The 144,179-nt window shown below is 37.2% G+C and overlaps 2 protein-coding genes, 1 long non-coding RNA gene and 1 pseudogene across 11 annotated transcripts; 2 read left to right on the top strand and 2 right to left on the bottom strand.

Annotated features, from left to right (window-relative positions):
* Window positions 1-1,536: 1,536 nt before the first annotated feature.
* MICU3 (mitochondrial calcium uptake family member 3) lies at window positions 1,537-114,953 on the bottom strand. Of its 9 annotated transcripts, none has more exons than XM_058720100.1 (15): window positions 114,350-114,940; window positions 63,407-63,560; window positions 56,349-56,380; window positions 50,507-50,585; window positions 46,669-46,716; window positions 43,714-43,796; window positions 41,068-41,139; window positions 37,903-37,941; window positions 26,730-26,825; window positions 20,838-20,938; window positions 20,198-20,369; window positions 9,740-9,848; window positions 7,522-7,679; window positions 6,164-6,232; window positions 1,537-3,701 (listed from the first exon to the last, which is right to left on the bottom strand). In XM_058720100.1, exons 1-14 carry the CDS (start codon window positions 114,737-114,739, stop codon window positions 6,164-6,166), a joined length of 1,602 nt encoding a protein of 533 aa, XP_058576083.1. In that variant the 5' UTR covers window positions 114,740-114,940; the 3' UTR covers window positions 1,537-3,701. The 9 variants fall into 9 exon arrangements, 7 of the variants coding, with proteins under 7 accessions (XP_058576083.1, XP_058576082.1, XP_058576087.1 ...); XM_058720099.1 differs by having other exon boundaries at window positions 1,537-4,437; window positions 114,350-114,939; XR_009258950.1 differs by lacking the exon at window positions 7,522-7,679 and having other exon boundaries at window positions 114,350-114,944.
* Window positions 28,637-36,399, bottom strand: LOC131506459 (uncharacterized). The gene is made up of 2 exons (XR_009258951.1): window positions 35,921-36,399; window positions 28,637-35,676 (listed from the first exon to the last, which is right to left on the bottom strand). It is a non-coding gene; the product is annotated as an uncharacterized LOC131506459 (long non-coding RNA).
* LOC131506253 (chromobox protein homolog 1-like) lies at window positions 85,921-87,279 on the top strand (annotated as a pseudogene).
* A 20,329-nt stretch (window positions 114,954-135,282) lies between the features above and the next one.
* On the top strand, window positions 135,283-143,688 carry FGF20 (fibroblast growth factor 20). The gene is made up of 3 exons (XM_058719691.1): window positions 135,283-135,869; window positions 141,319-141,422; window positions 142,563-143,688. Exons 1-3 carry the CDS (start codon window positions 135,584-135,586, stop codon window positions 142,806-142,808), a joined length of 636 nt encoding a protein of 211 aa, XP_058575674.1. The 5' UTR covers window positions 135,283-135,583; the 3' UTR covers window positions 142,809-143,688.
* The last annotated feature ends 491 nt before the right edge of the window (window positions 143,689-144,179 follow it).

Below are 144,179 nucleotides of genomic sequence, written 5' to 3' on the forward strand. Positions count from 1 at the left end.
ATAATTGATTTAACTAAAGTTATGCTTTACATATACTGAAAGGATGGGGGAAGGGAAATGTGTGTCTTAGCGGGGGATTGTATGAGACAGACAAATCCCCACCTTCCTTTGTAGGAAGTCAACAGTTAGTAATCTAAAAAATGAAATCAATCAAGAAATATCAGTATAACATATTAACCTGAAATAGGAAGGGAGACACCAAAAGAAACTGCTACAAGATTGGAAAGTGACAGACTCTGAGAAGCAGAAATGAGGGTTGATGGGGAGAGAGATGCTGGTTGTTAAACCCTCGAGAGTTGAGTTTTAGAAATATGTATATATATTATATCGTCCATCTATATTATATATATATAGAAAAAGTTTATCCTTTCCAGACAACTTTTATAACAAGGTTTTTATTTCCTCTAAGCATTGTATCTGTATCTATAGATACATTAAAATGTAATTCTATGCAATTAAATTATGCTGTGAACAGAAACAGTATATTGTAGACTCCTCCGTACTTTGCTGTGCTCTTATAAAATACCTTGCAGATCATCTCTGTCAGTATCAGCATGAGCAGCGGACTTCATTCTTTTTCACAGTTACATGCAATTTCATTGTAAAGATGTATTTGGTGACATGCAAACTTGTGAATGTGTGTGTTGGGACAGTATAATCCCAGAAGTAAAATTCTAGGTCAGAACTCGGAGGCATGACTCTATATTGCCCTCTGAAGATGCTGCACTCAAATTTCTAGCCTCACCAGCAACTGCTACACACGCTTAACCAACACTGCATATTCCAAACCATTCCATTTCCTCAATCTGGTATGGGAAAGGATGTATTGCCATTATTGATTTAACTTGAATTTCTTTAAATTTATTTTCCTAAAAACTGTCTATTCAATCCAAATTGAAAAATCTGTCCTCATTCCAATCCCTTCTCCAGTCACTTCTTACTTCTCTATTCCATTTCTCATAATTGTTTGTCCTTCTCTTCCTTTATGACACTGGAAAAAGTTTATCTATTCCAGAAAACTTTTATAGTAAGGTTTAAAAAAATTTAATGTTTATTTATATTTGAGAGAGAGAGAGAGAGAGAGAGAGAGAGAGAGAGAGACAGAGTGTGAGCTGGGGAAGGGCGGGGGGGGGGGGGGTGGGGAGACACAGAATCCGAAGCAGGTCCACGGAGCCCTATGTGGGGCTTGAACTCACGAACTGAAAGATCATGACCTGAGCTGAAGACGGATGCCTAACCGACTGAGCCACCCAGGCGCCCCTAAAATAAGGTTTTCATTTCCTCTAAGCATTGTACATTGATGTGCTGACAGTCACAATTATAGCCACAATCCTTGGTTTTCAAGATGCGTGCCAAAAATACTGATCGCGACCTAATGATAATCACAAAGATATAAAGAGAATTCTTTGTGCTGATGTTCATCATATGGTATTTCACGGAATATAAGATGTGACTGATTGCAGGACACACAATTATTTCATGAACTACTAAAAAGTAACAATGCTGCCAATTAAGAGAAAAAAAACCCCACAATGCTTTCTTAACACTTACAATTTTTATTTTATACTTTGTGAATATTATACAATTCATATTTTTACATCTATGGAAGTAAAAGCACTATGTAAAACTGTCAACACATTATAGACTATAAAACATCAGGTAGAGTGTATTCTGAAAACTAGTAAATTTCTAGGAGCTGTCTTCGTAAAACAATGCCTACAAAATGCCAACATCGGTAAAACGGGGGCTGCTGTAGTGTTGGCTTAAGGATTTTAAGCCATTTAAACAATCAGTTCTGTAAAGAAAAATTCATACTCCATTAAGTCACCATGAAAAACTTTCTGAAAAGCTTTTTAGTACCCATGACTATAATTCTATAATGTATGAATTCCTATTATACACTTTGAGAAGCTTTATGGCTCTGTGATTTATTTACACCTATTAAAATGTTGATAAGATTAATCTCACTGGCATGTATTACCATACCAGAGGGACTAAGATCAATGTCGGTTTGGTAACCAACAAAAATTTTCAAAGTTTGAAGAAAGACATTAATCCACAGATATATGTACAAACAAAAAACTAAGTTTCTTGATTCAAGGGCAGGTACATTTATTTTAAGATACTATAAGAATGTACAACAGGTTGCTTTACAATTATATTTTATAATAAGAACAATGAACTGGATAAATTAAATGAACTTCTTAATATGAAATGATACTGAGAAAATAGCATAAACTTTTTACCATGTAGGCTTTCTGTAGAGTACGATACTAAAATTTATGTATAGTTTCATGTTTCTAAAGAATAATTTGTAGAAGGAAATACTGAGAATAACGGCATACATGTATTTCATATGTTACTATTAAAGCATTAAAAATTTTTAATGGATGTAAACAACAATCCAGTGAGATATTTTTCCCTCCCAATTTACAGATGATAAAGTTCAAGGGTAATAATATATAACCACTGTAATTTGTTACTTTTTCATTTTAATTTATCAGAATATTTTATTTATTCCCTTTTTAATATTATGTTGCAGCCTTATAAATAAATATTCATTTATACTGATAAAAAATAAAGCCTGCATACGTAGTGTGCCTTGGGAGAGTGACAGAATTATAAAGAATTTTCACGAGCTAATTCATTTTTATATCTATACTGACAGAAGTGTTCCAAATAGCAATTTCTCCATGTGTGCAAGATAATATAACTTTTAGTCAAAGATGAAAGTAAATTGCATGTCTTCAATTATTTTGGATAGCAAATAATTACTATTGAGAACATTCAGTGTAAGGTAGAATAGACCTTGGACATGTTAAATGAGTGGGTTGGCATTTTCATTTAGTCAATCAACTGAGTCAACCTTCAAAGCAGGTGAAATTAAATGATTATACTGCATGGAATCTTCAAATCCATGAATCATATATATTTCTATATCAATGTAATAAATAATGCCAGATAAAGAATGTACAAAGTTTAACAAATACATAGTCAATGCTAATCGTAACATTTTCTTGGAAATAACAGTACTTTTATAAATAGGCGGATGCAGAACTACCAATCTCACATTTATAACTTATAAAAACAAAGTCCGTATTTCCTATTTTCATATGCAAAAGCAAGGTGATAGTTGGAGTGTGTGCAATTTACATTAAATACATCTTAGAAAAGAAGATAAATGAACTTACCTTCCACATACAATATATAAATATATTAACTTAACTTCGTTGTTCTATTTTTGTACAGTATCCTTTTATAAACTATACGTTCTAACTGAACAAACTTCCATTAAATGCTATCAAATTATTTTCTCCATGTGAAAACCTAATTTTGTTTCTCTCTAGAAAGTTTTTCTTTTCTCTTTAAGTCTTTTGACTTAATGAATTTGAAATATCATTTTGAAAGAATTAATTTACTTAAGTTATTCATTATGACCAGCTGTTTGGCATCACTTTTGCACGTGGTCCTTTTGCAAGAAACAAAATCTTAACTTCTACCAAAGACAGACATCACTCGTGTACGTCTTACATCCGCACCGTGCAACACTCCCGAACAGCACGTCACACGGCTGCAAGACATCACTGCGACTGGCGTTATGACACATGCCATCTGCTGTCAGGAGCAGCGGCATGTTAAAGGCGGTCACGACAAGGACAGTAGGTGCTGTAGCCACCACGGTTTCTACCATGAAGATGTGACTTTTTTGGAGAAAAAAAAATCTGCATTTGAAATTGCTTTACCGCACACATGAAAGAGTATCAGACATTCTGATGACTTTGGCCAATAAACAAAAACTTTTAAAAACTTTTACTTGATTCACACAGTGTATGTAAAGTACTTTTAAAACTTAAAAGTACAATGTAAACCATCATATTATATTTATATAGTAGCTTAATTTCTATTTGTTTTTCAAAATTATTTTAATGTAATTAAAAACCTGGTAATAATGGGGATTCATCAACAACTCTAAGGGCCTAAGATAAATCTCAAGTAATACTCATTTTTCTGAAAATAACTTCACAGTCTAAAACCAAAGAAAATATGTTGTTGCTATTAATTTTTAAGTGATCTAGATTCCAGGAGTCATATATTATTTTGAAATCAGGTAAATTTCTAATAAATAAAAAGTATTTAAAATACATTCTTACATAGTCATTGGAAGTATCTATATACTTCTGAAAGGAATGAAAAAGTACAGAGTTCAGTAAATCAATGCAAAAGCTCAACTTGATAACACATAACATTTACAGTTAGTGAGAAGATGCATATTATCTGTCTTATGTTCAAGAATTCAATCAAGAAAAACTATATTTAGTGTTTCTTCTTTTCCTTCATTTCTACATGCTGTGATCTGAGACCTGCTTTTACTCTGAAATTTTTGCTTCTTGGATCATCATATAGATAATAATCCTTTAAACTTTGCTTTAGAAGTACCTAATGAGAAAAAATATTAGCAATATTTATTTACGATGAAACCAAAAGGTGATGACATTAATCAACTATTATTATAATAACGTGAAACAGTAAGGCACATAATAAAAACACTCGACAATATAAGATTCAAAGACTTAACATAAGACATTTCCTTTAACTTAAAATTTCAGTATTTTGCTAAGTAACTTGGCTAACCGAAAGGTCTAGAATAAAGGTAGTCGTTTTTATCTAGGGTTCCATGTACTACTTACTACACAGGATTAGTAGTGTCAGCGTGGCACTATTTTGGGTTGGTGGGGAACACTACCTATATGAACAAAGGGTACGGTCCTACTTGTTTTTTGTTTTAATGTTAGTGAAGTTTCTAAGGCAGTGGAAACTTCCTTCAAATAGGGAGGAGGGAGACCTGACTTCTTTTGCTAGCTCAACAGTTACCACCGTAAATAAATAAGCCTACTTGCCACTGAACATGTTAGAGCCAAAATGAGTTTCCCAAATGAGTTCCATACAAAAAAAAAAAAAAAAAAAAAAAAAAAAGAAAGAAAGAAAGAAAGCTTTGAAAGCTTTGTAAAATGGTGAACACTTGGTTCAGCTTGTCTCGGAAAGACACATAAATAGTGGCATATTAAGATCTGATAAGTTCTAAGGGGGAAGAAACCTACTGTATCATGTTAATTAGGATACTTCTCAAACTTAATTGATTGACTAAGTAGATTTTTGTTGTTTTTTTAGAGTAATACGCATTGATATCCTATGGAACCGCTTTGGGAAATATTGCTAAAGACAAATACAAATGTTTCAGGCTTGAGGGAAACAGCGAGAATGTATATTGACAAGCATATATAAACGAACAAAACTGTTACTGATGAGACCTAACTAATAAGAAATCACAATAAACCAAAATTTTGTAGCTACAATAGCACACTTTTAAAAGAAAAAAAGAAAACGTAAACCTCTCATTCTGGAGATCAGCAACAAATAGGAGTTACTTCTTTGGGTCGACACAAACGGAACGAATCTCGGGCATCTTCCTCAACTACGGCACTCGATGGTGACGGTTAGTTAACAGTAAGTAACACGGCTATGCCATGAGACAGAATGAGGTTCAAATCCTAGCTGGCCACTTACCAGCAAGTTATCTTGGGCAAATTACTCACTATGTCTTTATTTTCTCTGCTGTCACATGGAGTATCCAGCCGTGAAGATTAAATGAGATACTACATGTACAAGAACACCTATTAGAGGGCCAGACACCTAAAATAATTCTAAAAAAGTCAGCTGCTATTATTACAGCAGATGTTTGGACATGGTCCTATAAAATAGTTAACTAATATTCCCTTAGACGCTAATGGTCCCAGATCATAAAAATCCTATTTGGATTCATATTGTATCTGCTCACACACAAAATTGCAGGCTTAACAGAAAATTTTTCATTCAAGACATCCAAGAGAATTCCAGTCAGATGAGTATTTATTCTAGTTCCTTTTTGGATCACAGTGTAATAGTTGCAAATTCATGCTTTGTCATAATGATTAATTCTTAAATTAAATTACTGGTCTAAAATGAAATCATTAGAAGTGTAATTCTTCAACTGAAATAATGGGCTAAAATATAAAAATAAGTTCTAAGTCTATTTCTTTCAGCTATTTCCTAAGTGTCATAATAGAAAAATAAATTATGATTCTTTGTTTCTGAACAAATTTAGACAAACAGGGAAGCTACATACTTATCTGCTGTGAAGTTCCTTCTTTAGACAGGATTTGAAAGTGGGATACTTCTGAACTGTTTTATAACCCTGCGGAACAGAGGATTACCAGTATGTAAACGTACACAAAATATTATGGGGCCACAGGTATGCAATAAATAAATAAAGCAAAAATAAAAACATATAACATTTAAGAGATAAACACAGTGATTTGTAGCATAGTTTATATTTTAATCTGCTTCTGCTACTCTAAAATTTTTGAGGAAAAATAAATGATTTTCAATGTATGTCCTTTCAGGTATTTGTGACCTCAGTTGGAAGTGTTAACAGCTCACCACTAGGTGGCAGTTAAGTACACAGTATCTTTACCAAATTTAAAAAATCATTAAAAATCTTTAAAAAACATTAAGATGAATCTCGATTTTTTTATATATAAATTTTCTCTTTTTAGATGTACAACATTTAGGGGTATTCTTACCAAAGACAGAATATTGAACATTCTGGCTGTTAATAGAAAAATTTTTTTTTTTTTTACCTTCCGTTTGTAGCACATCCACAAACATGTTAAATGCGCAAACATTTGTTGATTCATGCTATATTTCATTACTTAAGCCATGTTTCTGAGACAAAAAATCACTAAATTTCTAGTAATTTTCAGTAGAAGATGTTAACAGGAAAAAAATATTTCAACAGACAAAACAAAGGTGTTTAGTGTATCTTCCATTTAAAAAGTACTGAGTAGGGGCGCCTGGGTGGCGCAGTCGGTTAAGCGTCCGACTTCAGCCAGGTCACGATCTCGCGGTCCGTGAGTTCGAGCCCCGCGTCAGGCTCTGGGCTGATGGCTCGGAGCCTGGAGCCTGTTTCCGATTCTGTGTCTCCCTCTCTCTCTGCCCCTCCCCCGTTCATGCTCTGTCTCTCTCTGTCCCAAAAATAAATAAAAAACGTTGAAAAAAAAAAAAATTTAAAAAAAAAATAAAAAGTACTGAGTATGCAGTGACCGAAGAGCCTCAAATTGCCTAGTGGAAATCTGCATCGTACAAAATGCTATGTCTTTGTCTAGTACCAAGTCTGAACTGCCTGTGTGCAGACTGAATTAATCAAAAAACATTTGAATTTCTCCCCACAAACGGAGAGGAACATATTAACTGGATATGAAAGTAAGTTAGTGAAATTCAAACTGATTTATATTTTCAAAAAGCGTTAACTTTAATCATCTCAAAGTGTTTTTGAAAATAGGTATGACCTTATGTGTTTTCTTTTCAAATATGACATTTCATGTTTCTATCCTTAAAAATTTGTATAAATTGCTTCTGAAACGGAGATGAGTTTTTTCTTTCAGTTTTTAAAAAGGATATCAATAGGCTTCAAATTTATTTTACCCGGAATCCTCTATGGAGTCTGTCTTTCATAATTCCAATAAATTCTTTATAACTTAATTGATCATCTTTGTCAACGTCAAAAATCTTGAAGACTGTGTTCACTAAATGTGGTGAAAGTTTGAGGCCAGTAGCTACATAGACGGCACGCTTAAATTCATCTGGATAAATATTACAGAAAAGGAGGAAATAGTTAATATTAGTTTTATAATATGTGTTAACTACTAGAAAGGTTATAAAAGAAGTTTTTCTGACCATGGGTCATGACTTTATGTAACACGCGACTTTTCATCAATCATGCTGTCTTTTAGGGAACAGAGAATTTATGTGGTTTGAATTAAAAAGGCCAAGCAGTAGCTGTATCTTAGGTTAATAATGCATTCATATTTGATGATGTTTAATGAACACCTACTATCAGTGAGAGACGTACTAGAAATTAAGCTGAATAAGTTACCAAGAAACCTACAGTTCAGACAAATGACGAGACACCTGTCCAAATAACCATTACACAGGACCACACAAATATTAACAAAGTGTATGAGAACTTGGACATGAGTGACTACTTCTGTCTGTAGTGTGGAGTCGTAAGGAAAGGAAAGAGAAGAGCAGTGATTAGGAAAGGCTGCAATTTGTATGTGAGCTGAACCCTGAGGGATGGATGAATTCTGCTTGTGGAGATGAGGGAAATGGCAGAGGAGGGGACAAGAATGAACACAGGCATGGGGGGAAAGAGGAGAGTCTCGGGCACGCTGGGAGGGCAACCAGTGGTCTGGTCTGGACAGAGCCCAGGGGACACGCAGAAGGTGGAGAAGCTCTGCACAGGGACTCTGAGGTGAGGAGCCTGGACAGTCTTCAACAGGCAAGTGTGGAACGGAGGAGTATACACAGCAGGCGTGTCGTAGAAGGGATCACGTCTTAGAGAGATCACTGTGTGAGCTGTCTAGGAAACATCAGAGAGGAAGGTGGATAATGGCAGGAATACCACAGGATTGGCCACCGCAATGGTCCTTCTGAGAGGTAAACATCTGAAAGTAAGTGCTAGCAGCAACAGCAAACAAAGAGAGACGGATTCCGAGCACCTGCCAGGGCACACATTTGATTGCTTTCATTCCTAGTTCCACACAGTAAAAGAGCAACTTTCCATTCTGAACCAGGTAAGCAGATGCTGACTTTTTTTTCCTCTCAAGGTTGACTAGTGGGTTCATCATGGCAGTAACTGCCGGTCTGTGAAAGCAGGGCTCCCAAAGTTTTGGTTTTCAAACACAAAAGTAGTTGAGCTGAGCTGTCTTTTTTGAACATCTGCACTAGACAAGGGTGAAATAGGACAAATTTTCAGGTTTCTCTAACTCAGCGAGTACATGAATGAAGCTAGGTGAGGGATTCAATATCTATGTTTTGGGAGGAGACAGAATTTATGAGCATTTAGGGACTACAGTTTGGCTTCTCCCCGGAACTTGGTAATAGAAAAACAAGACTGTCCTCTGAGATTTAAACTTGGGAATTAGCACTTATTAGATTATGGCAGACACAGGTAGAATTACCTCAAAGACGTAAGTGGCAAGTCCTCATATGGCAAGAACGGTAAACAAAAGACACATTAGGGAAGGGAAATTGGTCCCAGCTACAGAATCTTAGAAAACGGTCTGGACTCGTTAGTTTGTCTATAAGGAAAGAATGAAGCTGATCCTGAGGACGACAGCATTCTGAATTCTATGACAGTGTATTTCTTTGTAAATTAAGCAAAATCAACATACAATTTTATATGTGATTCTTAAAACTTGATTAACATAAGTCCACAGCAAAGAGGGGGCTCTGTTGGCAAAATCCAGGCTTCTCGATCAGCAGGGACTGAGCAAAACATTAGAAATACAAACATCACCCTGTGATGACGTTTGAGCGTGGCCAGTTGGCTCTTCCATAGGTGCACACGCACTGCACAATGCTACCAGCGGCCATGAGGTTTCTTCCTCTTTGAATCTTTACAAGCATCACTAAGTCTTCTCTATAAGATGAAATGAAGGCCAATAATCAATTTAATGGAAAAATTTAGCCTATTTCCCTAAACTCTGCTGGAAAACAGATTTCCCATCAAAGTATGTATCACACTTTCATGTGACTTGATGGCTAATATGAAATACTTTATTAATTTGTTATCAAAGCTCCTAGAAACAAGATAGGATCATTATTTTTTGCCTCTAAGTACTGAAAGACGATTACTTACCTTGCCCTATAGAGCGACTTGCAAAGTTATACATATTCAAGGCTATTGCAAAGTCTTCTAAGTTGTTCAGAAACTGGAAAAATGACCTGAATTCATCAAATGTGATGCCCTATATTGGGAGAATACATGGAAATATATTTAGTATTGCCAAATTTATTAAAATAAGCATCTGTACTTACTAGACATAAATAGATTAGGCACTTGCCATATCTCATGTAGGTAAACATTTCCAGGGCACATTCTGAAGCCTCCTTCCTCAAATGGAATGTAAAATTCACTCAGATTTATTTCCACTGCATAGGGTTGGTACCATTAGCATGACAGGTGAAAATATTTTTAAAACACTGTCATATCTGCACAAAGTTTCAAAAATGATACAATAAAAATGAATAAAACTTTTACAACCACTTTGGAGACCTCTTTGGTTGTTTCTTATAAAGGTAAACAAACAGCTACTATATAATCTAGCCATTCCATCCCTAGGTGTTTGCCTAGGAGAAATGAAAACACACGTCTCCCCAAAGAGTTGCACACAAATATTCACAGCAGCCTTATTCATAATGTCCTAAAGCTGGAAATACCCCAGATGACAGGTGAATGCATACACAAGTAGTGGTCTAACAATACCAAAGGGCCCAGCTATGGCTTGGCAACATGGATGAAGCTCAAGTGAAAGAAGCCAGACACGAGACACCACATGCGATATAATTTCAATATACGAAATTCTAGAACAGACGAGAGTTATGTAAAGTGACGGCAAGTAGATCAGTGGCTGCTGAGGGGCTGCGGAAGGGCAGGTGGACAGGGAAGGGGCACAACGCAACAGTGCACTTTTTTCAGGTGACAGAAGTGTCCTAGGACTCTGGTTTCTAGTCTAGCATGAAAGAAACTTGGAAGCAGCCACTCTGTCCTAACAAGTAAAAAGCTGAATAAACAGAGGGGAAAAAAACCCAAAAAGCTTCAATTTTGAAAACTGTACTTTAGGCCTAAGTTTTTTAAACCCTAAGACTAAGTATGATGATTAAGAAGAAAAACACGAGAGGAAAACCACCCCTAGAACACCAGTTTCTCCTGTACACGTATTCCTTAAATATAACTCAGCATTTGGCCATTAATGTCTATAACAATGACAATGCGAAAATCAAAATGCTGAACAGGCCAGAGGCAGGGTACTTTCACTTGTTTCTGCCACGATAACTCTGCCAGGACAGCACGAGGAGGCCCCATGAGTGCACACTTACAGTTCTGGGCCCACGGAGAGGACTCCGGAACGTCATCTCCATAAAGTGCAATGATTACCACCGCTACCAGCTCAACGCACCATGTATCTCAGATAATGTACATTTGGCCATGAAGAGCTACATTTAAATTGTTATGTTCTCAGCAAAACTAATACAATTGACAAAGTAAACAGAAAAAGGGCATAGGGCTAAGAGCTTAGGTTTAACAATTTCTCACCTTAACATACATGAAAAGGGAAAGGGAAACTAACGAGGCAGCATTGGAAAGGCAGGGAAAGAACCAGAAAAGTCTACTTTCATATAAGCCAATTACTGATTAAACGATTATCAGAATCATATTCATTATCAATTTATTATCAAAATAATAATACCAATTTTTGGTATACATCATTTCCACTTCACCTGCAATGCTTTTTACCCGCAAGGAGAATTCTCACTGTCTTTTCTCTTCACTATTTTCTCTTCCTCTTTCCTTATATTCATTTATGGCCACTCCAACCCAGGATTTTGTTTTGTGACCTGATCCCAATTGCCATGTTTTCCAGGAAGGGCTGTTTGAATCAATTAGGGGGAGTAAGCCAGAAGGGGTTTGTCTTGATGTGGAGAGCTTGTTGCTAGGGAAACCGGTCACTGTTCTGGTTCTATATCAGTTTATGCTGTGGCCAGCTGCCACTGCAATTTTTAAGCAAAGTGTAAACAAAAATGTCAATTCTTTTAGGGAGCATAAGATTAAAAAGCAAATCGAGGTATGACAGAATACAACGTTCACCATCTGAATCTTTAGATTTTTCAGAAGAGTGATGTCATGTTTCAGAAAGATAGGTCAGATTCAACACCATATAATTATTCTTCTGTGTAGATTAAATTCTTTGTGTTTGGAAATAGAGAATCATAAACTTGAAGAACAGGGAATTCATTTTGATAATTTAAAGCACTCCATTTTTAACAGCAGTGAGGGAACGACAGTGTCAGGAGGTAGAGTCATTTCTTCTTCCTCTCACCACCAGAATCACTTTTATAATGAACCATTTGGACTTGAAAGGAAAATGTCCTAACTGTGAGAAGTGGAATGAAAAGAAGTATCTTACACTGTAGCAAAAATAACATGATGATAATAACGGAAAAATTTAAAGCATCAAAAAGACATGAACTGAGAATCAAGAAATAAACCGAAATATCTACGATAGAATGATTTTCAATATGAGTGCCAAGGCCATTTATTGTAGAAAAAACCTCTTTCTTTTTAACATCTTTTTAACAAATGGGGCTGGGACAACTGTTTATTTACACTAAAGGAAAGAAGTTGAACTCTTACTTCACTTCATAGACAAAAATGAACTCAAAATGGGTCAAAGACCTAAATTTAATAGCTAAAATTATAAAAATCTTACAAAAAAACAGAAACAAAAACTTCATAACCTTGGAACTGGCAATGGTTTCTTCCTCTTGTTTTTTTTGTTTTTGGGGTTTTTTTTTACATCAATATATTCTTTATTTTCAAAGAGGAAGAGCTGTTGTATTTTCTTCCTGGTAATAGTTTCTTAATATGACACCCAAAGTATGAGCAACAAAAGGAAAATAGACAAATGAGACGTTGTCAAAAGTAAACATTTTTTGTGCATTAAAGGGTACTATCAAGGAAAGTAAAAAGACAACACACAAAATGGGAGAAAATACTGGGAAATCATGTATCTGACAGGATTCTAGTATCCAGAACATATAAAGAACTCTTAAAAATCAATAACATAAATGGGAATGCAAGCTGGTGCAGCCACTCTGGAAAACAGTATGGAGGTTCCTCAAAAAACTAAAAATAGAACTACCCTATGACCCAGAAATTACACTACTAGGTATTTATCCAAGGGATACAGGTATACTGTTTCAAAGGGACACATGTACCCTCATGTTTATAGCACCACTATCAACAATAGCTAACGTATGGAAAGAGCCCAAATGTCTATTGATGGATGAATGGACAAAGAAGATGTGGTATATATACACAATGGAGTATTACTCGGCAATCATACAGAATGAAATCTTGCCATTTGCAACTACGTGGATGGAACTGGAGGGTATTATGCTAAGTGAAATTAGTCAGTCAGAGAAAGACAAATATCAAATGACTTCACTCATATGAGGACTTTAAGAGACAAAACAGATGAACACAAGGGAAGGGAAACAAAAATAATATAAAAACAGAGAGGGGGACAAAACAGAAGAGATTCATAAATACGGAGAACAAACTGAGGGTTACTGGAGGGGGTGTGGGAGGGGGAATGGGCTAAATGGGAAAGGGGCATTAAGGAATCTACTCCTGAAATCACTGTTGCACAAGATGCTAATTTGGATGTAAATTTAAAAAATGAAGAAAATAAAAAATAAAAGTAAAAAAAATCAGTAACATAAAGACAACACGATTACAAAATAGGCAAAAGACTTGAATAGATATTTTTCCAAAGAAGACAGACAAATGGCCAACAAGCACAGGAAAAGATGCTCAACATCATTATTCACTGGGGAAATGCATATTGAAACACAATGATACCACTGCACATCCACTAGGATAGCTAAAATTAAAAAGGCAAGCAATAACAAGTGTTACTGTGGAGAAAAATGTAGAAACATTAGAAAGTTCAGACATTATTAATGAGATTATAAGATGCTGTGGCTACTGTGGAAAACAGTTTGGTAGTTCCTTAAAATGTTAAAAATTAAGGATGTCATTGGGGCGCCTGGGTGGCGCAGTCGGTTAAGCGTCCGACTTCAGCCAGGTCACGATCTCGCGGTCCGTGAGTTCGAGCCCCGCGTCAGGCTCTGGGCTGATGGCTCGGAGCCTGGAGCCTGTTTCCGATTCTGTGTCTCCCTCTCTCTCTGCCCCTCCCCCGTTCATGCTCTGTCTCTCTCTGTCCCAAAAATAAATAAAAAACGTTGAAAAAAATTTAAAAAAAAAAAAAAAAAAAATTAAGGATGTCACGTGACCCAGCTATTTGCCCGGAAGTATATATTTAATTCTCTGACAGTTCAAAACACATGTCCACATTAAAAAACTGTAGACGAATATTCATAACAGCATTATTTGAATAGTCAAACTGGAAACAACTCAGAAACAATTCACCAACTGACAAACAGGAAATGTGATATATCTATATAATAAAGTAGTATTTGGCAATAAAAAGGAATGAAGCGCCATTATTTGCTAAAATATGGATGAACTTTGAAAAAGTTATGCTAAGTTAAAGAAGCCAGACATAATGGATTACAAATTATATGACTGCACTTTTATGAATATCCATTATAGATAAATTCATAGAAACAAAGCAGATTAGTGGTTGCCATGGGCTAGGGGGAGGTGAACTGAGGAGGACTGCTTAATGGGTTATGGGGTTTCTGTTTAAGATGATGAAAAAGTTCTGGAACTGGTACTAATGATGATTGTATAACATTGTGAACAGAATGCCTCCAAATTTTACTCTTTAAAATAGTTAAAAGGGAGAAATGGTAAATTTTATGTTACGTGTCTTTTATAATAAAAATTTACATAGACTATTGAATATGTCATTCAGGATGTGAACAAGCATGTGTAAGTCCATCTGGATGGAACTGTGGCAAGGCCTCAGTGAACAAAACCGAGAGAGTTGGTAAGACATAATTCAATCAAGAGACAAACTAGAAAATGCTGTAGATCTCAAGCTGCAGTGTGATTACACTGGTTGTACCGGCAGATACCATACGCTCTATCTGCAGCCATGATGGAGCTCCCAGTGTGTGCACCTGTTTATCTTTGGTTGAGGTACATAAGCGTGAAATCATTATTAGAAGACTAGGACGAGACTGGGGGGAGTCATGCCATGGAAAATGGCAGGGTAGGGTGCTTAAAAAATTGGTCCCTCCATTGAAACAGCCATTAGCTGGGAAAGACTGACAGGATTAACTTTTTTCAAACTCTGGAATCTAATCCATAGTTGATAGCAAGGAGGGGACTGGTTAATGAAGAGAAGGGTAGCTGGAATTCAGGGAGAGAGCACTGTGGTGTTTCCGTCCACTGAACTAGCATTTTTATCTTTCGGTGCTGTGGGATAGTGCTGATGTTCCCGGCGTGGCTTCCTGGTGCCAGAGGGCTACTATGGTATGCGATTATTAAATGTTGTGTTATTTAATATAAAATGTATTGGTAATTAAAATGTTGTTATTAAAATGTTACACATGCGATCTGACCTGTATGGTGGTTCTCTGAGGGACTAGTGAAGAGGCTGACTTTTGTTTTGCCCCTCCCTCCTGGGCTTTCCTGGGGACAGTGACATCTGTCAAAAGATTTAAAGACATGCACACCCTGTGCCTGCCTGACACAAGGGGTGACAGATGGGACAGGTGGCAGACAGAATCCAAAAACTTGACAAAGGGAAGGCTGAGGAGAATGGTACTAGAATAGGGGCTAACAGGGACACCGTAGATACCTGGGAAATTAAACGTAACCAGGAACTGCCACATGCTTTGAAAATACCTACGGATGTTAGGTTACCACCTCTTGCAGATCTGTGGGCTTTGTGGAGGCAGGAGATGAAGGCAAAGGAAGAGGCTTCGGTAGCTGGGTTAGTGCAGGAGGAATGCTCCAGCTCAGAGCTGAGTAGCAAAGAGAACACTCTATGTTTTTCTTCCTGGCTCTGGGATGTAAGGATCTCTGTCAGTTCTCTGGCTAATCACTTAGATAACAGAACAGAGTCTTCAGTGACTATACATGACAAGAAATGCACTTTCCCCCATTTATTTAGTGACTTCGCCAAGCTATTTCGCGTACACAGCTGTAGGGGAGAGTTTGGTTTTTCAGAGTTAACACGGTATAATATTCAAAATGGTTAGGTTTTAGCAAAAAATTACAATGTGTACAAAGAATTAGGAAAACATGGCCTATTCATCAGGGAAATACATCAACAGAAACCATCCCTGAAGAAGTCCAATCATCGGACTAAATAGACAAAGATTCTGAATCAACTAAAATACACTCAAAAGAGCTAAAGGAAACTATGGATAAAGAACTAAAGGAAATCAGGAAAACTACCTATGAACAAATTGAGAATATCAAGATAGAAACTGTAAAAAGGAACAAAATAAAAATTCTGGAGCTGAAAAGTACTATAACTGAAACACAAAGTTGAGTAGGTATTCAGCAACAGATTTAAATAGGCAAAATAGAGAATCTGCAAACTTGAAGATAGAATAGTTAAAAGTATTCAGTCTGAGGAGCAGAAAGAAAAAAAAAATGAGGAAAATTAACAGAACCTGAGGAACCTGGGGACACCATCAAGTGTACCAATACACAAATTATGGGACTTCCAGAAATAAAAGGGGAGAAGACAGCAGAAAGAATAGCTTTACAAATAATGATTGAAAACCTCAAAAATTTGATGTACGACCTAAGTCTACACGTTCAAGAAGTTTTATGAACTTGAAGCAGGAAGAACTGAAAAGATCCATACCAAGACACATACTCAAACTGTCAAAAGACAAAGGCCATCTTGAAAAGATCCATACCAAGACACATACTCAAACTGTCAAAAGACAAAGCAGGAGAGAAGTGATTCTTCATAGAGAAGGGATCCTCAATAAGACTAACAGCTGATTTCTCATCAGAAACCATGAGGCCAAAAGTAAGTAGGACAGTTCAAGTGTTAAAAGAAAAACATCCGACCATTCTGTATGTGGCAGAATTCTGTATGTGGCAGAGCTATCCTTCAGAAATGATTAAGATGTTCTCAAGTAAACAACATGTGGCAAAACTATCCTTGAAAAATGAAGAAAGTAAGACATTCTCAGATAAAACTCAAGGGGGTTCGTTACTAGCAGATCTATCCTACAAGAAATGCAAAAGGGAGTCACCGAGGCTGAAAAGAAAGGAAACCAGAATCTAACTCAAAGCTATATGAAGAAATAAAGAATTCTATTTAGGGTGAAGGTAATGGTAATTACGTAGATACTGCTTCATACTCGCTGGGATGGCTATAACTAAAAATTTATATATATATATACGTATATACATATACATGTATATACGTATACATGTATATATATACGTATATACGTGTATATGTATATATATGTGTATATATATGTATGTATATACGTATACATGTGTATATATATATAAATGTATATACGTATACATATATATAAATGTATAGACATATATATATATGTATACGTATATATATAAATGTCTATGGACAGATGAATGGATAAACAAACAGTATACATACATTGGAGCATAATTCAGCCATAACAAGGAATGGAGTACTGATACAAGTTACTACACGCGTGAACCTCAAAAATACGACGAAAGAAGCCAAACATGTAAGGTCACATATTGCATGATTCTATTTATATGAAATAGTCACAATAAGTAAATCCAATGAGACAGGAAATTGACAATGATTACTAAAGGCTGGAGAGGAATGACATAATTTGGAGGTCTATACACTAATGACTACACCCCTAAATGCTAGGGTCACATATCCAATTGCCTACATAACTCCTTCATTGAGACATCTCATGGGAATCTCAAACTTAAATTGTCCAAAATGAAACCACTAATTCTTTCCTAAAACCCCAAACTTGAAGTCTTGCTTAGCTCAGTAAACGGTACTGCTGTTTCACAATGTGTTTCGGGCCCAAACCCTAGGAATTCTTGATTCTTCTTTTTCCTTCACATTGAAATCTAATCCAGCAGCAAGTTCTATCAGCTTTCCTCTTTAAATGATCCAATTTCTCAGCACCTTTCCCTACATTCACCCTGCTCCATGCCATATGCTCATCTCTTACCTGCACTCCTATAACAATATCCTAACTTGCCTCTTTCTTTCAGAGCTGGGCCAACTGAAGTGTACTCTGAATATACCAGCCATGATGATCTTTTGAAGGAGGAATCAGATCCTGTGTGGCCCATGAGTCACATCATATTGAGGTGTCACAGCAGACAGTGAATGCATGCTGGATAAATACTTGACGGATGAATGCACACAGGCCTATGTGCTAAAGCAAGGCTACCAAACTTCCTAGAGCAGACCAGAGGGGAAGTATTTTTATTTGTTTAGGAAATATAGTCTTTGCTGCAACGACTCAACTCTACTATTAGGGCGCAAAAGCACTCACAGACGATACATTCAAAGAATGAGTGTGGCTATGTTCCAATAAAATATTATTTCTGAAAACAGAGGAGGTAGGTAGTTTGCTGACTCCTGTTTCAAATTTTAATGATGTAGTAGCGTCCCATCACTCTTACAATCACCATTAAAAGAAAATCTAAATTCCTCGAAGACCTAAACCATCTCAGTCTCTCCATCTCCTACTACTTTCCTATGCACTTACTTTACCCTATTTTGCAATTTCTCAAATAAACTCAGCTTTTTCCGTGCCCACGCCTTTGGTATTTGCTGTTTCCTCTGCCTCTTTGCATAGGTCATTCCTCACAGTCTTTCCTCAAAAGCTACCTCTTCAAAAAAACCTTTCCCCAACAGTCCATCTCCTTTTCCAGTCCTCATGACTTTTGTTTAACATCTAGCATTATCTGGAAATAAATCATTTATTTATTTTTTGTTTACTTGTTTATTGTGTCTCTCCACTAAGAGGTATTTCCATGAGAAGGATTTTGCTGATCTTGTCACTTTATCTACAGTAGCTAGAATAAGGTCTCATAAATGGTTGATGCCCAATATCTGCTAGATACATGGATGAAAATTAAAGTATTTTAGAAATGTCAAGGGCTATCCAAGTAGCAGTACCTGTTATTCTTTTGGAAGGAAATGGATGAGAAATGAGAGGAAGGGAAAGATATAAGTAGGGTGTGGTAGGAGTATCATTGGCTTACAGTCTTGGGTTTGATTCCCTGAACAAGTGTCTAAGTATCTGAGAAGACTCGGCTTCACTTTTTCTAAAAGAAAAAATGTCAATATCTGGAAGTCTGTTCTAAGGATTGATGACGTAATATCAAACCAAACAAATATCAGGAGAATTGATGCTGGTTCATTTGCCAAATTTTCTTTCTTTCTTTTTTTTTTTTTTAACTGTAATGATTTGTAAAACTAAGATACTTCTATCAATTATAAGTTTTCAGAAACTGAATTTAGCCTAAAGGAAAACTTTTTATTTTCAGATAATTTTTTGATGTATAAGTTGCAAAAACAGTAGAAGCGTTCCCATACACTCTTTACCCTGGAACTGAACTTTTTGAGTTACAGATTGCTGTTTCCATTTGGTAAAAGACAAAGAAAAGCAGATTCATTAAAGCTCTAAATATTCTAGCAGCTTGACAAAGTAGTACAATTTCCGATATTTATTTTTAGGGATGTGGGTATCAATTGGAAAAAATTCAGTTTATCATACAAAACAGATAAAAGTCCTCTAAGAGATTATGTAAACTAATGGCCAAATGCATCAAGCCTTTTTTTCTCATTCCATAGGAGACCTGGAGAATTGTTAGCACTGTCACAGTGTAGCCACTTTAAACAAAGTCAAACTATTTGCAAGTTTTTCTTGGATAGATTAACTTGATCCTTCTATAAACACAAATAGAAGGCAATATATCCAAAACATCTCATGCTTGAAGGGGTACTTGTAACACCAGTTCCATTTGGTTGCAATGATGCATTCAAATACCACTAGATAATGCGACTGCTCAGAATTGCTGACAACACATTTGCTGCTAAACAAATAGACAATCAGTTGTCCCAGGTTCTTAACCATTCGTGCCATCCAAACTCTTTGAAAACTTCACTTCACTTCCTGATAAGATCCCTCACTCATCAAAGGCTGTCTTCAAATGACCTTTTTTTTTAAGGATATTATGGAATAAAGTGTTACTGAGATGATGTCGATATAAACTGTTTTATATGAGGTGATGTTGATGTGGTAGTCAAAGCATATAGCTCAGTAGAATTCTCTTCAAAAATGATATTCATAATTTGAATTACACAACTGCTAATAATCTTAAAGGTTTTCAGCATTTCTAAGAAAGACACGGATATTGACCCAGAATTTTACATTAATCAAATTTTGAAAATTAGCCAGAGCACTTAGGACACTGAGGAAAAAAGAATGAAATATATCCGAAGTATCTATTAATCCATAGCAGAGAAAAAGAATTAAGGAAAGGACACTATATTTTATAGACCTATATAATTACAAGATAGTATCATATGTAACAAAATAGATATGGGTGATTAGATACCTTTTCTTCAGGTATACTGTAACGCACATTTTCCAAAAATACTGATGTATTTTCCACATTTGTATATCGTAAAAGAATATGAGCAAAATCTTCTTCACTGATAGTGTTCATCCCATTAGAGTAGGAAAGGAATTCTATTTCTAGAACTTCTGTTTGTAGGTTATCCATGAATCTATGACAAAATATATAAAGAATGAATACGATAAATGAAGAATGATGGTGGGGGCTTTGGCTTCCCCATCTGTGAAATGGGGATAACACAAAGACCTTGCAGGGGAGCAATGAGACTTTCGAGAGTTACTGTGCAGTGCCAGGCGATTACTACATTGACACTATATCCATGTTTACTAATGTGGTTCACTGAGACTAAGGAGTTGGGGAGATACCTTCTCAGGAATATACAGGACATAATCAATCCAGATATCCAGGCATTTCTTATCATTCAGCAACTTCCTATTACACTTATCAAGATAACCACTAGCATGCTGGTACTGATGGAAGTGCGTATTTGTTATAGAGATATATTCAGTTAAGATGAAAGCAGCCAAGAGGTGAGTATTTCTGCACCAGATCGTTCCTAGAGACCTTTCTGACTTCAGCATGTTAACCTTTTTTAATACAAATATAAAGGTAAGCTCACCTATAAAAATCTTCAAAGTTGAGCTCAGCTTTTCCTTTCTTTCCAAAAAAGTGCACAAGAAGTGTAGTATCTGTTACCAAACTTGTAATGTCATCAGCACGCTTAAAAAAATCACAATTTAAAGGTGAGCTGCAATAAACAGAGTAGGGATACCCAACATCCCTCAAAGAATTTTATCACCATATAAATACCAAGAACATACAAACATTAAGATTAGAATGAAAAGCATAAGGGTGCATTAATAAATGCCATTATAGGCAAAATGAAGTTCAATATTTGAAAACAGAAATATGACTGAAATTGATCTTTATCCTCAAAAAATTTTAAAGATTAGGATTATACTTTAAGGAGTTTTCAAACTCAAAGTATACATATAGGTTATCTGTATTTTAAATTATCTAAGATAGCTGAAATCCTTTACTAATCACCTAAATGTTTTCTCACTATATAAGTCATTTAGTTTGGGTTTTCCTAATCAACCCAAAAAATCAATGTTTTTTAAGGATGTCAAAGGCGGTAAATTCTTCAGATGTACGAAACATGGGGCTGACAAAAGAACTGTCAGAAGCTTCACAAAATAGATTCCTTTAAGCATCACATTTTCCTTTTGTATTCCACATTTATGATACTTTAAATTGAAGATACTATATTTTGAAACGATTACTTTGGACATTACACCATCTATAATTTTGTTTAAAAGTCTTACATTATTTTTTGAGTGGATAAGAAATTAATTCCAGAGGATTTTTTCCTGCAGTTTCCAACAAGCGTGTTCTTAAAATCACGTGATTCTAGTCCTTATAAAGTTTACTGGCCTCTGAAAACAGTCCTTTCCTTTAATGTAGCGATATCAATTTTCCTTTTTTCCCCCCCTCTCTCCCCTTTGATTCTTTTCTCTTCCTTCTCTTCTCTCCTTCCTTCCTCACTTGGCCAATAACTCATACCTATCTTATAAACTCAGGTATAAAAATTAAAATTCAAATGACCGTAACTCTCCCATATATTATCCTGGAAAATGTAAGAAAAATAAGAGGTCAAATAAGAACTACTATTTTCTGTATTAAAAAAAAACACAGTCATAAATATCCATCTAAAAGTACATATCTGAAATATTACTTCTTGGTGAGAATTCTGTCAGCATTTTATAGAAAACAGAAGAAATAGCATATACTTCTCTACAAAGGAGTAAGTTGTGATCTGTGTTCCCTGACAAAATGTCTCATCTTACCCACCTTCCACACATTAACTTTTGGTAATCCTCTGATTCTTTATAGTTCTCTTCCCAATCTTTCACGAAGACAGCAATTTTATCCTTCATAATATTTGTTGGATCTTTATTTCCCTTCTCCCTAGACCAACTATTATTAACTACTAATGAGTAGTTCAATGTTATAGAGACTACATCTCGTGATTTGTCTTTTCCCTCTCACACGGCTTCTTTTAATCCCTGTTTTTCTAAAGTGGTCTCTTTGCTACGGTGATTACTCAGGTCTTTCTTAAAAACTCCAACATGTAGGTATCTTCCACTTTAAATGATCTCAGATTGGTGAAATTCTTTAGTAAGACTATAGGTCTTATTTATATTTATTTAGCTTGGATTTTCCTAGGTAATCCCTAGCATATAACCTCCTTTAACTGGTTTGAAAGATCTCTACTGCTTCTTAGTTTGCTGACAACTCCCAGGATTTTCAGGAGTTGGAATAACTTAGAAGTTTCCTGTAATATATCCAACTTCTTTGAAGATCTGATCGCCAGGGAGAAAACACCACAGCCTGGAAGCCAGGTGTCCCATACTATCTTTTAAATATACCTTATTGAACAAGCAGATGATGGATGTTGAGGAATATGAGTGGTGCCAGCCTTTCAGAACTCCCTACTGATAGTAGACAAGTATAATTTTCAGTAGTGCTCAAAAGGCACTATTACCTCCACCAGTGGCTTTAGGTGGAGGAGGCAGACTGCCATAAGGACAGGATTTAAAATCAGAAGATCTGAGTTTATGAATCTTTTGACCTTTAGCTTCCTTATCTATACAAGAGGCACAAACCTACCTATGACAATGAATGTGAGGATAAAATTCGGGTATGAATGTAAGTCAAGTATACAAGTGTTATTATTGGCAGTCATAAGCTGCTTTGGTGTAAAGCATTAAGACTGTTGGGAAAAAAGAGATTTCTCATGTTAATTATAAACATTCTTTTGTGATTGTGTATCATCAAGTCTAATCCATCATTATCCATGGAAGAGCTTAAGGAAGCAGGGGGAGGAAATATTTGAGAAGGCATGACTAAATGGAGCATCAAGTGGACGCTCTATCCAATCAGAAGTCAGCATGAAGAACGGGGGGGGGGTGTGGTATCCATCTAGAAGCTAGAGGAAGGGAATGTGGGGGAGGTATAAAGTGGGTAAAAAGAGGGGCCATGGTGTTCTAGAAAAAGCTGCTTACTTCACAAATAAGCAGTGGTGTGGTGAGCACATAAGATGGTGAGCTCAAGTGTCAGATTTCTGGCTTCGGATCCTGAATTTTAACCGCTTAGTTAGGTGACCTTGGGAAGTTAACCTCTCTGATGACATTATTACCCTCAGGAATAATAACAGTACCTACCTTGAAGTGTTGTGAGGCTCAGGTAACACATGTAAATCATTTAGCACTATAACTGGCATACTGTAAATGCTTAACAAATGTTGGCTATTGTTTATTTTTGCCAAATCAATACATTTCAAGAAGTTGAAAAAGGACTACACGAGACAGAAAAGATGATAATGTTGACGCTTAATGCAAAAAAAGTTTTACATGGTGCATTCTTACTTCTTTTGTTAACTGAAACTGCCCATATATGTTATATAGACCTGAAAAAAAAAGCCTTCAAATGAGAACACCAAAAGTTAGTGAACTCCGATAACACCCTCATGAAATGTTTTCCTTTAGTGCTGTGATGTCCTCTACCTCAAGACCTGACACAGTGAAATGAGATGGCTTTGTTTTACACAGGTTTTAAATAATGACCTCATTCTTCCAGCTTTTCTCATGCCCACTGAACAGAGCAGATCTTCGTTTACAGTCTTTCATCATCAAAATCTTATTAGACTTAGGTTGCACTTATCCAGATAATCCAGACCCACAGAGGCATAAGTAACAGTTTGACATTAGAGAAAAAAAATTAGAAAATGGAAATGGTGAAAACTTTTCTCCCCCCCATTCAATGAAACAGAGCACTGTTGGGAGTCATTGAAAACTATACCAGTGCCCTTAGTATCCTGGCAGTGTTATGTAACTTAAATCACAGGGGAGTTGGGACAAAATAGAGACTTTATCCCTTTGATTCTTGTGCTCATTGTTAAAATAAAATGAATTCAGGTGTTTTCATAACAAAGCAAGAAAAAGCCACAAAAGAACCCTATGGCCATTTATGAGAGACCCTTATCTTTTGGGGCTTAAAAATTACTTTAAAAGATTTCATCAAAAATAAAATAAATTAATAAATTTGCATGGAATTAAAAATGTCAAATATTCCAAATTTTTAAAATATCTTTCAACATATTTTTATTGATTACAGTGGTATAATAATCTTATCAAACTCTATCCAAGGGTGGCGTATCAAACAGATTTCTAAGCTTTCTTTCAAACTAACGTGAATTCTGAAATACTGATACTATAAACAATTCGATGTACACTGGCATCAGTAGGAACCGATAAGGAATTACGATGAGCTGTAACTTAACTACAGTTAATTCTCAATTATCCTCTCTCATGTGGGATGGTAGTAACAGAGATAATCCCCAAATAATTATTTTACTTTAGAAGACAATATAAGTTTTGTTTTCTTCTTTCTTCTATCCGATTTACTTTCATGATGTTTGAATCAATTCATTAAATAATCTAGCATCTTATGAGTGAAGTGTAGGTTGATCATAGCCAATAGTGTGCCAGTATACAAGCTCTTTAGGAAAAAAAAAACCCAACAACTCCGATTTGTAGCGTTGGCCAACTTCTATGGTATTAATTCCTCTATCATGGCCACTTTGAAGGACCAACAGGATGTCATGGAATGTTGAATTGGGAAGAGATGTGCAGAATTAGCTCTAGGAAGCCATAAAATCTAGTTCCAGCACACCTCTGATGAGTGAAAAACATCTTCAAAAGGTCTTATGCATACATATAATCTTTGAGTATATGTAAGAGCTGACTGGTCTTCTGATATTAAACCTCCCCAGATCTGGATTAAATTCAACATCGAATTAGCAGACTGTTGGAAGAAATTCCAACTGTGGGAATTTCTTAGATTAAAGACAGGCTGGAGGCTGAGAGGTGGACAGTCTCCGATGGAAAGAGAGCAGGGACACGACTGTTAGTTTGAAGCTAGGTCCCAGTTGGGCTGTAGGACTCCAGGGCTCATGTCCCCAGTTGCTCTTATTTCAGGCATTTACTACCACGTGCCTGCACAAATGATCACAGAAGTAAGTACTTCTAACATACCTGTAAATGGAACATCAATTACCACTTTATGCCTTAAAAATGGTTCAAATTAAAAGGTAATTTTAAAGGGTTAATTACTGGTCATAATTACATCATATTTACATATCAGAGGTAAATTGGAGAAAGGGAAAAATGCTTTATTTATGTTTTTGTATTTTAAAATTGAGCACAATTGACAAAACTAACATTGCCAAGTGTTTGCCTAGCCTAGGGGTGCCAACAGAGTAACACTGTATATGGGTAACAGAAGTCACACCTGGATTCCTGTTCACGTCTTCAGATTCTTAGGTGTAATTTTTAAGTCAAAGTTTAGGGCTGCCTGGGTGGCTCAGTCGGTTGGGTGTCCGACTTTGGCTCAGGTTATGATCTCGCAGTCCTTGAGTTCAAGCCCCAAGTTGGGCTCTGTGCTGACAACTCAGAGTGTGGAACCTGCTTCAGATTCTGTGTCTCCCTCCCTCTCTGTCCCTCCCCAACTCACACTCTGTCTCACTCTCTCTGTTTAATAAATAAACATTAAAAAAATGTATAAAAAAAAAAGTCAAAGTTAGAAAAAGAAATGAGAAGCTAACTTTAAAGAGAAAAATAATGAAAAATGTATCTCAGTATTTACTGAAAAGTTCTTTGTGGTAAGACTGACAGCCATTTCTAATAAAGTTCTTAAAAATTAATAGAAAATATAAAATAGTGTTTAATGTAAAAGACATAGCCCATCTTTAAAAATCACAAATTGCTAACAAAACAAAACAAATGAAAAATCCCTAATAACAGCAGCATAATGAGTCGGTGGTGGGAGCACCCCACCTGAGTGCAGCAATAAGGTACATGTCTCTAGAGAATTCAAGAACAATAATGAATAATCGTCAGTCCGCTTTTTAATTTTCCATGCACTGGCAATCCTGAACACTGTCAAGTTAAAATATCCCTCCCTTCCTTGACTGACTTCTCCTAGCATACCTCTTCTATCCCCCTTGGTAAGCTACACGCTAATATTAGGAAATTTAATATTGAAATCTACCATACGCTAAAGCATTAGCTATCTTTTTACCAAGTTAAAAGTTTCAGCCTTCATGTAACATTGCAAATTATAAGGTTAAAAGATTCAGTGAAACAATAAAATAGTACTTTCAAATTTCCTGAAAGTGAGCCTTAAGTTAAAAATAGCAATATTTCTTTTTAATTAAGTTGGAAAGTCACAAGTTGATTTAATATAGACCACTACAGGTGGCTTTGCAGCCACTGCCAGCACAGAAGACATATTCGAACATACCGTTCGGACACGGGAATTATTGCTTTACTGGAGAAAAGGGAAAATATAAAATTATTGCTGGTTTCATCATTGTAACTCTGAAATGAAATGAAGACCAGATTTACAAAACGGCAAATAGTACAACGTCCTGCTTGAGGTTTAATTGTACCTCTGCGAGGTCTGAAAAGAGTGCTTGGCTTGTATTACGTCTCAGTGTATCCCAATAGCTTCTGGAGACCAGTTCCTCAGCATCTGTCTTAAGTACCTGTAGAAGTTTTAAGAAGTACATCTGAAATCTAAAGAACAGTCACAAAGAATGATAATTTATACACTTTAAGTCTCTTCTAGCCAACCTTGAAAAGAAAACACATTAACTTACCTGTTTTGTTTTCTGCTGCGCACAACAGTATTATATTACATTGCTGGTAAACCCGGGGTATTTTTTCAAAGGTGTAATGGTATATAACCACTATTTCCACGTACAATGTGGCTTTGTCAAAAAGAATCGCATTCCTCGGCCCTCCCCCATGCTGCCTACCGAAACATGCGTAACTTCTAAGAAAGTGTGAAATAAGCATTTTATTCACACCTTATGTGAATTCATTTGGAGAATATTTTGGTAATTTTGTAGCGATCTATAAAAATGATACTTAATTTAAAAATCAGTTATTGTTGGCTACTGTACATTGTGTCAGTGCATCAAAGAGTCAAAATGACCGCATTCATATTTAGAGGAGCAAAGCTGAAACTAATCTAAAACATATACAGAATAAATATGCCAGTTTACGTTAAACCACCTGAAGTTACTCAGGGATTTGGTAGCTGTGTCTATTGTGAATAGATGAGGGACTTCCTAATCTTCTATCTCAGTACTGGCTAGACTGAAGAAGGCGATGGATACCAACAGTAAGAAATGCAGTCTAATCTTCATATGAAAATGCAGAACTACAAGCTTAACTTGGGTCTCTGTAAACAAACATAATTACATGCAGTTTCTGGCACGGTTTATCAGGGAAGATTTACAGGTGCTCAGGCTTGGTATTCTGGTTATTGTGAGAAGAAAATGCTGCTCGGTGTACTTAGGAGCAGCTGATGATTTTTATTTTTGTGTGTGTTAATTTTTAAGTCTGGTGCCATTAATAAAATCATAATGCATTTGGGAATTATTTCAACACACTAAACTCTACTTCATTATTATTAATTGGAAAAAAACACTGCTTACTGCTCATATTTTAATAGAATCTTAGATGTTAATAATAATGTATAATTTAGCAGAAATCACTTATATAAACATAGAGGTACTTATTACCATCAGTGTAAATGCAGCAATATACCAGAGGATCTGCTCATCACCCCCTCTAGTAACAAAATAAAATGTAACTAAGCAATTATAAGCCAAGTGAGTAAAATCAGCTGAATTTAGAACAAAGTCCATGTCTTTATATAAGTATGGTAGAACCTCAGTAAATGTTAGCTAGATTAGGTACTCTGCAAAGAGTATCTTAATATTTTCAACATGGATACATTTTTTTATTGTAACTGAGAAGGTTATGGTAAAGAAAGGGATTGTTAAACCTATCAAACTAGAAAATAAGGCTTACTACCCTGTTATTTGGAGTGTAACAGGAATGATTCACTTTGTGAAGCCATGCCTCTCTCCTTCCAACACTGGTCACCATCGCCACTCACGCACATGCACACACACAGGCACACACACCAACACTGATGACATCAGAAGGACGTTCATAACATATTAAGGGATACAATTAGTTTGATAGACTATACTGATGTGGATCTCTACATTTTCTGAGCATAGAAAAGACGTAAATGTATTCAAACATACTGATTATCTCTGAATGATGAGATTGGGATATGTTTTATTTTCCTCTTTTTGCTACCCATATTTTAAAATATTTTAAGAATGTATATTTATCTATCAGGATAATATATTTTTCAATAAAAATATCTTACTTAGAACGTAACAGCTTAATGGTCCCTCCTGTAGAAAGCTTTCACACTCAACATTTAGCTCCAAAGATTAAATTATGATAGAATATATAAATGAATTGCTATAACTGCCAATATATGTTGTTTTATCCACAGGCTTTTAGATTATAGAGTTTCTGGGGAAAGGGACAATATTCTTACAGCAATTATTGTCATTCCTCATATTAATATGTCATTCCTTGTACTGAGGAGGTAAAAGATAATACATCAGTGATTTTCTTGGCACAGTCATAGGTGTGTATGTTCAGGAGACAGGATTTAATTTTTGATAATGACTCAGGGATTAATTTGGGGGATGAAATCGAGGGTAGATTTTCAGAACATCCAAAACTAGTAGAAAACTTTAATATCAGGAAAATATAACACAATATTTAAAACAAGTTTAAAGTAGCAATGAAAATCAGCCTAGATTTTAATAGCAAGAAAGGCAAAGCAAATACAAAACCAGAATATATGCAATGCAGACTAAGAAAATACTGAGAGGGGAAATGCCCAAATATAACTCACTAAGCATTGTGATGGTTCTTAAATAGGTATCATGATGCTTTGGTATGTAATGTGGGAAAATTTGCAAAGACTTCTTGAAGTCTTCTCAGTGTCTCATTACTATATGAGCTTTAGGCCTCCTTACTAGAATGTTGTTAGGTGTAGAAATTATTAAAAGAGGTAACAGAAGACATAGTTCAGAAGAACTTCAAAAATGAATGGCAAAGGCAAAATGATATCCCACATGTACTATACTTTTTAAGACTGATATATTTTTTTTGCTTAATTTAGAGACTGTTATTAGAACTTTCTTAAACTTTGAAGTTTGGTCAAGAATTTCCTCTGTCTTTTTGGATGAGCCAAAGTAGCATCCTACTGAAGGCATTCCATGACATTAATGATACAAAGGACAGAAGGAAGGAAGGAGCATAGGTCAGAAAATTCCTATGTTGAAATACTAACTCCCAAGGTGACAGTATCAGGAGGAAGTGGGGCCTCTGGGAGGTGATTAGGTCACTAGGACAGAGTCTTCATGAATGGGATTAGTGCTCTTATAAAAGAGGTCTGAGAGAGTTCATTAGCCTCCTTCCACCACTTGAGGATCCAGTGAGAAAGTGCTATGTATGAACCATGAAGTAGGCCCTCATCAGCTACCACACTGAATCTGTCAGCAACATCATCTTAAACTTCCCAGCTTCCAGAATTGTGAGAAATGTTTGTTCTTTATAAGCCACTCGGTTTAAGGTATTTTGTTATAGCAACACGAATTGGCTAAGACAGAAGGAAAAAAAGGAAGGATGGAAGGAAGGGCGGAAGGAAATAAATAAATAAAAGAAGGGAGAAAGGAAAGACAGAAGGAAGAGAAAACAATTTAGTAAAAAAGACGACTGATTTCAAGAAGGGAACATACCATTGTGGTAAGCAGAATAATGGCTCCCTAAAGTTGTCCACATGCAGATGGGCAAATACCTATATACAGTTAGGATCTGAGAAAGGTTATACTTAGAGATTAGGCAAACTGGAAAAACAAAAACAAAGCAGCAGCCCATGGAATCAGACAGTAAATTGTCTTTACTGTTAGTGATACTCAAAAACATACATAGAAAAATAAAAGCAAACAAATAAAAAATAATCTGGGCCACTATGACAACTATGGCCTGAAAAACTATAATCCAAGAATTATAATTTAAAGTTACATAGGACTGGGGCACCTGGGTGGCTCAGTCAGTTAAGCGGCCGACTCTTGATGTCAGGTCAGGTCATGATCTCACGGTTTAGGAATTCGAGCCCCGCATAGGGCTCTACACTGACAGTGTGCAACCTGCTTGGGATTCTCTCTCCCTCTCTCTCTGCCCTCCTGTGCTCTCTCACTCTCTCTCTCTCTCTCAAAAATAAATAAACTTAAAAAAATAAAGTTACATAGGACTGCAGTTCTCTCCAGTGTATCACAGAATAACCCACAGCCGCACCCACACACATACAAATACACACACACGCCCTCCTGGAAAAAACACCCACCTAACCCAGTCCTTAAAGAATCTCCACACACACATTCCAACAAATCTGTACTCAAAATACAAAATTACTAAACACAAAAGAACATAAACCACTGTGAGTGAGACCCAGCAGAAACAACAAACCATAGAACAAAACCTGCAGACTTCAGATATTGAAATCATTAGGTATGGAATACAAAATAAGTTTAGTAAGTTTAAAGAATATAAAGCTGTATTTGAAAGGACTTTCCAGTTAAGAACAGACTACTGAAAATGAATTGGCTGATCAGAAAAAAGAACCAAATAAAACCTCTGGACATTAAAGATGGAACCACTGAAACTTAGTATCATATTATACATACCTAAGGAGAAAATTAGTGAACTGGAATATAATGTGAATAAGTTATACAGAACGCAACATGAAAAGAAAAAAAATATGGCAACTTATTTAGGAGAAGTTAAGAGACATAGAAGAGAACATTAGTATCTATAAAAGTTCCAGAAACCAGTAATAGAGAAAATGGGAAAGAGACCATATCCAGAGAGATACTGGTGGTGAATATTCAAGAACTGATGAAAAAATACAATCCCTGTATTTGAGAAGCCCAATACATTTCATGCTAAATAAAGGCAAAAAGGTATACTGTAGTCAAATTGTAGAATACAAAAGGCAAACAGAATTTTAAAAGTAGCTAGAAAGGAAAACAAGATTAACTACAAAATAATAATTAGACTCGGAACTGACCTTTCAATTTCAATAAAAGAAGCCAGAAAACTGGAATGATAATTTGCTGAGAATAAATGTCAACCTATACAATAGATCTAGTAAGGTTATTTTCCAAATAAGGGCACAGATATACGTATGTGTGTGTGTGTGTGTGTGTGTGTGTGTGTGTGTGTGTGTGTAGATGGTTAAAAGGTATAAACTTCTAGTTATAAAGATAAATAAGTCCTGGGGATTTAAGGTACAACATGGTGACTATAGTTAATAACACTGTACTGTATAATGGAAGTTGCTAAGAGAGTAGTTCTCAGTACAAGGAAAACAATTTGTAACAATCTGAAGTGACAGAGGTCAACTAAACTTATTGTGGTAATCACTTTGCAATGTATACATATATCAAATAATGTCATACACATTAAACTGATACAGTGTTATATGTCAATTATATCTCAACAAAATTAGGAAAAAAGAAGGGCAAAATAAAAACATTTCCAGGGAGACCCTCACTTGAAGATAAACTTTCTGAGATTAAGACTGTGAGATTTAGGAGGGGATGAGATTAAAAAGGGGATTAATAAATGGCAGATATATAAGTAATTCTAAGCTAACACTGACAGTATATATTTCAGAAGCCTAATTTAAAGGATTTAAAAAAATGACAAAAAACCAAACTTTGTACAAGTTCAAGTGTCCAGGCCAGGAGGGGAATGGGAGATATCAAAGCACTTTAAGACTATTTTTTAGGGAAGAGGTGAAGATATGGCATATCTAAGACTTCATTACCATAAGTATACTTATGGATATTTATGGAAATATAGTGAATGTCTTCTCAACTAATATAGGAAAATAAAGAGGAAAAATAGTGAAAATACAGGAAATATAGTGAACGTCTTTTAAACTAATATAGAGGAAAATAAAGAGGAAAAATTAACCTTAGTTAATTCAAAAGAAAGGTAAGAAAGGAGAAGAGTATATGGAATGGCTAAAATAAATCTAAATAAGTTAATAATCCCAGTAATGTAAACTGACTAAAATTTTCAAAAGCACAAATTATCACCCCACATAAAAAAGAACCAATAAAATACATAAAATATATGCTTTTAAAAAAGACATATCAGGGGCGCCTGGGTGGGTCAGTCAGTTAAGCATCTGACTCTTGACTTGGGCTCAGACAATGACCTTACGGTTTCTGAGTCTGAGGCCCACATTGGGCTCCATGCTTACAGGGCACAGCCTGCATGGGATGCTCTCTCTCTCTGTCTCTCTCTCTCTGCCCCTCCCTCCCTCTCTCTCTCTCTCTCTCTCTCAAAAATAAATAAACTTAAAATAAAAAAGACACATCAAAATGTAAGGAGAGAGACTGAAAAAGATGTACTAGGCTTCCATTAATGACAGCCAACCTTCTCATTAATAACTGAAAAAGCTGGACAAAACACAAAGTAGATACGTCTTCTTACAAGCATCGTAGAGACATTATTTGTCTCCGCTGCTGTGTAGACTGATGGTGCCAAAGCAATGGTGGGGAGACCTGCTTGCTCGCTGCCTTAGTACAAGAGCAGCACTGGCACCAAAGACCAAAGTCATGACATTCTTCGGTTCCATACACTCACATGAAAAAAACTTCACTTAAGAATGTATTTGCTGTGAATGTATCTGTTGCACTTGCATATTAATAGTTATAAAATACAATTTTTTAAATTCACCTATGAGCACACGTCTCTTTAATATTCACTGAGATGAAACTAGGAGCATAAAACACTTCTGTGTTCTCCAGCACAGCGGTTGTCTTGAGAAAAAGCATGTGTGCAAGGGTTTGTGTTGCAAGGTGAACTGGTCACTTTTTTTAGGAACTGTCATTTTTGCTTGAAAGAACAGTGGGTAGAAAAACTACAGTTAATCAGACCTTGATATCTGGCAGACATTTTTTTGAACCAAGCACGCCTGTCACTTCAAGGGAAACGAATGATAGCATTTGTTGCCAAAACAATGTGACTGCAGCAGACTGAACGCAGAAGCAGCCACGAGAAACCAGCTGTCTTCTATTAGACCAGACACTACACAGGTTTGCGAAGAATGTGAAATACCACTCTCCTCACTACGTTTTTAAAGTTACTTTAAAAAAATGTTTATGTTTATTATTTTTAAATGGATTAATAAATACTTTTAAACTTCTCGGTGTTAATTTCTAATAGGGCAAGTATGGATACAACCAACATAAACCAAAGCTCTTTCGGGTCCTCTATAATTTTCAACAACGTAAAGGGATCCCGAGAACAAAAATGTTCGAGGAGTGCTGCTTACAGCAACAAAAGGGAGTGAACTAGGACTGGATGCAACAGTGTAGATGACACCAACAATCTGTCGTGTCAAAGAAGCAGAAACAGAAAAACTCCTGTAATATGATCCCATTCATACGAGGCACAAAAATGGGTAAAACTAAGCCACGTTGTTGAGGGTGCATTAAGTAGGTGGTAAGCCCACACGGCAAAGCAGTGATTTACATAAAAGTCATGATTGTGGTTATCTTATGGAGGAAGGGGAGGGATTGTGACAGGAAAGACCTATGAAGGGGTGTTTGGGGGCACGGCAATGTTTTATTTACTGATCTGTGGGTTATATTTTTATTATTATTATATATTTTATATTTACATTTTATTTACCGTGAGTTTCTGAACTAAAAAATATATTGTATTTTTTAAATTATTTTTTTAAGTTTGTTTTTATTTATTTTGAGGGAGAGTTAGAGCAAGTGGGGGAGGGGCAGAGACAGAGGGAGACAGAATCACACGCAGGTTCCTTGCTGTCAGCACAGAGCCCGCTGCGGGGCTTGAACCCACAAACCGTGACATCATGACCTGAGCCGAAATCAGGAGCCAGATGCTTAAATGACTGAGGCATCCCTGAACTAAAAAATATATTTTAAAACTAAGGGAAAGCTTCATCATTACTACAGGAAAAAACAGAAAACAAAACAAAATATGGGGCGCCAGGGTGGCTCAGTCAGTTAAGCGTCTGACTTTGACTCAGGTCATGATCTCACAGTTTGTGAATTCGAACCCTACGTTGGGCTCTGTGCTGACAGCTGAGTCTGGAGCCTGCTTCAGATTCAGATTTTGTTTCTCCCTCTCTCTCTCTCTCTCTCTCTCTGCCCCTCCCCAGCTTGTGCTCTCTCTCTCAAAAATACAAATAAATAAGCTCAAAAAAATAGAAAATAATGCAAAATATTAATAAGACTAGAGGTGATATATTTATTTTGACAACCATATTGATTTTTAGGCAAAAAAAGCCACCATTTCTAGAGATCTGGGGATAGTATATAAAGAGACAATTCAATTAACTAAAAAGATGTAAGAAATCTATATTCTTGTGAGAGGCAGTAACAATGCTTCAAAATATATAAAATTTAAAAATAATAGAACTACAAGCAGAAATTAAGTCTATTGTTGTAATGTATAATTTAAAATAATAATTGACAGAGCAAGCAGACAAAAACATTAATAATGATAGAGGTTTAAAACACATATTAACATGTTTGATCTTACATAGAATACAACCCTGCACCCCATATTGGAGAATACAGAGACATTGTTTTAGTCATGTCAAAAACTGTATAAAAACTGGTGCATTTTCTGACTACAATGGAATTAGAGTAATTAAAACAATCTTTAAAAAAGTTTTTAAAAATCAAATAGGGTATTTCAAAGTAAAATATACTTGATTTTGCACTATTTATTCTTTCTCGTTTTTTACATTTATGTTCATTGCTGTGGCCAGATAATCAAGAGCTGAATATATGAGAAACGCGGAAAGAATCACAGACGTTTGCAACAGAAAAGGCAACAAGGTAACTATCTTCTTGGATACAAAGGAGTATGCTCAAACTTACAGGATGGCAAGAAATAATCTGACATAACACAGGCAGAATCTACTGTGAGGGTGATTGAATTTTGTAAGAGGCTCTTACAGAGGCCACAGAATCTCCCTATAGGCAAAGTTAGGAGGGTCCCTGCACCTTTCCTGAAGCAACTTCTTCCTAAGGTAGGATCTCCGGCGGTATTCAGCTCCACGAACTATACTCACACTGTGCACTTTAGCATTCCAGCTGATGTACAATTTTGGAAACTAGCACATAACTGCCAGTAAATTCATAACATCGTACTAATACATTTGTGCACTACATGCATTAATGATATTTGATATAAATTTTCAGGCCAACTGACTTTTTTTTTCTAATTGTAAACACATTTTCCTTGTTTGCTTGCATTGTTTCGAAAATAATCATACCTTTCTGAGCAAAAACTGCTCTATCAGAGGGGAAAAAAAAGTCAGTTTATATAACCAACTAAGACCTAAGGGAGTTAAAAAGTTATGTAATCCATTTAATAAGACTGGATACGGGGCGCCTGGGTGGCGCAGTCGGTTAAGCGTCCGACTTCAGCCAGGTCACGATCTCGCGGTCCGTGAGTTCGAGCCCCGCGTCAGGCTCTGGGCCGATGGCTCGGAGACTGGAGCCTGTTTCCAATTCTGTGTCTCCCTCTCTCTCTGCCCCTCCCCCGTTCATGCTCTGTCTCTCTCTGTCCCAAAAATAAATTAAAAACGTTGAAAAAAAAAAATTAAAAAAAAAAAAAAAGACTGGATAAAAATGACACCAAGTTACACCACTTTAAAATATGTATTTTATATTATTAGATGGAAAAAATATTTTCAGTTAAAATATGTGATAAAAAAATTTTAAATATTACAGTAAGATGAAAATCATATATTTGCTTTCTTATTAAATACACAAGCATAATAAAAATGAAATAGACAATTTAAATCTACTTCTCAATATTATTCAACTAATGTCTGAGTGATTGCAATTTGTATGTGTAGTTTAAACTAGAGCTATGTTAGTATCTATTTCCTTTTGACAAGAGTACTCTGAAAATCATCTATATGAAAATCATTTGAGTTTAAAGGAAAAATATAAAATGCCACAGTTGGAAAAATGGCTCATTCAATGACACATGAGATTAGAAAAATAAGTAATAAAGTCACAAGTATTAACATTTATTAAGTTTCACAGTACATATAATCTATGAGATTTTCCTCTCTCCTTACCTGTCTGCACCGCCCGCCCCCCCTCCCCCCCCCCCCGCTCTCTCACTCGTTCTCTTTAAATAAATAAACTTAAAAAAAAAATGGAGGCGCCTAGGTGGCTCAGTTGTTTAAGTGTCTGGTTCTTGGTTTTGGCTCACGTCACGTTCCCACAGTTCATGCGTTCTAGCCCCACATAGGGCTCTGCGCTGACAGTGTGGAGCCTGCTTGGGATTCTCTCTCTCTCCCTCTCTCTCCGCCCTTCCCCGCTCTCTCACTTGCTCTCTTTCAAAATAAGTAAACAAACTTAAAAAAAATAACCTGTGAGATTTTCATTTTATATATTCTTACAAAGCTTTGAAATGATTAACAGAGGAACATTAAAATTTTCAAGAAAATGGAAAACTGTATTTAATGGAAAAAGTAGTGAACTTTGTAGTAAAAATTTAAAACACTTGTAAGGTGTCAAAACAAGTAGTCAGAAGGGTCCCATGGACTTGGGTTGTTCTCCAACCCATTCTAGGTCCATTCCTTGTGACTGAAGCAAGATACCGTGGGTTTATTTTATGTTGAATCATCCTCCAGTGTTATGTTCAAAGCTAGAACAGAGTTAATTTTTAGAGTTTGGAATTCTGGCTAAGTCTCCGACACAGGAGACCGCACGCCTGCTTTGCACACTGTAACTCTAACACTTTCAGCAGGAGACGGACTCAGTAACCCTGAACTCAGGGGCTTCTCTCAGGGGGACTTTGTTTACTGAAGGATCCTTCTAAATGACTTAAGGATCCTTGGGGAAACTAAATGAACTGTGCATGTTTACATTCAAAAGGGGCCATGGCCTATATGCTCCGTTGTTAGTAGCTGGGCTAACCAACAAGCTCTGAGTTTCCAGGAGGAAGGAAAGGAGAAGAAAACTGAGCATAAGCATATCTGGAAGATCCTTTGCAGAACTGTCAACTTTTTCAAGAAAAGAAGAGTCTGAAAGTGGTAATCCTCTTCGAGAAATAACATGATCTATTAAACATGTCAAGTATCATACTGGACTTTTGTACAGACCACAGGCCGTAGGCAGGCATTCAAGATTTTAGAAAAATTTTACAGAAATAGTGATGACCAAGAAAAGTCTATCTATTAATATTCCTCTTTATCAGAACTGAGAAAGACTGTTATCAGATGGAGAGATCTAGTACTTAAAATACCTGCGTTCTGCAGGAGCATAGCCTGAGAATCTGCTCCGTAATTTGTATTTAACTCTTCAAATACTGCTGAAAAATATAAAATTTTGATTATTCTATCAGAGCTTTTGGTAGTTGTTCACTCACCTTTCCCTTATTTTAATCTAAAGTTAAAGATATACACCTGCTTTGTAAATTTTAGTCTTCTTATAAATCTAGGAAGGAAATAAAAAAAATTGGCTTGGCCGCACCTTATTATATTCAATAAATTCCTCAACATTTTCAATAGTAGATACAGCTGGATACAAAGGAATAACATCATCAAGTACAACAGGTGAGGGCTATTTACATAAAGAACATTTAAAGTATTGTACATACACTATTAGTAGGAGAATGGTATCCATAAAGTTGAAGACGCTGACATAGAGCACAAAGGGCCAAATGAAGTGCCACATTTCAGAATGAACCCAAGTATAGCAAAAGAAAAAAAGAAAAAGACGACAAAATAATCAATTAGGAAGGGCAAATCATCATGCTACATTCTATATAGAGCACACACACAATACAAGTGGGATAAATGTTAAAGATGAGTAGCAAAGTTTTTCAAATTTCATACAATTAAATATTAAGTGAATCTGTGCTCATTTCAACCATCTTCGTTTTAACCTTCTGACAGAAATATGGCTTTGAGTAAAACACTCCTCTGAGGTACACGGTTTTACTGACATGCTTCAGCAATTGCATATGGATTAGGGGAAAACTCGAGATGTGGCAGCATGGCAGTGGATATGGTATGAGACACCCGCAGTGGAATCGTGTTCTGCTCCTTTTAGCACCGTGACCTGAGGCAAGTCAATGAAGCTCTCTAAGATGGCTTCCTCCTCTGGAAAACAGTATGACACTTACCTGCAGAAATGTAATGAGGACTAAATGGGAGCACCACTTACAATGGACATAGCACAGAGTGTCTCAAGATATGTTGTTTCCCTCTTGACCCCCGCAGCACAGTTTTATTTCATGAGGATTTAGTATATTTCATATACTGGTAAGCGGAGACATGTTTTAGCTCGTTTGATCCCCATAACAATCACATGTGGCCACTACTCCTATTATCCCCATGGCACAAATGAAGAAACTGAGGCACACAGAGGCTAAGGACCCGTTCAAGGTCAGGCAGATAATGAATGGCAGAGCTGATACTCAAACTCTGAAAATCTGGCTCCCGAGCCTGTGCTCTACTGTCTCTCTAATGTAATCAATGTATTTTCACTATAAGCTAAATTTCAATTGCTTAAAGATTCAAAAATCTTACCAGTTCAGATTTGCATTATTTAAAATGTGGCATCTATTAACAATAGATTACCATAGAGAGCTGTATTGTCTTAGAGTGCTGTTTATTTAGTTCAGAGGCTGTCTAAAGATTATTTCTGAATTGCTTTAAGAAATAGTTCTGATGGCTAAATTATACAAATAAATTTCAAGAGCACTAATTAAACTCTGTAAGGTAAATACCTATTAAGTATCTGTGGAGATCAATGGCTTTAGTGTTTCCTTATATATAAACAAGCTATACAGTATATTACTTATAAGTCACTTTTATCTGTTCTTTAAAACAAGTCTCCTCCATGTATTTCCTAGAGGAAGCTTCAGTGACCTATATGCATATAAAATTATACAATTTAGGGTATGTTGATATAACTTAAGTTTCAAATTCGGATAGACTTTCCCTAATTAATAAAAGTTAATAAGGTTTTACTATATCACTATTATGAACTATTTTCATTAAACCAGCATTAAATTTACTATTCCTGGGCTACAATAAAGCTCAGAGCCAAGCTTTGTGCTGACAATGTAGTTTTTCCCAGTGTGGCTTGTCTGCTGTCATTGCTCCCTTTTCTCTCTCCCTTTGTTACTTGACTTACGTATTTTAGTAAATGTTAATGATTAGAACAGCACTGTGTTTTCCTTGCAAGATTCACAAGCCCTTTCTGAAAGCAGTATAGATAAATAAATAAACAAAACTGTTAAATTTTTGAAACTAATGTAAACATTGTGTTTCAACTATACCGAAAAAAAAAAGCCAGTTAAATTTCTGTCCATTGAAATATGATCTATTCTGTTCCCGAGGTATAGCAAAAGGTTAATCAACGTAATTCAGCCTCCTATATGATATTTTATTAACAATTTGCTTATGCAGTTAAATATAGCTAATCTATCAAAATTAAAATAACTTCTTACACTTTCCATATATTATCTACAGAAAATAAAATTTACGAAGGTATTTAGTTCTCTCATGTTATTGCTAATACTCTAAAAAAATGGCATTATAGAGCTAATTCACGTGGGATTTATGAATTATAATTTGAAAATCACGAGACCTGAATTAGAGAACTCGTAATGCCCCTTTTAATACCTGACTAACATTATAACCAGCTCTTTGATTTTGTGTCTTCCATAAGCTTTGTCAATTACAATACTGAGGGTGACTCAACAAAAACTGATAATTATATCACAGTCAAATAGCTTATGAAATAATAACTATTCCATAATCCTGATAATCTGCTTTTATTAATTTAAATATAAACACACAATCTATTGGGATTAAATATGGCACCATCTGCTACAGATAATACATGTTTTTTAAAAAAACGTGATATATATATCCTTATAACAATGAGAATAATAAAAAATGTTGCAGCTCTCTAGGTAGACCAACTAAGCTGCTGCACAGGGCCACTAATTTAAAATGAAACAATCATCACTTACATCTCAACAAAACTGTGTTTCTGCTATCTAAGGACCAGACGAAGAAATAGGCTATAATGGTTAAAGTACAGATCTGGAGCTGCCCAACCATGGACTCAAATCTTAGCTTGCCATAATTACAGATAATAAGATAACTAATTTAACTGGTGGGCCGACAAGCATCCAGCACAGTCCCTGAGAGTAAGATCTCAGCACCTGTTTGTTATTTGTATTATGTGAGCCTGGGATACTGTAGGGCGGAAATACTTGGGACAAACAGAAAGAAGACTGGTAGGGAAATGGAGGCAAAGGCTGCTTAACTCTACCTTCAGAGTAAGTTGAAAACATTACTCACCCCAGAAGAATCTCTTATTTCTAAGAACTCAAAAAAATATATTATTTCCTTGGTTTTGCTTCAACATCCATATTGTTACAGTGCCACTAAAGCCACTCACATGTAGAATTAAATCTTTGCAATTCACCTTTAAATTTTTTCATGCATAATGATCTGTATTCATCTATTATATGATATACCCTTCAAATCTCATGGAAAACAACAATATGGATGAAAATGAAAAAATGCATGTGATTATGGACACAGATGTTTAATATCAATATTTAAGATAATATTGATACAGATGCATAGAAATCTGAAGCCGTTTTCCTACGTAAGAACTTTAGGAAGCTTTCCTGCAAGGGATAGCTGTAAAGTTACCAACTGTAGTTCTTGTGTCTCAGCACGAATAAAACGACTCTCAGCTAGAAGGCCCACCTGAAACTACCATAAATTATTCTTACCAGCATTGCACGCTTTTCTTCATCTCCTTTAGTTTCTCTCTTTTCATTTTTTTTCCTGAATATCTCTTGAAGCTGACAAAGAAAGTGATCAAGAATCAAATATCCAGTGAGTTTCCGGGGCCCCACTTACCACCCTGTGCTAGGTATATTCTAAAAACATCTACCGAGAACATTCATACTGCTACAGATATATTTTCTGGTACCAATTTTTTTTTTTTCCTGAGAAAAAGAAAACACACCCTTGGCTACTGGCAACCTATGGTTAAGTTAAATGTACAAGATCATAGCTTTACTTTATCTCTAAGACATACAGACAGGGAGTCTGTGACCCACAAATAAAAAAGCCTACTGGGGTATAAAGAAAACTGGAACAGAATTCAGGATTGTGGGTTGGAGCCCATCTTCTGTCACTAACTTCATGATGGTGAACAGGTCACTCATCCCTCATGAGGCCCCAGTTTGCTCACGTGGAATGAGATGGCCTCGGAAGTCCTTTTCAGGTAACCGAATGCTGGTGGGAGCAAGGGCTCTGCCTATAACCCCTTGAGTAAGTTAGTCTAATCATTCACGGAATGTTTTCCACATCCAGAACAAGGAGGTAACTCCTTCCCTTACAGGAATATTTTTTTTCTCCAGCTTTATTGAGGTGTAATCGCCAGGTCTTGTAAGAATGTTGTGCAGAGTAAATATTACACATAGTTACTCAGCACATTGCCTGTCACAGAGTAACTTCTCAAGAGATGTCATTTATTATTATTAATGCTGTTATTTCCTCTTTAAAATTCTATCTTACAAAGGGAAGCCTAATCCTACCTCCATCACAGCTTTCTGGTGAGGTCAGTATTCTTGTCTGTGTAACCTGAACAGCGATCTCAACTCTTCGTTTCATAAGGCAATAGTTGAAAGTCAGATGAAATGTATTACCTCCCAACATAGGTAGTAACACAAATACAGTACATAATATAAATGATTTTGTGAACAAGTACATTTATCCCCACACTTTTTCTTTGTGAAAAGAGTTTTCAGCAAACGTTATTAATACTCATTTCATAAATAGGCAGGGTAATCCTAGATTTTAGACTCTAACAACTAAGTTAGCTCAACTCTACCTCCTTCTTTCAGGAATTCTTTGCTGTTGACAAACAAACTAAAACAACAAACAAAAGCCATCACACCTGAGGCAGCAGTACAGCCACCACAAAGGCAAGGAGCACTCCATCGCCTTCACAAGAGTAAAGAGCAGAAGCCGTGGTCCTGCATGAACGTTTTTACCTCCTGTCTCCACAGACAGGTTTCCAAAGGACATCTCTATACAGGCAACTTTCAATGGACTGAGTTCCAAAAGTTAATCTTTTAATCAATGGGGTAGAACTTGGGAGTTTCTACAGAAAGCTTACAAAAAATTATTTAGAGTACTAGGCCCATTCTGAAAGTCCTAAAATGGAGTTTTATGCTATCATAACAAAACCATATTAAACTAAATCTGTTGACTTTGGGATGGTAGGAACATGTCTCTACCTTTGCACTGAACCTGAAAACTCTTACCCCCCTCCCCCCCATCATCCTGGAAAACACTGGAATGAGGGGTCTGTTGTGGTTCCCGGTCCAATGGCCTGGTTCAGGGACTGTCCGAGCGAGGGCTGCATGGGTGTTAGAGGAAGCCATGGGACAGATCCCAGCAAGTAGTGGCTTGTTTCTTTTTGAATGGCTACTAATTAGCTTTCGACAAGGATTTTTATCTCTTCTCTTTCCTACCACAGAAAAGAATGATTTCATAGTTTCTCTTCCATGTTCCAGCCTCTGAGGAAAATACTAAGCTGTTTAAGAGGTTTTTTGAGGGATTTTTAATGGCTGGTTACAAAGGAAAATATAAAACAAAATGGCTATTTATATGCCGTCTTTCTCTTTTCTTTTTACTAGGGGCTAAGGGTATATATCTTGTTACTGGAAGGATCTCTACTTTGAGGGGGAAAAAACAGACATTTTTGACATAGAAGTAGATGCAGAATCCCTGGGTGAAAAGAAATAGAAGATTCTAGAAGTGGGAGGTGGTAAGATGAGTGAGCAGCTGTGATGTTGCCACACCAGCACCAGTCCTGTGTCGGTCGGGTGAGAAAGACTGAAGGTGAATACCTAAGAACAATCTTATTCTCCCCACTTTACATCAGACCTCATTCAAAGACAGGAGAAGGGAATAGGAAAATGGGGACCAGACCGGAACATAAGGCAGTGATAAATGGAAGAGAAAAGCAGAAAGAAAAACCACAGATCCGATCATGAGAAGGAAGGGAAGTTCCTGTGGCAAAAAGCTGTGGTTGGGGGCACTGAGAAGATGGGGTCTGAGAAGAACTGAGCACAGACAACACCCCCAGACTGCTTGTTACCCACCCACTGGGAAATATCAGGCTCACTTCAAATGCTCAGAAAGCGTGTAACAACTATAATCACCTTTATATAATGAATATAATTTATATATTTTTTAATATGAAAATTATTTAAAGTACGTAAGAATATACTTCTTTATTAAATTAAGGTGAAAGCATAATTTTTTCACTCTTCCTTCTACATTATTTCAAATAATGCAAAAACATAATATAAATATTCAATACTTAACTACTGATAAAATGCAGCATATAATATACATACCACCAAAAATTCCTTTTTGTCCACCATCTCATTACCATCGGTGTCAAACATGTTGAAAGCTATTCTAAATCCTGCATGTGGCTCTGCCAGAAAAAATAGAAAAGTACTTGTGAAATGGAAAAATGTTTATAAAGTACAGTTGTAAGCAGTTATGTATATACTGTACAAAAATACTTTCTTTAACCAAGGATTTAAAAGCATGTTACTATTAGTTAAATATAATAAAAGCTATATATGTATACATATTTCTGCTTCCTGTATTAGCACACTTAGTAACAAAATTGATAATACACTCTAGAAGTATTTGTGTGGTAACTGTTGTATAGCACAGACAGTAAAATTTAACTAACCTTACTTGCAAAAATAAATACTTCTTTTTGTTATCCAAAGTCTGTCAGTTTTTTTAAAAGGGAAATATCAAATCATCGCATATGTTCAACTACTTAGATTCAAAGAAAAAAGTTAAAACATGACACAATGGACCAGTTGTAATTCTTAGGGAAATTATTGTGCAAATGACCTATGAAAATAAATGTCAAGCACAAGATATTACATATCTGAGTTTAAACCTCTAGAAGCATAAAAAAAGAAATATAAGAAAAAAAAAGAAATATAAAATAAAAGAGGCTTGAATAATTCTCAATTGCCCCAAATACAAGGAACAATTGCTTTTCTGAGAAAGACATACTTTTACACACTAAGAGCTGCTTTAATGTTATGAATCTTATAAAGAGGTTCAATATCTTTTCCCTCCTAAAGCATAAAGAAGAAAACTTGAACGTGTCCTTCAAAGAGAAGCTCAGTACACATGCCTTTTAGAAACATCTGACCCTTTCATTTGAGATGACGTGCAAAAAGTTTGGAAGAGAGGCCTCCCACAGATACATTTGGTATTTACCTGTTGTAAAACCTTGAAGCTAGCAAAAGAGAAGCACGTTACCCTACTTTCTTAACTGGTAATAGCTGTCTCTAATGGAAACAGAAGCCAGTCTTATATGCAAGCTCATTTCTTGCTTATAGCTTAGGAATGTAAACTTACTTTCATTAACATTCAGTTGAAAAAGAAATAAAAAATTTCATCATCCCTAATAACCAAGTCTTAAGCTTTGAGATGATCCTGAAAACACACAGACAGGAAGTCCTTACACATAGTGTTTGGAAGGGAAAATAAAGTTAAAGCAATAACAAGCAAAGAGGAGAAAACTACAGACAGGTAACACAGATTCCGTAGCCCACTTTGTGTCAGCTCTGTTTCCACGTTTGGTCTTCGTTCTAATCTAAAAAACATCCATAATTTTTCAATGAAATTCCTGCAAGTTTCTAAAATGGGTCCTGAACTCCAAAGGAAGATTCACTGTGTCCCAGGATCCTAACCCTTCCATGTAAGCACATCCACCAGGTGTTTTCCTTACACATTTAACCACACACCCTGTCCCATCTCAGTAAGTGGCTTCCCTAGCCAGTTCTGTTATATTCTTGCCTATCATTCTGCTGTGTTAGGTATTTCAAATGAATAGTTTTGCAACCAAAGTTGTTCTAGCTGACGATACAGCTTTTTAACAAGTCTCTGAGATACTGGTTGGCGCTCCTTTGATTTTCACGGAGTATTCATCATTGACTGGGCTTGAATTGTAATGGCTTTCCAGTCTGAAACAACCTCAGACAGTTGTATTACTACTAACCACTAATTACTACTAACCACTAACCATTAGTGTAACCACTAATACAACACTTCTCGTGCTTCAGCACCAACGTTTTAATTTTGAGTTCGGAAGAAAAAAATACAAAAAAGAATAAAGGATAATTTTTGAAACACACATACTCCCCCCCCCAAACTTCCTACGATAGAACTCCAACATAACACCATTCATTAGTAAATTTAGAGTAACAGAGTGGCTCTGAATTTTCTAATCATAGAGGTACAAGGAATTTTATGACTTGTTTCTAATGACAGAGTTTCACTGATACTCTTGTTCCCATACATCTCCACATATCCCCACAAACAGAAATCCCTCTAGCGATATTCTTTCATTTACTCTTTTTCACTCATTCACCAACTAGTTTTTTGAGAGGTGACCATGTGCTAGACACTGTTCTTGATACAGAAATGGACAAAAAAGAGAAAACCTTTGCCATCATGGACCTTGCATTCAAGTATAGGGAGAAAGACAAGAACACATAAACCAATAAACGAATCCTTTCAAATAGTTTTAAGTGCTATGAAGAAAATAAAGCACGGTAAAGGGAGAAAAAGGGAGCGGTAGGAGAGGGAGGATGGTCAGGAAAGGTTCACATTTCACATTTCAAAAGAAACCCGGATAATGTTTATTATCATGAGGATCTTGAGGAGAGAAGCACTGATGGCAGAAAGAGCCGAGAGTACAAATTCCTGAGGTGAGAGTTCAAGGAACACAAAAGCCAGATGGCTGGAGCACAGTGAACTAGAGCAGGTAAGATCCTGCATTAAATGCAATGAAATTTAGCTAAAAACACGAGTAAGCCCTCTGGAGACTTCATAAAAACTGCTGCATACGAGAGCAAGAGAGTAACAAAGCTGTTCTAGGATGATGAGGGGTATTCTGACACACTCACTAGTTAAAAGACTCATTCTTTCATGCTAGTCTTAAAAAATATGTGATTTCCGTGAGGGTGGCAGGAAATTTACAAATTGCCATCTGACCTGATCTTTAGGCTTTCATGTAGATTAAACCACAAGGATTGATATATGACGTAAAATTTGTAATTTATGAGCACTTTATTACTATTCCAGAACCATAAAAATAGTTACGTTTTTGCCTCTTGATAGTGCTATGCTTAGCATTTGCTGATTTTCGCAAAATAACCACGGATAAACCTAAACTGATTTTCAGTAGTAAGAGAATCTAAGATTTGTTTTCCAAGATTCTGATTAAAAAAGAAAAATGGATCCAAAAATAGACTTATGAGTACACTTACTTGTTAAAATACACAAGAGAAAAAGATATTCTGTGTAAGAAATCACACCTAGAAGAAAAATAGTATTAGTAATGCTATATATAAAATATTACTTTATATTTAGCAAGTAAAATACTATTATAATATGCAATATTGATAAGGAACTTACCGCTTTAAAGAACATGCTAAATACTGTTTTAAGCAAGACTAAACTATTCTAAAATCACGGCCAAAAAAGACCCAAATTTTAATTTGTTTCACAATGCCTCTGTAGAACCCATGTAAAATTCCCATTAATGCTCCTAGATATTTTGACAAAGAAAGCAAAATTACAATGTTTACTTATAGCTAGCTGTAAACTTGCTGCTAGTTTTCAATGGATGAATCTAGCATAAAATAAAAAGGCTAAACTGTAAAGTGCTTAAACTTTCAGAAAAAACATTTAGATATTCTTGCTTACAAATCTAATTTCTGTATTGCTTAAAAAATGAAACTTGTCTGCTTTCAACTTATCATTTATTATTCTTGACAAACTTAATGCTTCTATTAAATGTACTCTTAAGAAATTTTTGTTTTAATTAAATGGCTTACACTTTCTGAATACTGCATCCCGAGTTCTCTATAATCCCAGAATTACAAAGTTCGAAAGGTGTTCAGAGTAAATAAAGATATATATTCTGTTACTCAAATTCTTACTTTTGGGCATAGCACCCCAAACTAGAATTCATGCTTCACTGAATTTCCAAGAGGATCCTGAGAAAATCACAGTCAGGAATAAGTCAATTAACACTTCTCCAGATATCAGATAGTCCTAAAGTTTGGTAAAAGGGTATACAAAAATCCTTAAATAATCAGATCGTGAACCCTGAAACTCCATTTTCCCTGATGCTCTTTGAGGCTCCCCTCTTTGTTACAGAACAAAGAGGACAGGAGTCACTGTCAGGCAGTTTGTCAGAAGACTTGAAGGGAACTAGCTAGAAGCCCTGTGAAAGCATTCCCTTCTTTTGTTTATACTACAATATTGTGACCTATAGACAGATAGTTCTGGTTGACTGCCATGAATGTTATGGGAGAAAGATTCTGGAATGGCCAACGTATATAAAGATACAATACCTAGATTCCATAGGGATCCCTCATAAAAAAAAAAAAAAAAGAAACAAAGAGAGAGAGAGAGAAAGAAAAGAAAAAAGAAGAAAGAGAAAAAGAGAGAAAGGGAGACAGGAAGAAAGGAAGAGAAACAGAAAGGAAAATGGGATGGGAAAGAAAGCTCTATGTCTTTACAATCCCATCTCACTGACTGTCGTTCTGATTGACCTGGTGGAATACAGAGATGCTGGTTGGTATAAAGAAGTCTAATAACTACTACACATCTTTTATTTGATAATTAACTCAAGGTTTCCCACAGGGAATGATTACTTCTTAACAGTGAGAGCACTGATCACAATTATCATGGTAGGTACCCGTCTGTAGGACCAAATGGTTTCTGAGGTGGTGTAATCCACAGGCATGGAGAACAAAGTGAAGCTCATGATATAATTTAATAAAAATGATCAAGGAAAAGAGAAAATACTACTAAACATGAACTGTAACTTCTTAATGCTAATGCTTTCCAATTACAAAAATGGAAAACTATTAAACTGGCCCTTCAATTTATTTTAAGGCCACCCAAGATCAAAAAGTAAAATAAAATAAATACATATGCTAAGCATATAGTAATGCTGTGATCTTTAAAAAAGAGGGTAAGAAAGATGCCAACTAGGTTTCTTTTGAAAATTCAACAAAAAAACTTCTAAGGGAAGTTCCTTAAAAACATTATACTATTTAGTTCCTCTATTATGATGCACTACAGTTGGCTGTTATGACTAAGTCTGGATAATGTTTTCATAAATGTTGCATTTCAATTAACTTTTTGTAAAACTGCATTTTCTTGCTGGGAAATATTTTAAGTAGATATAATTCACTTGTGAACTAATCTTTAATAGCTCTAAAGATTTAGCTTTAAAATTCCTTTGCCACTTAAACCTATTTATAAAAAAAGCAAGGCTGCCTGTAACATTCTACTTCGCCTAACCTAAAGGTTCTAAAACTTTTCGGGTATAAGGATTGCTTCAATAATCCAATCACTGTGACACAGCTCTGCACTGTCCTACAGGGTAGCCACTGGCCAGATGTGGCTACCTAAACTTAAAACAATTAAAATTAAACACAATAAAACATTTACTTCCTCAGTTACAGTAGCCACATTTTCAGATCCTTAAAAGCCACATGGGGCTAAGGGCAGTATACTATGGGAGACAAGACAGAAATACAACATTTCCATCACTATACAGATAATTCTGTGGGGTAGCACTGAATAGCTCATGTCCCCCGAAAAACATGCTAATATGCATACATCATAAAGAAGATTAGGACAGGCCTAAACTTAGGGCTTCCAGATTTAACGCTCTCCTTAACTACAAAGAATTTCCTTCTTCCAGGCATTTATTTTTCTTAGATTATACTTGATCCAATTTGTATTTTCCCACTAGAAGTATTAAGTAAATATTTTTAAATTTGCTAACTTCTCTTTCTGAGCTTTGAATTTTCCTGATTCTATCATCCCACCCTAAGATGTGAATGACCTTTAAGACAACTTCTAGGAAAAAATTTCTAAGAGCTTTAAAGATACCATGGCCCTAATTTTAAAACTCTAGTTATGAAAAATCCTACAATAAAAGGTAAAGGGTCTACTCCTTTCAGATTCCATGTCAACTAGGTGAAAGCAATTTGAATTTCTAATTCTACTGAGATAAAATATATTAGACTATAACTATTCCTTTAAAATATTTGTCTTCATACTAGAGTATACTATAATTATTTTCAAACCAATAATTGTTCATATAATTTCTTTAACATTTTAATTTTATATACTCTTATACTTGAGCATGTTAAAAAGTGTATTTTTAAGAGAAATTACTTTGTAAGATTAAAGAGATTTTGTTAATTAGTGTTTTCTACAAATATGAACAAAAAGTACAGTGTCAAAGAAAACAGCAATAAAATCAGTATAATTTGATTGCAAGGAAGTGTATGAATCCATGACTTAGACAAATAGATATAGCTAAGATAGTATGATCAAACAGGTGGATTTTGCAGTGAGTGTTGTTTTTAAAAGAAACATGTTCAAACTGGATGGCCAAAAGACATCCAATAAGTTTTTCATACTGATTAAATTTTTAAATATCTATAGTTGCCTGGAAGTAAAATGGAAGAAAGAAAAATAGTTGGAGATCAGTATTTTTAAAAAATGCTTTCTGTAAGTAAATATAACCTACATTTCTCTTTTATTTTAAACATTTTTTTTTAACGTTTATTTATTTTTGAGACAGGGAGAGACAGCATGAACGGGGGAGGGTCAGAGAGAGAGGGAGACACAGAATCTGAAGCAGGCTCCAGGCTCTGAGCTGTCAGCACAGAGCCTGATGCGGGGCTCGAACTCACGGACTGAGAGATCATGACCTGAGCCGAAGTTGGATGCTTAACCGACTGAGCCACCCAGGCGCCCCTAACCTACACTTCTCAATATGGTTAAAAAATAATTTTTTGTACTATGAAGGTTCACTTTGTTGTAAAAAATTTGAAAGACATGAATAATATATATAAAAATAAGAACCACCTTTAATCCCACTACCCAGAAACAATCAGTATTAATATTTTACTATTTTTCTTTTCAGTTTTTTCTCTATGCACACACACACACACACACACACACATACACACACATGAATAAAATTACTTTAAGTATGAGAAAAAAAATATATAAATAGTATAAATAATATAGTGTCCATTTAAAAATGCATAAGTATTAAAGTTAATTTACCTCTTTCTTTAAGATTGCGAAAAAGCTTTGAGGATCCTTTCCAAACGGGTGGTGTTTCTGAGAGCATTTGATTTAATTCCTATGACATAAGGTATCACAATATTAATGGTAAACCACTTACTTATAAAATAAATAAAAAGTATTTAAATGCCTAGGCAAAAAAATTCTTCACTTAAAGGACCTGAGACATGGCTGTATTTATTCTATTCTATACCTGTGGTTCATTCAACCACAAAACTTAGTATTTGCCCACAGTCTAACCATAAAATAAATAATAAAGAAGCTAAGTTAAATTCAATTAGAGCTATCAAAAATTTAAGATAAGTTTAGCAACTGGAGGAATATATATACAAAAATCAATTTAAGATAAAACACTGAGTTTCATGAAAGCCATAATTAAGGTGGATTTCCTTATCAAGGTCAGAGATGATGACCTGGCTTCACATACTGTCTCTTCTCTGTAGCCGTATTGGATTTAAGGAGCTGGAAGAAGTAAATGGACAGAGGGTCATACTGGGAAAGAATGAGTAATATTTTAGTAGTGACTCAAAGAATGGTGACATCAGATGAAGCAGGAGTTCAAGGGTATCGAGTTATGGTGGCCACTTTCAATTTTTTTTTCTAATTTTAACTTAAATATTCAGTAAAAAACACAGACTGCAATTGCTTAGTCTGCCTTTTTAAAATCAAACTATCACAGCAGGTTGGGGAACTATTTTGAAAATTTAAACATTTGAATCATTGCTCAGACACCAAAGGAATTCTGAATTTATTGTTAATACTTAGTTAAAAATAATTAAATGAAAATTATATTTTGGTTAATTGTGAAGAAAAATTATTAAGGGATTTGGTAAGATAAATTGAAATAATTTGAAATAAAAAAGGTAGTTTGCTAAGTAACACACTGAAGAACACTAGAAACCACTTCTATATTCCAGACCTGATTCTTGCTACACAACGATGGTTCCCCAATACCCCAGGCATAACCTGGGAGCTTGTAAGAAAAGGAGGTCTCAGTTCCCAGACCTACTGAAACAGAATCTGTATTGTTAGTAAGAACTCCAGGTGATTTTTTTTTTTTTTTTACACATTACACTTTGAGAAACACTTTAGACAAATCCTTCCTGATGCGGTTGTATCTAAAAATATTCTGTGACATTATAAACTTTTTTTTTTTCATTACAAAGCTGAGTTAGCAGGCAAATAAAGAATCCCTGGGAGAGTTATTTTTAGGGGTTTTCCCTGAAGTCCATCTGTGAACCCTGCTTTCATTTCCGTTGTATAGTGTTATCTCTGCATTGCAAGTAACAGATGCCAGCGGACAATCAGTAGTGTCTGATTAGGGCAGCAACAGCACAGAGGTAAGAATTCAGGTATGAACAACAATGAGAAGCCAGATATTTACTGCTTAAACAACAGTAAACTCATGAATATTTTTGTTAGAGCAAGAGATGAAAAATAACACTTTGCATATATTATATACACTTTAATGTATACCGTATCTATTAAACAAATATTCACTCCTCCATTTTAACTATTTCCATGTATTCAATTCCATCTCTTCTAGTTTAAACTCCACTTGAGTTTACAATCAAAAAAATCATAGCTACCTTTTTCTGAGTGCCCTCCATGTGCCTAACAATGGGCTAATACAATCTCTCATTTAATTTTAAAAAACAAACCTCATTCTGCATATTTTACTGAGACTTAAAAAGAATAAGAAATTCACCCAAGGTCACACAACTTCTAAATGATGGGCCAGATCCTTACTGACCAAGCAGTTTACTTTAGTAATAATTCATATTCTTCTGGTCTAGATTATCCAATTAACACATTGATCTTTGTCTCCTGTTGACTTTAAGAAGTTTTAAAATGTATTAAAATCTGTATTTCCACTCGGAATGTGAATCTCCCTCCCCATTCAGTGCCTATCTTGGTCTCTTATAGGTAGTGGTGCTGTGTAATAAATGCTTTGCTTGGCCTTTGCCCCTGGCTCCTAGGAGACTCTGAATCCTTGAGTCACACCCAGGGTGGGCTGCTGACTGCCAGAAGGAATCACTGTGGGATCAGAGAGTTGGAGCTTTGAGCTCTCCTGACTTCTGGGGTGGGGTAGGAAAAGGGACTAGAGATGGAGCTCAAGCACTTGGCCAATGAACCAATTATACCTAGATAACGAAACCCTCAATAAAAACTCAACGCCCAAGCTCAGTGGAGATTTCAGGTTGGTGAACACGCCGATGTGCGAGGTGGGGAGAGGGCACGGAAGGCGTGTGTTTGGGATCCTCCTATACCTGTCCGAGGAGTCTCTTCATATGGCTAGTCCTGACTTGTGGCACTTAGAATAAACTGTTAATAAATACAGAATGTTTGTCAGTTTTGTGTCAGTCTAGAAAATTACTGAACTTGAGGAGAATTACAGGAACCTCTTGGATTTGTAGCCAGTTGGTCAGAAGTGTGGGTGGCCTCGGGACCCTTGAACTTGCATGTGGCATCTGAAATGAGAGCAGTCTTGTTGGGGACTGTGTCCTTAAATCTATGGAGTCTGAAACTAACTTTGGATGGGTAGCATCAGAATTATATTGCAGGGGCGCCTGTGTGGTTCAGTCAGTAAAGCGTCCAACTCTTGATCTTGGCTCACGTTGATACCTATAGCTCTAATGTATTTATTCACCATAGTTCTGTATTATACATTGAATTTGTCCTTGATATGCCTCGGTGACAATTCTTTTATTCATTTCTCAACTGACTAACATTTATATTGTTTTTTTGTGTTTTGGCTATTACAATTGATGCTGCAGAAAGAAGAAAACAGAAAACATGTACAAGACTGCTGGTGTAACTATTTCTCCAGTATACATCTCTAGAAGTAGAGCTCTTGGTTATATATTTTCAACTTTATTAGATATTGACAAATTTCTCTCAAAAGTGAATATACAAATTTGCATTCTACCTTGGTTCTTTCTTCTTCTTGTCGGTGCTAATTACTGGTATTGTGAGATTTCTGGCAGCTGATAATCTGACGGGTGTGAAATAGCAACATATTATTGGCTTAATTTGCATATCCCTGATTAGTAGCGAGGCTGAGCTCCTTTACATATATTATTGGCCATTCTATGTTTACTCATTTTTTTCTTATTGAGCTGGCTATCTTTCTTCTATTGATTTACAGGAGTTCTCTATGAGTACAAGACACTCAATGTTTTCTGTTAATACACTGTAAGCATATTCTCCCATCTATCATACATCTTTTAGCATTGTTGACACTCTTTTGGTATGCCAAAGTTTTTCATATTTAATTTAATAAAATTTGCCCAAATATCCTTTGAGCTTTGCTTTGGGTCTTATCTAAAGAATCCTCTTGTATCCCTTATTTTACTTCTAATATTTCAGAATTTTTGTTTGTCAAAAATAAGAACTTAATCCATCTGAAATTTGCTTTTGTGTATGGTGATCAGTTTAGTATTTAATTTGTTTGCCTCCATGTCGGAAAGACTATTGTTTCAGTATCTAAAGGTCAACTCATTCTCTAGTGATTTACAGATCTTTCCATATATGCATGGGTCTGTTTACGAACTCTGTATTCTATTATTTTCATCTAATTAAAAAACTCTTGCAATAATACAATACTATTTTAATTATAACTCTATTATTAGTCTTAATATGACACAGGCCCAATCATTCTCATCCTGATGTTTTCCCCTCCTTCCTTTTCAGAATTGTTCTGAAAATTCTGGATCCTTACTCTTCCAAATGAATCATCCATGAACATGATCTATTTCTCGGTTTATTCATGTCTTTTAAAAAATATAACAATGTCTTGCACATCTTCTGTTAGGCACACAAAGTAATAGTTTTTGTTGCTATTGTGAAAAGTATCTTATTTGACAGTACAGCTTCTAATTGCTATCACTGGTGCAGAAACATTTTATTAACTTTGGTTAATTGATCTTATACTCAGCAGCAACCTTGCTAAACTTTTACTAAATTTGAATACATTTGAAATCTATGTATTTTTACATTTTTCTCTCAAACATATGGCTTCCTACTGTGCTAATCCTTAGAACCTCTTTCTTTCTTCTTGTCATACTACATGTGATAGCCTGGATTATGTCCACCTCAAATTTACATTTGAAGTCATAATTCTCAGTACACCAGAATGTGACTGTATTGAGAAAGGGCCTTTAAAAAGGTAATTAAGATTGTTAAGTGAGGTCATTATGGTGGGCCCTAATCCAATATGACTGGTGTCCTTATAAAAAGACATCAGGACACAGACATGCACAGAACAACAACATGTGAGGATAACAGAGGGAGAAGATGGCCACCTACAGGCCAAGGAGAGAGGCCTCAGAAGAAACCCATGCTGCCAACACCTTGATCTTGAACTTCCAGCTTTCAGAAACGTGAGAAAATAAATTTCTGTCATTTAAGCCACCCAAACTTTGGTATTTGCTACAGCAGCCCTAGCAAACTAATACACAGCATTAGCTTTGATCTGTAGTAAAACAGGGAGTTAGCAGTTGTGATAGGAGACATATTTATATCATATCTAATTTTATTTATATTATTATTACTATAATGTTAATTTAATTTTGAGAGAGAAGGAGAGCACAAGTGGGTTAGAGACAGAGAGAGAGAGTGAAGGAGAAAGAATCTGAAGCAGGCTTCAGGCTCTGAGCTTTCGTCCCAGAGCCTGACGCAGGGCTTGAACTCATGGACCATGAGATCATGACCTGAGCCGAAGTCGGATGCTTAACCGACTGAGCCACTCAGGCACCCCTATATCATACATAATTTTAAAGAGAATGTCTAAAGTTTCACATGTAAACATTGCATTTGCTACAGGCTTTGGGAGGGTTCTCTTTAACTGTTTAAAGAAGTTCCCTAGAATGCTATCCTAATACTGATTTTTTTAATATTGAAGTTTATCATACATTTAAAAGTACAAAAAGAATATATTAAAATTTAAAGTAGAAACTGTTGGGGCACCTGGGTGGCTCAGTCGGTTAAGCGTCCGACTTTTGGCTCAGGTCATGATCTCACAGTTCGTGGCTTTGAGCCCCGTGTCAGGCTCTGTGCTGACAGCTCAGAGCCTGGAGCCTGATTCAGATTCTGTTTTCAGATTCAGATTTCCTGTCTCCCTCTCTCTCTGCCCCTCCCCTGTTCACGCTCTGTCTCTGTCTCAAGAGTAAATAAACATTAAAAAAAATTAAAAAAAATAAAGTAGAAACTGTTAAGAAACAGAAAATTACCAGTACTTTATAAGCCTCTTTGTAGCTCTTACTTATGATATATCCCTCCATCTTTCCCAGAGGTAAATATTGTCTTAAATTTATCATTCCTTAAATTTATCATTTTCCCACCAATGACTGCATTCTTCAACACTATGATTTCCCGCCCCTAGTTTTGTAATTTATATATTTGTCAATTGCTTACTTTGTCATTACATTTCCAAGATTCATCTAGTTTAAGCACTGGTATAATTCATTTGTTTTCACTCGGTATAGGAACTGCTGTATGAATATGTAAAAGCTTATTCATCACTTCTACTATTGATATTATATTGTAGTCTTTCTGGTCAATTATGAATAATGTAATAGTATTCCTGTGAACCTCTCCTGAAAGCATAAGCTTCTCTATGTACACACATTAGTGTAAAATTACTAGAACACAGGGTGTATTCAAGCTTAACATTACTAGTACGCATATGCATGCTGTTGTAGAACTGCTAGGTCTAGGGTATGTGTATCTTTAGTGTTAGAAGATGATGCCAAACAATTTTCCAAAGTGGGCACGCATATACATAGTGTGCATGTATATGATACCAAGAGCTTTAACCTACCTGTTTGGTAAGTGACTTCCACGTCTTAGCAACTGCAATAAATATAAAAGAATTAGATAATAAATATTTCATGCAATGTATATCCAAATTCAGTAACCAATCTACAGCCATAACTCATAACACCAGACTTTATATCTAACAGGCAATGTTTTTTTAACTTCAAGATGTAGATCCAAGATATGGTTTATTTATGTTATGTATTTGTTTCATGTACTATAAACTAGGTATAATAAATAATGTCAGTGGGGCAGTAAACATTTTCCATAATCATTATCTTACTTTGGGGGTTTCCGGATTTATAAAGTTAACTTAATCCATGTTAAAAATCTTTTAGGCTTACAACACCAATACTGATATTTGTTAAATATTCATACTAGAATAAAAATATTAACACAGAGAATTTATAATTTCACTACCCATGATCTCTACTGTGCTAGTATCTCTGGGTATGATTCAGATGCCTGGTCTCTCTAGGGTGGAGTGGAAGAATGGGGGCAATGAAAAAAAGAGAGGAAGGAGAGAGCAGGTAATGTGAGAGGGGGACCCTCATCCTGTTTTCCATTTTTTCCCTGTATTTAAGATTCACTTCTGGAACAAGAGTGTTATAGTCGAATAAAATACCTAGAATCACTACTGACTCCTACTAAAGTAGGAACTAAAGTACGTACTACTACCTACTGATTCCTCCTCACACCCTTGAAGATACAAAACACTATAAGTCTTATAATATTGGAATAAATGGACGGTCAACATTATTATTTCCTTTACTTGGATTTGAAAACTGTGAATGCCTAAGAATCATCTCCAGGTTTCTATGTGATTAAGTCCTATAGCACAGCTGCATTAGGAACTGGTAAATATTAATTATTTCAGCTACATTACAATAATGACAACCAGTAATTATTCTACATGGCAATGTGGCTATTTCTTTATAATTAACCACAATTATTATAAACAGTATATCAAAGTGAAGATTATGAGATAGGCAGTTTTTGCCATGTACCTTTCTCTTCTTTTAAGCAATGTAATAAGTCATTTTAAGATTGGAAGGATAGAAATATATTCTAAAATTTAGCAAGCTGATTTTTATGGAGATAGATTTCTTCTCTATGCAGCAACAACATCCTTTCTTTACCTAAGATAGTTTATACAAACATGTAATCGAAAGATTAAAATCACAAATTTACAAAGAAGAATTCAGCATTTAACCTTAACTATAATACACCTATTTCATAAAGATATCTTCCTTTCCATAATGAACAGAACATTGTAAATAATATTTATTATTCTGTTGCTATTGAAATATGGCAAATGAGAACAGAAGAAAAATAAATGGTACAAAAGCACATGCACATGCTCTTATGCAATGTTCAGAAGCTATTTATCAGAAGAGGAAGTGACACACTCTTGAGCTCTGTAGGGTTTATGAGATTTCCAGGGTACATTATTCACAAAAGACATATTCATTCTGCCGGATGTGTTACCATGCTCAGTATTATTAGCTTTTTTTTTTTTTTTATAAAGACTAAAGAGCCATTAAGACTGTTCTTCAAAGGATTTTCTGATTTTTGGAATTCCTTATTTCGTATTAAGTTACTACATATATAAATATAACTTGGGTGAAGAGGGACTTCAACTCTAATAGATGTATTTTATTTCTTCAGCTATAGGTTGATGTTCATTATATTTTTAATACTTTTATGTATATTTGAAATTTTTTAACAATATATTTTCTAAAATTAAAATTAAAATAATACAATGTGAAAGTAATCAATTACCTACTTTAGTTCCAGAAGGGAAATTTACCTTTTAGGTTCTACTGAGGTAGGTAAAATAAGAAATTTTCTAGATTTCAAACACAAAGCTATGATCAGCAATCAAATGTATATCTCAATTAACATTTATTTAAACTATAACTATTAAGCAAATGTTCACACAGCATACCCCTTTTTTTCGTGTTGGTGTCACCATAAAATTGTATCAAAGATTTGTTTTTAATTATGATTATAGATTCAAACAATGACAATGATGGTGACAATGACAATAACAGCTACCAACATTTATTAAGTGCTTACTGTCTGTCTGGTACTATACTGAACACAACCAGTATCACTCAATCCTCAAAAACCTCGTGAAGTTGCTATTATTTTTATTTTTATAAATGATGAGACTAAAGATTGAATAACAAAGTTTTCAAAGCTAGAAACTGAATGCTAAGGTTTAAATACAAGTCTGTCCAGGGGCGCCTGGGTGGCTCAGTTGGTTAAGCATCTGACTTCAGCTCAGGTCATGATCTCTGGTTCTTGAGTTGGAGCCCCACTTCAGGCTCTGTGCTGACAACTCAGAGCCTGGAGCCTGTTTCGGATTCTGTGTCTCCCCCTCTCTCTACCCCTCGCCCGCTCACACTCTCTCTCTCAAAAATAAATAAACATTTAAAAAAATTTTAATACAAGTCTAATAAATAAATAAACATTTAAAAACAAGTCTGTCTCATCTTAATATGCCAATATATATATATATATAAATCGTATATATATATGATTTAATAATATTCAGTCTGTGAAACCTATTTTCTCTTCTGAGGCAAATATTTCTTTTTATAACCCTACACTTTAAAAAAAGTTTTTACAAATACCTTGATCTTTAGTGATTGTTCTTAACTATATTTTAAAAGTTCCAGTTTGAGGGGCACCTGGGTGGCTCAGTTGGTTAAGTGTCTGACTTTGGCTCAGGTCATGATCTTGTAGTTGGTGGGTTCGAGCCCCGTGTTGGGCTCTGTGCTGACAGCTCAGAGCCTGGAGCCTGTTTCAGATTCTGTGTCTCCCCTTCTCTCTCTGTTCCTCCTCAACTTGTGCTCTCAATCTCTCTGTCTCTCTCTCTCAAAATAAATAAATAAACTTAAAAAAATATGTGTTTGACAAAAATTATAGAATTTGATGCAAAAATGCCATTTGATATTTAAAAAATACATTAATAGTTTTATCAAATATATGCTAGCTTAAAAAAATCCACATTGTTTGACATCAATTAAACAAAAAAGTACAGAACACATATATATTTTTGTATAAGGGTCTTTTCTACGTACAGTCTCTACATTTATGAAGCTTAAAATATTTTAACAGGACAAAAGTATCAACCAATTCCAAGGCAAAATATGGTATCTGGCATATGGTAAGTTCTCAATAAATATTTCCAGAAGGGAGGGAAGAAAGAGTGGCTAAAGGAACACAGAGTTCTAATCTCTGCCACAGCCTTCAAATTCCTCAAAAAGAGTCCGACTTAATTTATAGCCTTCTCTCTGGCTACTACCTTACATATTCCCAAAGTGGACTACCGCTGACTCTCTTCATCTCAGGTGTTTGTTCCTCTCCTGTAGTGCTATCCTCAGCGTCTCCTGGCAAAATATTGTAGGATAAAAGCCTCTACTTCAACTATGATCTTTCCTTTCCTTTCTACTTCACAGCCAAACATCCTGAAAGAGTCCTTTATACTGCCTGTCTTCATCTCTTCATCTTCTACTCTTGCTATCTCTGGTCTTTGCCCTAATCATTACACTGAAACCTCATTTTAAAAATCATCAATCACCTTCAAATTACTAAATCTGGTGGACATTTTTCTGCCCTCATCTAACTTGACGTCTCATTTGACCATTCTGTTCGTGTTTCTGGGCCTTGATGCCTCCATACTCCTGACTTTCTTCTCATGTCTCTAGATACTCCTAGGTGTCCTTTTGAGACTCATCTTCCAAGCCTTTGTACCTTCACCATTTAAAGTCTAGGAATTCCTCAAGAATTAGTCCTTGCTCCTCTGTATTCTCCTACTACACTGCCGCTTAGGCAATCTCATCCATACATACTGCATTAATAACCACGTACAGATGGAACCCTAAATATATACTCTACCCAGCCCTCTCCCCTCATCTCCAATGGATATAATATAAAGTATCAAAAATTAATTGATTAAAAGCTAATTTGCAAAGTAGCCAATTTGCCAAATTATTTAGGATTTAATTTTTTTGAACTTTTACAATTTTTTTTTCACCTCACAGAGTTACTTTTTTGGTTACTGTTGAGAATGCTTAAGATTTACTTTCTTAGAAATTTTTATGATTACACAATATGGTATTAATCAACTATGTTTACCATGCTGTATATTAGAACTTGAGGATTTCATGTTAAGGTTTTGTCACATCCCTGTCTCTGAAGAAAAAACAAATGGCTATAATTTGTTCTAATATAACTTCAGGCATTTGTTTGGCAGTTTCAAGTAGATTATCAAACAACTGGTTCTTTAGTACACTGCTTTTCAAAGAATTGAAATGAATGATCAAAAGCCAGACACAACTGTGTCTTCAATATCTCCTCTTTAGATGTCTAAGGCATCTTAAATCCATCATGTCCACAGTTGAAGTTTAATTTTTCCCTTCAAACCTGGTCCCTACTGTCATCCATACAGTTAAACCAGCCAGAAATTTTTAGTACTCATTAGTCCATCATCACCATTGCTACCATCATTAGAAGCTTTTCAAGCCTGGACAAGAGTCTGCTCTCTGATCTGCTCACGCTCACCCTGGCCCTCTCCAATCTATCTCCACTCTGAAAAATCTTTTCAAAACACAATCTAATTATGGTATGTACCTGTTAAAAACAAGGCAATAGGTTCAACAGAGTTGCTTATGCTAAGACCCATGTCACCAAGCCAAAACTTAACTTAATTACAGTTTCTGCTCTGCCAGAAATGGAATCTTAAATCAGTCAATCAGCACTAGTGCGGTAATCTGCTTGACAGACCCCTGCCATCCTCTAAAGGGGAGTAACCCTGCGATAATCAACCCACATTTTTGCCTGGTATGACATCCCTATTCCTGTTCCTTTCTGCCTATATGTCTTTTGTACAGCTCCTTGGAGCTCCGTTCTGTCTGCTAGATGGGATGCTGCCTGACTCATGAATCACTGAATAAAGACAAAAAGGTCTTTAAAATGTAGTCAGTTGAATTCTTTTTTAACATACCAAATTCTTCTGCAGCTTAAACTACTGCCATGATTTTCCATTACTTTTGGGATAAAAACAGAAATGTTTAATATAAGTTTCCAGGCTCAAAGCTTTGGCACCACCCCACACCCCCAGCCGCACCTCATACCATATCCTTCCCTGCCCCTTGCCCTACAGCCTCCCAGATCGGTTTCCCCTCCCGTGTATCACATTCCCTCTTGTCATGGCGTCTTGATCCATGCTGTTTCTTCGGCTGAAATTGTCTACTCTCGGCATCCTACTTGCCTAGTTAACTCTTACTCACAATTCGTATTTCATGTTGATATTTATTTGCCCAGGGAGGATTTCCCTGAGCTACTCGACTACGTTACTTCTCAAAAACATACTCTCACAGCCTCGAGTATCTTTCTTTCATGGCACTGAACACAGATACAGTTTGCTGTTGATTTGTCTATTTCACTGATCAGCACTGATTCCTTCTACCAGACTGTAAGCATCATGAGGGTGGAGGGCATTTATTTATTTTTTTGTTCCCCTCACCATTTTATCTCCAGTGCCTAGTGCAATACCTGGCATTTGATAGGTGTCTTTACATACATGTGATAACATGCTGTGAGATGAAATGGGAAGTGTGCATAAAGCACGTTTGTTGTATTCCAAAGTACTGTGGTTGTCTTGAGAACAAGCACTGTGACTCTGTGAGTTGCGAACTGAACCTTTTTTCATGGAACACATTTTTACTTGAAAGAACAAATGACAGATAAATTATGGTTATTTGGACTTCGGTATTTGGCAGGCTTTCTCTTACAAACGAACAGTCAGCTATCACTTCAGGATAACCACCAACAATATTTGTTGCCAGTCAAAACATTTGAGCTTTCAAGTGAAAATCAGAATTTGGGAAAACGTGTATATACCACCATGAGCTTTCCAATATGTAAAGATTTTTATGATAATATCCATGAATGTGATTTTTTTTTTAAATTGTATAATAAATATGTCAACATTTAGAAGATCTGCATAACTGAGTGAACCAGTATCTTCCATTTGATGTTACAAGATTATAAGGGTAAAAGATCCATTCAAAGCACAATATAAACCACTGGATTTTAACATAACAGATGTCAAAAGTTTCAAATTCCACATTGCAACAAAACTTTAAGAAACTACCACTAGCCAAGTGTTGACAGAGTAACCAAGAAGAATATTTACAAATATCTGAAAAAGCTATTAAAATGCTCTTCCCTTTGCCTACTTATCTGTGAGGCAGATTTTCTTAATATACTTCGTGAAAAACAACACACTGCAATGTACCAAATAAAAAAAGGAGGTGAGAATACAGCTGTCTTCTATTAATCAGACACTGATGAGATTTGCAAGAATGTACATAATGCCAAAGAGGTTGAGAACCATTGCTCTTAACATATGGAAAGATGAGTAACAATCAGTCTATATTTACAGTGTAGGAGCCATGACAAATACAGAAGAGGTACAGGTAGAATTCTTGGCCTAGGTCTAGCTTCAAATCCAGTCCTCTGAATTACTCTGTTCATGCTAGATATAAGAACTGAATAGGGAGAATATAAACCTATTATATGCGGCTCCTGGGTGGCTCAGTCAGTGAAGTGTCCAACTCTCTGGCTCAGGTCATGATCTCACTGTTCCTGAGTTTGGGTCCCAAGTCAGGCTCTGTGCTGACAGTGCAGAGCCTGCTTGGGATTCTCTTTCTCCCCCTCTCTCTGCCTCTGTACCGCGGAACTCTCTCTTTCTCTCTCTCTCTCTCAAAACAAATAAATAAATAAACTTAAAAAAATATGAAGAGTAAGGTGTTTTTAAGTTTGATGAACTGAGAAAAAGAAAATAAAAGTTTGTGAAAAGGAAAGAGATGCCAGTAGGAGATTATAAGAAATATTAGTCTAGTAAGATTGCACAGCATCACGTCTTTTGAAATACCACATTACTTGGGTTAGTTGTTTTGAAAACTTATACTGTTCTACCCTTTTCCAAACTAGAGATAAGAAAAAAATCTTATAAAATGATTAAGAGAATTCAGAAAATATACTTACATTTGGGCTCATCTGTTGTAACAGCCAAAATAAAGTCATATGGAGTCATGAATAACTGCCCTTCACATTCTATAGAAGCAAACAAACGAAATCTTCTTTCCCGAGATGTAGCATAGAGATCTAAGTCTTCAATGTCTGTTCTGCTGATAGCAACCTAAAGAAAGCAGATAAATTTGGACTGTGGGAAATAACATCTTCTAGAAGCTAAATGCTTTTAATTATGTTGAAAGTGAATCAACAGAGTAAATGAAAAAGTGTGAAAATACTGTCTTCTGGAGAACTAAATCATTTTATAAATAAGTTACCCATACAAATAAAATGAATTAATGTGTGAAAGATCCAACAATAAATATCATTAAGGCCCTGAAAATTCTGAACTGGCACTTTAAAGGACCTGTGATTAAGTTTTACTTTCAGAAAACATTAGATCTCTGAGCTAGTAGCTTCTTTAGAAGAACACTAACTCTTGCTGAACGCCTGCTATGTGTTCTCTATGTAGCGTTATTTATCTAATTAGAAGTCTATTTGCTAGAGTCTATTGATTTTCTAAAAAGAAAAAAAGTTAAGGGCACCTAGGTGCCTCAATAGGTTGAACATCCGCTCTTGATTTGGGCTCAGGTCATGATCTCAGAGTTTGTGAGACTGAGCCCCACGTGGTGTTCTGGGCTGACAGCATGGAGCCTGCTTGGGATTCTCTCTCTCCCTCTCTCGGCCCCTTCCCTGCTCTCATGCACATACTTTCTCTTTCTCTCAAAATGAATTAACATTAAAAAATATTTTAAAGAATAAAATAAAATGAGAAAGTGAAACCCGGAAAGCTATTCAGGGCTACCCCTAAGGAAACTACTTAGTGGCAGTGCTTAGATTAGATCTGAAGTTGGTAACTCTAGATCACAACAGTACAATTACCATTTTCTATCTGAATTACAGCAAATCTATTTTTAATAGGTTTTTTTTTCCTGATTACAAAAGTGATGCATAGTTATTGTATACAATTTAGAAGACAGAATTTTAAACATTTACAGATACACAGATTTTTCTTTTTTGGCAAAAAATGGGATTACACTATACTGTTCAGTTATCTGTTATTTTTAACTTACTAATATATCAAGACTATTTTCCCATGTCACTACTCTAGTAGACTATTTTTTAGTAGTTGTATAATATTTCATAGTGAATGTAGCATAGCACAATTAATGAATTGCACATGGTTGAATATTTAAGTGATTCATAGTATTTTACTATTATAAAACAATGTTATAACGACCAGCCTAAAATATATATATTTAAATATATCTACAAAGAGTTGAGATAAATTCCTATGAGTGGATTTGGTTAGTCAAAACAAAACCTTTTCATACATATTTTCACTCTGCCTCTATGGAGTTAACAGCAATTTACATTATTATCAAAAATACAAAAATAACATTTTTACACATTTCATAAGAAATTCTTATTTAAGAGGGCAAGCTTATTCTCTTTATTGTCTCTTCTATGTCTACTAAGTCATAATGCCGATTGTGCATAGACTATTAAAGTTATTTAAGTATCTAATATCTTGAGAAGTCACATCAAAACAATTCATAAAAACTTTCAACAAGGAGACTACATTTTATATTTCTAAGCCATGCTTTATTAAATGAAAAGCCAGGCAAATGACTAAACTTTTCCCACTATTCTGAACACTAAGATTTTTAAAAACATTGTACAAGTAGTCAAATAAAAACTAAAAGAAAGGTTCACGCCCTACTTTTTAATGGTATGTATAAAAGATAAGACTATATAGTGTCTGCCTTTAAGAAATATATAATCTATACGGAGGGGAAAAATACTAGTTGGAGAGACAAAAGGTACAAACATGGAAGAAAGGAGTGAATCCAGTTAGAGTAAACAGAAATAAAGCATTGTAAAGGTTGAGGTTAATAAGAGGGTTTCAGGAAGAAAAAAATATGAATTTTAATGTCAGGAAGAGATATGAACACTCTAGGTCTACACAACATATTTGAAAATGGTAATAACCTCCCTGGAGCAGAGGATTTGCATTCATGGAAAAATGATTTCTGAATGCCAGACTAAAGCACTGTAATTTAAAATGATAGACAACATGGCTTTAGAAGATTCTTACATAGAATCTTCTTATATAGAGCAATGACATAAAAATGATGCTTTAGAAGAATAAAGCAACTCAGTACCAGAGTTGGCTCAGCAATGTATTAATAACACTCAGGTGATCCAGAGGTATTGTGAAATTGTTTCGGCACTGCCATGGGTGAGAAGTGGGACACTGAACAACTTAATGTCAATAATGGGCAATAATCTCCTTCAATACTCCTCAGCGATCAGTTTAACATCTTAGGTCCTTTTCTACACATATATCCCAGGGGGTTCTTCTTCCTCTTAGCACAGGGAAATCAATCTTGTCTGTGACCACAGTTTACTCTCCTGCTTTCTTCTTGATAGTCTATTTCCTTGGACCTAATTGGCCATAATCAACCAAGACCCATTTCCAATGAACTTCCTGAAGGTCCCCTCTGTGTGGCGCTCTCATGGTTTCTGCACCACAATCTGAAGTCATGCCTCAGTCTAACACTCTGAACCACAATTTTTGCCTCTAGCATCTTTATTCGTTATGACCTAATATGGACTTGATCTGTGACTTCTGCCCTTACCTGCTGTTGCCATTACTGCTCATGATGTACCTGTGTTTTCTCATCAAACTTTCCTCCCTAAGCGGCTGTGACTGGTCCCAGGACACCAAACCTGCTGGACCACTGCAGCTAGGAATGGGATCCACCTTCCATGCCCTAATGCTAACAACTTCTCCCTCTCCTCAACTTCTACTAACAATCAATCAACAAAACCTATTGTTCTCCCTCTAATTTCTCACATCCACCCCTGCCACCATTTTTGTTTAAGCACTCACTACTTCTCTAAAATTTTACAGTAATGCCCTACCTGTGATTTTTGCCTCTAATCCATCCTTTACTGATAGAAAGAGAAAACACAGTTTGAATCCTTTAACCACCTGAGTAATGGTATCAAAAGAAATCTGACCAAGAAGAGTTTAAGGTTTTCATTCAAACTCCACTGTATGAAACAAACTGAAGATGACACAAACAAAAGGAAAAACATTCCATGCTCATAATTGGAAGAACAAGTATTATTAAAATGTCTATGCTTTCCAAAGCAATTTACATACTTAATGAAATTCCTATCAAAATACCAGCAGCATTTCTCACAGAGGTAGAACAAACAATCCTAAAATTTGTACAGAACCACAAAAGACTCTGAATAGTCAAAGCAATCTTGAAAAAGAAGAGCAAAGCTGGAGGTATCACAATTCCAGACTTCAAGTTATATTACAAAGCTGTAGTAATCAAAACAGTATGGTATTGGCACAAAAACAGACACATAGATCAATGAAATAGAACAGAAAACCCAGAAATGGACCCAAAACTGTATGGTCATCTAATCTACAACAAAGCAGGAAAGAATATCCAATGGGAAAGACAGTGTCTTTAACAAATGGTGTTGGGAAAATTGGACCGCAACATGCAAAAAAGAATTAAATTGAACCACCTTCTTACACCATACACAAAAATCAACTCAAAATGGATGGAAGACCTAAATGTGACATCAGCTGTAGCAATTTCTTACTAGATCCAGAGGCAAGGGAAACAAAAGCAGAAATGAACTACTCGGATTTTATCAGGATAAAAAGCTTCTGAACAGCAAAGGAAACAAAACTAAAAGGCAACCTTTGGGATGGAAGAAGATATTTGCAAATGACATATCTGTTAAAGGGTTAGTATCCAAGTTCTATAAGGAACTTAGCAAACTCAATAAACAAATAATCCAGTTAAGAAATGGACAGAAGACAAGAATAGACATTTTTCTAAAGAAGACATCCAGATGACTTACAGATACATGAAAAGATACTCAACATCACTCATCATCAGAGAAATACAAATCAAAACCACAATGAGATACCACCTCACACCTGTCAAAATGACTAAATTAACAACACAGGAAACAATAGATGTTGGTGAGGATGCAGAGAAAAGGGAACCCTCTTACAATGTTGGTGAGAATGCAAACTGGTTGCTTCCACTCTGGAAAACAGTATGGCAGTTCCTCAAAAAATTAAAAAAAAAAATGATACTACCTTATGATCCAGCAATTGCACTACTAGGTTTTTGCCTGAAGGATACAAAAATACTGGTTCAGAAGGATACAAAAATACTGGTTCAAAAGGATACATGTCGGGGCGTCTGGGTGGCGCAGTTGGTTAAGCGTCCGACTTCAGCCAGGTCACGATCTCGCGGTCCGTGAGTTCGAGCCCCGCGTCGGGCTCTGGGCTGATGGCTTGGAGCCTGGAGCCTGTTTCCGATTCTGTGTCTCCCTCTCTCTCTGCCCCTCCCCCGTTCATGCTCTGTCTCTCTCTGTCCCAAAAATAAATAAAAAACGTTGAAAAAAAAAACAAAAAAAACACACAAAAGGATACATGTCCCCTGATATTTACAACAGCATTATCAACAATAGCCAAATTATGGAAAGAGTTCAAATGTCCATTGACTAATGAATGGATAAAGAAGTTGTGGTGTGTACACACACACACACACACACACACACACACACACACACTGGAATCTTACTCAGCCATCAAAAAGAATAAAATCTTGCCATTTGCAATGACATGGATGGAGCTGGAGTGTACTATGCTAAGCAAAATAAGTCAGCCAAAGAAAAACAAATGTCATGATTTCACTCATATATGGAAATAAAACAGATGAACGGGGGGAAAAAAGAGAGGCAAACCATAAGACAGACTTAGACTTTATCTTTTTTCTTTTTTTGTTTTGAGAGAGTGAGCAAGAGAGTGAGAATGAGCACATGGGAGGGGAAGGGGCAGAGAGAAAGGGAGAGGGAGAGTCTTAAGCAGGCTCCATGCCTAGGGCAGAGCCCAACACAGGGCTCGATCCCACAACCCTGGGATCACGACTTGAGCTGAAATCAAGAGTTGGGTGCTCAACCCACTGAGCCACCCAAGTGCCCTCTAACACTCTAAACTATAGAGAATAAACTGAGGGTTACTGTAGGGGAGATGGGCGGGAGGATGGGTTTAAGGGGTGATGGGCATTAAGGAGGACACTTGCTGTGATGAGCACTGGGTGTTATATGCAAGTTATGAGTCACTAAATTCTACTCCTGAAACTAATATCACACTATATGTTAACTAACCAGAATTTAAATAAATTTTTGAAACAACAAAAAACTCCACTGTATGAATTCTACCCACTGTTGCCTTAGCAATAATAGTACCCATTGTTTTGATAATGGCATAAGGTGGTGACTTCACGTTTATTTACCACCACCTTAAAAGAAGAAATGGGAAGGCATTTGGAATGGTTTGTGCCCCAGACAAAAAAAAATATACCCTAAAAGGGAAGAACATGATTTATGTATAAGAGATAAATGGAGGGGCGCCTGGGTGGCTCAGTTGGTTAAGCGACCGACTTCGGCTCAGGTCATGATCTCATGGTTTGTGGGTTTGAACCCTGCATCGGGCTCTGTGCTGACAACTCAGTGCCTGGAGCCTGCTTCTGATTCTGTGTCTTCCACTCTCTCTGCCCCTCCCTCTGCTTGCAGTCTGCCTCTCTCTCTCTCTCAAAAATAAATAAACATTAAAAAATAATAATAAAATAATAAAAAAAGAGATAACTGGAGCCTGGGTGCTTAAATGGCTTCCTACTACTGTAGACTTGTTACTTCCTCCATTGCCTCTTCTCAATTTAGTGTGATAAATGATATAGTGTAGTAATATATACTGGAACTACTCAAATGTAACATAAACTGGTAAAAAGTAAAAACTAATTTTCCCATGTTAACCCAGTATACTAGAATGATCCTAGAACAGTTTGGTTACCATCAACTGTAAGGAATGGGTTCATCTGGCTGAAGAATGAGATGAGATGAAAAACAAAACAGGAAATCAGTGCTTTCATTGGCTTTTTAAAAAGCATATTATTATTTATTTATTTATTTTGAAAGAGAGAGAGAAAGTGGAGGACGGGCAGAGAGAGAGAGGGAGACTGAAACCCAAGCAGGTTTCATGTTATTAGCCCAGAGCCCAAGGCGGGACTTGAACCCACAAACTGTGAGATCATGACCTGAGCTGAGATCAAGAGTTGGACACTTAACCAACTGAGCCACCCAGGCACCCCCTTTCCTTGGTTTTATATTCTCTATTCATTTCCACTGACTTACTTGTCTCTTCGTACTCAGATGCCACACTGTTTTAATTACTATAGTAGGTAGTTATGCTTTGATATTAGGTAAAGTGAGATTTCATCTTATTATCAATATTTTAAAAATATTCATGGTGATTGATACTCAATTTTCTCCTCTAACTGAACTTTGAAATCAATGTGTCAAGTTCTATTTAAATAATACCTCCAGCCTTTTGTTGGGGATGACATTCAATTTTGGTATAACTTAGGAGACTTGATTTTTCCCATCTGGGAAGATGGAGATCTATTTATTCAGGTCTTCAACTATGTCTCTCAGTAAAGTTTCACAGTTTTCTTCATATAAGTTTTAAATATCTTTGGTGGATTTTGGGTACATTTTATAGTGTCTATGTAATTGTGAATTGTGAATGGAACATTTTATTCCTGTTACATTTTCAACTGGCTATTTCTAATGAAAGGGAAAGCTACTGACTTTGGTATATTTTCCCTGTATCCAATTACCTTTTTAAATTCCTTCATTTTAATAATTTTTTCCTTGGATTTTCTAAGTAAAGAATCATAAATTCTTTCATAATAATGACAGTTGGTAGTTTTTCCTTCTTAATATTTATAGTCGTTTTCATTGCCTTAATTATGAGAGGTCCACATCTCTAAATAAGATATGGAACAGTTATCAGTAATAGTAAGCATTCTTATCTTGTGCCATGGTTTGAAGAGAATGCTTCTAATGAATTGCCACTAAATGCAATGTCTGCTGTTGATGTCGATCATTATCATCTACCTGAAATCAGCAATGGGTGTTTACCTGTTTTCCTATGCTCCCTGGAAATAAATGTATTTGGATTAGAATGGTCGTCATGACCAGAGATCATCTGGTCTTCTTGCTTCTTTACCTTTTTTCTTAAACCAAAACAGAAGCATAAATATGAGTCCCCAAACAAAAATTTTAAATGTGCTAGACAAGTACAAGCATAAACAGAAATCCTCAAACAAAAACTCAAAAGTTATTGGACAAAACTCTATTATTTATATAATCTTTTAACAATTTTGTTTCCAAGATGAGTATTTAAAATCAACTAATGAGCTAATGTAAATTCATTCATTCAATAGATACTTCTTGTGCGCCTACTATATGCAAATGAGTTCATTATAAAATAATCAGCTGGAAGATCACTTAATCTAAAACTGTTTTAGAGTCAAATATGAATACTCTTAGTTTGATCATGTTTTACATACATATATGCCTAATCACTTTCAAACCTTCCAACTGTCCATGTGCTTCTTTCTCCAGAGTTTATGAACAGACTATTTTCTTAATGAATGACCTAACGGCACAGACGAAGAATTTAGTAAATTTTTTCTTTTTTTTTAATGTGGTACAGTTCTAACCACACTAAATTTTACAGTGTTTAGGAGGTTGATAAGGAGCAGCGGTCCATGAATTACTAGAATCTCAGAGGAAAGGGACAGATTCATATTAGTAGATTCCCAAAATAGGAGATAGAACTCTCAGACCTTTAAAAGATACAGCTTTGCTTTTGAATTTTCTAAAGTTTAGAAAATCTAAACCTTTTTAAGTTCTAACATCACTATTATAAACATTCAAAAATAAGAACCAATAAATAAAGGGAAAAATGATATTCAAACCAGTTTACTAATCCTCTTGGAAGCCTTATTAGATTACAAATGATGATGATCTTGTATCATGTTAATGTCCTGAGCATTTTAAAAAACAAATACAGCCATTTCCCTGTAGCAATTGGTGTGAATCTATGGATAATCCTGATATTACAAGGGCCAGGCTAAGTACATGTGTATTCACTGGCTGATCTACTTTAATACCTTTTTTTGCTTATCTCAATCCAATATATCTTTTTAAAGTTAATTCCTAAAGCTTAAAATTAACCTAAACATTTTTCATTAACATGTACTGTTTCAGTAAATAATACTTTTGCATCACAAATTCCCAGTAGAGAAAAACTCATTCATAAGTATAATGTACCTAAGGCGATTGGAAAAACTAACCTGAAAACCAAAAAACCTGAATTATATATCATTAGGTGTGAAAACATTACCAAAATGAAAATCTTCATTATCAATCCAATATTATGTACTTAAAAAATAAGCTTCCAAAAGTGGTAAAGTATAACTAGACCATCTGTGAACTGCAGGGAAAACACTGACAGGAGTTATAGAGGTCATGGTCATTTAACAAAAATTCTTCATTTCCATAGGTTGATGGTCAAACTGAAAAACACACATTTGGGAAATTGAGGAAGTGATAGCCTTTACATTGCTAAGGAGTATTATAGAGAAAACCCTCAAGTTTATAATGGCTATAAGGGAAATGGCCTCTCCAAGAAGCTGGAGGGTAGCAGAAGCATACACAGAGCTGAAGACTGGTATGCTTCTACGAAATAATTTCTTCAAAGTAGACACAATATAAAGTTTCACACAAAGTTTCCGTGTTCCATCTTTCCTGGAGATGCTTCTTTTAAATGGCTTATTATAAGGTGGAATACATCAGGTGAAAGATAGCTGCTGTCATCAGCAGACCCAATGAAGAAGCTCTTAACTCCAGGAGACTGAAACATAATTTTTGTTAGGCAGTAAGGAGCACATCAACCTGTGAAGTATATAGCTCATTATCGATTTCAAAAATTTGTTCTAATAAAAAATTCTTGGAGATTAAATATAATTAATATTATTTGTACCTTGAAGATTTGGATGGTGGTGTCTCTTCTGTTCTGGAACCAAGAACTGAGCTTCCGATTTCCTTCCTATTATCAGAACGCATCCCTTATTTCCCACTTTCAGTACTTGCGTTCCTGCCAACCTGTGCCTGAGACCTTTTCCTGAATACTTCAGTAGTCCCCCTGGGATTACAATGCATGCTTATCCCCACCTCAGTACTTGGTGTTAAACTGCTACTTTATCAGGTCTCCTTGATGCTTTATTTTCGTGTCTGCTATAGAGATCTGTTAGTTAGCAACATGGCTGTCTACTGCCACTACCTCATGGAACCAACTAAGCTAATAAGTAACCAACATCTGGTCCTAACCTGTTCATAGAAACAAGAATGAGTCTAATTTCACTCTGAACCTGGGAACTACAATAGTCTCTGAGCTATAGTCAGCTCCAATAGTATTTTCAATTAGCTTCAGCTTCCTGTTCAGCTTTTCAATTTCTCTGGAAGTGAGTCCTGATACTTTTGCAGCTATTACCAAGAAGATGAATCTTTGCTCCATATCAAATGGTCTACGTGATTCTTCAGCTCAGACTCTCAGAAAGGATACCTGCCAGAAAACTTCTGCTGCCATGCCCTCTCTCCTAAGATACTGCACCAAATCAGTCCTAATTAATCACATCCCTTGTAATAACATGTCTGAAATTCAGACAACAGTGAGAGTGTTGAGAGTTCCCTGAGAGTCAATACTATACTTTCAAGAAATCCTAGTTATTTTCTTTATACATCCCTGGTCTGGTACTTGCACTCCTTTCCCCCAGTCCTACTGAGTTGCAACGATCTGTTTACATATCTGTCTCTGCCATTTAACCATGAATTCCTTGAGAGGAAGAGTAGTTCTTATGTTTATAAGGACTTAACCAGTGTTTAACATAATGCCTGGCACATCTAAGAGGCTTGGTAAACGATGATTGTGGAAATAAACAAATATATGCTTGCGGATGAAAACGTGATTCCTTAGCAAAGGAATACTGACTGAGTGAGTCTGCCTTAGGTGGTAAACAAGGACACAATCAAAAGAGAAGCTTCTGATTCCAAACTAGGAATCCAGACAGAGATGATAAAAGATACTCTAGGGGCGCCTGGGTGGCTCAATCAGATGAACGTTCCACCTCGGCTCAGGTCATGATCTCGCGGTTTGTGGGTTTGAGCCCCACATTAGTCTCTGTGCTGACAGCTCAGAGCCTGGAGCTTGCTTCGGATTCTGTGTCTCTCTCTCTGCCCCTCCCCTGCTCATGCTGTCTCTCTCTGCCTAAAAAATAAACATTAAAAAAAAAAAGATACTCTAAAGTTTTAGTGAGAAAGGTATGACATAATTTATGGGTATCTGGTTTGTTTGTTTTCTATGTTTTTATTTATTTTTGAGAGAGAGAGAGAGACAGAGCACAAGCAGGAGAGGGGCAGAGAGAGAGGGAGACATGGAATCCGAAAAAGGGTGCAGGCTCCAAGCTATTAGCATACAGCTGGACGTGTGGCTCAAACTCAGGACCCATGAGATCATGACCTGAGCCAAGCCGGATGCTAAACCGAATGAGCCACCCAGGTGCCCCTATGAGTGTCTGTTTTTTAAAAGTTGTTCAAACATATCTTTAAAACTAATGCTGGTAGGGGCGCCTGGGTGGCTTGGTCGGTTAAGCGTCCGACTTCGGCTCAGGTCATGATCTCACGGTCCGTGAGTTCGAGCCCCGCGTCTGGCTCTGTGCTGACAGCTCAGAGCCTGGAGCCTGTTTCAGATTCTGTGTCTCCCTCTCTCTCTGCCCCTCCCCTGTTCATGCTCTGTCTCTCTCTGTCTCAAAAATAAATAAACGTTAAAAAAAAAAAATGAAAAAAAAAAACCTAATGCTGGTAAATGCTTAAGTTTAGCTGTTGTAATAAGACATATGAGATTTTTCATTTTCTTATTTTAATAGAGTAAAAATTCTGGTTAAATGAATATCTTCTTAAGTAGGGATGCAGGCAAAAATAATTTGTGGCTTGAGTCTTAAAATGTAGAACACTCAGTTTTCAGGCACCCCTCCCAAGTGACTACAACATATAAAAAACTGCATATTTGGATTTTAAAATGGTTCCACATACTTAAAATTTTAAAGTACACTTGACTCTTGAACAATACAGGTTTGAACCGCACACATCCACTTACACAATTTTTAAAAATAAATACAGTACAGCTCTTTAAGTGTACATTCTCTTCTTTATGATTTTAACATTTTCTCTAGCTCACTTTATTGCAAGAATACAGTATGTAATACATATAATACACAAAATGTGCGTTAATCCCCTGCTTATGTTATTGGCAAGGTCTTCCAATCAACAGTAGGTTATTAGTAGTTAAGTTTTTGGAGGAGTCAAAAGTTACATAGGGGCTTTCAGCTGGGGGTGGCAGTGGTGCCCCTAACCTCTGTGTTATTTAAGGGTCAACTCTAATTGCAACATTACCAGCTGCCTATTACTTCGCTTAGTGTTTTTCAGTACATATTACCAATTCTTTTCTACAATAAAGAATAATTTTTGCTTCTATAATATCTTTCCAAAAAGGGTTAATGAAACTCACAAATTATTCTAACTTTTGATTATGGGAATAAAAACAAATGGACAGTACATCTGGTGAAATTTTTAACAGTATATGGATTAGGGAAGGCCAGAGAGATGAGAATATAGCTTTTCCAATTTGAATGAATACTGGTAGTTATAACATAGAAGTATGTGGTAATTGTTGGAGAAAAACACAAATAGAAATATGATTTAGAAGATGCTCAAATTTGGTAGGTTACCCTTTTTGCTACATGAAGGACTAAAAGGAGGGTACAGCAGTGGAGGGAAGAGAAGCCAGAACAGAAAAGGTAAGGGAAATAGAGCATATGATTTATTTGGCATAATCCTGAACCCAGTACAAGACCCAGACTGTGGTTTCAGCCAGGAATACAGGTGACACAGGCAGATTCAAGCAGCAGGCAAATTGGCCTAAGGCCATTATTTAAAGAAGAGATGAGTAGACCAAGTTAAGAGAAACCTGGATTCAGAAAGAAGAAATTTAGTCTCCAGAAAATTGGCATAAGGCCATTGGGGTATAAGATAGGAATCCATAAGACTAGAATTAAATCACAGAGATCACTTCCATTAATAAAGTCAAAAGTGGCCAATTAGCCATTAAGCTCCTTTGTCTTAGTGTCTGTGGTCAGGTAAACTAGGTGTCTAGTTAGGTGAGCTTTCATATGAGAAGAATATAGGAGACCAGTCCAGCTGACAAAATTAATTCACTTTCATCAAAAAATAATCATTTCCTCCCTTCTCAGTGATCAAAGCCTTCACCAATCAATCCTTTCTCTTCTGTGTAAGATAGGATAGGCTACATTCCTCAAATGTAATGGCTCAAACACAACAGAAGTGTGTTCATTACTCTCATAAGAGCTCAGGACCAGGGTTGGGGATGGGATCAGGGAACTCTGATTCAGAGACTAAAGATGATGTCATTATCACCTGAGGTGCGGGAGGGGGTGGGGGGTGGTATGCAAGAAGTTCATGTGAGAAACTTTTCTTGGCCAAGCCTAGAAGTGGTATAAATCACTTCTGCTCACATGCAGTTGAAGAGAACTTAGTCACATGGCCACACTTAAGTGTTAAGAGATGAAGGAAAATGAAGAAGAAACAAAACAAAACAAAACAAAACAACTGGGCATCCACAACCCTAACTATTTTGAGGGAAGAAAAGAGATTATGGTCAACAGCTTGCAGTCTGTCATACCAACTTGGGGTAACAACATCAACAACTCATGGGATATAAAGGACAAGGGAGAAAAATATTAGAATTTTATGTACGTTTAACAAAGACTTGGAGAGATTCACTTCTAGAACAAGCCACTTCTGTAGGACTGGAAGCCTCAGGGGAGGGAACACTTCCAAATCACCTTTATCAATTTTGCAGGACACTAAACTGCTGTGATTGACTTAGGTTGACGGTTCCACACATTTTATCTCCTGCATTCTGTATCTCTTCCCAAAGTCTTAGACACAGCCGCTACTGGCTTGAAGTTTAATGTTTGCACGTGCACTCTCCCTAGCTCTGTATTTCCAAATTTAGCAAAATTTTTATGTATCTCTGACCTTTTCACAAAACACTGCAGTGAAGTTAAGAAAACACTGTGTCTGATCCTCCATTCTCGATGGTGGGAGCTGCTGAGTGTAAACAGATGCTTTGTGCTCTCCCTCCACAGATCTCCCCTCATCATCTATGGGAGGCCAAAAAGTAATTACTGTCCTACAGTTTACTTTACAAAATCTGAACTGAATGATCTACAGGGAAAAATATAATGGTCTTCAAATTTTTGCTCTGCAATTCTAAAACTGAGTTATTCCTAAACTAAATTTGGTAACAGATCGCTATACTCAAAATATCAAAATAAAAAACCTAAAAATAAAATATACTAAAAATATCAAAATATCAAAATAAAAAACTCTAAATCGAAAGTCTAAGCAACAGGAAAAAAAATGCCTGAAACCCCCCCCACACACATACACGTTTTAAATTCTAACAACTTTCTTTCATTAATATAGTAAAATTCACTCCGAAAATAAAGTATCATCAAACTTCAAAATAATGAAACTACAGCATATGTGACTTTGACAAATATTAACTGTATTAAACCTAATACAATTATGAATTCTTGGCTTCATGCGGGCCAAGGAAAATATAGACATTTTAAGTTTAAGGGAAGGCATCACTGCACAAGTTTTAGATATGGCAAATTTTGTGAAGATAATTGAATTTTTCGTGTCAAAAAGATCTTGTAAAACTGCTACTGAAAACTACCCAAGCACGGACCTCAGGGTTGGCCACACAAGCTACCTTATTTGTAAGTGCAAAGCCACAGAGCAGAAAAATGAAATCAGAGATACCTGAAGGTAAAAGAATTTAAATTTGCCTTTTCATTTTATTCCTCCTAGGAAATTATCTTTTATACCTCCTAGGAAATTATTTTATGGGAATTGCTAAATATTCTTTTCAAGTTTGCTAACAACATTCAGGGAATTATTTTTCTAGCTCTAGAAAGCTTTGTCTTTTTGGTCTTACTGAAAAATTGTGAGCTACATTTTAATCTCAGTTTTCCTACTTATAAAAATGGGAGAGTCTACATGGAAATGAAAATTTCAAACACACCTATAAAATGAAATACATAATGTATTCATAAAAACAAATAATGATCACTTTTAGGTAACTTTGTGGAATGTCTGAGTCATGCTGACATGGGCAAGATGAGTGGTTTAAGAAGTGGTAGAAATGATAAAAGTTACACTTTTTAATTACCTCATCTTTCCAAAAGAAATAAAAATATTGTGTCAACGCAATTATCTTCTTTGGAATTTCCAAACTCAGACCTCTGCAACTAGTACTTAGATGTTACTTCTTAAGGTAGTGAAACAAGGGCCTGCAGGCAACAGAGTACATCATTATCCTTCCAATGAATAACAGAAAGGGAAGGTTCACTGCCAAGGCACAGTCTCATGTTACTTCAGGTCAGCAATTTGAAAATTTACCCTGTGGTAACGTCTGATTTTCCCAGGGAGGCAAGATTAAATGCCAGATAAAGGATTCACTACTTGACAATTAGAGAAACTGATGCCTACAAGCTGATAATACCCTAAAGAGGTAACTTGAAACAATTATATCAATTATCTAAACACTGTATAATGTATTACCTTTTAGCAGTGAGAAACAGCCATGAGAATGAAAAATGGAAGGAAAAATAAAAACCATTTGTATTAACCAAAATTATGTTGATTACTCATCCTTATTCGTTTCTTTAAAAAAACTGTTTGATGTTAAATCAAATCAATACTAATTTTTAAAAATAAAGAATGATTAAGCATTTATTTGATTTCATGTAGAAGGCTGAGTATTTGTTATTAGGTGGCACCTGATACTGGCAACTGTACTAACATTTTCATAAAACACCAAACAGCAAAGCTCTTTTAAATTTAGACTTTTATTTTATATTTTTTAGGATAAGAATCATGAAATTTTATTCACATCTATTTTTATTCCGGCTAAAAAGATGTTCATGGAAGTACTACACTTGGCTTTCTCAAATGGCTTGAGGCTCATTTAAAAGCTTCTAAGAAGATAAAAGGGGTAATATTTTCTTTGCTTGTTGGGTGGTCGAAAGGTTAAGTATCAAATTCCCAGTGTGGGAAAATCCCAAAGTACTCTAGGTGAAATGTTTTGATGCTAGGTACGTGTGTCCATGTGGAAGTACACACAGCTGAAGACCAGCCAATAGTATTTTCTGGGCCGAGATCAAACAAAGTTATAAAATTAAAAAAAAAAAAAAGCAACTGACCACTCACTCTAAAGTCTCTACGTGTAGTTATAGTAGCGTACATTTTAAGGTTCTTTACAAGTTTACAAAGCACTTTCATAAATATTGTCTCACTATTTTGAGGACAATTGATAGGAGGATGATGTAAGTAAGGCATGTCTCTAACGAGGCCATATGCGTCGTGGTTTACTGCGTACATCACGTCTCTCTTGGTCTATTCCAGGCCTTTGCTCCAGCAATACCTCCCCTGCCCTGCCTACCTAACTCACTATTTTTCTAGTACTGGGTACTTCCCTCCAGCATACACATGTTGGTATTCCTCCGTCTTAGCAGGCTTCCTGTCCCACTTCTCCATTTAGCTACCCTTCCCTTCTTCCCCACCTTCTCTCCTGCATTCATTTCCTGTCTCTGACTTCCTCTACTTCAGCAGGTTCTCCCCTCTACCACTCCACTAAAACTGTTTACCAAGGGCGTCAATGACCTCTTTGTTGCTAAATCCAAAGGCCAATTCTCAGTTCTCATCTTACAGCATCTGACACAGTTGATATCTCTTTTTTCCTTGAAATAATTGTCTCAGTTTCCAAGATACCACTCTCCTGATTTTCCTTTTACTCCTCTGGCAGTTCCTTCTTGGAGCTTCTCTGCAAGTCCTTGGACCTCATCTCTTTTTTTTTTTTTTTTTTTTTTTCAACGTTTTTTATTTATTTTTGGGACAGAGAGAGACAGAGCATGAACGGGGGAGGGGCAGAGAGAGAGGGAGACACAGAATCGGAAACAGGCTCCAGGCTCCGAGCCATCAGCCCAGAGCCTGACGCGGGGCTCGAACTCACGGACCGCGAGATCGTGACCTGGCTGAAGTCGGACGCTTAACCGACTGCGCCACCCAGGCGCCCCAGGACCTCATCTCTTTTTAAAATCTGTGATTACCCCCTTGATGATCTCATCTAGTTTTTACACATTATAAATACACTAACAAATCCAAAATTTTTACATGTACCCTTCTGAATTAATATAAATTCCACAAAGGCAGGAATTTGTTTACAGTGGTAAACTTCTGCTTCTCCAAAGCCTACAAGAGTCTCTGGCCTGTAGCAGGTTCTCCAATATTTGCTAAATAAATGAATGGATGAATGTGGTTATAAAACTTATTATATTTGTTAAATAAGGATTCCTTTAAAAATTAAAACATAATATTAAAAACTCAATAATCAGCTGGTATTAACAATGTAATTGACTTCAAAACTGTGCTGTTGGGAAGGCAATACAGTAAAATATGTTCAGTAATTTGTCTTTTGAGGAATGGGAAATTTTTTGATATGGATATATCCTCAAATTTCAGATATATAAATTAAAAATTTCTGTTAAATGTATCTGTAACTGGGGCACCTGGATGGCTTAGTCAGTTAAGCATCTGATTCTTGATTTCGGCTCCTGTCATGATCTCACAGTTTGTGAGTTCGAGCCCCACATTGGGCTCTGTGCTGAAAGTGTGAAGCCTGTTTGGTATTCTCTTTCTCTCCCTCTCTCTCTGCCCCTTTCCTGTTACCTCTCTCTCTCTCTCTCTCTCTCAAAAATGAATAAAGAAAACAAAAAGCATGTGTAACCACTTGAAGACTAGAATTAGCATGTATAATTTTCAAGTCACTAGAGTGAGAGAAAAGAATCAAAAAAAAAAAAAAAGGACTAATACAATGTCAGGGCATAAGAGAAAAAAATTATACATGCTCATGTAATACAGCAAAAACAGATGCAAATATGTCAATGAATATAGGTGAGTTAAACTCTCATTAAAAAAGAGCAACTCTTGGGGCACCTGGGTGGCTTAGTCAGTTAAGCATCCAACATCAGCTCAGGTCACCATCTCATGGTTCATGAGTTCGAGGCCCACGTCGGGTTCTGCATTGACAGCTCAGAGCCTGGAGCCTGCTTCAGATTCTGTGTCTCCCTCTCTCTCCGTCCCACCCCTGCTCACACTCTGTCTCTGTCTCTCTCAAAAATAAATAAACAGTTAAAAAAAAAAAAAGAGCAACTCTCACATTGTATTTTTAAGAAATCATATAAATGTTCCTTACAAGAGCCAGAATTAAACATTGCCAAGAATTCTTGAAAATGCACAAAATTAAGGGCCAAAAGCATTAAATGGGGCAAAGAAAAATTCACCAAGAAGCTATTACACACATAAGGCAAAATAGTTTAAAACTCTATAATGGAAAACCGTTTAGAAAAATGCAATTTGACCAATTCACAATCATGGCTGAGATGTCAACAAATTTCTACTAGAAATGGATAGGTCAAATGACGAAACCCTGTAAGAAAAAATTTTGTGTAACATTATTTGTTTTTAATAAACAAAATATATAAACTGACCATATATTATTCTTCATAAACATATCAATAAGATAAAAATGTGGAAGTTATATAGGCTCATCATAGAGTATTAGAGAATAGGAAAAATAAATTTACCAGGAGTACCTGTATCAATACAGATAAGGTTTTTAAAGATAATATTAAGTAAAAATACAAACTAGAAAAATATACTATAAAATCAGTATATATTATTCAAGGGTACATTCACTTATAATAATGTTATGAAAACTTGCACAAGAATGATAAAAATCAAGTTTAGAACAGTGGTTATCCCTTGGGGGAAGAGAGAATTATGACAGAGGTATATATGCTAACAGTTTATTTTTTAACCTGTCAGTGCATCTATAGCTATGCATTATATTATCTATGTACTATATTTTTGAAAGTTGGATATATGTCATTTTAAAAAATCATTCAAGTTTTATTCCTTCCCTCATATGGAAAAATGCTAAAAGTTATTAGCAAAAAAACCAACATAAAAAAGACCACTTTGGGAAATTTAAGATATACTATTACACAATTGGGCAATTCTTGGGTTAAAAAAGAAATTAAAACTGAGATTACAAGCTTTTTGAAAATAAATGACACTTAGGGATTTACAATTAACAATCTGTGTAATTTGGTCAAAGCCATTACTGACAGGGGAAAATTAACCTTAAATGTATTTAAAGTAAGAATTTAAGGGGGCGCCTGGGTGGCGCAGTCGGTTAAGCGTCCGACTTCAGCCAGGTCATGATCTCGCGGTCCGTGAGTTCGAGCCCCGCGTCAGGCTCTGGGCTGATGGCTCGGAGCCTGGAGCCTGTTTCCGATTCTGTCTCCCTCTCTCTCTGCCCCTCCCCCGTTCATGCTCTGTCTCTCTCTGTCCCAAAAATAAATAAAAAACGTTGAAAAAAAAATAAAGTAAGAATTTAAAATAAGAATTTAAAGTAAATAAACTATGTATTCAATACAATAAGCCAAAAAATAAATTAAGATAAATTTGAAGCAAATAGAAGGGAATAATTACTAAAGATAAAAGCAGAAGTAAAACAATAATACAGTAAATAAATTTAATTTTAAAAAGTATTATTTGAAAAGACCAATAAAATAAACCCCTATCACATCTGATTTTTAAAAAGCACTGAAAATGAAATAAACAATATTAGGGGCGCCTGGGTGGCGCAGTCGGTTAAGCGTCCGACTTCAGCCAGGTCACGATCTCGCGGTCCGTGAGTTTGAGCCCCGCGTCAGGCTCTGGGCTGATGGCTCGGAGCCTGGAGCCTGTTTCCGATTCTGTGTCTCCCTCTCTCTGCACCTCCCCTGTTCATGCTCTGTCTCTCTCTGTCCCAAAAATAAATAAAAAACGTTGAAAAAAAATTTAAAAAAAAAAAAAAAGAAATAAACAATATTAAACATAAATTACATTATATCCATAGTTTGGAATAGCACCTAAATATAAGATAAGAATCAGAGATCTATGATTTATCGATATAATAATGTCTTAATATAATATCGGTCTAAAAGGCAAGAACAATAGGGACAGTATGGTCACATATGTGTTACGAAGAAAATGATATACGTGTTTAAGTTTATAGGTCTGTAAATATATTTTAAAGGCCTGAGATGAGAGAAAACATTTATGACCTATAAAGTAGGAACAGGATTTAAATTTTGCCATGTCCTAGAAGTCAATAAAAAACAAAAATTGGTGAAGATATTAGAAGGCAATTCCCAGGAAACTATAAACAAAAAAATTCTCTACGTCACCAGGAATCACAGAAATGGAACTTTTTTTTCAGTAATGTAATTTGTAACAATCATGACAAATCATTTTTCACACTCGAATTGTAAACAATCAAATTTGATAATATTAAGTAAAGGGGACACTAGAAGTTCATGACGATCAGGACGAAGTATATTTGGATGCAACCATTTTGAAGAACAATTCAATAGTTGCTATTAAAATTTAGTAGCGATGGACCTAGCAATTTAACATGTGTGTCTACATAGAAACCTGATATTCACTGTAGCAATGTTTCTGATATTGAAAAAATAGAAACAATCAAAATTCCATGAGTGAGATAATAGTTAAATAATGGAGTAGTCTATAGCTATTAAAAAAGGATATGGTAGATTAAGAGGTGATAGTACACTGGGGTGCCAGGATGGCTCAGTCAGTTGAGTGACCAACTTTTAATTTCAGCTCAGGTCATGATTCCTGGGTTGTGGGGACAGAGCCCCACGTTAGGGTCCACAATGAGCATGGAGCCTGCTTAAGATTCTCTCCCTCTCAGGGCACCTGGCTGGCTCAGTCGGTTAAGCATCCCACTTCAGCTCAGGTCATGTTCTTGCGGTTCCTGAGTTCAAGCCCTGTACTGGGCTCTGTGCTGATAGCTCAGAGCCTGGATCCTCCTTCAGATTCTGTGTCTGTCTTTCTGTCTCTCTCTCTCCCCCTCCCCTGCTCATGCTCCCTCTCTCTCTCTCAAAATTAAACACTTAAAAAAATTTAAAAAAAAAAAAAGATTCTCTCACTTCCCCTCTGCCCTTCTCCCCTGTTTCTGCTCTCCCTCCTTCCCTCCCTCCCTCTCTCTCTCAAAAAAGGGGAAAAAAAGAGGTGGCACTATAGTAAGATTCAGAGGACACATAAGTGGGTGAAATAAACCAAGTTAAGAAAGAATGGGTAAAAAGAGAAACAAAATTCACGCTTTAAAGAAATACACATACACACAGACTTTAGAAAAAGTTGTGGAATGGAGTATTGTTTTTTAAAAAGCAAACAGCACATATATTATTAGCCCAATTTTAGACAAGAGTTACTAACTTTGTTTTGAGAAACCTTCCTCAAGCATAGAGATAGCAACCGAGTCTAGGACCAAATCCAGTGTTCTTCTTTCTACTCTAGACAGCTTGGCACACTGGAATAAAAGTGCATTGTTTTGTACTCCTTCAGGCCTATGTTCACCACTTCCCAGTTAGGTAACCTTGGGAAAAATAAGGTCTCTGAACCTTAGCATTTTCAACTGTCAAATGGACAAATAAACACTAGCTCCACAAATTACAAAGACAAATGAAAACTACATGAGAACAACTCCTTCTCCCCTGGCCAACAGAAACAGTTCATTGAGAATCCTCTGTTAATCAGCAGGGTCCAGAAATAGTCTTAGGGCAGCTCAGCTCCATGAGTAAAGTTTGCGATGTCAAGTGCCTCTGGGGCACTGTCAGTTGGAAGTTTCTAAATATGTTCAAGATGATAAAACTATTCCGATGGCCTGGTATTTCCTTGAGGCTCCCATCTGCCTCATACTCTAGCACCTTTCGCTCAGTTTTTCTGGCTCAGTTCCAAACATCTAGATTATACGGTATGTGGTAGGTATTTCATTTATTTCCTAAGAGCAATGGCTGACCCTTAATGACAAAATCTCTAGCTGTGCACTAAGCCACTGTCTTCTAGGCCTGGCTACATGACTCTAAGATAGTTTTTCTAGGTTGCAAGTCAAAGAAATGAACATAACACACCATTAATAGTCTGTACTATTTTACCCTAAATGAATCACCTTGAACTTACCCAGTAGTATTAGTTAGCTCAGGCTGCCATAACAAAATACCACAGACTGGACGGCTTAAACAGAAATTCATTTTCTCGTAGTTCTGGAAGCTAGAAGTCCAAGATTGAGGTGCCAGCACAGAAAGTTTCTGGTGAGAAGTCCTTCTGGATGGCAGATGGTCACCTTCTTCCGGTATCCTCACATGGCCTGTCCTCGGTGTGTGGGCACACTCAGAAAGTGTGAGTGAGCTCCCTCTCTTTGTGTCTCTTCTTTTTTTTTTTTTTTTTCAACGTTTTTTATTTATTTTTGGGACAGAGAGAGACAGAGCATGAACGGGGGAGGGGCAGAGAGAGAGGGAGACACAGAATCGGAAACAGGCTCCAGGCTCCGAGCCATCAGCCCATAGCTTGACGCGGGGCTCGAACTCACGGACCGCGAGATCGTGACCTGGCTGAAGTCGGACGCTTAACCGACTGCGCCACCCAGGCGCCCCTCTTTGTGTCTCTTCTTATAAGGACACTTATCCTATCAGACCAGGAGCCTACCCTTATGACCTCATTTAACCTTATGACTTTCTTAGAGATGCTATTTCCAAATACAGTCACACGAGGGGCTAGAGTTTTAACATATACATTTCGGGGGGACACAAACATTCAGTCCAGAACACCAACCACAGAGTGACTCATCGGCCCTTTTTCTCTACTCACTTATACAGGTCTTAAAAATGTTCTGGCAGGTCATTTTCCTCAAGCTGGCATTTTATTCTGGAGGAACTCGAATACTGGGAGATCTGAGTTGGGAGGAACCCTCTCTGTCAGATCCTTTATAAACAAACAAGCGAACATTAAGTAAGATCAGTCCTAGAGTCTTTGGCCTACCTAGATCCCTGTGGAGGGGTTCCCCGCTTACCAGTCACAACTTCAAGTTCCCTGCCCACCAACCAGCCTTGGCCTACTTGCATCCCAGTGGGAGATCTCCTGCAAGCACATTCCACCACATGGTTCCCTGTCTGCCAACACTGGCCCAAGGGCACACCAGCAGGTGACTTCCAGGTTGCCAGTTCTAGCTGGTACCTCCCTGTCTGCCAGCCTCAGCCCAGCCACTGCGGAAAAGCTCTTGCTGTGAACACACTTTTTCTCACGAGGCCTAAATCCCAACCTGGGGAGGCAGCTGCCCTTCCAAGTTTGCTTTTTCCTTAGGTTCTCTCTCTTGGCCCTAGAATATTCTTTTGAATTTTGATTCCTTCTCAGTAGCTTTCCTATCATAAATAGTTAATAATTCTTCATATTGAACATTATGCATTCAAATTACCATGTGGTTTCCATCTTCTGACTGGCCCCTGGCACAGAACAGCTTGAAGATGAGTGTCACTGGGTGTTTCACGGTGCTGCCCCAGGAACAAGAAGAGAGGTATGCCAGTGTCCGAGAAAGAAACCACTTCTCCTACGGTTCCCTGCTGCAAGTTCTACTGGCAAAAAAGAAATGTTGGCAAGTTCCAACACCAGCATTACAAGCAGGGTAGATTTGAAGGTTACCTGACATAGTAACCGTGCTGCTATCCACACACAAAGTCCCTATCTAATTACATTAAAAAAAAAAAAAAAAAAGAAAAAGTTAACACATAGCAAGACCTTCCTATGTGCCTGACATTTTAAGCTCTCTTAATAATTCTGTAATGTAGGTACTATTACTATCCCTACTTTACAGATGAGGAAAGTGAGGCATAGGCATGTAAATTTAATTAGCTTTGGCAAGGTTCTGCAGTGAAAGACTTGAGATTCAAATCTAGGTATTCTGACTCCAAAGACTACATCTCAACCATCATGTTGTATTGACCTTTGTTTCTATTGCTAAGACAAAAACAAGCTTTAAAAAGTGAAAAGATTTGTTTCTTTTCTGGAGGCCACTTTCCCCACCGGCCTGACACACCACCAGTGCGGCAAAGTTTCCTCTCATGCTCTTGGGCACAGCTCTGAGCAGCATCACCCTTTAGACCAGAAAGCTGGAGGGCACTGTGGGGAAGAAACCGATTAAGAAGAAAGTGGAGGAGGTGCTAGAAGAGGGGGAAGAATTCGTGGGTGTAAAAGGTTCCCAAACATGGAGTGGAAAAGGCAAAGTGGATACTCCTGAAGTGCAAGGGGTCCTGAGAGGAGGACAACACATGGAAGCCAGAAGACAACCCGGACTGCCCTGACCTCAATGCCCAGTTTCTACAGTCACAGAAAACAGTACATGGGACAGATAAATCAGAGGAAGGCAAGCACAAAATTGACTCTGGCTCTGAAAATAAGGGAGAGAACAAACCAAAGAAGAAGAAAGAAGAGTCAGAAAAGCCATGGGACTTTGCCAGTGGTTTGGAGCTGGATGGAGCAGATGACTGGAGCTACCGACTCCAGCGGAGAACTCATGTTCCTGATGAAATGGAAAAAATCTGACGAGGACGACCTGGTCCCCACCAAGGAAGCCAATGTCAAGTGCCCACGGCAGGGGGCAGGGGGTCATACCCTTCTCTGAGGAAAGGCTGATGTGGCATTCCTGCCTTTCAGAGGATGGTGACAAAGAGATGACAAGAATGCACTCTCCCGAGTACCGGCCCCTGTCATACCTGACTGCAGGCTTCAAGTGGGGAGGAGGGAGTTCTACTTGCCTTGACACCACAGGAGTGGCTTGACAGGATGTCCTTTGAAGAGTCAGCACAGTGTGCTGTGCTCTACAGCAGCCCAAGTAAAGCCCGTCCACGCCATGGAGTTTGCACACCCATCCCAGTGGAGGGGAAGGGGGAGAAGTAGTGCAAGGCAGCTCATTCTGGGTTCTGCTGAGAAAAGCAGAAGGCCTTCCATGAAGGACAAAACCTGCAGAATGGGTGTGTGGGACAGCAAAAGATACTGTAGATCTTCAAAGACCATCTCCACACCCCACAGCCTGCTTCCCCAAAGCGCTAACGCTGCATTTTTACAGTGTAGCGTGTGTGTAGTGTAGTTTTTGGTAATCACTGGTATGTAATTTGTGGGTACAAGGGATGGAGTACGAAGGGAGATAGGTAGGATCATTTTTTATTAAAATTTGGGGCCTGACTGGGAAAATGGTGTAACAACGGAAAGAACAACTTAATGATGATTTTGCTCTACGTCCAGAATATTTTATCTTAAAAAAAAAAGTCACCAGTGACCTAAATGAGGACTATAAGAAACTATTTAAAATGCCTGAAACTTATCACCCAAGGTGTTCCTTGCCTGAGCTTAATGCTATTCCCAGGAAAGAACTAAGTGAGTTAATAAATCACCAGCTGCCACTTGTGGGATGGAAACTGGCTGAGGAGGGAAAGTCTTCTATCAGAGCACATACAGGCCCACTGTTCTGTCTTAGCAGTGCTAACTCTTGATGTTAACACGCTTCTTTTTCAATTATAAAGTTATAAATAGCAGCTTGCTCATCCGAGCCATGGCCAAGGCACTTGGGGAGGGGAAGAGGTGGTATAGAAAGTGGGAAAGTAGGGAAGAAAGGCCCATGCTCTCAGAATGGAAGAGTCTTGGAGCCTCTCTGTTACTTGAATTTTGAACCCTAAAGCCACTGGTCGCAGCACTGACAGCACAAGTTCACAGAAGCACTTTAAAAGTTGAATGATTTCAAAAGCCCTGGTCTCAGGACATTAAACATTCACACTGGCACAGTGGTTCACTTTAGAACACAAAACAAGACTTTTTCTAATCCTAAGAATTACCTGACACCTGAAATGCTGTCTTCAATCATGAGATCCATTAGTTCTTGACACAGTCTAGACCTGCATCTAAAAATCCATTATAAAATCTTGCTAGGCATGTGTTAGGCTTCCTTGAAAACTTTGTTTAAATGTAAACTTCCTACCACATTGTCAGTTTTTGTCTTAAAACTATAGGTTTATTTAAAAAAAAGTGAAGAGAAACTCTATTAGAGGCCAATGTTCCTCAATATTGCTATTAAAAAAGATAGCACACATAGACGGTAGTTACCTCTGAAAGAAAACTAGAAAAAAATATCAAAATGTTAACAATTATTAATTCTGAGTGGTGGGATATACAGTTCACACCTGAACACAGGTTCACCAATACACAGATTTTTATTTCTGAAATAGCACTGTAAATGTATTTTCTCTGCCTTATGATCTTTTTTTTTTAGTATGAAGTTTATTGTCAAATTGGTCTCCATACAACACCCACTGCTCATCCCAACAGGTGCCTTCCTCAATGCCCATCACCCACCTTCCCTTCCCTCCCACCCCCCATCAACCCTCAGTTTATTCTCAGTTTTTAAGAGTCTCTTATGGTTTGCCTCCCTCCCTAACTTTTTTTTCTTCCCTTCCCCTCCCTCATGGTCTTCTGTTAAGTTTCTCAGGATCCAGATAAGAGTGAAAACGTATGGTATCTGTCTTTCTCTGTATGACTTATTTCACTTAGTGTAACAATCTCTAGTTCCATCCACGTTGCTACAAAAGGCCATATTTCATTCTTTCTCATTGCCAAGTAGTATTCCATTGTGTACATAAACCACAATTTCTCTATCCATTCATCAGCTGATGGACATTTAGGCTCTTTTCATAATCTGGCTATTGTTGAAAGTGCTGCTATAAACATTTGGGTACAAGTGCCCCTATGCATCAGCACTCCTGTATCCCTTGGGTAAATTCTTAGCAGTGCTATTGCTGGGTCATAGGGTAGATCTATTTTTAATTTTTTCAGGAACCTCCACACTGTTTTGCAGAATGGCTGCAGCAGTTTGCACTCCCACCAGCAGTGCAAGAGGGTTCCCGTTTCTCCAAATCCTCTCCAGCATCTATAGTCTCCTGATTTGTTCATTTAGCCACTATGACTGACGTGAGGTGGTATCTCAGTGTGGTTTTGATTTGTATTTCCCTAATGAGGGGTGATGTTGAGCACCTTTTCATGTACCTGTTGGCCATCTGGATGTCTCTTCATGTTTTCTGCCCATTTCTTCACTGGATTATTTTTTTTTTCGGGTATGGAGTTTTTGGTGAGTTCTTTATAGATTTTGGATACTAGCCCTTTGTCTGATATGTCATTTGCAAATATCTTTTCCCATTCCATTGGGTGCCTTTTAGTTTTGTTGTTTCCTTTGTAGTGCAGAAGCTTTTTATCTTGATGAGGTCCCAATAGTTCATTTTTGCTTTTAATTCCCTTGCCTTTGGAGATGTGTCAAGTAAGAAATTGCTGTGGCTGAGGTCAGAGAGGTTTTTTCCTGCTTCTCCTCTAGGGTTTTGATGGTTTCCTGTCTCATATTCAGGTTCTTTATCCATTTTGAGTTTATTTTTGTGAATGGTGTAAGAAAGTGGTCTAGTTTCAAATTCTTCTGCATGTTGCTGTCTAGTTCTCCCAGTACCAATTGTTAAAGAGACTTTTTTCCATTGGATATTCTTCCCTGCTTTGTCAAAGATTAGTTGGCCATACTTTTGTGGGTCCAATTCTGGAGTTTCTATTCTATTCCATTGGTCTATGTGTCTGTTTTTGTGCCAATACCATGCTGTCTGATGATTACAGCTTTGTAGTAGAGGCTAAAGTCTGGGATTGTGATGCCTCCTGCTTTGGTCTTTTTCTTCAAAATTACTTTGGCTATTCGGGGCCTTTTGTGGTTCCATACGAATTTTAGGACTGCTTGCTCTAGCTTCGAGAACGATGCTGGTGCAATTTTGATTAGGATTGCATTGAATGTGTAGATAGCTTTGGGTAGTATTGACATTTTGACAATATTTATTCTTCCAATCCATGAGCAGGGAATGTCTTTCCATTTCTTTGTATCTTCTTCAATTTCCTTCATAAGCTTTCTATAGTTTTCAGCATACAGATCTTTTACGTCTTTGGTTAGATTTATTCCTAGGTATTTTATGCTTCTTGGTGCAATTGTGAATGGGATCAGTTTCTTTTTTTTTTTTTTTTTTTAATTTTTTTTTTCAACGTTTTTTATTTATTTTTGGGACAGAGAGAGACAGAGCATGAACGGGGGAGGGGCAGAGAGAGAGGGAGACACAGAATCGGAAACAGGCTCCAGGCTCCGAGCCATCAGCCCAGAGCCCGACGCGGGGCTCGAACTCACAGACCGCGAGATCGTGACCTGGCTGAAGTCGGACGCTTAACCGACTGCGCCACCCAGGCGCCCCTGGGATCAGTTTCTTTATTTGTCTTTCTGTTGCTTCATTGTTAGTGTATAAGAATGCAACTGATTTCCGTACATTGATTTTCTATCCTGCAACTTTGCTGAATTCATGTATCAGTTCTAGCAGACTTTTGGTGGAGTCTATCAGATTTTCCATGTATAGTATCACGTCATCTGCAAAAAGTGAAAGCTTGACTTCATCTTTGCCAATTTAGATGCCTTTGATTTCCTTTTGTTGTCTGATTGCTGATGCTAGAACTTCCAACACTATGTTAAACCACAGCGGTGAGAGTGGACATCCCTGTCGTGTCCCTGATCTCAGGGGGAAAGTTCTCAGTTTTTCCCAACTGAGGATGATATTAGCTGTTGGCTTTTCATAAATGGCTTTTATGATGTTTAAGTATGTTCCTTTTATCCCGACTTTCTCAAGGGTTTTTATTAAGAAAGTATGCTGAATTTTGTCAAATGCTTTTTCTGCATCAATTGACAGGATCATACGGTTCTTTTCTTTTATTAATGTGATGTATCACATTGATTGATTTGCGAATGTTGAACCAGCCTGCAGCCCAGGAATGAATTCCACTTCATCATGGTGAAAAATTCATTTTATATGCTGTTGAATTCGATTTGCTAGTATCTTACTGAGAATTTTTGCATCCATATTCATCAGGGATATTGGCCTGTAGTTCTTTTTTTTTTTGCTGGGTCTCTGTCTGGTTTGGGAATCAAAGTAATGCTGGCTTCACAGAATGAGTCTGGAAGTTTTCCTTCCCTTTCTGTTTTTTAGAATAGCTTGAGAAGGATAGGTATTATCTCTGCTTTAAATGTTGGTAGAATTCACCTGGGAAGCCATCTGGTCCTGGACTCTTATTTGTTGGGAGATTTTTGATAACTTACTCAATTTCTTTGCCGGTTATGGGTCTGTTCAAGTTTTCTATTTCTTCCTGTTTGAGTTTTGGAAGTGTGTGGGTGCTTGGAATTTGTCCATTTCTTCCAGGTTGTCCAGTTGGTCGGCATATAGTTTTTCATAGTATTCCCTGATTACTGCTTGTATTTCTAAGGGATTGGTTGTAATAATTCCATTTTCATTCATGATTTTATCTATTTGGGTCATCTCCCTTTTCTTTTTGAGAAGCCTGGCTAGAGGTTTATCAATTATGTTCATTTTTTCAAAAAACCAACTCTTGGTTTCATTGATCTGCTCTACAGTTTTTTTAAATTCTATATTGTTTTTTTCTGCTCTGATCTTTATTATTTCTTTTCTTCTGCTGGGTTTGGGGTATCTGCTGTTCTCCTTCTATTTCCTTTAGGTGTGCTGTTAGATTTTTGATTTGGGATTTTTCTTGTTTCTTGAGATAGGCCTGGATTGCAATGTATTTTCCTCTCAGGACTGCCTTTGCTGCATCCCAAAGCATTTGGATTGTTGGATTTACATTTTCATTTGTTTTCATATATTTTTACATTTCTTCTCTAATTGCCTGGTTGACCCATTCATTCTTTAGTAGGGTGTTCTTTAATCTCCATGCTTTTGGAGGTTTTCCAGACTTTTTCCTGTGGTTGATTTCAAGTTTCATAGCATTGTGGTCTGAAAGTGTGCATGGTATGATCTCTTGTATACTTATTAAGGGCTGTTGTGTTACCCAGTATGTGATCTATCTTGGAGAATACTGAACGTGCACTCGAGAAGAAAGTATATTCTGTTGCTATGGGATGCAGAGTTCTATATATATATGTCAAATCCATCTGATCCAATGTTATCATTCAGGGCCCTTGTTTCTTTATTGATCCTGTGTCTAGATGATCTATCCATTGTTGTAAGAGGGGTATTAAAGTCCCCTGCAATTACCAGATTCTTATCAATAAGGTTGCCTACGTTTGTGATTGTTTTATATATTTAGGGACTCCTGTATTTGGTGCATAGACCTTTATAATTGTTAGCTCTTCCAGATGGATAGACCCTTAATTATTGTATAATGCCCCTTCTTCATCTCGTTACAACCTTTAATGTAAAGTCTAGTTTGTCTGATACAAGTATGGCTACTCCAGCTTTCTTTTGACTTCCAGTAGCATGATAGATAGTTCTCCATCCCCTCACTTTCAATCTGAAGGTGTCCTCAGGTCTAAGATGAGTCTCTTGTAGACAGCAAATAGTTGGGTCTTGTTTTTTTATCCATTCTGATACCATATGTCTTTTGGTTGGAACATTTAGTCCATTTATATTCATTGCTATTATTGGAAGATAAGGGTTTAGAGTCATTGTGATGTCTGTAGGTTTCATGCTTGCAGTGATGTCTCTGGTACTTTGTGGTCCTTGCAACATTTCACTCACAGAATCCCTCTCAGGATCTCTTGTAGAGTTGGTTTAGTGGTGATGAATTCCTTCAGTTTTTGTCTAGGAAAACCTTTATGTCTCCTATTCTGAATGACAGACTTGCTGGATAAAGGATTCTCAGCTGTATATTTTTTTCTGTTCATCACATTAAAGATTTCCTGCAGTTCCTTTCTGGCTTGCCAAGTTTCAGTAGATAGGTCTGCCACTACTCTTATGTGTCTCCCTTTGTAAGTTAGAGCCTGTTTATCCCTAGCTGCTTTCAGAATTCTCTCTTTATCCTTGTATTTTGCCAGTTTCACTATGATCTGTCGTGCAGAAGATCGATTCAAGTTAGCTCTGAAGGGAGTTCTGTGTGCCTCCTGGATTTCAATGCCTGTTTCCTTCTCCAGATCAGGAAACTTCTCAGCTATGATTTGTTCAAGTACACCTTCAGACCCTTTCTCTCACTTCTTCTTCCTCTGTAATTTCTATGATATGGATATTGTTCCATTTGATTGCATCACTTAGTTCTCTAATTCTCCCCTAATACTCCTGGATTTTTTTATCTCTCTTTTTCTCACCTTCCTGTTTTTCCATAATTTTATCTTCTAATTCACCTATTCTCTCCTCTGTTTCTTCAACCTGTGCTATGGCCGCCTCCATTTTATTTTGCACCTCATTTATAGCATTTTTTTTTTAGCTCCTCATGACTATTTCTTAGTCCCTTGATCTCTGTAGCAATAGATTCTCTGCTGTCCTCAAAGCTTTTTTCAAGCCCAGCGATTAAGTTTATGACTATTATTCTAAATTCTTGTTCCATTATATTGCTTAAATCGTTTTTGATCGATTCATTAGTTGTTGCTACTTCCTGGAGTTTCTTTTGAGGAGAGTTCTTCCGTTTCCTCATTTTGGGTAGTCCCTGGGGTGGCTCCAAAGTGCAGGGCACTTCCCCTGTGCTGTCTGGAGTAACTTGTGTTGGTGGGCAGGGCCGCAGTCAGACTGGATGTCTGCCCCCAGCCCACTGCTGGGGCCACAGTCAGACTGGTGTGTACCTTATCTTCCCTTTTCCCAGGGGCAGGACTCACTGTGGAGTGGTGTGGCCCCTGCCTGGGCTACTTGTACACTGCCAGACTTGTGGTGTTGCTTCGATGGGATTTGGCATATTAGCCAGGGTAGATTTGCAAGGTGCACAGGGGCGGGAGGGGCAGGCTTAGCTCGCTTTGCCCCTGGTGGTCCCCTGTGGGAGGGGCTCCGCAGCACCGGGAAAGAGGTAGGCCCATCGGAGGGATGGATCCACAGAAGCACAGCATTGGGCGTTTGCACGGTGCAAGCAAGTTTGGTGATGGGAACTGGTTCCCTTTGGGATTTCGGCTGGGGTATGGGAGAGGGAAATGGTGCTTAGCAGCCCCTTTATTCCCCTGCCGAGCTGAGCTCTGTCTTCCAGGGCTCAACAACTCTCCCTCCCGGTGTCCTCTCGCCCTCCCCGCTACCTGAGAGCAGAGCTGTTGACTTTTAACATTCCAGATTTAAGTCCCGCTGGCTGTCAGAACTCACGGAGTCCAGCCCGTCTGTTTTTGCAAGCTAGACTTGGGGGCTCTGTCTTCCCGGGTAGGCTGCCCCTCCACCGCCCCGGCTCCCTCCTGCCAGTCCTTGTAGCATGCACTATCTCTCTGCCCTTCCTACCGTCTTCCATGGGCCTCTTGTCTACGCTTTCTCCAGTGAGTCCATTCTGCTAGTCTTCTGGTAGTTTTCTGGGTTATTTAGGCTGATGTGGGTGGAATCTAAGCAATCAGCAGGACACAGAGAGCCCAGTGTCCTCCTAGGCCACCATCTTCCCCAGGTCCTTATGATCTTGTTAGTGACATTTTTCTCTAGCTTACCTTGTTGTCAGAATAAAGTGTATGCATATTATAATATTTGCACATAATACATATCACATACAAAATATGTGTTAATCAACTATTTATATTATCAGTAAGGCTTCTGGTAAACAGTAGGCTATTAAGTTTGGAAGGAGTCAAAAGTTATATGTGGAATTTTGACTGCACAGGAGGTTGGTACCCATACCCCTGAATTGTTCAGGGGTCAACTGTACAATATTTACATACCTTTTAAATTTAGCAAAAACAACTTCAAAAAGAGAATAAGAAAAAAGCACTAAATGTATAAAATCTTAAAAACAATTCAATTTTTCAATTGTAGAAATTATTATTGAAAAGGATTAACAAGTTTATATAATATTACTTAGTTTTGGCAGTTTATTCCCAACACACTGGCATTTTATTTTCTGAGAGAACGTAAATGTCCCTTGAATTATCAAAAGCATTATCTGGGACAAAGTTTATAAACTAATGTTTTAATTTATAAAACGGATTTAAAACATATATACAATGGAATATTGTTCAGCCAAATGAAATCTTGCCATTTGCAATGATATGGACAGAGTTAGAGGGTATAATGCTAAGCGAAATAAGTCAGAGAAAGACAAATACCACATGATTTCACTTATATGTGTTATTTAATAAACAAAACAAACAAGCAAAGGGAAAAAATAGAAAGAGAGAGATAAATCAAGAAACAGACTCTTAATTTTGGAGAACAAACTGCTGGTTCCCAGAGGGGAGGTAGGCAGGGGTGCGGGTAAAATTGGTGATAGGGATTAAGGAGTGCATTTGCTGTGATGAGCACCAGGTAATGTATGGAATGTTGAATTGCTATGTACACCTCAAACATTAATATAGCATGTTAATTAACGGAATAAAAATAAAAACTTCAAGAAATGAAGTTTAGAGAGAATTAAAAGATGGGAACAAGATTAAAGCAACTACTAGTAATAATCAAAATATTAAGAAGAATAGAGTGATGTTAAGATTAAAGAACTATATAGCTGAAATGGGCCTTACAAATTCAAATCAATCATGCTATCTATGACATTTCATAGAAATCATAGATTCCTATGACATTCAAGAAGAGTGATAACCCTGAAAGGTTAAATGACTCAGTTACTGTTACAAAGACAGACTGTGGCAGAACACTAAAACTGAACCCAATTTTTAAAAATGTTTATTTATTTTTGAGTGTGAGCAGTAGAGAGGCAGAGACAGGGGAGACAAAGAATCTGAAGCAGGCTCCAGGCTCTGAGCTGTCAGCACAGAGCCCGATATGGGGCTTGAACTCATGAACCATGAGATCATGACCTGAGCTGAAGTGGGATGCTTAACCAACAGCAACCCAGGTGCCCGGAGATATAAACATTTTTAAAGGCATAATTAATACATAGTTTCTAACTTCATTCCCAAGGTTTTATACTTAGAGAGTATTATATGAGATTCAGTTTCATAATCTAGGAGAAAGTTTAAACATTCCCATCTAGAAAGTTGCCTATGAAGAAAGAGTAAAAGGCTGATGCTCAAGGAAACAGAATAAGTTCTTCGCTATCCCCAAATTCAGAACTATGCAGTGTTTCTTTGCAGGAACTATAGCAGGCTCATAAATTTCTAGCACATTATGAAGTATACACCTGGAAAGTGGCTCCAGATCAGGTTCAAAGAGGTGGTGGTTGTAGATATTAAGCCAACGAATTTCTCCTACCACAAGGAAACTTGTAAGGCTTGAGGTAGGGAGGCAGATTCTCCTTTACTCTTTAGGTTTCATCAATGCAGTGACATTTATTTTTGCAGACCGCAATTTACTCAGATTACCTGAGGACAGCATAAAATCTACACGTAACATTGTGATATTTAATATACATACTTTCAATTAAAATTCTATTTGAACTTGAGGAGTTAACAGTTCCTATAATAAGAATTAAAAAGTTTGAGGTAATTGGTGGTACAAATATGTATTAATTATATTAATGAAGTCATTAATCCTCCTTCCTAGGCATACAGCCAGAGTACACTTCCCAGGATCTCTGGCACTTAGATATGACCCATCTGACTCAGTTTAGAAGTGACACGTGCCACTTCCAGGCCTGGCCCGTGAAACTGTCCCTGCGTATTCCTCTCTGCTCCACCACCACCACCGCCAACCACTACCACCACCTTTTTGGTTAACTCGTTTGTTGACACTCTGGGGAGCCTTAGAAGCCACTCGCTGAAGACGGCAGAGTCACTATCAATCTACATGTCAGAATGACTGCATGAAGGCGAGCCACATACAGGAGACTTCTATCAACCTACACACAACCCTAGAAATATTACATAAACAATAAGTAAGCTTTTATTTGGGTTGATCCACTGAAACCTGAAAGTCTACTTGTTAGTATAAACTAGCTTACCCTAATAAGATCATATCTGAATACAATTCTGTACGTTAAATCGATCCTAAATCTTGGAGACGATGTGAATGTCTTGACAAGAAACAGAAAATGAAAGTTTATGATTAGATATTCTAGTATTTCTTTTTGGAGAAGGGTACATTACAAATGTGATATATTCCACAAATTAAGGAGAAGCTATCCAAGGATTTTATGTGGCCAAGGGTGGAATATTTTCCTTTTCAAGAATCTTCCTTAATCAGTAAAACTTTGCCTTAAACACACTCCCACGAGTTTAACATTCTTATGGAACTAAATAAATCTGGTCGCCTGTCTTCCATCAATTTTGTTTTTTTGTTTGTTTGTTTATGTATTTTGTCATTGAGAGGACAAAGGCCCTCTGCTCTTCTCTGCCACCAACTTCACTTAGGCACTAATATCTGGCAAGTAAGTTCTGAGTCACTAATACTGATAGAGGCAGATATGCCCTGGTTCTATCATTTACCACCTTGTCAATGGCAGCCTGTAGGCATTCCTCCTCACTTATTAAAGAGGACTCTAAAACCTAACTCATGATTTTCCCCATCACTCCAAATCATGTCAGAGAGAACTTCAACATTCAAGGAGATGGCCCCCTCTAATAACTTAGCCTCAAAGCTGTCTGACTCCCAACTTCAAAACTCAAGGACAGGATTATACATTATCATTCCACCTCTTGGGCTACTGGGTACGGCTGGAGAAAAATCATAGACCGTAAACTCCTTTCTTTGGTTTTGCAGGAAGTTTCCTTCATTCCTGTTGAACTAGAAGTGAGGGACAGATAAAGGCATATTTAGTTGTGAAGAAGTGATAAATGAGCAAATTTACTTCTGATAGATCATTTCCTCTGTGAAAAATGGAGGTCATTCACTTGAGACAGGGCAAAGTGAGGTGTGCTGTAGGTAGAGAGAAACACATTTTCAAGTCGCTGTTGTGGCATTAAAAACTGAGGTGTTGGGGACATGTAAAAAACTGTTAAACATGTCTCCTTGTGCACAGGTTTCCGTTTCTCAAGAGTTTATACCTAAATAGAATTTCTGAGTTATTAGACATGTGAATCTCCAATTTACTATATAATGTTAACCTATTTTCCAAAGATTTGTATTCCTACCAAGAGAGTATGAGAATTTTTGTTGCCAAAAGTTATTGTCAGTGTTTTTAATTTTATCAGTCTAATTAATAAGAAATGGTACTTCAGGGGCACCTGGGTGGCTCAGTCGGTTAAGCATCCAACTTTTTATTTCGGCTCAGGTCATGATCTCACAGTTCATGAATTCGAGCCCCTCTTTGGGCTCTGTACTAACAGTATGGAGCCTGCTTGGGATTTGCTCTCTCCCTCTCTCTCTGCCTCTCCCCTGCTCATGTGCTCGCTTTCTCTCTCAAGAATAAATACACTTGAAAAAACTTTAAATACTTCATAATGGTTATAATTGTATTTCCCTATTATTAGTGATGTTGAACATTTTCTCATGTGTTTGGTCCTCTGAGTATTTTTCTCTTGAATGGCCTGTTCAGACTCCCTGTTCATTTTTCTATTGTGTTGTCTTTTTTCAAATTCGCTTTGCAGATCATTGCTATTTATTCTGGATACTTATTCTTTGAAAGTCCTATGTATTATAAATATCTTCTGCCATTCCAAGACTTCTTTCTATTTTATTAGGTATTTTTGTTTTAATGAAGTGAAATGTAGCAGTATTTTCCATTCTAGATTGTGCTGTTTGTCTTGTTTTGAAAATCCTCCCCCACCTAGGGTCAAAATTTTATCTTCATATATATTCCTCTCAGTATCTTGGAAGTTTTTTTGTTTTTTTTTTTAATCACATTTAGGACTCTGGATTTAAATCATATTTAGGACACCTGGATTATTATGACATGAAGTAGACATCTAAGTTTATTTTTGTTTCCCACATAGAACACTTTACCTTTAATCAAATCTTATCATCACTGTTCAATATTTGAGAGCTACCTTGTTTTAACTACTTTCAATATAATATTATTATTTTTGATGTAGGATGCAATGTTTAAGAATTACCTCATTTTTTTACCAATTTTTTTTTGGTCAAATCTTTACTTAAATTCTATTAACATACAGTGCAATATTGGTTTCAGAATTCAGTGATTCATGACCTACATACAACACCCATCGCTCATCAAAACAAGTGCCTCTTCAGTACCCATCACCCATCTAGCCCATCTCCCCACCCACCTCCCTCCATCAACCCTCAGTTTGTTCTCTACCATTAAGAGTCTCTTGTGGTTTCCCTCTCTTCTCTCTGCCCCCCTTCTCATATGCTCTGTTTTGTTTCTTAAATTCCCCATGAGTGAAATCATATGGTATTTGTCTTTCTGTGACTTATTTCGCTTAGCATAACACACTCTAGTTCCATCCATGTCTTGGCAAAACTCCAGATTTCATTCTTTTTAAAAATTTTTTTTAATGTTTATTTATTTTTGAGACAGAGAGATATGGTATAGGTAGGGGTGGGACAGAGACAGAGGTAACAGAATCCAAAGCAGGCTCCAGGCTCCAAGCTGTCAGCAAAGGGCCTGACACTGGCCTCAAACTCACAGACTGTGAGATCATGACCTGAGCTGAAGTCAGACGCTTAATCGACTGAGCCACCCAGGCACCCCCTTTAATGTTTATTTTTGAGAGAGAGAGAGAGAGAGAGAGAGAGCGAGCAAGTGGGGGAATGGCAGAGAGAGAGGGAGACACAGAATCCAAAGTAGGCTCCAGGCTCCAAGCTGTGAGTTCGAGCTGCACATCGGGCTCTGTGCTGACAAAGTCCAAGATCATGATCTGACCCTGAAGTTGGGCGCTTAACTGACTGAGCCACCCAGGCAACCCAGGATTTCATTCTTTTTAATGGCTGAGTAATATTCATTGTATATATACACCACATCTCGTTTATCCATTCATCATTAGTCGACGGACATTTGGTATTTGGGTCTCTCCATAGTCTGGGTATTGTTGATAATGCTGCTACAAACACCAGGGTGTGTGTATCCCTTCGAATCTGTATTTTTGTATCCTTTGGGTACATACCTAATAATGCAATTGCTGGATTATAGAGTAGTTCTATTTATTTATTTATTCACTATTCCTTCTTGAATTTCACCATTTTATGTTAATTTCTTCCTCCTATCCACTCTTTAATAGGTCTTTCAAAGATGATCTGAAACTGGTAAACTGTTTCAATCCTTAAAAATGAATTTATTTTATACTCATTCCTAAATGACAATTTAGTTAGGTATAGAAACCTAAGATGGCAGTTACTTTCTCTCAGCATTTTGAAGACATATTATACTGTCTTTGGGCTTCTATCCATTGCCACAAATTAGCCTTCCTTCAATCAGGCCAACTACTATCCCTAGTATAAACCTGTCCTGCTTCTCTTTATCTTTGATTTTACAGTTTTCCTACATTCTGACTAAATACAGATGTATCTTTGTTTATGCTTTCTAAATCTGGGAATTAACATCTTTGTTCTTTTCTGAGAACTGTTTAACTATTTCTCTTAGGACACTGCTTCTCTCTCTCAGTCTGTAGCCCCTTAAGAGACAAATTTTAGACCCAGTTTATTTTTCATGTCTCTCAAATTTTCCTATTTACCAATTCTTTAAAAGTGTGTTATATTCTGTGTAGTTTCTTCAAAATTATCTTCCAGATTACTAATTGCCTCTTCAATTATGTCCTATATGCTGCCTTACCTAACCTTCAATGTCTATATTTCACATTTCTAGAAATTCTATTTGATTCTTTATTGTAATCTACCTATTCTTTTTCATACTGAGTTTTCACTATCTTTAATCATTCTCAAATACTTAAATTACAGATTCAACCAAATTATCCTATTCTTTGTTAGGAATCCATTCAGTTTAACTTTTTTTTTTTTTAATAAAACTTCATATATTTTGTACCTTTGGATTATGAGTTTATCCTCTTCCAGACCTTCTCTGTAGGAATTACATATAGTTAATGTTCAAGGTATTTCCCTTCAAAAAAGTTTTGTATTTCTTTCTGTCAGCGACATCAGCTTTTTTTCTGTTTGGGTAATGTAAGTTCTAACTCTGAACCCATATGAGGTAGTAAGGGACCATGTTTATACATTCTCAGATTTTTTTTCCCATGTGGAGTTCAGGCAGACATCTATAGGTCTCCTTGTCATCAAAATGAGAGGAATGATATTTTTCTAGTCCATTCTTCTGATGAGGGCTCTAGGTGTCTCAGCTTCAACTTTTCAAGGTCTTGTTTCTATCCTTAAGTCGGCATTAAAATCCAAGTCCCTATAATTCTATGAATAATAACCCATCGCTCGCCCACGTAAGCCACAGCTCATGCTGTTCTAGTTAGTTTCCTCCTTATTTCTGCCCCTGGCAATTTCCCTTAATTTCCTGAGTACAGTAAGGTATTTAAAAGAATGCCTGAAATATTTTTATGACAGATTTATAGTATGCTGTATTACAAGAACCAGAAGTCTAAACCATTTATTTTATTAAATGGGCATTTCATTATTTATGAGCATTTTCATTTCATTTAGAAGTCAGTTTCAAAAAAAAAATCATTTTCCTAATACAATATACTTCACACCTAAGAAAGACTGATAGATACCTATTACTCATTCTCTTTTTTCCCTACAAAGAGAACTCTGATTTTTAGCTAGGCACAATAGCACATAAAATAAAGGTAACATTCATCAGGCTTTGTTGCAGTTACATAAGCTAAAAAAAATGACTATTTTGACTATATTCTGGCCAATAAAATGTAAATAAAAGTGTTTTGAGACTTGTGAAAGGCAATTAAAAGGTGCTGACCCTGCTATACAGGGGGTCAAGGTAAGTAAAGGCAAAGTCATTATCTTGACTCATTTCTCTTGATCCCAAGCCATCTGCTCTTTACTGTACCTTGTTTTCTCTTATTTCAGCCTATGTTATTTCCATATCTCTTTAATCCCTGAGTTTAAAGCTGTTGGAAAGGGCACTCAGAAGTAGCAATGAGTAAGCAGATCATTGTGGAGGGAGGAAGTGAGGGAAAAGAAAGGGAGGAAGCTCTATATCGTCCCAAGCTAGACAATTACATGAGGATCACAATCGCTTTTGGATTAGGATGTGGTGCTATGAGTGAACCAGCAGGATACCACAGTGCCCTCCTTCACCAATTTTTCTAGGTTAGGTACCTCTGACCCCTCTGTCTCACCATACCTTGAGTCCTAGTACTAGTACCACAGGAATTAAACTAACTCCCTAGGGAGCCACTCTGCGCTCCTATAATTAAGAAGGCACAGCTGCAGATACTTGAATTTTACAGTACATTTAAGAATGCAGCTTTCTAAAAAAAAAAAAAAAAAAAAAGACACTATCTTTGTAGATTCTAAGAGAACTTCCTTAATAAAACACACCACCAAAAATACGAAAGAGACCCATTTTAAGAACTTCTCTATCAGCCTAAAATCAAATAATACACTCCTGGGTACCTGAGTAACTTCTGCTCTTATTTATCTGACATTCAGATAATCCCTCTCTGGTTCACTTCTTCATAACCTTCCAATTTTCAATTTTCACCATTCTACTAAAGATCAGTGTGCAACCCAATCTCTGGCTTAAGCCACGTTCTGAGTTCTGCTGGGTGAGGGATGCGGGTAAAACACCAAAGGCACAAAGTGCTACTCTCCTAGAATTTGCCAGCAAATGGCAGGAACCTTGATAAGTTTGCCCGCTTGCCTGCAGTTTTATAAAAATTTGACAATAACTACTATAATAATTCAGGATAAATTCTACGTTTTAAATATTTGGTGATATATATGTATTATTTTTTGATAATTAAATATTTAGTTCATAATAACATCCAGTATTTGTATTTCTAATAAAACTTAGAATATCAGATCAAAGTACGAATTAGAGATTTTAATCTTACTCCCCAAATAGGATGTATTCACTTTGATTAAGTCTGTGTTATAAAATACTTGAATCAAAACTCTTATCTGGCTTTCATGAGGATCACATAATCACCAGGGCTGGCAGATCAGAGGAGAACATATGTGACAGTACATGTGCACAGCACTGAACTGGTACAGTCACTAGGACTGTATTCTCTACGAGGAGGACATAAAATCCTAATGTGACCCATTTATTTGGATATTTGGATAGGAATCAGTATGGAGAAAGCCATGTGACAAAGAAAGTTTGAGTCACACTGATCTCCTTTCACCACAAACCCTGGTCCAAAAGCCGCCTACCACTGCCCTTAGGGCTCCATCATTAAGGTTGACATAGTAATAGCTTCAAAACCTTTCTTAATCTCTTGGGGACGAAAAATGAATGTTGTTTGTATAGAGAGAGAGAATCATAAGTCTCATCCCATCTTTAGAGTAGTAAAGTTTTAGAATAAAGTTACAGTTGACCCTTGAACAACGCAGGACTTAGGGGCGCCAAACCCTGTGCAGTTGAAAATCCATGTATAACCTTTGATTCCCCCCAAACTTAACTACCAATAGCCTCCTGTTAACAGGAAGCCCTACCTATAACATGAAAAGTCGACTAACAAATATTTTGTGTTATATTATATGCTGTATTCTTATGATAAAATAAAGTAAGCTAGAGAAAAGATAATGTTTTAAGAAAATCATAAGGAAAATACCTTTATGGTACCATATTTACAGGGGAAAAACCTGCATATAAGTGGACCTGCACAATACAAACCCCTGTTGTTCAAGGGTCAGCTGTAGTTGGAAGAAGTTTAGATGATCCTATTTGAATATAACTCATTTTAACAGGCTGGAGCTAGCTTAAACTGGACCTTAAACCCATGGGAACCTTTCTTTTTTTTCTTTTAAAAAAAATTTTTTTTTAACGTTTATTTATTTTTGAGACAGAGAGAGACAGAGCATGAACGGGGGAGGGTCAGAGAGAGGGAGACACAGAATCCGAAACAGGCTCCAGGCCCTGAGCGGTCAGCGCAGAGCCCGACGCGGGGCTCGAACTCACGGACCGCGAGATCATGACCTGAGCCGAAGTCGGCCGCCCAACTGACTGAGCCACCCAGGCGCCCCCCATGGGAACCTTTCTGACCTGATGTGAAGCTGGTTAGGAAAATTCATTTTGAATTGTTCCAAGCCGTTTGAATAATCCCTTATATCCCTTCCAGAGAAAGGGATAATCTAAATATCTCAACTACGGAATATTTACATTATCAATTTGATAGATATCATCCTTATCAAAGAGCAGAAAAAATGGAATTATTTGAAATTCTTTTACACACACTTGCTATATTCTAAATTCTGGAGATGGAATTGAGTATTAAAATGAGTAAAATGTAATTTAGTGAATGGGGAATAAAGCAGAAAACATGAATTCTACTTTCCCAATTTGGAAAAATAATTCTTCAATGAACACTTACTATGATAATCAAGTAATGACACAGCACTGAATTTCCACATTTTACTTAGCTTACATAATCTATCAATATGTCAGAGAATAAAGAGGTAAAGGGTTACTCAAAGAGGAAGATAAAAAGCATATCTAGAAAATCCTGTTTAGTACACAAATGACTAAGTGTTTTTTTTAACGCTAGATAATATCACAAATAAAACTTGTTTGATTTTTTTAAACACATTTTTCTTCAACACAAGAGTGTTTACACTAAACAAAGCAAAGTTACTCAAATTCTCAGTGTTTGCTACAACAATTACAGGAGATCAGTGAGAATTAATAATCTCCAGTTTAAACTTGCCCATCAAGTTTAAACAGAAGAATAAAATCTCTACTGTATTATAAGTTTGCTGCATTTCCTATGTGAGTTAAATATTACATCATGGGTAAAAAAAGTACTAATTAGATCATACTACTAAGGTTTATATATCTTAAAGAGTGGAATAACATAAAGAAGAATTAAAACAGCAAAAGCTGTGATCATGTAAAAATATTCATTGAAAAACTACATTTCATGAGCAAGTTAAAAACTCATTTTGCCATTTAAAAACTCATATTTAACCTTGCAAATAGAAAACATGAGGAAATTAAAAGATTTCATGGTTTTCTAGTTGGTTTCTTGTTTGTTTGTTTGTTTGTTTGTTTGTTTGTTTGTTTGTTTTTTTAATGGCCATTTCAATATGCCACTCTCCCCCAAATCTCTATCATGGTTTCTCTACAAATTTCTATTATCTTGCTCTCAGAAGATGACATCATCTTCTATTTCAGAGCAAACAGAAGCCATCAGGCAAGAACTCCTTCAGGTAGTTGCCAGTGAACATGTATAATCTCTGCGCCTTCCCATCCCTTCCTCCTACACACTGGAAATGGCATTGTTCCTATTATCTAAGATTACATTTTTTCTTTTGGGCTTTAACTTTCATTTCTCATCTGTACCTTGGTCCCTGGCAAATCAATTATCCCCTCTTCTTCCTTGGGGTTTAGTGTTCCTCTTCTTTCCTTCAGCTTTTAAACATATTTAAGGATCTTTCATCCAAAAGCAAAAAAATCAATTCCACGTTTCTTAATCTACTACTGTCTCTCCCTCCTCCCCTTCAAGGCCAAATTTATAAAAGGATTGCCAACACATACCTTATCTTGCCCACATCCTCTTTTCTTTAACTTTATCTCAACTTCTCCAACTATCATCTGATTTTCACCTCTAAGACCTCACCAAGATCACCCATGATCGCATTGCTGAATCCAGTGAACACTTTCACTTTCTCGTCTATGACTACCTCCTCTGGCTGAGCTCACTGAAACTGACTAGAGCACTTATCTGAAGTACTATCTTTTGTTGGCTTCCAGGACTCTCCTGGCTTTACCTGTCTAGACCCTACTTCTCGGCTTTTTGCATAGTTCTATTTACTGACAGTCTTTTAAATCACTGATGCTCACCAGGACTCTTTCCTTACGTGCTTTTCTCTTCATGTTCTACATATTCTGAACAATGTCATCCATTCTTATGACTTTCAACACTTGATGATTTCCAAATCTATTGCTATAGTACAGATTTCTCCCCTGAGCTTCTGACCTATGTGTATCCAACTGGAGATTTCTCTTCCGCTGTCCAAAAGACACCTTGATCCACTGTACAAATTAAAAACATAATCCTTGCACACTCCCCCCAACTTTTTCCTCCTGAGGACCCGGTCTCTGTGAACTTGCGGCACAGTCCACCTAGAGCCCAAGACAAACACGTGAGTATCACCCCAGACTCTTCCAACTCTCTCATCCCTAAAATCCAATCCTGTTGATCCTACCTCCTTAATCTCTCTCCAATGCGGCAAATTCTCATTGCTTCATTGCTATTCTTCTACTAAAGTCAAAACCATTTATTGTCTAAAGAAATATTACGGATAAAAACTGTCCAACACGCATTTTTTTAAATTGAAGAATATAGAGAATCATACCCTCTGACATTCTCATCAGAGAAGCAACAGCATCTTACCTGGCCTCCTCCTTTTTAGCATTCCATCCCTCCCTCTAATTCCCCATCCAGTCAAGTAATAGTCCAAAAAAGCAAATTTGATTATATCATCCTCATGCCTCATGCTAAAAATCCGTCAGTGTATCCTTATGCCTCTTTCTTTTTTAATGTTTATTTATTTATTTTTGAGAGAGGGTGAGCGCAGGGGAGAGGCAGAGAGAGAGGGAAACAGAATCCCAAGAAGGCTCCATGCTGGCCAGCACAGAGCCCCATGTGGGGCTCGAACTCACGACCTTGGAGATCATGACCTGAGCCAAAATCAAGAGTAAGCAACCATCTCAAAATAAGATAAACAAAGTATTTAATACTGAAAGACTAAGGACTCGAAAGAGAATAAATCTTCTGGCTTTCCATATGCTTAGAGCGAGAGAAGGAAACAAAAATGTATGTACTCTGCGTTTACTACTTCATGAAACTGAAATTAGTTATTAATTCATATCTACTACAAATGCTATGACTCCGTGTCCAATCATTAATCCTCACAGATAACACAATGAGGTAATACATCCATTATTTTATCTTGCACTAATTTTCTAATCTCTAAAGTCAAATGCAAATTTGCATGGATGAGATGATTTTGTAAAAGCAAGCTTTCTAAAGAACTGTAATCATAAGATATTATAACTTATTTCGGGATTTAGAATTCAGTCATTCAGTTATTAAATAAGAATTTATTAAAACCTTATGACCTACAAAGCTTATGTCCTGTATGGAGAATGAATGAAACCTCCCTCAATGGCACTTCAAAAATTTAGGACTAATATAATTGTTTTAATAATCTCAAGTGTCTTTAATCATTAGGTAGAAAATGGCATCCATTTTTCAAAAATTATTAAAGATAAATTATTTATTCAATCAATGAGAGGGAAGCTACATTTTACTTAGTACTCATAAACAGTCCAGTCTCAAATTACATAAACAGAATTACATGTGAGAATGTTAGAATCATTTAGGAAGTCACGTTAAGCCCAAATACTATTTACCTGAATTCCAATTCAAAATAGAATTAAATGTTTTTCTTTTTTTTTTTTAAGGGGAGATTATATAGATCAAAGGAAAATACCTGTATACACCTTCATTCAAACTGACCGCTGTGCATTATTTGACAATTTCCAAGTCTTAGAATTAGAGATGAGATTTTTTTTTAATTTAAGTGGAAAGTCATGACAGTTTCAATTCCTAATTCCCAGCGTGAATCTGAATAAAAAGATACCTATAAAATGTTGTAACTATCTTTCATTGCAACCCAGACAAAAGAGGCACATGGTTTTATAACTTTTAGTTTGATGTAACCAGAAAGAGGATATACTTTTTTTCAAATTCATCCAAATTTTATTCTGTGATTTACTTAGAAAAAAGATATATACATACACCCAAATCATAGTATGTGAATCTGTAACACAGGCCACTAGAAGGAATGAGGGTAGAATTTGGTGGATTCGTCACAGAGTGACAAAAGAGGGGATCAGGCACTTAATTTAGCCTTCTCTACAACAATGTTCTTCTACACAGAATTAGCCTATCTTCAGTTTTACATCTTTGTGGCTTCTCTCAGTCTATAAAAAGTTGGGAATCTTCTACATTTATACATCTAGCAAATTCTTCAATATTCTGGGAAAGAATAAGCATAACCTCATGTCTCGAAATGCGTTACCTTAAAAAGAAGTTGGGAAAGATATACAGTGAAATAAATTAAAAATGCATGATTATTGGCAATTATTATAGAACTCTACCAAAGAGATACAAATATTGTTGTCTTCTCCATTTGAGAGTAAAACTAAATTAAGTTGCTTAAAACTTTTTAAGAGATGCAAGTCAAAAATAGATGTGTTCTGTACAATGAGTAAAATACGGATGAAAGTGTATTAAGCAATCTAAATTTTTTTACTCTGGACCTTAAACAAAAAGGCAGTTCTAGAACAAAATTTTTTCCCCTAATAAAAAATAATGCTTTTGTAAGGTTCTAAGCAGAATCTTGTCGACATCTTTTTATAATATTAATAAAGGCCATGTCTACTGAGAAATTTTGGCAGGCCAAACTTGCACAATTAAAATAAATAGTGTCACGTGATTGGTCTCCCAAAGCCTGGAATTTTGACCTTGACTAAAGTCTTCCCAATTCTAATGTTATAAATAACCAGCATTTAGTGGAACAAAATACTAAAACTATTAGTTCTCACAGAATGTGGTTGTGCTTTTCAGTGTGTGTGTCCCATGTAAATGTTTAGCATGGGCTTATTCACTTGACAAATATTTATTGTGTGTCTACCAGGGTTAGGCCCCGTACCAAGCAATGAAGATATAAAGGTGACCAAGACCAACACAATGCCTCTTAAAGGGCTAAAAAAAGCAGAGAAGACAATTAACATAGAATTGCAAAAGTCATCATCTGGGAGTGTAGGATAAGCAGGGGTATTTTAATAGAGTAAGGGAAAGCCTTCTGCAGGAAGTTGAGAGGCAATGTTTTAAAAACAAAAATCTTCAAGGTTACAGTAATAGAACTGTGGATCTGTAAGCTACTGCTGTTCATGCCTATCAGTTAAATTATACACTCTCATCACATGTACAGGTTAATTTATTGCTAGGCTTATATTTAGTGTAACATGATGAGTAAAAGAGGCTTTAAGCATCAACTTTCTTAGTACAGTTTTAAACCTCAAAAGGAATCATTTCTACTACCTCAAGAAATTCATAATAAAAGCATAATAAAAAAAGGGGGGGGAGAAAAGCATGATAAATGAAGTGGCAACACAGGTTTAAAATATTTCTGACAAAATGGCAGACAGACCTCATGAGTTTCTTTCAACCCCTTCCTCTCTTAAACACATTAATATCACAGTAAAGGAATTTTTTTTTTTTTAAGGTAGAAGCAGGGGCGCTCGGGTGGCTCATTCGGTGAAGCGTCCAGCTTCAGCTCAAGTCATCATCTCGTGATTCGTGAGTTCAAGCCCCATGTCAGGCTCTCTGCTGTCAGCATGGAGCTCGCTTTGGATCCTCTGTCCCCCTCTCTCTCCGCCCCTCCCCCACTGTCTCTCTCGAAAATAAACATTAAAAAAAATTAAAAAAATAAAGGTAGAAGCATACATGAACTAAGCCAGAGAAAAGGAGACCAAAACGATTAAGAGAATTTATGAAAGTTTTATAAAATGGAGGAGATGCAGCAGTGATAAGTGAGTTAGAGGAACAAAGGCAATACAGGAGTATCGTGGAGGAAGAGACCAAATGGAAGTAAGCTGATTCGAGTTACAGACCCCAGAAAGGGAAGGTCTTGGGAATCCAAGGAGCTGTGAAAGTAGAGGAAGTGATGGGGCTGCAAACAGAGCATTAGATAACGACAGGTAAGAACATCATTGGAGACTTCTCCAACACACAGGCTCTCACCTACAGGTGCGCGTGCACCTGCATCTAGACTACAGCTCCTCCAACCTTTCCTATTCTTTGAAGTAACTCAATGACACCAGAGAAAAGGACTTACAAAACACTGACATTTGGATACCACTCTATTAAAAAGTCTAGGTCACCAAATTACCAAATTAAAAGCCATCCTCATGTACAAATAGCTTCTGGGTACCAGTAACTCCACTACTAGGCATTTACCCAAAGAAAAAAGGTATAAACTAAAGGTATATGCTAACTCAAAAAGATACGTGACTCGTATGTTTATCACAGTGTTATTTACAATAGCCAAGATATGGAAACAACCTAGTGTCTACTAATAAATAAATACATAAAGAAGATGGGGCATGCACATATACATAATGGAATATTACTCAGTCATAAAAAGGAATGAGATCCTTACCATTTGTGACAACATGGTTGGACCTAGATGGTATTATGCTAAGTGAAATAAGTCCAACAGTGAAAGACAATTGATATGATTTCATGATTATGTGGGATCTAAAAAACAAAACAAACAAATGAATAAACAGACTTTAAATACAAAGAAAAAAATGGTGGCTTCCAGAAGGGAGGTGGGTGGGAGGATAAGCAAAATAGTTAAGAGGATTAAGAGGTATAAACTTCTAGTTATAAAATAAATAAGTCATGGAGATATAAAGTACAGCATAGGGACTACAGTCAGTAAGATTGTAATAATGTATGGTGACAGATGGTGATTACATACACACATACACCCAAAAAACATAACTCAATATACCTGGCTTTAAAAACAAATCATAGCAATCTAGAAGGGTTCTGAGATTACATTAGTTTACAAATGTACTTTGTATAAATGAATCTGGAAATTACAGGTGATAAATTATAGAAGCAATTTATGCAAAGATAAGGAGAACACCAATCATTTGATTCCTCCTTAAAGAAAATAACCTGATTTCACATCCAAATTAACAGAGGCCTTTACACTTAAATGTTTTAAATTGATAAAATAAAATCTATATTATATATGTACTATTTCATAGCTCCCTGCTTTCACCAAAATTTTAAGTGGACCAATTAATTGAACATCTACAGTCCAAATGTGGTAAAGATGGCTGCAGTTGATGCTATACAAATTTATCTTGTGAGTATCTGTCTTTTTCTAGAAGAAGTTGTCCTTTTCTGCCATTCCAAGAGAAAAAGCAACAGTGTGGAGTTCAAACAGAAGTGGGGTTTGGAAGATTGATTTTGTTCAATATAAAGGCATCAGGCCTAGAAGTCCAGCCTCAGCATTTGTGGGCCCCAGGAGAATCTCATGACCTTGTGAAGCAAGGGACACTTTCTTCTGTATGAAGAACATACAAGTATTAAAAACTATCTGCAGGATAAGGCAAAATTTAAATTCTGCACATTACTTAGTTTTGCATGTAAATGCATTTAATTGTGCTTGCTGCGTACTCTATTCCTACCCAAACTCTCTTGAAATGATCAGCCAATGCTGCTGAATCCATTCTGAATAGTTCAGAGAAGAAAATATACTGACAGAAAGGAAGGTAAATTGTAAGTATATATATCAGCAAATAGACATCATGAAACAGCATTATAGACAAGCATATTAAGTTTTATATTCAATAATTTCTATGATTACCCCAATTTTGCTTTAGACCACAGGTTGACAGCATAAACATTTTAATGCACACACACACACACACAAAACAAATAGTTCTGAGTAGCTCTCATATATAGATAGGCAACAACCCCAGATATGTGAGGAAAACCTCCAAATTGAAAGTGAGGGCTTAAAAAATCAAACAAGAATAAAATCGAACCTAGAAGAAACAATACAATGCATAAAGGGTAAGAGAATTTAAAAACAAAACTATAATTAATATCCTTAATATAGATTATTAGCAGCCATAAATTTAGCAGCCAAAAAATAAAACAAAATGCTACACCACAAGAACATTAGAGAACAAAAAATAGTTTTGAATTTAAAACCAGCCTAGCTGAAATAAAACTCTCAACAGGACAGATAGGAGATAAAGTCAAAGATATTTCCCATACAAACAAGCAAGCAAACAAAAAGATTAAAAAGTCAGAATAGAAGATTAGATTAGGATCTGTTGGGAGGTGTAACTTCAAGCTAACAGAGGTTCCAGAAAAAGAAAACAGAGAAAATGGATAAGGCGAAATTGTCAAAGAAATAATACAAGAAAAGTATACAGAACTTTTAACATGAATTTCCATATTCTATTCCTCAAGTTCCAATACAATAAATGGGGAAAAAATGCCCACAGAAAGCTCATTATTGTGAAAGTTTCAAATACCAGGGGTAAAAAGAAATTATAAAAGTTTTCAGAGCAGGGAAAAAAGTCGATTACAAAAGGAGTAACAATCAAATTGTATGAATGGAGACTTGGGAAGAGTAAGACAAAAGGGCTTTGGTATTATTTTTACAGGAATTTTTACAAACACTAATTATGTCATAATAAATATACATAAGTAAATACATGAATAAAATTACAAAAACAAATTTACTGAACCCTCACTACATGCTAGTGTAATGCTCACTACAATTTTAACTAAAATGTATTAACTCACTTAACTCCCCTAATTCTATGAGGAAGACACTATTAAGCGTGGTCTTTTAAAAACTACATGATACTGGGGCGCCTGGGTGGCTCAGTTGGTTAAGCCTCCGACTTCGGCTCAGGTCATGATCTCAGTTTGTGAGTTCGAGCCCCGCATCGGGCTCTGTGCTGACAGCTCAGAGCCTGGAGCCTGCTTCGGATTCTGTGTCTCCCTCTCTCTCTGCCCGTCCCCTGCTCACACTGTCTCTCTCTGTCAAAAAAAAAAAACAAAACAAAAAACAAACAAACAAAAAACTACATGATACTGTCTCTTAACTTTAAAAGGAATATTAATTTTTAAAAAGAAGAAAATACTGTTGTAATGCTCCCTACCTGCTCAATCTGTTCCCAGATCAACCATGGTTGATAAAAAATTCTGTCTTGGTCAATCAGGAGGAAGGGAGAAGAGGAGTAGGAGATGACAGTTGAGGGTATCTGCTGCTAGTATTTTAAATATTCATCGTATGAAAGTACTTTATGCTATGTATTTGTGATTTGCAATTAGAAGGTCCATACAGTAGATTCCTGGGTTTAAATGCATTAACAACTTCCACCAAAAGAACTAATGCACTTACATCATATAACCAACATATATTTGGGCAAAGAATAAAGCATCTATACCTTTCATTAAAATTAAAAACAGAATAGCTGTCTCTTTTCTAAATTACTGTCATCTAAGCCCTTCACACTCTTAAGTCTTAAAAAGGAAATTTTCCTAGATAACTCCTAGTCATTTACATGACTATTAAACATACTGATAGGACAAAAAAAAAAAAACAAAATACACATCGTACCCCTTTACTCACTTGTCTTACTCTCATCTTTACCTTATATTATTAATGACATAATGATACTTGAACATTTCCATTTGAAGATCTTCTGTAGGAGTTAGCTTCATTCAGTTTCCTATTTGTGCTGTCCTATACTTAAAAGAATTTCTGTCTTGAGGACGGAATTGGGGGGCTGGAAGTAGAATACCCTTGGGACTACTAAACTGCTATACAATAATGTAGCCGCTCCTAAGACCTCAGACCACTGCTTCAAAGCTCCTCCTACGGCACTGGACCTCCTGGATCATTTGCTGTTGTCCGGCCCAGCCTGACAGTTCCTATCTCTCAAATACCCAGCTCCCCACTTTCTGCCTGTTGACTTCTTGGCGGCCGTTTTCTCGTTTTATTTTGTCTTGGTTTGAGGTTTTGGTTGGCAGGTGGTACCTGCAGCCACCTTTAAGGTCCTGGCCTCAATGGCAGCATCATCTGTATCTTCCCAACAGCTGGGTGACCAACCCCTGGGCTGCCCGCCTGGCCTAGGTCTCAGTCTCACTCACAGGAGGTCCCCGTCTGCGGCCGCAGAGCTCACGCTGCCACAACCTCCGATGTCCGGTGTCACAGGGGCCCACAGTCCCCAGCGCACCGAGCATGACTGTCACACGTCCCCTCCCCGAGCTCAGGTGGAACACCTGGGGGCCCTACCCTCCAGCGTCACCTTCGGGGCAGCCCCAGAGCGCGCACGCGCTCACGCACCTACCGTTTCCTTGGCAGCCGCCACGGGGATGGGAATCAGCCCCCGGCCGCGGGGCGGGTCCTCCGGCTCTGAGGCCGAGCTCTCCGAGGGGCGCTCGAGGGCGGGTGTCCAGGCGGAGTCGGCCCTAGGGTCCCCGTACAGCTGGTAGCACACGAGGCCGACCAGACCCCCGCCGGCTGCCGCCGCGATGCTCAGCTCCCCCCAGCGCCTCCGCCGCCTCCAAGCCGCCTCAGCCACAGCCCCCTCTTCCTCCTCCCGGCAGGAGAAGGGCCGGCCAGGCGGGCCCGGGGCTATGCCCGCCGGCCGCCCCCACGCCCCTGGGAAGGGATGGTGAGGGGAGGGCGGAGGCGGGAGCCGCGGCGGCGGCCACAGGAGCCTCCGCAGTGCAGCCATTGCGGGAGCTGCCCGCACCAGAACTAGGAGCGGGCGGGAGAGGAGGGCGGGGGGGCGCCGAAACCTCGCGAGAAGTCGGTGTGCGGAGGTTCGATGCTGCCCGAGAGCGACCCCTACAAACGTGCGGCCTGGGGTACCCTGTAGGGGGCCTTCAGCTGGGGCGACCGGGGGTCTCCGGCCGCGAGATGCCTGCGAAGGGGGCGGATCCCGCCTACTCCTCCGCCCGGCACACCGGTCTCCACCCCGCAGTCACAAATAACTGCTCCTGCCCCCCTGCAGCACCTGACTGCGCGAGAACCCAACACCGCAGGCTACGGCCAAGTCAGCAGAACTTAAAAGAGCCCTCGTGGGCGAGGGTGTCCAGGCGTCCTTCCGCTACCTTGGCCCTTTGCCTTGGCACGCCGGGGTGGGTCTTGGATCGTCGGTAGCACCCCTCGGAGAAAGTCAAGGCCCCTGAGAGGTCGCGACGAATTTGCAGTTGCACCTTCAGGTGTAAAATAAAAAAGAAGCGTGGCTCAAGTCGTCAAGATGGCAGATTAAGGCAAAGGCTGTTTTGACTACACGATGACAGATTCTGGACTTTTAATGGGGGGAATGCTAACGATTTTTAGTTAGGGTTAATAGGTGTTGTTGTTGTTTTTTAAACATTACCATACCTTAATCCAACAAATCAGAAGTGTCTTGAAAAATACCCTTTTGTGAGGAGGCTGTTGGTATAAATATAAAAGAATAAGTGTGATTGTGTCATCTATTTTTGTTAATTGCTACACTGGCAGTGTCACTATTGTGAGAAAGTGTATGTGACATTCTCATCACTTCCCCGCCCCTGGGCCCAATTTTGGCAGGCTGAGTAATGCTAGCTGTGGTCTCTAGACTCTGGAATGGTGCCAGGATCCCTTAAAATATTCTGGGTCTAAGGGTGTAAATGACAAAATCCAGTTGTCTCAATTGAACTGCGGTCCAAAGGGAATTAGATCAGTTGATTCAGGCAATTCTTATAAAGACTAAGGGCAAACAAAATGAGATTTTCTGACACAAAGCCTGCTATTTCCATTTCCCATGAACCCCTTGCCTATAAGTAATCCATAAGATACACCTCAGTTATATCTTGTTTTAATGAAGGCTAATGGAATTTTCTTAAAGTCACTAAACAGAAAAATCCTCTAGCAGATGAACAAAAACGTGCTTATGTTAGGATGCTATCACGTTATGTTTCTTTTACTTCTATCCTGTAGTTCTTCAATAATGCTGTGAGGAAGGCTCAGTGCCTCCTTGTATTATCACCAAGATTCCTTCAATTCCTGCCTTCTCTGAATTTTGGGAAATTTTAGTATTCCTAAAGAAACATTTACTCTGTGGATATATAACACAGTTCTTTTTCTGGCATTGTTTACTTTGAACTGAACACAATTTCCGGATTTCCTCATAAATTTCCAACAGGGCCTAATGGCAGAATTCTTGGACAGACTGATGAATTTTTATTGCCTGCATATTAAAAGCTGAAGAGCTCTAAGGGGAATTAAGGTGGTAACACAGTAGCATCATATTACAGATCAGGAAAATGACAGAAAGTCTCCATCTATGCACTTCAAGTACGCATATATGTTCTTTCTAGCTCAAATAAATTTAATATAGCCCCTGCAAGTCATTTCTCTGGCTAGAAACCAAGTTCTGCTGTGAGAGGTGCTGGATTTAGGTTTGTCAAGTATCTGCAGGACTTTGGATAGAGCTCTCTCTCTATGCAAAAATTATTCTGTTTATAACTGTCCACAATACTTTCCCTCAAAAAGCAAAATTTCTTTTTTTTAAGTTTATATATGTATTTTGAGAGAGAGAGCACGAGTGGAGTGGGGGCAGAGAGAGAAGGAGAGAGAATTCCAAACGGGCTCTGAACTGTCAGTGCAGAGCCCGACACGGGGTTCAAACTTATGAACTGAGAGGTCATGACCTGAACCAAAATCCAGAGTCAGACGATGACCCAACTGAGCCACCCAGGTGCCCCTCTTCAAATTTTGTCAATTCTCCTGCACGTTAATGATATCCAAAAATGTCCCTACTCCACAGTGAGAGTCTACACATTCAAAAAAACATTCATTTATGTTCACTATGGTCTAAGCAAAAAGAAATGTTCTGAAGCATTTTTAAATGTTTACAACAGCAGGGATCAAGCCAAAAGAAGGTTTTTCAAGGAAGCATATTTATCAATATAGAGTGATAAACTAGCCAGCAAAAGATTTGGACTCTTGATTTTGCTGTCTCAGTAATATAACCTTATAATGCTTTGGAAGACACAGTTTCCTATACAATAATAGAATTGAATAGGTGATCACCTTCCAAGCTCATGGTCCGAATTAACCAAAATGCTCCAAGCATACCAGTAAAGCATATATAAATACTTCAGAGCATTTTTCACATGTCATTTCTCTTTTCAAAACCTACAACTGCCCTACAATTGCTTTACTACTTCCCTATTAAAATTCCATACTATCACCTAGTTATTTTAACTTTTCACCACTTTTTAAATTGCAAAAACATGAGTGACTTTTACATTTTGGAAATGTGAACTTTAAGTGTAATATGTGTCATGCCTAGGCAGAAATGTCTTGCTTAACAAAACTCCTATTAAAATATTCCTCTCACCTTATGTTACTCACTCTGAACACTGAAATCTTGACTAGTTAAAAAAAGGAGCAGTTTTATCTAAGGTTCTACATCGGGGCATATGAGCCTCCAACCAGCAGGTGCACTCAATTCCGACAGAGGGAAGCTACCAGCCAAAGAGCAAAGCTTCAGGAAGTCCCTTGTCTCTTGGGAAGGTTGTCATACATATTGTCCCCATCTTCAGGTACAGTTAACAAATTTAAAGGAGAAAGTGGTGGGGGAGATGTGTTTTCTGGGGTCACAGTGTTTTCTTGGTCTTTGGTCTTCATGGGGCTAGCCACTAGGAGTCTGGAACTCCATTCTTCAGCATCCAGTGCTATGAAAACAAATGACCCAAGTCACTAAGGGTCTGTTTTTTCTTTTGACTATCTTATACCCCCAAAGACAAACTGACAACGTTTTGTCCCCTGTTTCCCCCCTTAGTCTAAACTAAGCTGTGTCTACGTTCTATTAGGCCAGAGCATGTATTTAGTCCAGCTGCTGGCACAGAGTAGGGCCTCAATAAATGTTTATTAAATGAAGAAGGGAATTTTTTTTATCGTTGTAGGGGGAAGAGGCCAAGATGGAAAGGCAATTCAGAAGACAAGGAAATAAAGTACTTCCTCAGAGGCTAAAGGAGCTGATAAACCAAGTTGCATATCTGGAAATACAATTAATGCAAACAGAAGACCGAAAGGAGAAAGCAAGGGGTTGGCAAGGAAGGATCAGAGATAGAGTGTGGTTGTGGAGAAGGGTTGATTTGGGAATAATAAATTTTGTGATTTGAAGTCCTCCTTGTACATATCATATTTTGGCATAATCCTGCTGGACTTCAAGCCTTAAAGCAACAGGGTTCCATCAGATTCTTTTGGTCTTCTGAGGAATCCCAGCACGATCCATGGCTGAAGGTCAGTGAATTGACCTTGATACTTCCTTCCCTTTTTGTTATTACAGATCTCACTGGTGACAACAACCAAGCTGTCAGTTGTACACATTTAAGTTCTTAACTTTAAGACAAGAAATAAACCCACTTTGACTATTATATCTGTCCAGGCTGATTTATATAGTTTCCGGCTTTATATGATTTCCAGGGTCTTTGCCAAGTGTCTCACTGTTCAATTCTTGCTGTTTTTGTCCTCCATTGGGTGGCAAGAACTTGTTTTCTTATATATTTGGGAAACAAGGAATAGCCGCTCAGACCTGCTATTAGCAAAGCCTTCTCGTGCCTGAAAATAAGTGAGGCCTTTCTCAGTTGCCCCATAGTCATTTCCATGCCTTATAGTGATCGAAACTTCTCTGCCCATTAAAAGCTGTCTTCTGAAAGAGAATACCCTCAGAGCAATATAATGACCATCCATTACGCAAGCATGACTAATAATACAATCTTTCTAAAACTGTTGGCAGTCACTACAAGAGTTGAACACATGTATACCCTATCACCCATTAATTTCACTCATAGGTGAAACACTCAACAGAAATAAATATTTATTTGTACCCAAAGACACATAGAGAGATAGTAGTAAGGGGCCAAAGACTAAAACGTCTCCACATGTTTATCAACAGTGGCCTAGATATGGTTTCTATCTTTATTTTTTATTTTTATTATTTTTTGGATTTGGTTTTTAAAAGTGTGGTGTTTTCAAACACAACTGAATGCTATATAGCAGTGGAAATTACTGAGCGGCCACTACGTGCATTCACGTCGATGAGTTTCACAAACAGAAAGTTGAGTCAAAGAAGGTGAGCACAAAAGATTCAAGTATATTATTCCATTTATAATGTTCAAAAACAATAACAATATATACATATACATACATACACACACGTGGTATAAGAAATCATGATAGTGGTTTCCTCTGATGCAGAGAAGTAACTAGAAAATGGCTAAGTGGGATTCTGGAGTTCTGTTCATATTTTATTTCTTGATCTTGATGCGGAGTAGACAGTGTTTTCACCCTGAAAATTCATAAATCTGTCTACTTATAATTTGTATATACTTTTAATGCGTCTTATACTTCAATAAAAAGTTTATATGAAATAAAAAGTAGATTTTCTTCCTAATGCTCTTACATGAATGTGTTATATACTAGAGGACTGGCTCAATTATGAAGAGTTGATTGAAGAGTTGGAAATTAATGGAAAAGGTAGATAATTTTGATATAGCCTGAAGAGATTTAACCAAGGAGTATCTTACTAAAAGGCTTTTAGTGCCTGAAAACCTTTAAGAAGATGCTCAGTAGATATTTTCCTTATTTGCTAAGAAAATACCAAAACAAGAACTTTAAGCCACAACTCAGTGTTTTACCTTCTTTGACTTATAACACTTTCTCCTGTACAATGTCCATATGGACAGACCCAGTAGGTATCTGCTGGTACAACCACTATATACCCTTGTCTCTGGCTCTGATCCCAAACTGTCAGGTGTTGGATGGGAAATTGCTGAAAGGGCAGATAACCAAACAGAAGGGCAGCCTTCAGAACAGATGGGAAGATCAACACCAAGAGGGGACCATCAGAGAAATCAAATATAGCATAAAGTAAGTCCATATACATACATACAGAAGCTTAGTGAGATGGCAAACCAGTTTCATTTCTTGCCAAAGCCAATCGATTGGTATTGCTTATGCAGAACACTGTGCTGAGCAAAATTTTCAGATCAGGGCCAGAATTCACAGGAAGAAGTACGTTGGTAAATGAATATGTCTGTGAAAAGCAGGCTATCAGATTGGGCTGAGCTGTGTTATGGGACCACCTTGGTTTCCTTGCAACTCTCTAATCAGAGAAGACAGTGTAAATAATAGAACAGAAAAAGTGGAAAATGTTTAAATGTTTCCGTAATATGCATGTGAACATGTTATATTTGCCCTTGAAAGATTTAGCAGACTGAAAAGAATGTAGACATAGATTGATCTGGAAAGTTTGTAAACTTATAAAGTTCTTAGGGGTAGGCTGGGGAGTACCGACTGGAAACTGTCAAAAGAAATCTGATATAGAAACCCCCCAATACAAAGTAAATAACAGCAGAATGTTTCTAGTTGAACACAGGAGGGTGTTCAGACGTTGTGAACTTAAAGCCTCCTTCTAAACTCCCATAGCCAGGCCTGAAACATTTCTGTAAAATCTTAAACCTTAAAAACCACTAAAATGTCTGCAGTTTTAACTTTTTTCTGATGAAGAAATTGAGAGGCTGTCAGTTAAAGAATCTTCTCTGGGTCACACAATCAGGACTTGCACCTTGATATTCTGCCCTACATCTATATAGTTTCTATACTGGAATCAGAAACAGAATTTGAAACAGTTTATTTTTTTTTAAGGCACATTAACTTGCAAGAAATACAAAGAAATGTCACTAACTCAAATAAAGGCATATTTTTAGGATAAAATCATATCGCTCCAGGGAAAAGCGGTACTGAGTCTCAGGAAGTATGGTAACTAGGTCAGCTCTAGAGACCTATGCAGTGAGACCTACGTGGTCCACTGCTATGAACATGAGTAGTACATTGTCATAGAGAATTTCCACTATACACATAGAAAGATATAATAGCTATAGAAAAATAATTGGGAAGTGATAAGTGTTTAGTACTTGTTACCTTTGATTTAATACAATGTATCTAATTGTAAGTTTATATATTTTAATTTTTAATAATGTCTCGACCTCTAACAACTGGCTCACTAAATTCCCGAAAATTTAATAATCAGTTCTATCTAGCTGGAGAGTTCTATCAAGCTGGATTCGGCACACTAGTAGTGGGCACCTAATGATGACCACATCCATTAGAGTGTTTGGGAGTTTTGAAGACCGATGTTTCACACAGAAGGAAACACCATGAATAGGACATAAGACTAAGCCAAAAAAAGAAAAAAAAAAAGGTTAGAATTAAAAATTTACCTTTAGCCACAAACAGCAAATTAATTGACCCATGTTTTAGCCAGTAGGGGTTAACAACTTTCCTTCCCTTCTTGGGGTTATTAATTGGTTTCAGTCAACCTATGTAAAGCTATTACTATGGAATTATTTTTACTCTTTGCAATTAATTATATCTGCTGTTCCAAAGACTTGAAGTTGAAGAATCATCCTGGGTCTGGATGGCAACAACTGACTACCCAGAACCAGCTGGAGACCACTTTTCTTTTTTAAATTGAATATAATTGACACACAACGTTCCATTAGTTTCAGTATACAACATAGTGATTGGACAAGTCTGTATGCTATGCTGCGCCCATCACAAGTGTAGCAACCATCTGTCACATCCAATGCTATGCCATTGACTGTATTTTCCATGCTGTACCTCTTAGCTCCATGGCTTATTTATTCCATAACTAGAAACCTGTCTCTCTGCCCCCATTTGCCAATTTTGCCCATCCCCCCTCCCTGCCCCTCTGGCAACCGTCAGATTATTTGGGTGGAGGTTACTCTTTGTTCTTTTTTGGAAGGGAGGAGGTGGAGACCACTCTTGAGCTGAGTCTGCAACTCTCCAGTTAAAACGCTGTGCATTTAACAGCTGATACCCAGTAAGAATCAGCTCTGATCTTACCAGCTAATTAGATCTTGCTTTATGTTAATGTTAATCTTCAGGTTTGATCAAAATATATTATTTCAAATTTACAATACAGTAATATAATACATCTAAAGAATACCTAATATTTATTGCACTTAAAATTTATATTTTGTCCACAGGAAGGTAGTGATACTTAAGCCAAAGTAATCAAGTGATTTAGGTCACCATGCAATATCTTTTTCTGTTAAAATAAATCAGTGTGCCTCAAACACTGGAGACTGATCTAAAAACTAAAAGTCTGAAAATATGGGTGTTCATAAGTTCCTTGGCAACTGAAGCATATCAAAACTCTTGCCCTTTGGAAAGGATTGCAATTTTTTCAAGATTGTTGCAAACATTCTGTTCAGGAACCTGTAAACCTCAGACCACCACATCAAGGGAAATGAAATGAACCTTTCACTTGATGATAAGACTTTGTAGAAAACCACTCAATGAGCTGCTCTAACATCATCATGCAGGTGCATGGGTCTCCTTCAACAAATTATTCCAGATTAAGTAGGTCTGTTCCTCCATCCTTCCAGTGTCATGTAAGGAAACCATACTTGATTAGAATTTTATTGTGTGTGGTATTTGTTTCAGGGCATATGCTTTGATCAAAACCTATGTAATGGAGACCTGTGTTCTATGATATCTAGAATTAATCATTGACCTCTTGACTATGGCTAACTATAATAATTACACGGATTTATTAAACATCTATGTGCCTGTGAAGAGTTTGTCCCTAGAGTGAATTTTAAATAAAGAGAAACATCAAATGATGATGACAACAGTGTGTGAAACTCAAGGTCATTATCCAACCCATGTACTTTTCCAAACTGAGAATGAACCATATGAAGAAGAAGGATGAACTAAAAGTCAGGGTAATAGAGCAACTCGTCATTAAGTCTTTTAAAAGTGAAAACAAATGAGAAATGAATTTCAGAACATTTTGTGAATGCTCCTTTCTTCTTATTTCCAAGTCTGCAGATGAAAATTAATTTTCTTCTAACCTTTTTCTGATAACTATGAAGGACTCCTATGACATCCAGCTAGAAGAGGCCACGTTAAAACATGGAAGAGCCTTGGAAGAGAGGCCTTAAAGGCGGTAACTGACCATGACACAGCTTTGCATTGAAATTTAGTTGAGCTTTAAATGTGACATTAATTTAAAAAAATTATACTTTGAAAGACAGTTTACATATGCTGTAAGTGGATTATGTTAGAGACAAAAATAGTAAGTCACATATAATGGAAACTTGCAGATACATCTACAGAAATTATGTTTAAGGGAATTTCAGAAGTTGGAATCTCACGTATACAGAAAAATATCATTATCTACATATTTCTTTTGATAAAATGTCAGTGTTTGAGTTTCATCACTAGAACCTTTCTTATCTTCTTTGAAGTTCTGGTTTCAAGAAAAGGAGAATTAAAAAAAATTTTTTTTAATGTTTATTTATTTTTGACAGAGAGAGAGACAGAGCATGAGCAGGGGAGGGGCAGAGAGAGAGGGAGACTCAGAATCTGAAGCAGGCTCCAGGCTCTGAGCTGTCAGCACAGAGCCCGACAGGGGGCTTGAACCACAGACCGCGAGATGATGACCTGAGCTGGAGTGGGACGCTCAACTGACTGAGCCACCCAGGCACTCCAAGAAGAAAATTTAAATGATTTAAAGAGAGGGGCGTCTGGGTGACTAAGTCAGTTAAGCATCTGACTTTGGCTCAGGTCACGATCTCACGGTTCGGTTTGTGAGTTTGAGCCCTTGTTGGGCTCTGAGCCTGGATCTTGCTTCAGATTCTGCATCTTCTCTCTCTGTTCCTCCTCCTCTCATGCTCTGTCTCTATCTCTCAAAAATAAGTAAACGTTAAAAAATTTTTTTAATGATTTGAAGAGAGAGGTTTGTGAAAATTAATCTTTACAGCAAAGCTACTGAATTTTCTTTTTCAATTAAATTTTACCTTGAAACTTGGATAACAATCATAAAATGTTAGATTGAATGGGACCATAGAGATAATTTAGTCTAAGGCCTGAGTGTTAGAGAGGAGGAAACTGTTTGGGTCATGCCTTACTGGGACATATTTCCGGATCTGGCTTCTGTCCGCTTCTCCTCCTTTCTTTGGCATTTCCTAACAGGACTCTGCTTAGGTGTAACTTCTTCTAAATGCTTCCCAGTTCCAAGGCCAGTTTAGCCTAACCTGCTATGTGCTTTCAACGAAGTACTCTGAACTTCCTCCTCATAGTATCATTGTTATACTGTTTTCCTTTACTTGTTTACATCAGCCAGCTAGACCATAAGCAGCAGGAAGATAGAGATTGGGTTTTGCCTTTTACCAAACACAGACAGTACCTGTTGTGTAGTAGGAACTTACATATTTTTTGGGTGCCTAGGTGGCTCAGTCGGTTAAGCGTCCAACTCTTGACTTTGGCTCAGCTCATGATTCCGGGGTTGTGGGATCAAGCCTCAGGCTGCTTGGAATTCCCTCTCTCCCTTTCCCTCTGCCCCTTTCGTGTTCATGCTCTATCTTAAAATAAACACACTTAGAAAAAGAACATATTTTTTAATGAAAGACAAATACTTGTTTTTAGAAAATTACAAAAAAATCCATGCAAATTTAACATGAATAGAGGTTCTTTCTTTAGGATAATAAAGAATAAAGGTATGAATTAAATTATTGGTGCAGGCGCCTGGGTGGTTCAGTTGGTTAAGCGTCCGACTCTTGATTATGGTTCAGGTCATGATACCAGGATCGTGGGATCCCTCAGTGTGGAGGCTTCTCGGGATCCTCTCTCTTTCTCCTTCTGCCCTCTCCTCTGCTTGCATTCTCTCTCTCTCTCTCTCTCTCTCTCTCAAATTAAAAAAAAAGTAAAAAAAAAAATTATTGGTCAACATTCAGAAAAACAGGCCAATAAACTAGGTTCAATGCTTGTCCTGAAAAAAACATTCCGGTTGTTACAGCTCATTAGTATTTACATTGATAACTTTGAGGAAATAGTCGTGGATCTGAGTTTACTGAAGTCAATCATAAAAGGCTGCCGTCCGAACTTTTCATCTCTTATTTCCAAAACCCACAGGGAGGCTATTTGCTGCTGTGATCGTGTGTTCTGGGTGTAGATTCTGACACACGCAGGTTTAAGGGTGTTAAAATTCTCAAAGAACTGTTGTTCTTACTTGTCTGGTATGACAGCAACCTACTCGCAACGTAGTTGTTCCTTGCCATTTACTCGACTCTGCTCCCTGTCCTTGAACTCCTTCTCAATTTCATCGCCAGCTAGAAACTTATAGCCTTGTTCGCAAGAATAGCCGGAGTCAAATAGTTTCAGCGTCAACACTTCAGGGGTTCCTGACAGCTGCACAGTATGTGCTGAGCTGCATTTTATTCCTGCTAAGATTATTGACACCTTCACAGTTTTTCTGTGTGTGTGTGTGTTTGTTTTTTTTTATCTTCGCCAATGACACGCTCGTTATAATTGTGCCGTTTTCTGTTTTCATTTTTTGGAAAGGAGACTTGCAGGAGGAATTTACCAACAGTATGACTAGAAGCTGAAGTGAAACTTGGCAGCATTCATTCTTGTCTATCAAGGTCCCTGTTGGCCTTACCAAGGGTCTCGCAGCGTGTGTACCCACACCGTCCTCTAGTGGCTGACCCCATGGGAGACCAGCTGCCTCTCTGACACTGTGGTGAGAACGGTCCTTTCCCTCAGGGCATGGGTTTATGAGCAGAGATTATTATTTCTTAGGATAAAGAATATTTCTCCTAGCGTGCTCGTGTTTTCTAACAGCCAAATTAAATTTTACACCATTGAATATACATTCTATGACTTAGAAGCTCTCAGGGGAAAATATAAAAATTAATTAAAACATCTAAGCAAGTCCTTCATGTTTTATGGAGAAATCTTCAGGTGTATATATCCATCAACCAATAGATATTTATCAAGTCTAAAAAAATATGCTAGGTGCTTTTGTAGGGGCTTGATATACATTAATGAACAAAAGAGACAAAGATCCCTGCCTGCAGGGACCATCCATTCTAGGATGAGGACCACGGTTAGGAATGTGTTTCCCTTTGGATTGACATTCAAACCAGATTGCATGCAAATGTGACGTATTTCAATAACTGTACTACTGGGACCTGTATCCTTGGCATTCAGTAATGTAATTGAGGTTTGCCTTGTCTTCTCTAACACGCCTTCAGGGCAGGGTGGAGGTAGCTGGCAACATGTCACCCGCACAGCTGGTACCAGAAGCATCGCTAGCCTCCCGTGTGCTAACTAACGCTGTGCGGAGTGACCGTTCTAGAAAGCTATTTACGTCTTCCTAAATTGTGTGCCAAAATGTCAGAAGTGCCTTTGAGCCCTCACTCCTCTCCCCTTCTCCCCATTCTCCTCTCTACTTCAGCACTTACTTAGCTCCAGTCCTCTGAGCAGTTTTTGCTTGCGGCAAGGCTCCAGTTCTGCAAAAACAGGACTGGTTATCGGAGGCCTCTAATTAGAGGAGAAAAATGGGTAAATAAAGCTTCAGTTACTCTTATCATATTACTTTGCTGGAAAGATATGAAATTTCAAGTTAGTTTAATTAATCACTTTTCCATTTTCTGTTGTTTCAAAAAGAATGTAATTCATCCATATTATTGATGTTACAATAAATTAAACTCTTGTATCTCCATGCTTATAATGGTGTGTTTTATTTCTAACTCATTCTAAGGAGAGACAATGAACAAACTCATTAATTATTTAAATCTATCGACTTCCTGAATTTTATGAATAGATTCTTTATTTGGAAGAGTGTCATTTTAAAAAAAATCAGATTTTTGATGGTAATTTTATGCCCTCAAAAAATGCAATTCATTTGAATACTGATGATTTGATTTTTACTTATAATAATAATAATAATAATAATATTCTTTTAGTGTTCATGTGCATTATGTTTCAGTAGGACAAAACATATTCTATTTAAAATATTGTTTCTTTACTTTGAAAATGGAGAAATGAAAAGCAAAGAGGCTTAGTGGCATCTGTGGATACATTCATAGTTAGGAGGTAATAAGCAATGGAAAAAAAAGCAACTATCATTATCTTTCTTAATCCACTCTGTAATTGCTGATTCTGGGAGGAACCAAATAAAGTAACGTGTACGAGTGATGATGTCAACTTGTATCACATTTTTTTTAAAAAATCAGGTATATTTCAGTTGCTCCAGACAATCCACTTCTTTTACCTACTTGGGTATTTGCAGCAGGTTGGCTCGGAACAGCGTCGGAAATAGATGTGAACCATTTTAATTTTAATTAGGGTTTCTCCATTAACGAGGTGTCATTTTCCTGAAAGCAATCTTTCCTCATCTGCAAAATGAAGGTGTTTGGTTGAGGTGAGTTGGCAATTTCCTTCCGTGACATGAAAAATATGAAATACTTTCACACTATAATTTTATGATATATTCAAATGATGACAGAAGATTACCTGACATGTGAAAAAATTATGTATATTTTGCCAGATGCCGTGAAAGAGGCTACTTCCAAGTGGCCCCAAACCCAGGGAAAACTGGCGATGATTGTTGTCATTAAAACAATCACTTACTGGGGTGCCTGAGTGGCTCAGTTTGTTAAGGATCTGACTTGGGCTCAGGCCGGGATCTCAGGACCTGTCAGTTCGAAACCCACAACCGGCTCTGTGCTGACAGCTTGGAGCCTGGAGCCTGCTTTGGATTCTATCTCCCTCTCTCGCTGCCCCTTCCCCAGTTGTGCTCTCTCTCTCTCTCTCTCTCTCAAAGGTAAAAAAAATTTAAAACATTTAAAAAATAATAATCACTTAGATGCTGTAGCACTAATGGATTTTCATACACCTAGGATTCCGACAATACTTCTGCAAGTTGGATAGAACATATGTTATTAGTCCAATTTTATAGACGAAAAAATTGAGCTCATGGGCTCCAGTGATGTAACTTTCTCAAGGTCTCATAACCATTCAGTGGCAATATCTTGCTTGTATCTAGAAAAGTGAGTAAGGAAAGAAAAAAATACAAGGTAAAAATCAAGCTGTGTTGTTAATTTCTCTTGTTACTCTCTGAGATGGGTAAAGTGGGAGGGGGGCTGCCTTAGAGTAGTTGATGCTCCCGAAACAAGTAGGCAACAACAAAGATGTTCAATTTGTGTCAAAATTTTATTCCGTTTGGGGCGCCTGGGTGGCGCAGTCGGTTAAGCGTCCGACTTCAGCCAGGTCACGATCTCGCGGTCCGTGAGTTCGAGCCCCGCGTCGGGCTCTGGGCTGATGGCTCGGAGCCTGGAGCCTGTTTCCGATTCTGTGTCTCCCTCTCTCTCTGCCCCTCCCCCATTCATGCTCTGTCTCTCTCTGTCCCAAAAATAAATAAAAAACGTTGAAAAAAAAATTTTTTTTTTAAAAAATAATAAAAAAATTTTATTCCGTTTAAATTTGCTCCCCAAAATTATGTGATTTCATGGTCAGCTAATTTTCCTTTTTCCATGTGTGGTCAATATTGTTCACAGAAAATATCAAACTTGTTCTGATCCAGATTTAGGATTTTGTGCAGGCTGAAACTCTTCCATGCAAATAGCCCAGGAATTCTGGTTTTATGTCAATTATCTTACATAATACCTGTTGAATTTACATTTTTCTTTCCTATAATTAAAGTGCTTCTAATATCTGAGATGTGATCTTTCAAAAGCTACATGAAAATTTTTTTGTTGGGGCACCTGGGTGGCTTGGTCGGTTAAGCGTCCGACTTCGGCTCAGGTCATGATCTCACGGTCCGTGAGTTCGAGCCCCCGCGTCGGGCTCAGTGCTGACAGCTCAGAGCCTGGAGCCTGTTTCAGATTCTGTGTCTCCCTCTCTCTGACCCTCCCCTGTTCATGCTCTGTCTCTCTCTGTCTCAAAAATAAATAAACGTTAAAAAAAAAATTAAAAAAAAAAATTTGTTGATGTAATTTCATACTTACAGAAAAGTTACAAGTGGCCCTCTATTCACATTCTTTGTTGACATTTCACTCCACCTGATTTGTTATCTATTCTCTTTTTCTGTTTATGGTTGCATATATAATTTTTTCTGAACCACTGGAGAATAATTTTGCAGACGTCATGCCCCTTTATCCATAAAGTTCTATTTTGGATTCCCTAAGACTTTTCCTTATATAACCACAGTACACTGGCAAAATCAGGAAATTTAATGTAGATACAAAACTATTATTTAACTCACAATCCATATTAAAATTTTGCCAGTCGTTTCAATAATGTCCCCTATAGTTTTATTTTCTTCTGGTTCACACTCCATCCCAGGATCATACGACACATTTAGTTTTCACGTCTGTTTAGTTTCCTTTAGTATGGAGCAGTTCCTCAACCTTTCTTTGTGTTTCTTAATTTTGACATTTTATTTTAAAAAAAAATTTTTTTTAATGTTTATTTTATTTTTGAGACAGAGAGAGACAGAGCATGAACGGGGGAGGGGCAGAGAGAGGGAGACACAGAATCGGAAACAGGCTCCGGGCCCTGAGCTGTCAGCAGAGACCCCGACGCGGGGCTCGAACTCACGGACCGCGAGATCATGACCTGAGCCGAAGTCGGCCGCTTAACCGACTGAGCCACCCAGGCGCCCCAATTTTGACATTTTAGAAGCATGTAGGCCAGTTGTTTTACAGAATGTACCTCAGTTGGGGTTTATCTGATGTTTCCTCATGAGTAGACTATGCATTTTTGACAGGAACACCAAATAAATGACATCGTTTCCTTCCCTAAGATATTACGAGGCACATGGCACTGGTTTGTCCCATTATCGTTATTTACTTTCATGATGTGGTTAAAATAGTATTCACTAGATTAATCCACTAGAAGTCACTGTTTTCTCTTTGTGATGGAGAAACAATTTTTGAGGGAGTACTTGAGATTATGTAAATAGTCTCTTCTTCATCTAACTTTTACCCCCTAGTTTTAGCATGCATTGATGATATCACTGGATTAGCAATGATCCTATGAAGGGCTGCAAGATGGCCATTTTGTAGTTCCATCATCCCTTCAGTATTTATCAGTTGATGTTCTTCCATAAGGAAAAGTTCTCCACAATTCATGACAGATACACTTGATAAGTTGGAATTCATTAAAATTAAAACCTGCTCTGTGAAGGACAATGTTAAGAGAAGGAGAAGACAAGACACAGGCTGAGAGAAGATATTTGCGGAAGACACATCTGATAAATGGCTATTATCCAAAATATGTAAAGAACTCTTAAAATTCAACAACAAGAAAACAAATAACCAGATTTAAAAATGTGCCACAGGCTTTCACAGATACCTCACATATGGCAAATAAGCATATAAAAAGATGCTTCGCATCATATGTCATTAGGGAATCACAAATTAAGATGAAATATTATTACATGCTGATTAAAACAGTCAAATATAAAAACTCTGACAACATCTAATGCTGGTGAGAATGTGGAGCAAATAGGAACCCTCATTCACTACTAGAGGGAATCCAAAATTGTACACCTACTTTGGAAGACATTTGGCATTTTCTTGCAAAACTAAACATAGTCTAACATACAATCCAGAGGTCACGCTCCTTGACATTTACCCAAAGGAGTTGAAAAGTCATGTCCACACAAAAGTATGCACACAGATGCTTATAGAGGCTTTACTCATAGTTGACAAAAGTTGGAAGCAACCAGGAAAACCTTTAGTAGGTGAATGGATAAATAAACTGTGGTATACCCAGACAATGAAATAGCATTCAGTACTAAGGGATAATAAGCTATAAAAGCCATAAAAAGACATAGAGGAATCAATCTTAAGTGTATATTACTAAGTGAAAGAAGGCAATCTGAAAAGGCTACATACCGTATGATACAAAGTACATGACACTCTGGAAAGGACAAAACTATGAAGACAGTAAAAAGAGCAGTGGTGCCAGGAGTTGGAAGGGGAGGAAGGATGAGTGAGTGGACACAGAAGGTTTTTCGGGCAGTAGAACTACTCTGTATGATACTATAGTGATGGGTACATATCGTTATACATTTGCCTAAGCCCATGAACACAATATACAACACACCAAAAGTGAACCCTAATGCAAACTATGACCATTAGGTGATAATGACCTGTCAGTATAGGTCCATCAATTGTAATAAATATACCACTCTGGTGGAAGATGTGAAATCTCTAATCTCTACTCTTATTTGGTGTGAACCTAAAACTGCTCTAAAAAAATAGTCTTAAGAAAGAAAGAGAGCTGCCCCAGTCCTGGGACCAGACATTTTCCCTGGGTCATTTTAATGGAAGATTAAATCAAGAAACTAAGATCTAGACATGTGCTCATTTGCCTCTGGTGTATCTTTGCATCTAGGCCTCTTTAGTTGTCAGAATGGAGGTACACATTGACACACACACACACACACACACACACACCCCACATGCTGGTACTGATCACTGCAATTCCAATTCATTACTACAGGATTCATTCTAGTCTTGTCTGTTTTCATATTTGTATCTCCATTCTCTGTGAAACACTGAAGTCTCATCGTCAATATATTTACTCATTTGTTCGATCTTACAAAACAATAATCTAACCTCTACAACTAAGAAAAACAGTCTTAGTAACTGAAATTTAATATTTGTTCATGTATTTTTCTTTTGGTCTTTAGACCTTGGTTATTTGGTCAAAGAATTCTATTTGAAAATTACTAAGTGTTTTTTAACTGATCATTACTCCTTTTTGTGTCACTTGAATTCACTTAGGTCATTTGTTGCTGGTTTTGCTCCCTGCCCCCACCTCTTAATTCTTTTTAATTTTATTTCACCTAAAAAAAATTGAAAACATATTTCTGCAAAAGTCAAAGCTCTATGAAAAGTTGCTCTCAAAGAAGTGTCACTCCCTCATGTATTCTAATCCATTCACATCCATCCCAGATAATGAATGAACAAGGTAACCAATTTCATTAGTTTCTGGTTTGTCTATCCTATGTTTAACTTTGACAAAAAAAAAAAAAAAAAAAGAAAGGCATATACATGTTTCTTACACTATATTTTAAGTGTGCAAAAGCTTTGCTCTTTTCATTAATAATATCATCTTTCTCATTCTTTTCCCGGCTGTACAATGCTCCATTGTATGAATGTACCATAATTTATTCATTTAGTGTCCTGTGTATGGAAATTTATGCTGTTGCCAATATTTTGTAATTACAAATAATAAATAATGTTAGGCAAACGTACTTTTATTTTATTGAGGGTGTAAGCCAAGACTTTTAAATCCGTTTTTTTTTCTTTCTCTCAAGTTAAACACATGCAGAAGTATCAAAAGCCATTGACTTCTTTTTTCGTGTGTTAAAAACAAAGATTCATGACAATATGCTTGCTGAAAAGCTATATAGGAATTATATGGCCTGGAAAACTGTAACTGCATTTTGTGGAAGTAGAAATTGTACCACATATTTGTATAACAGCAAGGCAAGTGTGGTCTCTAGGAAGTATAGGTGAAGTTGATTAGATTGCAGTGTATACTTAAAAGTTGAATAATGCACTCTTGTAAAACACTCTTCAAAATTATTTAACTTCCCATGATATCATCACAGCATGTGCAAAAAAAAAAAACTTTAGTGTTATCTTTTCCTGTCACATGACTAGTACAAACAAAAGAAATCCTTATCTTTTTGTTTCTATTCTGGCCCTTTATAAAATGGCATTAAGCACCATTCAAAACTTACACATTAAAGGTTTGGTTTGGGGGAAAAAAGATTTATTATGTATTTCAAACAAATCACATTTGCTATATTATGAAGCAAACATTTTCCCAACAACTGAAAAGTCTAGCATCTTAGATGCACAGAAAACTATAGTTTTAAAACCACATTCCCATAGCAACCCTAGGCATAGTGAATGAGGCAGGAGTTATATTGTACTTCCTTTACGAAGCTGAAACAGAGGCATTTAGAGAGTTTAAAGAAATTACCCTGAGATGTAGGACTCTGGACTAAATCCGGAGCTAGAATCCAGGACATTTTTGTTTTTCTTTATAAAGTGGGATGTGTTGATCTCATAGGGTTATTGTGGTGATCAGTTAAGGTAACTCACTTGAAAATGCTCAAGTTGTACAAAGAGAAGGTAACTCTATTATTAGAGTATTGGGGCTTTTGGTGACCATGTGTAAAATTTCCTGATATTAATATCTAGAAGTAATGCAAGAGACTTAACCAGTCTAAGGGCTATAGATCATCCAGCAGGGCTTAAAGTGTCCATGTGGGGAAATAGTTCAGAGACTGAACAGGTACCTCAAGGAGCAGGTGACGATGCTAGATATCCATTGCGGAATAATTAACAGTATTGGATGTTGTACAGAACTTAGACCTTGAAATAAACCTCATTAAAAGGCACCTGATCTTAGTTTTAAAACCTTTAAGTACCTCCTCTTTAAAAGTAATCAATGTATGCGCTGGCTACTTTAGTTATTCCGCTATGAGATTCACACAACTTTGATCTAACTTTCTTTGATTTAACACTGCAATTAAGAAGATTTGGTTCAAAGTAAAAGCTCATTGGTTGATGTTTTACACTGATGTGATAATGTTTACACAGATGTGCTTTGAAATCTTGCTTATGGTGGATTTGGGGGTCCTACTACAAGACAGACTGCTGTTATTTGAAAGGTGAAATAATACGACATTTACCTGGTACAACCTTTAAAACAGACTTAGAATATACATTTCTAGAGTGATTTTTTGTTTATTGTTTTTAGCTAGTGTTTTTGTTTTATTTCATATCTATCAACAGTAAATCACTTGCTTTAAGGATTCTTTTATAACTTGGTTGCACAAGGGTAAGTACTTAGGGCTGCAGTGATGAAAAGGTGTAACTTTACCTACTTTAAAGCACCTGCCAGTTAATTAGCAAAAAACCCTGCCGAGCAGATAAAATAAAGCAGTCACATCCATTTGTGCTCCCAGTTTCAAGCTTTTGCTGAACAGACCATGAAATAAGACTGAAAAATGAATCTTTAGTGATTCCCTAAAACTTTTTGCTTAGGGGGAACATAAATCTGCCAAATGATTCTCAACTCTTTCGCCACTGAAAAATTTTAATGGGAAGATCTTGAATTTCACTAGTGGTACAAAACCAAAGTTTTAAGGTTTACATGGATAAGTATTCATCTCCTTCACTTCAATGACTTTTTAGTTTACAAATACACACAGGCACTCTTACTTTTTTACCAGTAACTTCTCCTGTCTCAAAAACACGTCGAGAATCAACACTATCGACTCATTTTTATAATTAAAATATGAACAACAACGACAACAACAAAATCTAACCTTAAAGAAAATGCAACTAAAAAGAACAGGGAAATGCTCTTAGATTGGATGAGGGCCCCAGAGGCCACTCATCATTTTTGGCACCACTCATTTTCTATTTGTGGCAAATATAAGAATGTAAACCATCTTTTTTCAACGTATTTGGGTTTACCCTTAATCCCTACATTCCTGTTTATACTATGTTATTTTATTGTGTTGATGAAAAGCCCATGACCTTAGCACACAATTTAAAACTTCCATGTAGATATAAGGCAATCTTGGTTAGATCATGTGCTATCTGAGAAAAGATAAACATTAAAGCGAACCTGGGAAGGGGGGGGTGTATGTGTTCCTAACCTAACCTTGATTATGTAAAGAAAATCCCCCATCTAAATGATAAAAGAAAAAAGTAATGCTTGTACATTTTATTAGTGTTTTAAAATTAGTGAGTTAAACTGTCAAAGCTTTGATTTTTCTTTCATGTGTGTCTGGGCAGGCCTAAGCCTCAGGTAACGCCCTTTTTCCTTCTCTGTCTCTTACTTTTCTTTGCACCTGTCCACTGCAGGCTCCCAGCAGCTCCCAAGGAGTCCAATTCTCCTCCTCTTCTCCCCTTTTTCCTCCTCCTACCCACCCCCTCCTCCACCCCCTCCTCCCGCCTCCTCAACCTCCCTCCCCCTTCCCCTTCTTCTATATACCTGCCAAGCTGGGCTCCTTTTTAGCAGCCATCTATCACTGCAAAGGAGTTCACATCAAAGGCGGTTGCACAGCAGTAGCTGAACGGCATCACGGTTGTTCCAAAGACAACCCCAAAGAGGGGCCTTAGTTGCGCCTCCCCAAAGTTGCTGGCTAGCTTTGGCCCAGTGTGGGAATGGTTTTTGCGACAGCATGGATAGAGGACCGTCAAGGGCCCCTTTTGGTCACTTCCGAAGAGCAAAAACGTGTCGAGAGGAGGCCGGTTTAAGATTTCAAACAGCACCTCCCCAGCGCGCATGAAAGGACTTGATTAGCATATGTCAAGAGGACCCGCATATATACTCGGTGTGTATGTACACAGGACTCTGATCTGATCAGTTGGCGGAGTTGGAGCCTCAGCCCCCGGTCCCAGCCCCAGGCCCAGCCCGGTATTGGCAGCGGCAGCTATAGATGTTTCTGCAAAGCCAGCAGCCGGCTCCCACCCGCCCAAGGAGAGAAGATCGCTCCAAGACAGTGAAAACTCCCCTGCTATCTCAGTGCAAAGTCCAGTCAGCGACCTCACAGGAGTAACCGGGCCTTTTTGCGCTTGTTTTGCTATATTTTTCCTCCAGTCACTCCCCCATCTCCGCTACATTTTTTTACTGGGGGGGTCTTTTGTCTTCCGGATCGTCCGCCTCTCCCTCGGGCCCCTCCATGGCTCCCTTAGCCGAAGTCGGGGGCTTCCTCGGCGGCCTGGAGGGCTTGGGCCAGCAGGTGGGCTCGCACTTCCTGCTGCCTCCAGCAGGGGAGCGGCCGCCTCTGCTGGGCGAGCGCCGCGGCGCGGCGGAGAGGGGCGCCCGCGGCGGGCCCGGGGCCGCGGAGCTGGCGCACCTGCACGGCATCCTGCGCCGCCGGCAGCTCTACTGCCGCACGGGCTTCCACCTGCAGATCTTGCCCGACGGCAGCGTGCAGGGCACCCGGCAGGACCACAGCCTCTTCGGTACGTACCGGCTCCCCAGCACCCCCGAGCCAGCCCGTGCGGAGGGAGCGCGCGGACCCTATCCGGTGCGAGGTGCGGGCTGGGGCTGAAGGGCGGGCCAGCGCGGGGACAGGGAGGACTTTTCTCCCGCAGGGCTGCAGCTCCAGACGCCGGGGGCGGGAGGGGAAGGGGTGGGTGCTCCGCCCGCACCTTGCGGCCCTGCCCTTTTCTGCTGCCTGGGGCGAGGCCAGGACTCGGAATCACGTCTCCCTCGCATGTCTCACCTCGCAGGCAGTTTTTAGTTTTGTTTTTTAAATCTGTTTTGGTTTCTCCTGCTTCTTCTCACATTGCCTCCAGCACCATTTACTTAACAAAAATTAACATCTGAAGCCTTCTGCTTCTTTAAACATGCCCCCGCGGTTACGGGGTGGACAGTGACTTCATGGCTACTGCTCAGGGGGTCGCTCCTGTGCAGGGTGGGAGCATTTACCGTAACTGTTCACCCGAAGAGGTAGGTGACAGATTCACTTCCAGTGAGCGTCCCTGCTGTAAGGCTCACCTGCCTGCAATTCTTTGAGCTCTTGAAAGTTCTGTTTGGGCGAGAAAACCCAAGTACTGTTTGGGCGGGGGGGGGGGGGGAGCCTATCCGGCTACTGAGCATGCCCAGTCGCTCAGCCAAGCTCCTCTAGAAATTGTGAAACCCGAAAGCAAAGATCTTCGTATTGACTGTGTGGAAGAGGAAATGGGGAAGCGAAAGAGGATATGGGTGGGAACACACAGGGACGTGTTTCAGAATACCTCCGGCAGTGCCTGGGAACAGAAAGGGTTAAAATAAACAGGCGAAGGATCCCTATGACACCAGATTGGGAAATCCTATGGTCTCTATTGTTAATTACCCCCTAACTAGCTGTAGAGCTAGCAAGTGCCTTCAACAGCCCGAGCCTTAATTTTCTTTTTTTCTGTACAATGATGGGCTTAAATTAGGTGATGACTTTTAAGGTGCTTCCAGGTTCTAACATCTCAGGATCTTCCCCCCCTTGCGGGGGTTTTCATTATATTAGAGTTAACCCGGTAGCATTCTCAAAGGATTCTTGGTCATCAAACTTGGGACATCACTGGAGAGATTTATTGTAGTTTTAAAAGATAGGGTTTACTTGTCAGCAGCAATGTGAAAGGACCCAACATCTGTCTTCCTTTCTCTTCCTTAGCGCACTGAGGGCTCTTTGAGAATTTCATTTCTGAATGGCCCTCTCTTGTCCTCTTCCCCTTGTTCTTATACTCTCATCCCTTTTTTGACTTGCAGTACTCATTAAAACTTTGGAGAAGTGTAAATCTCAGTTTCAGGGGCATTTGTAACTCTAGATGTAGAAATGAGCATGTGGTGGTCATTTGGTAGCACTTAAAGGCTTAGAAAATTAACTTTTTAAAACCCATATGTTTGCAGCTTCCACTGATCTCTTCCAAATTCCCATTGACTATGAGTCAAGAGTGTCATGACCTACTGGCCAACCTTGGGGTCACTTTTAGAAAGTGGTTTCTAAATGGAGGAGGCTGAGATTCTGATTCTAAAGAACTCTGCTGACATCAGGTGGCTCAGTTTTCTTCAAGAATTATGGCACTCCTTTTATTACAGAAAGATTTTCTGGCTACTAGAAAGATTTAGAAAGGGACACAAGGGTGCTAAGGACTAAGAGTAGAGGAGCTAGAAGTTAGGTTTAGACTTAACCCCTACCCCTTGTGACACACAGTATAGTCTTGGAAATTCAGCTTTTAAGACACTTGAGATTCTTTTTTTTTTTTTTTTTGAAATTTATTGTCAAATTGGTTTCCATACAACACCCAGTGCTCATCCCAAAAGGTGCCCTCCTCAATACCCATCACCCACCCTCCCCTCCCTCCCACCCCCCATCAACCCTCAGTTTGTTCTCAGTTTTTAAGAGTCTCTTATGCTTTGGCTCTCTCCTACTAAGACACTTGAGATTCAACCGTGGCCTCCAAAGACACCAGTTGCTTTTTTCATTTTGTGACTCTTAATAAGACTACAGGAAAATATACAATTCTATGGGAAGAGATTATAAATATTTCTAGGCTTGATGACATTCATCAAACTGGTGTTTAAATCTCTTCCTTAAGAAAAGAATATTGTATACCAGAATTCCTATCTTGCTAGAACATTTTTCTTTTGCTAAATTTTTGCATAAGCATTTAGTAATTGCAAAAATAGGACTTGGACCGATTTTGTAATAGTTCAAGTCACTCTATGGTGGGAGGCTGCGTATCGGAACAAAATATTTACTGTTACACAAAGGGAAAAGAACGCAGATTAGTTTTCATAGCCTAAAGGAGGTGTGAACAGCCTCTACCATTCATTACAGTGCATCCTAGTGGCCTTGAATCACTAACACATCATAATTTACTGCAAGGGGGAGTGTAGGTGAGAAGAAAGTTTATGTTTAGCCTGTATAACATCATATGCTTCTCTCTGTATTTGCCTTCTTTTACTAGTGCTTCAATGATTAATTATGAAATTATTTTGCTATTTTTCTTTTAAACTCATTAATGTGTCATCAAAGTGAGAATTTTGAAGCAGCTTGAGAATGGCTATTGGTGATGCTAAATAACATGTTTGATAGTTTATACTAATTTGCCCGTGAATGATTAAATGAAAAACTCAGAATCCTGTATTTAAAATTTCAAAACCACATCAATAGAAGCTAAGCAAAAAGGTCTCAGTGAGGTTAATATAATTTCCTATCTGAGTTCTCTCTATATTTATAATAGAGTTTTTCTGCACAGTAGTACAGTAGGAAGATTTTACCTAATATGTAAACATGAAATCATTGCTTAAAAAAAAAAGTTTAACCTGAGATCAAACATATTCCTTTAAAGGCTTTTCCTTTATTCTCCCCTATTCTCCATAGATCTGTCTGATGTGGTTGCATTGTGGGTTGACTCACCTGTTTATTATGATTTTTAAAAAGGCTGGCTTTGAAAATGATACCAGAAAGACAAAGTACCTCCAAGTCTTTTTATGGGACACTGGGCATTAGAAAATCTATCTAAAATCTGTGATTACCTCTTAAGGAAGGTTTTTCATGTCTACTCTTTGTTAAGGAATTAGCTTAGTTGCCACCTCATATTATAAATAAGAAAGACTTGTCACATCTCATTTAAGAATCAAGTGATTACAAATTACTGTGCGGTATACTATTTCCTCAAGGAGAAAAAGGATCAGAATTTAAAAGTGTGGCTAAAATCTATAAGAGGAGCACAACAACCACATAACCTTGTTCCCATAAATCTCTGTGAACCATTGCAAAGTTATTAATGCCTGGTTATGGATGAAGTTTTAGATGTTGTTTAATCAACTTGAAACCACTGAATGCCATTGTTCTAAAGAGATATGTGATTTCTTGTCTTTCTACAACTACATTGTTTTGGACAAGATAGCATTATCTTAAAATGAGAAATGGAGTCGAGGTGGTTTACCATTGGGTTTTGCAAGAAAAAAATGGATACTTTATAAGACCTGTTATATAATTGGTTTATATGGAAATGAAACTTATATTTTATTGTACGTGAAAACTGGTTCTATTATACATCCTAATCGTTTAATCAGTTCCTGTTCTCTGAAAGACAAGAGCATCTTAATGTAAATGAGATACTTAAAGAGAATTAAGTTACATGTGAGGCATAGTACGCTTTTCCACTTGAATTTAAAATTCAATACAATTTCAAGTAATTATACATTTGTAAGTTTATCCTGGATGAAATGCTGTTAATATACCTTCTTCTACTGATCATGTTTTGGGTTTGTGTTTTTTTTCTAATAGAAATCAGTCAATGGGGCACCTGGGTGGCTCAGTCACTTAGTCGTGTATTTAGTAGTGCATGGTTGCTGTGGGATCCTTGATAGCTCTAGTGTTCTCCGTGATCTACCACTAGTTTGAGAGAGCTCCTTTGAGCTCTTAGGAATCTGTGTTTAGAGCTTAAGAATCTATGTTTCTGCCAAAGAATGAATTCGGCTCTGAACAGCATAGAACCCTCTGTATAACCAAATAGCCAGATTTTGTACTTTCCCTTGGCCTTGGGAACATCAAGTGTCCAAACAGGAACTTGTTCAATAAATCAAGATATGACACAAGAGCAAGAATCGGGCTAACTAGTGCACATTTATGCTGTTTGTAGAGCTGAAGAGGGGGTAAAGGAGCGGGGGTAGAAAGCTATCTCGGAAGGCAGTTCCAAGCATAGAAAGTATGTCTGTATATCCTTTCAGCAAAGAGTCAAAAGAACAAGACAAAGGAATTAGTCCAAAGGTTAGTGTATACAGAGAAAAGGAGCAATGCATAGGGAAGCATTAATTTTTTTTACTATGGCATATCAGTGTATTAAGTGGAGAGTTTTTGATCCTAGTTTATCTATTGATAAAGAAAAATAATTTTAGAAAGTTAGCAAAAATAGCAAAAAATCTACTTGCATGCTAAAATCTTGGTATTTGGCTATCACGTTTAATGAATTATAAAGTCCCTTTACTTCTTTTAACTATCAATTTTATTTTTAAGAACCATGTAATAGGAGACAGCACACTATGTAATGTAGTATAAAGTTTCAAAACTTTATAAGTTTTGAAATCACTGTATCATCCTGGAGTAGAAACATTGGATTAGGGCTCAGAACAATGTGAGTTCATGTGTTTACTTCTACTAATTCCAAATGTCATATTCTAGGGCAAGTCAATAAACCTTTTTTGTGCCTCAGTTTCTTTATATGTAAAAATGGGGATAATATTATCTTACATACCTAGCTTAGTGAATTTTTTTTTTTTTTTGAAGACCAGGGAGAAAATATGAGTAGAAGTCCTTTATAAACTATAAAACACTAACATACACATACAAGGTATACTGGTTGCTGCCATTAGAAAAAGATTGACTTGAGTCATGGTTAGCAAAACCAAAACAAAACAATTAATAGAACATGGTTATAATTGACTAATGGAATCTCAAAGGACTAAGAATACCTCTATTATGTACTAATTTGTGATAATAATAGTTTCCACTTGTTAAATGCCTAAATGTGTTGGTCCATACGACTCTCCTGGAAAGATGCATTTCATCCATTTTGTATATGAGGAAACTGAAACATCAAAGAAGATTTAAGACTTGCGTATTCAGACTAGCCAGTAAGTTACTGTAAAATTTTGTTACTGTAAATTTTACAGTAAGTTCTGAAGGTCAATCTGGTTTAAGGTTTTATACCTTTAACATTATACCCTGATGGACAATTTTTCCTTTTTAGCTTTTTTTTCCATCTGTAAAATGGGAGGATCATCATAATAAGACAGTTATATAGCACTTTTCAACCTATAAAGGACTTTCACCTACATTACTATATTTAGCAATACCAATCTACTCTTTTCAGTAGTCATATGTTCATTAATAAATACAAGTCATTATTTTGTTTATAAATTCAGGTATCCTGGAATTCATCAGTGTGGCGGTGGGACTGGTCAGTATTAGAGGTGTGGACAGTGGTCTTTACCTTGGAATGAATGACAAAGGAGAACTCTATGGCTCAGTACGTATTTTAAAAACATTATTATAATTCTTAAAATTAAGGCTATTCATTTTTGTTCAGTAAAATACCTACCAACAATGCATGTTAGAAGAAATATATAAAATATACACTTGTAGAAATTAAACATCTGCATCCTGGTTAATTTCCATGTGTCGGGACAGTAGTATCTAACTCAATTTCAGTTTTTAAACCCCAAACAATTATTGCTTTCAGTTTGCTAGTTCTTTCTGCCCATTATCCTGGGTCTTTCTACTTCCCTCTGTATTTTGATTATTCCTGCTAGAGACAGAGAAAAATGTCATTTTCTTCTGGCCATGTTAAATTCTTTTCACCTTTATATTTCATTTAATGTAAATTTTCTCCACCCATGATCATCTTCCATAGCTAAATATATATCTTGCTGACCTTCACATATAGGAAATGAGTGAATGAAGTCTTAGGATAATGTAAGCAACAACAGAAAATGGCAGCCACACTTGACCATGTCTGCAGTCTTGATAATTACAAGAGCCACGATTCAAAAAGCGACTGTGGTCTCTCCCTTAGGATAACATGTGGTCTGTTTTGAAAAGGCAAGAAATCACTGGACATTTACTACATTTACCTAATAGTAACATCTAGATCAAAGCTAATGATGGAGAATGTGTCATCAAACAATTAGTATATACATAAAGGGAAGATCCATGATTTGGAATGATGCTTTTGAATTAGGACTTTGGATGTTAACAAGATCTTGAAAGGTTTCAGAATGATAGTGGAAACTTGCTATGTAGAACTTTGGCATCTAACAACAGAGCAAGATAAGCTACAGGCCTGTTTGGTGGGGATGGTGGTAGGAGGGAGATATAATGGAGCATGGGAAAGTTCTGGATATTTATTGAGTGTCTGGAAATAAAATTGAGAATTGATATTTAACTGAAAGTTCTTTGAACTAGGCTTCTGGGAGGCTTAGCAGACTGGGATAAAGAATTCCAGACAACATAAGAACTAAAACAAAATAAAGCAAAACCAGCTCCTCCATTTTTCTTCTTCGACAAGCATGTTGTTAGAGGCAAAGCAGTGAAAATAGAGCGATGAGACTTTGCTAAGGAAATTCTCTCAAAGGTGTTTTTTTAATGGTAGTTACTTTCTCTCTTATAGGAGAAATTGACTTCTGAATGCATCTTTAGGGAGCAATTTGAAGAGAACTGGTATAATACCTACTCATCCAACATATATAAACATGGAGACACTGGCCGCAGGTACTTTGTAGCGCTTAACAAAGACGGAACCGCGAGAGACGGTGCCAGGTCCAAAAGACATCAGAAATTTACACACTTCCTGCCCAGACCAGTGGATCCGGAAAGAGTGCCTGAATTGTACAAGGACATACTGATGTACAGTTGAAGCGTGACAGTGTCTTTACCGAAGAACCAAACTACGACCATTCTTTCTTGTTACAGTTCGCACCGTGAAATAACCCAGGAAGACCCTCAGAATGTTTTCTGGCGAGAGACTGACTTTGGAAAGGATATTGAGAAAGGACAAAAAATAACCCCCACATTTTGACTTGAAGCAGATCAAGACCTCTCTTTATACGTGGATTAAGTTCCCTTAGGTACACTGGATCAGTCCTTACTGGAAAATTGAAGCTGAAAATCTGTTAAACTGTGGATAATGGGAACCCCACCTAGTTTGCTGCTGGTACCTCACCTCTCTGGATTATGTTTACTTTAAAAGTTACATTATAAAATAGACACTTCATGTTGAAGAAATAAATCAACGCAGTTGGCCAAAATTATTGGTACATAAATTCTGAGGACCTTGTAAGATTTTGCAGGTTATGGAGTTACATGTAAAAAACCCGGATGAAACGTGGACTACGGAACATGCATGCCAAGATGGAACATTTTTTTTAAGGATGGACCTATTTATACATTTTCACTTTGCAAATATTTATTATATATATTTATTTATTGAAGAGTTTATTTTTTACTGGTATATGAAGATAATGCAAAGGAAAAAACAACAACAAAAATTCCTTTATCGTGCCATTGTCATGATGTCCAGAGCTGTAAAGAAGACATCATTTTTGCAACATAGTAAACATAGAATAAAATCTTGAATTTCTTTTTAAGAATAACATAGAGCATAGACTATATATATTTTTTGCAGTCAATTACCTTCTGAGTGTAACAATGGTTCCTTTGCCTTAGAAAAATGCTTTATCAAATTGTATTGAATTCAACACACATTCAAAAGGGAATTAAACACTTTTTATTTTGTGTTTTGTTCTCATTGCTTTTTAGATTAAAGTTATTCTACTAATATAACCTATTTGTTAAATGACAAGATTCTAAGTTCCCTGGGGAAAACTTTGATATTTAGAGAACTTCTAATGTTGAAAAGTAGCAAATATTATAGGCAACTTATGCTCACTTATTTTTGTTATATCTCCTGTTTAGTCATTTATTCAGGAAGTATTCATTAAAGCCTGCTATACAGAAGACACTATTAGGCACAAAGGAAGTTGGTGGTCAAGACCCAAGTGGGCCCTCCCTTCATGGAACTTAATGTCCAGTAGGAGAAACAGATGGCAAATAAGTCACCTAACAAATAAATACCATTAACTGTGCATTGTGATGTGCTGTATGAGGAAAGCAAGTTTCCGACACAGAAAACAGCAAATTTAGATAGGGTGAGTGAGGCAGAGAAGGCTTCTCTAAGGCGATGGCATTTTGATGGGTCGTAAAGAAGGAGGAGCTAGCCAGCCTAAGA

The sequence above is a fragment of the Neofelis nebulosa genome, chromosome 3 (genome assembly GCF_028018385.1).
Source record: "Neofelis nebulosa isolate mNeoNeb1 chromosome 3, mNeoNeb1.pri, whole genome shotgun sequence".
Taxonomy (NCBI): domain Eukaryota; kingdom Metazoa; phylum Chordata; class Mammalia; order Carnivora; family Felidae; genus Neofelis; species Neofelis nebulosa.

Excerpts from the sequence above, each read along its gene's own strand:
- MICU3 (XM_058720098.1), bottom strand. The coding sequence starts at position 114,739 with ATGGCTGCACTGCGGAGGCTCCTGTGGCCGCCGCCGCGGCTCCCGCCT. Across the intron at positions 56,381-63,406 it reads TACAACAGATGAGCCCAAAT|TTGCTAAGACGTGGAAGTCA; the intron begins GTAAGTATATTT and ends TATTTATTGCAG. Across the intron at positions 20,939-26,729 it reads TCTTTTCAGACCTCGCAGAG|CGTGCTGATGACATTACAAG; the intron begins GTACAATTAAAC and ends GATTTTTTTAAG.
- FGF20 (XM_058719691.1), top strand. The coding sequence starts at position 135,584 with ATGGCTCCCTTAGCCGAAGTCGGGGGCTTCCTCGGCGGCCTGGAGGGC. Across the intron at positions 135,870-141,318 it reads GCAGGACCACAGCCTCTTCG|GTATCCTGGAATTCATCAGT; the intron begins GTACGTACCGGC and ends TTATAAATTCAG. Across the intron at positions 141,423-142,562 it reads AAGGAGAACTCTATGGCTCA|GAGAAATTGACTTCTGAATG; the intron begins GTACGTATTTTA and ends TCTCTCTTATAG.